Here is a 144,179-nt window from a genome sequence, read left to right as displayed (position 1 = left end):
TGTGCTGATGTCCAAGCAAGGATCTCACCTCTAAGGACTGGTTTGTACGCTTCCCAGAGTACTCCGGGATCATCTACCGACCCAGTGTTCAGCTCAAAGTATGTAGATGTAGCCATTCGTATTTGTTCTACCACATCCAGGAACCCTAAATTATAGTTATTGTGGCGCCAGAATGCTGGGTGGGGTGGGGCCTCTCCGTCTTGATGTTCTTCATGAGGGGAGAATGATCCGAGATACCCAGGGGGAGCAGTGTTGCGTCTGTTGACTTATGATGTCCGTTGTGGGTAGGAAGAGGTAATCTAGTCTCGAGAGGGAGGCGCGCACTCCTGAGTGGTATGAATATTCCTGGGCGTTTGGGTGTAGATCGCGCCACACTTCTTTTAGCCCTAATGCAGAGCAAAAGGCAGCTAGTTTGGTGTGCATTGTAGGGTTCCTTCCCCTTAAGTGTGTGCGATCCATCTCCACATTCATGACTTCATTAAAGTCTCCCCCTATTATCCATGTATCTGCTGTATTGCTGGTCAATATGGGTGTGACATCCTCTATTAGAGCACATATGAGTGCCGGCGGGGCATAAATCACCATTATGGCTAGGGTCTGATTCCACACCGTGCCTTTTATATATACAAATCTTCCCCCTGTATCTTGCACTACACTGGAGATTAAAAAGGGAAGTCTGTTGTGTAATAATATTAGCACACCTCTCACACCCATGGAGAATCCCGTGAGTATCGCTGTGCGATAATTGGTTCTCTTAAAAAGGTTGCATGTTGTTGTGCCCACTAGGTGAGTTTCGATGAGAAGCACTAAATCAGGCGTATGTCTATTTATAAATTGTGTCACCAATCGCCTTTTAATACTACTACCCAGGCCATTGACATTCCACGTCAGGAATTTCATTTGTTTAGTCGTGTCTCTAGTTGTGGACATGTGCGTGTGTGTCGGAATCGTTGCTTACAGTGACGTGTCTCATGACCGATTTGCAAGTTTCTTGCTGTGTTATGGACCTTTATTATGTGTTGTATGTTTGTTGTGGTCAGTTAACTCGCGCTTAGTATAACCAGAAAACCTCTCCTTCACCCCTCCCTATACTCCAACCCAAACTGAAGCCTCTGTCGCCCGAACAAGAACTAAACAAAGAAACAAGCAATCAAACACTCAGTGACCTTACTTAGATTGACATCTGAGCTCCTGGTCTACAACAGTTAAATAATTCAATTACTCAGCAATTTCTCAAGTAATCAAAGTGGGTCTCCTTACAGTGGTCCGCCAGCCATGGTGAAGCAGTGCAGTACATCGAGATACTGCAGATGTAAGAGTTACAGCGTATCAGCGACATTTCTCGTGGCAAGAGTGAGGTTACATTGAGTCAGCCAACTGTACCTTATCATTGTCAATGTGAGGCATCTCTTCTGGTTCCTGTCTTGGTCGCACCGGAGGTTACCTGTCTTGGCGTGGTCTATTTCTGCTATTTTCATGCCTTCTTTGTGGTCTCCAGTCCCCTTTTAGGTGTTGTTCTGCACAGTTCCATGCCTCCTTGGGGTCAGTGAAATGTACAGTCGTGTCATTGTGGTAAATCTTAAGTTGTGCAGGGAATAATAGCCCACATTTAATATTGAGGGTCTGAAGGCACTTTTTAAGTTAATCAAAGGATTGTCTTTCATTCTGTACTTCCCTAGTAAAGTCCGGAAAGAACGTGATTCTCGAGCTGTTGTACGACACAGATCTTTTGGTTCTGGCAATCTGAAGCACAGCGTCACGATTTCTGTAGTTTAAGAGTTTGGCGATCAATGTATGCGGTCGCGTTCCTGGAGTTGGTCTACCAGTCGGCATCTGGTGGGCTCGCTCTATTGAGAAACATTTTGAGAAAGTCTTTGGAGCAAACAGATCCGACAACCACTGCTCTAGAAACAGCTGGCCCTCAGTCTTTTCCGGTAGACTGATGATCCGCATTTTACGTCTCGATCTGCCTTCCCCCTCTTCCACACATTCTTCCAATGCCTTGAGTCGTTCCATTACGCCAGACATTTGTTGGCCCACATTGCGTAGACCATCTTCTGTTTCTGATATGCGGTTTTTCAGTCTCTCCTGTACGGGAGGTGAGTTTCTGCAGATCATGACGCAGAAGGGACACCTCTGTGCTTATGTCGTCCATTTTTTTTTCCATTGAGGTTTGTGAGCAGGCTATAGCATTCATTACATCCTGGAGGGAGATATTTTCTTCTTCACCCTGTATGTCTCCGGGCTTAGCTTGTTCCACCGGGAGGGTCGAGGTGGGTGTTGTATATTATTCCATTTTGCTCTGTGTGGCACCTTTCTTCACTTTGTCCTTCCCCATACCGGGATGGACAGCTGTTGTGCAGTATTTATTTTGTGCTCTGCCTGTATTTTTTTGTTTGTGGTTTACAGTTCAGGGTCAGGTCTGTTCAGTGATTCGAGGTCATGCTCCTGAGCTGTCCTTAGGATACAACAGTACCCTCAGTGGATGTAGCACTCTTATGTTAAAGTACACAGAGGCAATGGGTCCTGCTCTATTTCTTGTTGGGAGCATCACCACCGCCCGTTCTTGATTGGCGTGTGGCTGGTCTTCACAGGATTCTCAATCACTTCATATGTCTATCTTGTGTCTCTGTTTAAGTGCACTGAGACGTTAGCTATTGACTCCTGATTTCAAGTTCAGGAGAACACCCTCAGGACATTAAATTCAAGGGTCTTGCCCTCTACGTGGCCAGTTTTTGAGATCAGTCGACGGGGGGTTTGCAGCATCTGCAACCAGTGCGCCCCGAACTTGGTAGCCCAGGGTGGCTTGCTGAGGCTCACGTTCTCTGTTTTGTGTATGTTAGGCAGGGACATGCCTTTATCATGGTTGGGTTACATGTATAGGCTAGTAAACATGTATGCGGTCGCCTGGGAGGTGCCCATTTCATTTTGATTGGAGCAAGAGTGGTATGTTCCCGGGAAAGGCGCAGTGAGGGTGCCGCTATTGGCCTATTAATCAGGTCTCTGTGCAGGCAGGCCGATGGTACTTGGCATGGGGGGCGTATTGTGGTATCTCGGGTTGCACATAGCCACATCAATTGCTCCCACTCTCGCTCTTGTTCACTGTCGCAGTGCAGCCTCATGAATGTGGCATTGCTAGGTCAGTGCCAACAGCCGTAGTGCACAGACTATGTGGTATGCACTTGCCATTGCCATTGCCAATTGCTTACCTTTGAGTTGTCTGCTTCTAGGGGTTCCATGTCTTTTATGTGTCGACGGTTACTTGGCATGTTACAGCATCCAGAAACGAGGCTTCTTCACTTGGTTTCGTGGCAGGGGATTCACCAGCCCACCAAGCTCTCTAGCACGCAGACCGTGTTTTTCCTGCTTCAGCCATTCCTTATCTTGTGTGCCGCCGAGAGAATTTCACTATAGCAAGGTTGGCCAGTTCTCTTTTAGCCTTGGATTATGGAACCGTGGCACACATTTGCCTCCAAAGGTACCCAGAGCAGACAGCTTGTGGCCAGGGAGCACCCTTCTGGGTCTCCTTTGTTTATGTTTATGTTTATTATTTGTAGTGCGCGCCTAACCCAAGGGTAGCAGGGCGCAAAAGCAACAAGAGGATTGTAAAGCTTAGGTTACAGGGAGCACAATAGATGGAGTCCAACTGAAGTTACATTGCTGGACAACATCAAGAACAATGAAAGCCGATACGTCAAATTATAATTACAGGAAATATACACTATTTACATGTTATATGATATGTCTAAACATAGAGGATCAGTAGATGTACACAGTTAAACACAATTTACAGTAGTTAATTATAGCGTGGCAAGGAAGAGCGTTAGGTGTCATGTTCCTTGAGTCAGAGGATGGTATTAGATCTGAATTGAGGGTAAGAAAGGTCTTCCCTGTTGGATGGTGGTAGGGAGTTCCACAATTGTGCTGCTTTGACAGGAAAGCTATTCCCTCCCGACATAGTGCGTAGAATCTTGGCACCAGAAGGAGGTTAGTGTTGACCTTTCTGGAAGGGCGGCAGGATGCTGGTCTAGTGAATCTCATTATCAAGTTTTGAGGGGCAGCTTGGTGGAGGCATTTGTGAGTCAGAGAGACAGATTTAAGGAATATTTTGTCTTTCGTTGAGAGCCAGTTGCCAGATCTTCTAGTATCTGAGATGTGGGCTTTCTTCGGGAGGGTAAGTGCAGCTCTTAAAGCATTATTTTGTAAGCTTTGAATTTTTTTTGTGATGTATTTGTTGCAGCCTACATATAGAGCATTACAATAATCCAACTTGGACAGGATCAAAGCTCTGGCTAGGTGATGCAGTTAGTGGGAGAGAGGAATGGTTTGGCTGCTCTAATAAGTTTTCATGAGTAAGATGTGGCGGATGCCATAGCATTAACTTGTTTTTTGCAGGTAAGTGTGGAGTCTAAATAGAAGCCGAGGGTTTTGACCTCCTTGGCTACAGTGATGTTGTTGTTGTCAATTACAAAGGAAGAGTAATTTTGGCCTAGTTTATTAAAGTTGGATGTGGTGCCTAAGATGAGGAGTTCTGTTTTGTCATCATTCAGGCATAGACCGTGTGAGGCCATCCATGCCTGGATGATGAGGTACACTCTATTTACAAAGGCCAAATCCTTGTCATAATCCCCCGTCAGCGGGATGAGGATCTGGGTATCATCAGCATAATTTGTGTAGGTGATACCCAGACCATCTAGATCATCGAAAAGGGGCTTCGTAAAAATGTTGTACAGGGTGGGGGAGACACAAGAGACCTGAAGCACACCGCAGGTGATAGGCATTGGGTCAGCAGCTGTTAGTGGGGAAAAGACTTGCATAGTACGGTTGTTAAAAAAGGATTGGATCCAGTCGGTTGCCTCTTGGGAAAAGTGGGCTGCCGATTGTAAGTGATTGTAAAGGATCTCATGGTCGACCAGATCGAATGCAGCTGAAAGATCAAGAAGCAACAGTAATGCTGTTTTACCCTCCTCTCTCAGCTCATCTATCTGTGCCTTAAGATCTATGAGTGCAGTCTCAGTTCCGTGCTGAGATCTGAAGCCTGACTGCTGGACTCCTAGAAGGTGGTAGTGTTCAAGGTAGTGTTGGATTTGTTGGTATGCTATTTTATCAAGGGTTTTGAGTAGGAGCGGCACTGTGGTGATGGGACGGTAATTTGTGGGGGTGGAGGGATCTAGATTAGGTGGGAGGACCCAAGATTGTTTCAGATTATTAGGTATGGTGCCTGATGTGAAGGATGCATTTATTAGTTTGGTGATAAATGGTGCAAGTTCAAAAGCTGCATCTTTTATCAATTGTGCAGGGCATAGGTCCCCATGGCAGTTCGAAGGTTTGAGAGTGAGAATAACATTTTCAACCTCTTTGGTGGATACTTTGTGGAAGTTGAAGTGGGGAATCAGCACAGGAGGAGGCATCAAGTTGGATTGTGACAATGAAGAGCTAGTGAATCTAGGTTTGGAGGTGGAGAGAAGGGAGTCTTTTTTTTAGACTAATCTTAGTTGGCAAGGAGGTAATTTTATTAGTTAGAGCATTTTGTATACCTGTGCATCAGTTTTTATCCTTGATGCAAGAGTCAGGCGTCTGCACAGGTGATTCTACCTCTTTCAGAATTACAAAAAGCTCTTTAGTGTTAGATTTGGCTTGAGAAATTTGAAGGTTATAGGAAGTTTGTTTAGCCAGGATAATTTCTTTTTTGTACTGGGAGGCTAGTTTGCGCAGGTTTTTCTTATTGTTTTCTGTAGGATCTGACCTCCAGATTTTTTCGCAGCGTCGTTTCTCCTGTCTGGTAGCCTTAAGATGGGGAGAGAGCCAGGTATTCATGTTTGCAAGGTTTACTCTTTTGCATCTTCATAGGTGCTATGCCATCAGGGAAGATAGCATTACTTTATTATACAGGTCTACCATAATGAAGGGATCTGTGTGGTTTGGAATGGCATTGAGAGTAGGTAGGATCAAGTGGATAAGGTTTTCAGGAGTAATGTTTCTTTTGTTTCTTGTCGGGACAGCTGGAGCTATACTGTCAGGTTGCGATGGTACAGCCGCTAGGGAGAATGTGATCAAGTAATGGTCAGACCAGGGCTGTGGTATTATAGATGAGACAAAAATTGGGCAATTATGCACAGCTAACCAATCAAGAGTTCTGCCTTTGATGTGGGTAGGAGCTGTGATCTTCTGGGTAAAGCCTAATTCCTCTAAGGTGTTGTTAATTAGAGTGGCATTAGCATCTGCGGGGTCGCTGAAACCAAGGTTAAAGTCTCATAATAGGATGCTTTGGGAGGAGTTCTTGAGATTGTTTGATAGGATATTTGTAAGGTCCTCTTCAAAAGGTCCTGAAGAGCCGGGAGGTCGGTATATAAGGTGAATAGATACAGAATGCGTATTAGTTAAGGTTAACTTAGCAGTTAGGGATTCACATGAACCTGTGTTGTGGGGAGGAGAGATTTTCAATGTTAGTTTATTTTGAGCTATTATGGCGAGACCTCCACCCCGAGAGGTGGTACGATCAAGTCTTAGTAGGGTATAATCGTCTGGTAAAGCTAGCATAATTGCTGGACCAGCTGCTGGGTGGAGCCAATATTCGGTCACAGCTAGGAAGTCTAAATCTTCATTGTGTAGTAGGTCGGCTATATCTGTTGTGTGGGCTACCATAGATCGGGCATTTATAAGTGCGCCCTTTGTCTCAAGCTGTACTGGTTTCAAAAGTGATGGCTGAATTTTATGAATACCTTTCGGGGCGATGATTGGCTCTCGGAAAAGTCTGTTAAGTTGGAGGGGGTGCTGGGAATATAGAACAAAAGAAATCCAAATTATGGATAACTGCGTCCCCTGCACACATTCAATCAGGCCAATGGCCTAAATGGATTAAATGAAAAAACTTTTTTCAAGAATCAGACAAATTACAATTAAATGTCACTTTACGATTCAGATTTCAAATATGTAGACATTCTTAAAAAGGAAAAATTCCAGGAGTCGTTTTCTTTAGAGAAAGATGGTCTTCTCTGATTTATTGATTTTTTCTAGTTGCCCAACGCGTTTCGAGATAACATTCTCTCTTCATCAGGGGCTTAAGTTTCAACATCACAAGCATCTATAAAAAACATATATTGAAAATAGTTCAGTCTTATTCAAAAGATTTCATACCTTAACAGAAAAAGAACTCATATTGCCTCAAGCTACCTCACTTGTCCAGGTAGAGCTTAATTTAAACAAAACAATGTTTCATTTTTCTAAATCATAGGATACTCTCGGATGGATAACATGTCCTTTCTGTTGTAGGTTGTCTAAAGATACCTTGTTCTAAACCGTCTGATAATCCAACACGTCTTTTTTTTTTTTCTTTTTTTTTTTTGGGAAGAAGATGTATTTAACCAGAGTCCATCTTAAAAACCGAAAGGATAGCAGATTAAAAAATGGACAATCCTACTTGGGCTGTGTGAGCCTAAAAGGTCTTTCAAAAGGAGTAAAAGAGAAGGACTCACCCTTCCTCCAAAGTCTGGGAAAGAGAAAGTAGGTGCCAGGGCTGGGAGCTGGTAATCTCCCAGGTATAGTCAGTACAGTGGAGACAACCAAGTCTCAATTGATGTAAGGTCAGAATCCGACTCCTAAAAGGAGTTAAGAAATTGCATGGTGAAAAAAGTAAAAATAGTAAAATAGGAGCGTGTAATAGAGAAAGTGGGGATCCAAATTACCTTAGTTCTGTAGGCGGCTGTAACAGAGAAGCAGTCAGGAAGCGGAGCTTTCCGACTGCCTCCGTTGCGCCTCTGTTTATATATGATATGTGGGGCCTATGACGTCACCCGCGCATGCGAGAGAGGCGTCAGAAGAGATGACATCACCCACGCATGCGCGGGCGGCGTCAGAGATGATGTGAGCTGTATGGGTCCCATGACGTCACCCGCGCATGAGCGAGCGGCGTCAAAAGTGATGACGTCACACCCGCATGCACGGGTGGCGTCGGATTAGGTATCAGCTAACTGATTAGCTGAAAAAAAGGAAGATAACAGCATATAACAAAGATTGTAAGAATAACCTGCATGTACCAGTGGCCAAAGAAATAGTGGCGCCACCCATGGAACTGATACCCATCTGGCAGGGTATGAAAAGTCTATTTGGATGATGTAAAAAAAGATGTGTGTAGGCACTACGGATGAATGAGGGCTCAGAAAATGAGAGCTGGGAGTAGTTTGGAAAGAATGGGTAGTACTGGATATAGTACATCCCATATGAGAATGGTGAAAAAGCCTGTGGAGACTGGGTGTAAACTGGGTGTAAAAGAAACAGAGAAATTAGTTTAAAAATCATGAAAAATGAAGTCACATGCTTGTAGTTAAAAGTATTCTTTAACAACATAGAGGAAAATCTACAACCTAGGGAAACCACTAGAAATCTGGAAATGAAAAACAAGAGTGCATTTCACCCTCAGGTGAACCATCCTCTTATAAATCTGTTCAAACAGAAAACTGTGAAGGATCTAAAACGCATCAAATACGTTCCCCCCAAAAGATGTAACATCAGGAAACATCAACTAAAAATCATTAAACAATTAGCAGAGGACAACACTCTTACTCTCAAACAGGCAGACAAAGGGGGTGCCCTGGTACTCATGGACACCACACTTTACGACAAGGGATGCATGAAACTTCTAGAAGATTAACGTACCTACAAACTACTTGATAATGATCCAGGACTAGGAACAATTGCCATCATTCAAAAAACAGTCGAAAAAGCTGAAACCATGAATTGGATTTCTGAAAAAACAGCAGACTACTTAATCCAGAAACACCCGGTTGCTCCGGTTTTTTACGGACTTCCAAAAATACACAAGAATACCAGTGATCCACCATTCTGTCCAATTGTTGCAGGAACGGACAGCGTTTTCCAACCTTTGGCTGTTTACCTTGATACTGCTCTTCAACCACTTGTACAATCAATAAGCACATACCTTAAGGATACTACACATTTTTTGAGAATTCTACAGTCATTACAGTTACCAGAAGTAAACCTACTACTCTTCACAATGGATGTGAATAGCCTCTATACTTCCATTCCACACCTGGAAGGTATTGAGGCTATGGAATGGTTCCTGCTGTCCCACAGAGAGGTTAACATTCATAAGATTTTTGCTTTGGAATTACTTCACATTATCCTTTACAACAATTATTTTAGGTACAATGGACGATACTATCTTCAGACCTCGGGTACCTCAATGGGGTCCTCAGTGGCCCCATCTTACGCCAACATCTTCATGTACCACTATGAGAAAATACATGTACTGGACAACCCCAATTGGAAAAACAAAATACTAATCTGGTTGAGATACATCGACGATATTTTTGGAATTTGGAAAGGAACTGAAACAGAACTTCTTGAATTTTTGGAACTATTTGAACACGTGTAACCCCAGAATAGGGTTCACGATTGAAATTGGTAAACCTGCGGTCAACTTCCTCGATGTCACATTGGAATACACGGGCACAAACATCAAAACCAAGATTTTTCGAAAGCCTACGGATGTGAATAGTTGCCTACACCACATGAGTCACCATCCGAAACACTTGAAAGACAATTTACCTTACAGCCAGTTATTGCGAGTGAAAAGGATCACATCAGAGACCAACACACTACAGGACGAATACAACACCATGAGAAGAAGATTCATGGACAGAGGATTCCCTCCAGGTATCATTAAGCTATTGAACGGACTGAAACTCATGCCAGAAATTCTCTCATACAAGGGACACAGAAGAAGAAAGAAGAGAAAAACTTAATACACACGCTCAAATTCTCAAGTCAGAGTTCTCAGGTCAAAAGAATCATCTGTAAAAATTGGGAACTGATTAAATCAGATGAAACTCTATTACGACTCTTCCCTGATCCACCCATGATGGCCTACAAACGAGCAAGGAACTTTAGAGACAAATTGATACGAGCGGAAAGGGCGAAACCAACAACACAGAGGACGTTAAGCAAACCAAAAGTTGGCACTTTTGCCTGTCTACACTGTCAGCACTGAAATACTCTGATCAAAGGAGATCAGATACGTCACTCACAAACAGGCAAAAAGATTGTTTTAAAGAATTTTGCGACATGTGACACAAAAAACGTCATTTACGCGATACAATGTCCCTGTGGAAAATACTGTGTTGGGAAAACGAGCAGAAGGGCCAACGACAGGTGGACGGAGCACAAATCATCCATAAGGACTAAAAACATAAGTTCACCCGTCTACAGACATTTTGGAGATATGAGACACAATGTCTCCCAAATGAGACTGGCAATATTGGAAGTTATACGTCCATTCAGCAGAGGGGGTAATTTACCCAAATTACTGGCACAAAGGGAACTGTTTTGGATCAATAAACTTGATGCTATGAATCCCCTGGGACTGAATGAAGAATACTATTTAGGTCCATTCCTGTAGGCATACAAGCATATAACACGTACAAAGTCTATCTTTTATTTTCCCGAATCTGACCACTTGGTGCCGATGACCTTTACATGAATGTTGTAAGTAGAACACATTTAGTTTGGAATGTTACAGATGCCAATTATGATTTTTTTTTTTTTTTTACTGCCTTCATTTCAAGTTTGTTTATTGGCATTTATCATAAAAACAGTGGCACATGGCAGGTCGATCGTGCCAAATAATGCAAACATTTTGGAGTAATATCATAGTGGTCAGAGGTGAGGGGGGATGGGAAGAGGGGGGAAGAGCGAAAGGGGAGGAAGGCAGGAAAGGAGGAGAAAGAAAGAGGGGGGAGAGGGGGAGCGAGAGGAAGCAGGAGATATAGAATGAGAGAACGTTCCAAACAATAAACAGTAAACTGATAACATTAACATAAACTGTCTCCGTATCCGGTCTTCATTGTACAGTTACCAAGGCTTCTGTAGGGGGTGTTATAGAGGAGGGGGTTCTTGAATGCAGCAGTTTCCATAGGTGTTTGGGGGTCTCCCTCATGAGGTTCTAAGTTTTGCAGTTCAGCATGTTCTAGTTAGTGTTTGTTCATGGGGGTTTATCGTCTGAGGGGTATGTTATAGTTCTAACTACCTCCCTCCATGCTTCTAGGGTGGAGCTGGACTCATCGGTAGATCTGGCAATGCTATCTTCCCAAGCCTTAGTTTCTGCATCAATCCATCTAATAAGTTTGCTGTGCCAGGCGCCGTATCTGGACCCTGCTGGCTTTCTCCAGGACATGGCGATTTGTCTTTTGGCCAGAAGGCACGATAGGTCCATTAGTTTCACCAGATGCTTAAGTTTGGCCGGTCTAGGGTACGTTCCTGGGATGCATTCTTCAGGAGTCCATCTGTATTTGGAGGTTCCTGCCTTCTCAAGTGTCAGCTTGACCTTTGCCCACAGGGAACGTACTGTGTTGCACTCCCAGAACATATGTATGAGGTCAGCCCCGTCCGCCCTGCACCATGGACAGTGGGAGCTCGCATTTCTATTGAATGTCGCCAGTCTGTGTGGGGTGAGATATGTCCGATGCAGGACGTTTAGTTGTATAAAGCGGAATCTGTGGTTTCTCGACACAGTCTTAGGGAATATTAGCGCCCTGGACCATTCTGCCTCCGAGAGTTCTCGGCCAATGTCCGTTTCCCATTTGCTTTTCAGGGTCTCTCCCTTTGGGTTGGGGTTATCGTTGAGGTGGCTGTATATTTGGGAGACCGGTTTCTGCCCCTCGCCTAGGTTGTATAATAAAGTTGTGAGAGGATCAGATTCAGGTTCTTCTGGCCAGGTGTCCCATTTGTGTCTTGCTATTTCGCGTACCTTTCGGTACCACAAGTATTGACTAGTGGGTATCCCGTCTACGTTCTGTAGTGTGTTGAACTCTTTAAAGGAGCCTTCTTCATATAGATCTCCCCACATGTAAACCCCCTTCTTCTCCCAGGTCCTGAGATGCAACAAGTCTGAGTCCGACCTACCCAGGTCCCAAATCAGTGGTATTTCTGGGGAGTACAGGTGTGTTAGATTTCTTAGTGATTTCGTTCTTTGCAAAATTTGTTTCCCCAGAGTGGCTATAAAGGGTGTGTCACTCAGCAGTTGTTGTGGCGCCCAAATGAGTTCTTTAAGTTGCAGTGGAGAAATCAGGGACTGTAGCAGGGGAGTCTCGGATGTGATCTCGTCAGCTAGCCATTTGGACACAAAACTGAGTTGGGCTGCTAAGTAATATTTTTCGAAGTGCAGGAGTTGGATTCCGCCTTGAGCGTGTTGTAAGACTAGTGTGGAGTGTGCTATCCTGTGCCTGCCCAGCCCCCAGATAAAGTCTCGTGTTATTGACCCTAGTAGGCGGAAAAAGGAGTTATTTATGTAATACTGCACATTTTGGAACCTATGCAAGAGTCTAGGGAGGACTATCATTTTGGTTACCGAAATTCTCCCCATTGCCGACAGTGGGAGCTTTGCCCAGAAGGACATTGATCTGCGCAGCGCAGGTATTGCTGCATTAGTGTTATGTTCATGTATCAGTTGGGGAGTGTGCATGATCTGGATACCCAGGTAGCGGAACTTGGTGGTCTGCCACTGTATCTCTAGTGTTGGAAGCTCCTCCGAGCATCTGTCCCTAAGGCCAGCTAGTGGGAACAGGCAGGATTTTGCCTTGTTGAATTGTATGCCTGAGACTTTGGAAAAATTATCAAGGACGTCCAGCATGGTTGGGACGTTGAGATGGGGGTCCTTGACATACAAAAGCACATTGTCCGCGTACAGTGAGATTATGTGATCTATCGCCCCCAGCCTTATTCCGGCATCAAAAAATTGTTTCCGGAAATAGATAGCTATGGGTTCTAATCCCAGTATGTAAAGCAAGGGGGATAGCGGGCAGCCTTGACGGGTGCCTCTGCATATCTCCCAAACTTCCGACACATGTCTCCCAGTTTTTACCCATGGTCTTGGTTCGGTGTAGAGTATTCGGATCCACCTGATAAAACGTGGGCCGAACCCGAATTCCTTCAGAACTGCTAATAACCACTCCCAGTATATGGAATCGAACGCCTTGATGGCGTCTAGCGATAGCATGGAGTAGGATTCAGTGCTCGCATCTGTTTGTGCAATAACGTGTTGAAGTCTGCGTAAGTTCATGGTCGTGTTTCGGCCTGGAACAAACCCACACTGATCTGAGTGTACGATATCCCCCATCTGTCTGGACAGTCTCTGAGCTAGGATTGTGGTTAACAGTTTAACATCATGGTTGAGCATAGCTAGCGGACGATATGAATCGCAGTGCTCCGCCGGCTTGTTTGGCTTAAGAACTGGGATCACTAGGGTTTCCCTCATGCTATCAGGTAAGATACCTCGCTCGTATATTTCCTGGAAGACCTCATGTAAGAGTGGTATCAGAGAGGAGCTATAAGTTTTGTAGAATTCCGAGGGCAACCCATCGCTCACTGGAGCCTTAGCCGTGGCTTGTGCCGTGATCGCTTCGGCAATGTCTTCTGTCGTAATATCTGCCTCTAGTTCTTCGGCCTGTGCTGGGGAGAACCTATGGAGCCCTATCTCATCCAAGGTATCCGCTATGTGGTCCCCAGATATTTCTATTTCGTGAGAGTATAGGTGTTCGTAATAATTCTTAAAGGTGTCATTTATTCCCTGTTGGGTCTGGTGTGTGTTGCCCTGTTCGTCTTGGATCAGGGTAATGGTGTGTCTGGGATGTTCCTTCCTGCAGAGCCAGGCCAGGAGCCTACTAGGTCTATCTGCTTCTGTATGCGTCCTGTTCGTTCTGGTGGCAAAGTCGAACTTAGCGAGCCTGCTCCAAGCATTCAAGAATTCCTCGCGGAGTGTACGAAGTCTGCCTTCGTGCTGTTGTGGGTCTATGTGGTCCGTACTAAGCTTCTGAATCTCTGCCTCGCCCAGCTCTAATACTTCTGATACCACCTGCTTTTGCCAGTATCTCTCCCCTGGTGACCACCTTTAGGGCCTCCCATGTCATGCTTACATAGTCTACGCTTCCCTTATTTAGTTCTATGTAGTCGTCTATCATATCCTGCAGTTCATCTCTGAATGCTTGGTCCTTCAGGGCCGTTATTGGCATGCGCCACATAGGGATGGGGGGCCTGGGGTCGGCACGATTCCAATTTACCATTAGGGGGGAGTGGTCTGAGATTGTCCTTCCTAAGTATTCTGCTCCTTGCATCTGGGATAGGTGTTCCCTGCCGATAAAAATGTAGTCTAGCCTCGTGTGGAGGCCATGTTGGGATGAGAAGTAGGAGTAATTTCGTGTGTGGGGGTGGAGTTCTCTCCATATATCAGCCAATTCTAGTATGTCTATCAGCGTGTTTAGTGCTGTTGAGGCAGCCATAGTGGCGGTAGGCGGTGGTAGCGACCTATCTAGCGTGGGATCCCGCACACAATTGAAATCACCACCCCAAATAAAAAGGATGTCTCTATGTAGAGTGGTTATGTCGTATATCGAAGCCAGGTAGGCCGGGATGCTGTTGTTAGGTAGGTAAGTGTTCACTATGCATAACTCTTGTTGTTCGATGTGTCCCCATACAATCACATACCTGCCCTCAGGATCGGTAATAAATTTGGATAGTCGAAAGGGGAGCTGGGGGTGGATCCATGTGTATACCCCTCTAGCATATTTTGAGTAAGCAGTACCAAATCCCTGTCCCCCCCCAGTGCTCCTGAAGTTTGTCCATAGATGTCGTTGTGCAGTGCGTCTCTTGCAAGAGCGCTATCCCAACCTTTTTCCTCTGTAAATATGACTTAATTCTGTTCCTTTGGAGGTAGGTACCAAGACCCCTCACGTTCCATGTCATTATTTTTACATTCCCCGCCATTTTACTTTAGGTTGGAGGTTGCTGATCACGATGTCTTGTAGGGAGGTTACCCTCAGAGTGTCGCCCCCTTCAGCCCTCTCCCCCTCATTCAAGTTGATACATTCTGGAGACTTACCAACTGTTGTAACTTTCATCTGAACGAATGAATAACCAAAAACATTTCACTGCAAACTGCCCCCAGCAGTTGCTTCTAAATTGCAGCGCTCAGGGGCTCCCGAGCCTTCTGGGCCTCTCCAGGCCTTTCGGCGCGGGTGGTGTGTAGGCACTTGGCCTACACTTTCCGTGAGGGGGGGTGTCAGCGGTGTATTTGCTCGTGGTTCTTTCTGGTCCTGCCCGACGTAGCTATATTCTCAGTGCGGTCCCTTGCAGTATCCGGTTAAGTGTCTCATCTCCAGTGTGGGACCTTTCATGGGTGTTCATTTTGTTGTTCATTTCGCTCCTATCTGTTTTCCTGAGGATCCTCTCCGTTCTCGGCCAAATTGTTGTGCTCCATCCACATGGTTGCCGCCTCTGGAGTCTCTAAGAAGATTGCCTTCCCTTTGTATAAGACTTTAAGGCGAGATGGGTAAAGCAACATGTATTTTATATTAAGCGTTCGTAACCTGGCTTTCACTGGTATAAAGGAGTTTCTGGCTCGCTGTACCGAAGGGGTGTAATCAGGTTATATGACTATTCTGGAGTCCTGTCTTCTAATCGCTTCGCCTTCTCTGGAGTGGCGCAGTATTATTTCCCTGTCGCGGAATTTGATGATTTTTGCTATTATCGGGCGCGGGTGCGACCCCTGGGGGGGCGCTTTTGGAGATATCTGTGGGCACGCTCCACTGAGAACCCCTGGGAAAGTTTCCCCGCCCCGATTTCTTGTAGGAGCAATGTCTCTACAAAGTCTGTAGGGTCCGAGCCTTCCATGTCCTCCGGGACCCCCAGGATCCTAACATTATTGCGCCGTGCGTGGCCTTCCGCATCCTCAGATCTCGCCTCCAGCCTCGCTACTTTCAGTTCCAAATCTGTTACCTTTGCCTTCAGGTCTGAGGTGTTAGCGACGTTGTCTCGCAGGGTAGCTTCATTCGTGTTTACTCACTCCATTAGGTTGCGGGTATCTTGTCGCATGAGTTCCATATCCACCCTCCTTTCCCCTATTTTTGTTTCAATAGAGGTGCGCAGTGCTGCAATAGCTTGAAGGACCAGTGTGTCCTTGGGTTCTGCCTCCGGCTGTGGCGGCGCTGCATTGGGGTCTGGGTCCTGCTGTAACGGCTGCTTGGGCCTGACCGTCGTGTAGGAGTCCATTGTCGTTGTTAGTTTTGCCTTTGCTTTAGACGGGGGCATCTCTGCCTTTAGGTCCAGTGTTAGGTAGGGTACTTTATGAGCCTTGGGCTCCTCTATGGCCAGTTGCTCGCAATCCCTGAGTCAGCCCCAGTAGCAAGTTCTTGTTTGCGTTGTGCTGCGGTTCAGTTCCATTTATGGGTTCATGCGTCGCCTCAGGTTGTGCCTGTGGGGTGTGACCTTCGTTTGCGTGTGTCCAGCCTCCCAGTTGCAGCGAGGAGAAGCCTCTTCCGGCCCGTGGTAATCAAGGGGTAATATGTGGCCTCACTGGGGTGGGGGCTGCAGCTTGGCCTCCCCGGGATCCGCACAAGCCCGGGACTCACCTCCCTGCGCAGCAGGCCTCCGCAGATGCCGCAGTCCGCGTTCCGTTCTCCAGCTCCGGGCGTCTCTCCCGCTCCTTCTCCGACTCAGCACGACGGGAGTCGCGTAATGTGTCTCCCGATCTGTGTAAGCGGCACCGTTGTTTCGCCACCTTTCGCCCGAGGCAGGACCTCCGAGGGTGCTGATTGAGGAGAGGGGCTCCCGCTCGCCCAGGTGTCCGCCTCTTCCTCCCAATTCGCACCGCGGCTCCAGCCACACACAGAGCCGAGGGCTGCCCCACCAGATCTCCAGCAGTTCGGGGGCAAGTCTTCACAGCGCGATGGAGGGACAAGCGTGGGGTGGTCTGCCTTGGTCCGGCGGGGTCTCGGAGTCTCGGAGTCCGGGAGCTTCAGTCCCCCTCCCCCACTGGTGTCAAGGGCGCCGCCATCTTGCGGGGCCGAGGGGCACCTCTTCTCCATTTCTGGACTTGTCCGGTTCGGTTTTCCTTGGGAGTAGTTTCCAGGTATGGGGAAGAGGTTCCTCTTTCTGGATTTGTTATTTTCGGGCGTTTGTGGGGTTGTTAAGTCGGCGTGATTTCACCCGTAACAGGATCGCGGGCAGGAGCTTCTCGAGCACACGTCCTCACGGCATGCTCGCTCATTATGATTAACACAAGATTGTACACCCATGTGCCTAGGGGTAAGACAATATCGTAAACTGACTTTGTATTGTATGTTCTAATTAGAGCAGCTTAAGTTTGGAATGCTTCAGATGCCGATTGTGATGAACACAAGATTGTACGCCCATCAGTTTTGGGGCTAGACAACGTTGGAAAATGACTTATTACATTTCTCCAGCATTGGATCTTTCATGGATTCACATGCTTAGATTTCATGGATTCACATGCTTAGGATATCAGATGTGCAAAAGCATCCTCTTGAAAATGAATCCCATATTAGGTGGCTTGATGGATACTCAGGGAAGTGTAGAAATGGATGGGTTTCCCTTTAGGAATGTCTTCGTTAGGTAACTTGGGAAGTACATTTCTCCAGCATTGGATCTTTCATGGATTCACATGCTTAGAATATTCCCCGTCGTCAGACTGGGACCCCTCGGTACACATATATAGCCTTTTCCAATAGGAAAACTTCCGACACTTTTGTGTCCTATCTACGTCCTTTTAGGACCCGCCTACGCATGCTCCTTAGGACGTCCCCGTATAAGAGGCCCGCCCCCGCGGTTCCCCTTCAGATTTCAACCGTCTCCAAAGTAGTGGGATCTCCCCGCGTTGTCTTACTATTTTGTACAAGGTTGCATTACTGGAATTTGAGTACAGAAAATGTCCTCCGTGTCAGGTAAAGCGCTGTTCCGCCCATGCGCGACGTGCGGCTTGAAAAAAGTTTACGAGGGGGACAACATATGGATTGTATATATTGCCTCCACCCTCATCATTCGGCGGATAACTGCGACATATGCAAAGGGTTTTCTCAAAAAACCCTCAAAGACCGCAGTCGACGACTGGTGGCATGGCTGAATGATGGAGCGGGGGCATACCCCCCTTCGGAGGTAGGCTCCACACAATCGGCGAAAACATCACGCCGCGCTACCTCGTCGGAACCACCAGCAAAGAAATCTCGACCGACGGAAAAAGAGTCGTCTGGAAGTCACTCAACTAGAGACTCCTCGTCAAAGAAATCATCTTCATCAAAGGAAAGGAAATCCTCCTCGGGCGATCATCATAGATCGACCACAAGTCGAGAGTCGAGTAAAAGCAAGCCAAGCGTGGAAAAGGCGGGACCGCCAAAACCACCTGCTAAGTCACCGTCGTCGACGGCGGCCCAGTCATCGGCCTCCACCCTGCCACTTACGCATGTGGCATTCACCATCCCACCGACGACGACGTTGACGATGGCCTCGTCGACGGGGGTTCTACAGGAGGCTTGGAGGCCTGAAATTTTTGATACAACCCTCCCGGATACTTTACTACAAGAACAGGCTGTGTTGCTGTCCTCGGAGGACGAGAATGAGAGAATAGCTGGCCCAGTAGACCTAGGGCTACGAGTGGCTGACAAGTCGTCGACGAGGGGATCCGCTATACCGGTATCTGCCCCTCTTCTCAATCCTCAATCTGTTTTGTCGTTGGAAATTCTGTCCACGCTTCAATCGTTGTTACAGTCGTTGGACCAGAGACTACCTCAGGCAAACCTGCCACAGTCACCCGTCGACGAGCCGGGCCCGTCCCGTCAACCGACGCACCTACGCACGCCAATCTCAGCACTGGCACAAGAGGAAGGTGAGCTGCCAGATTCGGAGTCTGACAGGGGAGCCATGTCGGATATCTCATCATCCCCCTCCAGGGATCCAACCTGGGAGTCAGAGGTGGAGTTGGAAACCCCTAGAAGCCCAGCTCACCCGTCCCCTCCGGTCGACATTGCGTCATTCCATTCTATGATGGAGAAGGCATGCAAAGAATTTGGTTTGCCCCAGGAAGAACAGAAAAAGGACTGTTTTTTGTTCGACCACATGGGTAAGAGAAGGAGGTCTGTGTTCTCGATACAAATACTAGACCATGTATGGAAGGAGGGGTTGCAGACAATGCGTCACCCGTTTTCAGAGCCGGCAGTGAAAGGACGCCTGGAAAAAAAGTTTAAGGCTCCAGAGTCTATCCCCAAGTGTTTATCCTCCCAACCAACGCCAGACTCGGTGGTGTCGGCGGCAGCGGCGAGGAAGGCAAAGGCCCAGCAGAAGCGCACGACTCCTCCTGAGAACGAAGCGAGACGCCAAGATGCCTTTGGCAAAAAAGTGTTATCCGTGGGAGCGACCACAGTAAAGGCCGCAAACTCTCTGGCAATTGTTGCCAGATACGATAGGGAGATGTGGCACAGGCTAGCTCCGTTGCTTGATCATCTTCCAGAAGAGCATAGGAAGGCAGCGATGTTACTCATCCGAGAAGGTGAGGAAGCCTCAAATCACGCAATAAACATCGCGGTGGACCTCGCTGAGTCAGGCTTCAAGCAAGTCAATAATGGGGTCGTATTACGTCGACAGTCATGGCTTAAGTGTACCTACTTCAGGCCAGAAGTACAATACAAAGTGTTAGATATGCCCTTTGAGGGAGACCTTCTTTTCGGTGAGAAGGTGGACGAAGCCCTAAAGGGAATGAAAGAGGACTCGGACACGGCACGTTCATTGGGTGCCCTCCAGAGTGGCAGAAACTACAAGTCTTTTCATCCCTTTAGAGGGGCTTCAGGTAATTCAAGATTCTCTGCATCTGGAGACAGATCCTTTGGCAGATCAGCTTACCCCTCCCAGGGATACAGACGTGCCTCCCAAACGGCAAACCGTCGCCGGAACTTCCAGACTTCCAGAAAAAGACCATCATATCCGTCGTCATCGAGAGACAAGCAAAATAAAGATCAGCAGTGACATACAACACACCATTCTGGGGGGAAGAGTTTCAGCATATGTCGACGAATGGGAACGAATAACGACGGATCAATGGGTGCTGGATACTATAAGAAACGGACACTCTCTACAACTCAAACACAGCCCTCCGCAAATTCCACCTGCGTTTACCGCTCATTCCCATCTGAAGATACTGCAACAAGAGGTAACACTCATGTTAGCAAAGGGCGTGATAGCATTAGTTCCAACATCACAGAGAGGTCAAGAAGTCTACTCAAGATATTTCGTTGTAAAAAAGCCAAACGGCAAATGGCGTCCCATTTTAGACTTACGCGATCTCAACAAATCTTTGAAGAGCCTAAAATTCAAGATGCTCACTCTGCAGGAAGTGATCCGCGCTGTTCAAGAGGGGGATTTTCTAGCGTCCCTGGATTTACAGGACACGTATTTCCATATTCCAATGTGTCGGAAACACAGGAAATTCCTAAGATTTGTAATAGGGCGGACTCACTACCAATTCACGGTTCTTCCTTTTGGGCTCAAGACCTCCCCCAGAACGTTCACGAAATGCCTGGCTCCAGTAGTGGCCTGGCTAAGGAAGCAAGGCCACCATGTATACCCATACCTCGACGACTGGCTGGTAAGGGGATCCTCCCCAGCGTCGACCAACACAAGTTTACAAGCCACCATGCAGCTGGGATTCGCCATAAACTTCGAAAAATCCTCTCTGCAGCCATCGAGGTCGCTGGTATTCCTGGGGGCACAGTTCGAGACCCAGTTAGGGCTAGTGAAACCTTCTCTCGACAGAACCTCAAGACTCAATCAACAAGCATGCCGACTACGGCGAAACACCAAGATCTCAGTGAGAAAATACGTTTCTGTCCTAGGGGCCATGGCATCCTGCATCCATCTGGTAGAAAACTGTCCAGGAATTCCTCGCTCAAGGATTGTGGTCAGACAAGATAACCATCGACGACGACAAGCTGCTTCGGACCCTTCAGTGGTGGCAGAGTTTCCACAATCTGAACAATGGCGTACCCCTACAGGAGCCGGAGTTTCAGCGAACCATAGTCACGAATGCGTCCCTAACCGGATGGGGAGCTCACATGGGTGCTCTCCAAATGCAGGGTCGCTGGTCTCCAACAGAGTCACTCCTACACATAAACGTGTTAGAACTCAGAGCAGTACGATGGGCCTTGAAGGCATTCCTACCACACATCAAGGGCTCGCGAGTACGAATACTGACCGACAATACAATGGCCATGTTTTATCTGAGGAAACAAGGAGGGACGCGATCAAGAACTCTTTCCATAGAAGCCCAGAAAACATGGCATTGGGCATTAAAGCACGAAATTTCCATTGTGGCTCATCACCTTCCAGGAGTGAGGAACTCCCAAGCAGACTCCCTCAGCAGAAGCATGGCCCAGATACACGAGTGGGAAATGGACACAGTTCACCTGATGAAAGTGTTCGAGAAATGGGGTCACCCCCCTCTGGACACCTTCGCGACCAAAGACAACAAGAAATGCGAGCAATTCGCAAGCAGATGGCCCCAAGAGGGCTCCAGGGGGGAGGCATTCTCCTTCCCATGGACGGACATGTTCCTCTATGCTTTTCCCCCGTTCCTCCTCATACGGAGGACAATACAGTGGATACGCAGATACAATTGCCGGGTAATTCTAGTGACACCATACTGGCCAAGGCAACCGTGGTTCTCCGACCTGCTTCACCTGTCGCTGGATCATCCCATAGGGTTTCCGAAAGCCCCAAACCTACTATCCCGGGACAAAGGCACTGTGTGGCATCACGACCCGGACAGTCTCAACCTTACAGCCTAGCTCCTGACTTTTCGGAGTTCGGTGTTTTAGACGTTTCGGAGGATTGTCAAAAAATTCTGCAGGCTTCTACAAACAAATCCTACTCCTATAAGTGGCGGAGGTTCTGTGAATGGTGTAGGGGACAACAGGGCCTACAACCGTTGTCGGTGACGCCGGAACAAGTTCTACCTTACCTGCTCCTCTTGGCGGAGAGGGGATTATCCTTCACATCGATAAAGGTGCACCTGGCGGCCATCTCGAGGTTCACAAGGAAAAGGCAGTCGTCTCCTCTATTTAGCAACAGACTTGCAAAACACTTCATGAGGGATTTATTTCGAGCTTTTCCCCCGGAAAAACTTTTCCCCCCGACTTGGAGTCTCAACACAGTGTTGGCAGGCTTAATGAAACCGCCTTTTGAGCCTATGGCCACGTCCGACATAAAATTCATTTCGTGGAAGTTGGCATTCTTGATTGCTATCACATCAGCTAGAAGAATCTCGGAACTGCAAGAGCTGGTCGTAGACCCGCCATACCTAAGATTCTTTAAGGACAAAGTAGTCCTGGCAACTAATCCTATGTTCGTCCCAAAAGTTCCGACAGTGTATCACAAACACTCGTCCATTGTTCTCCCTACCTTCTTCGCCACACCATCATCGGCAGCAGAAAAAGCTCTTTATACCCTGGACGTTAAGAGGGCTCTGAAATTTTACCTACATCGTACACAGGAATTCAGGTCTACTAGACAACTGTTCGTCGCATATGGTCCGTCGACGAGAGGAAAAGCAATCTCTAAACTAGGATTGGCTCGATGGGTCTCATCGACAATTGCGTTTTGTCACTCTAAGGCCGGAAGGCCACTGCAAGGACATCCTAGAGCCCATTCTACAAGATCGATGTCCTCCTCAACAGCTTTATGGGCAGGAATTCCATTGACGGACATATGCCAAGCTGCGGCATGGTCAGTGCCCCACACATTTACCCGCCACTACTGCCTTGCCAGGCAGCATGCGGACGAGGTGCAGATGGGAAGAGCTGTCCTGCGCCATCTGTTTCAGTAAGGTAAGCTCCACGCTGTGGAGAATCTGTTGTCTACCTTTTAATGACAGTTTATTTTAGGTGGGTAAGGTTATATGCGGTAACTTATTCCTACTGTACATATGCATTGTGTAGTAGGTTGAGGGTATATTACATTACATTCTCACCGCCGTCTCAAGTGTTACTGCTATACAATCTATTCTAAGCATGTGAATCCATGAAAGATCCAATGCTGGAGAAGGGAATAGTTTCTTACCTGTAACTCCATTTCTCCAGCATTGGTATCTTTCATGGATTCACATGCACCCGCCAACCTCCCCGGAATGTAATGTATTTAATTGATAAATTTAACCCTTCCTACTTTGGAGGGGCCGAAATCTGAAGGGGAACCGCGGGGGCGGGCCTCTTTTGCGGTGGCATGCGTAGGCGGGTCCTAAAAGGACGTAGATAGGACACAAAAGTGTCGGAAGTTTTCCTATTGGAAAAGGCTATATATGTGTACCGAGGGGTCCCAGTCTGACGACGGGGAATATTCTAAGCATGTGAATCCATGAAAGATACCAATGCTGGAGAAATGGAGTTACAGGTAAGAAACTATTCCCTTCCAGTCTACTTCCTTTTATGCAAAACAATTCTTTGTCTTGCTACAAGCATGTGACTTCATTTTTCATGATTTTTAAACTAATTTCTCTGTTTCTTTTACACCCAGTTTACACCCAGTCTCCACAGGCTTTTTCACCATTCTCATATGGGATGTACTATATCCAGTACTACCCTTTCTTTCCAAACTACTCCCAGCTCTCATTTTTTCGAGCCCTCACTCATCCGTAGTGCCTACACACATCTTTTTTTACATCATCCAAATAGACTTTTCATATCCTGCCAGATAGGTATCAGTTCCATGAGTGGCGCCACTATTTCTTTGGCCACTGGTATATGCAGGTTATTCTTACAATCTTTGTTATATGCTGTTATCTTCCTTTTTTTTAGCTAATGAGTTAGCTGATACCTAATCCGACACCACCCATGCATGCGGGTGTGACGTCATCACTTTTGACGCCGCTCGCGCATGCGCAGGTGACGTCATGGGACCCATACAGCTCACATTATCTCTGACGCCGCCCGCGCATGCGTGGGTGACGTCATCTCTTCTGACGCCGCTCGCGCATGCGCGGGTGACGTCATAGGCCCCACATATCATATATAAACAGAGGCGCAACGGAGGCAGTCGGAAAGCTCCGCTTCCTGACTGCTTCTCTGTTACAGCCGCCTACAGAACTAAGGTAATTTGGATCCCCACTTACTCTATTACACGCTCCTATTTTACTATTTTTACTTTTTTCACCAGGCACTTTCTTAACTCCTTTTAGGAGTCGGATTCTGACCTTACATCAATTGAGACTTGGTTGTCTCCACTGTACTGACTATACCTGGGAGATTACCATCTCCCAGCCCTGGCACCTACTTTCTCTTTCCCAGACTTTGGAAGAAGGGTGAGTCGGCCTTTCGGTTTTTAAAATGGGCTCTGGTTAAATACATCTTCTTCCCAAAAAAAAAAAAAAAAAAGACGTGTTGGATTATCAGACGGTTTAGAACAAGGTATCTTTAGACAACCTACAACAGAAAGGACATGTTATCCATCCGAGAGTATCCTATGATTTAGAAAAATGAAACATTGTTTTGTTTAAATTAAGCTCTACCTGGACAAGTGAGGTAGCTTGAGGCAATATGAGTTCTTTTTCTGTTAAGGTATGAAATATTTTGAATAAGACTGAACTATTTTCAATATATGTTTTTTGTAGATGCTTGTGATGTTGAAACCTAAGCCTCTGATGAAGAGAGAATATTATTTCGAAACGTGTTGAGCAACTAGAAAAAATCAATAAATCAGAGAAGACCATCTTTCTCTAAAGAAAACGACTCCTGGAATTTTTCCTTTTTAAGAATGTCTACATATTTGGAATCTGAATCGTTAAGTGACATTTAATTGTAATTTTGTCTGATTCTTGAAAAAAGTTTTTTCATTTAATCCATTTTGGCCATTGGCCTGATTGAAAGTGTGCAGGGGATGCAGTTATCCATAATTTGGATTTCTTTCGTTCTATATTTGTATCCCAGCCTAGATACCAAGGCTGAGCCGTTCTCCCCTGCACCTCAAATATTACTAACCCATCTTTTCGAAGAACAATTACCCATATTTTCGTGGAATCCTGTTTGAAAATTGGTGTGCAAGTGTTACCTTGTGTTTTGGGGGTGCTGGGAATGGCTAGCCTTACGAGGACTAATAGTGACATTGCTTTGCGCTGATTTGGTTAAAGGGTCATAGAGCCTTGGGAGTCTAGCGCGCAATTTGAGGTTCCTCTGTAGTACAGTACAGGGTATAGTGATCATGTTGATCTGTTTAAGGAAGTTTTGCGCTGGCACTAGTGGAAGTTCACTGTGCATGTCGTTAAAGCTGTTCTCCCATCACCAGTCGGGGAGAAGGGGGGAGGCGGTGCAGTGTCTAGCGAGGCCCAATGTGCCGCCAGTAGAAGACAATTGTTCCCCATCTACCCCGCTATGCTGGGGTTTGCGGGTCCTATGCTGTAGCGCGGCATGAGCCTCGTTGATTTGCCGGTACTCCCCATTCGTGCTGTCGTCGTCAGGGCATCTTGATCGTGGGGTCTTCAGCGGACAGTACCCACGCGACATTGTCGCTGAATCAGTGTGTTGGTGGTGGTTACAGAGCACCTTTTACTGTCAGATATCCTCTGCAGTTGTTAGTGTTGTGGCCAACTTTCTTCAGTGTTTCAGGCCAGTCATGCGTAGCACATCGGAAAGCAGCAGGTCTTATTCTTGTTCTCGATGTCGTGAGATCTCCTACATTTTCCGGTATGGAGTGCCAGGCTTTTATGCAAAAATGTATTCTATTCCTCCGATGGTTGCTCGATCACGCCTGCATAACATGCGGGGTGTCCACAGCCGTTTGGACTGGTCTGCTTTACAGCGCTCTTTCCCGGCAGTCAGCTCCGTCAGCCATTTTGGGTACATTGTTATATTTACGGGCACTGTGTTTCACTGTGAATATCTCACTGAATCCGCTTCGGTTTGACCCCACACTTTCACAAGCTGTCCAGATGGAGTTCCTCTGTAATCGTGCGCCTTTGCAGGTGTTCTTATAGCCACTTTCCTCAGAATATTAGCAGGATCATGGGCGTAATTATAGGGGGGCAGGGGGTTTTGTCGCCCCCAACTTCTGTGGCATGTCTTTTTGTCCCCCCCAACTTTTGGAGGGAGGGCAGGGGGGCTGCAGACATCAATTATGTAATTGGACAGCGCAAGCCCGGCTGGGATGCCCGGCCAGACTTGCGCTGTCTCATTACAGAATGCAGAGATGCCTGGCAGGCGTGCTGCATCACATTCAGGGCTGGGATGCCCTGCGTGGCTCAGTCCCTCACCCTGGCTGGCCTGACTCAAAGTCAACAGCCAGGGTGCTGAACTGGGTGCTGCCGGGCCTGGCGTCTGTGCTGTCAGGCTAGCAGCAGCACTTCCGGGGGCCAGTGGCACAGAGCATCGCTTTCCGGCTTCGTGTTCGCGCGACACACATGCAGGAACTAGGAAGCTCATTCAGCTACCTTGTTTCTGTCTGGAGGCGCGTGAGTGCAAAGATGTTAGGTCGGTGTAACATGAGACGTGGGCAGGGCGGCATTTGAAAGCAGAGCAGAGGTACTTGTAAAAAAAAAAAATGTCATTGTGTTTGTGTATGTTTGTTGGGGAGCTCTGTCCAAGCCCTCTGAGGCAAACCAAATGCAAACTTCCTAATTAGCATATGGATTGCACCAACAGAAGTGACTTCACAGAAAAGGACAGGCAATGCGCATCATCAGTCTTCGATACTTGGAGACACTATGGAAGTTTATGGAACAGGGCTCCTGGTGAGGGACCTATTCTGCCCAGGAGGGCTACTTATATAGAAAGAACACTTCTATAGGTCAAAGAAAAACACTTTTGGCCCACTCCTCTTGCCCTATGATCCAAATAAATGTGCACAACACTCTACTTGTAATACCCAATCTGGGTACGTTCTTAGTTTTTACGGTTCAAGCAGTAATGCATTAGGTCAACAAAAATACAGGTATTTCATAGCACTCATACAGGTAGTTAAAACATGACACTTTAAGCGCTAAATGGCCTCATGAATTGTGTGTCAAATAACATGAGTGAATCATGCACTGTCAAGTTCTAGTGGACAGTGTTTAACAGAGAAAAGATAAACATTCTTAACAAAAACAACAAAACAAATGACAAAATGTTCTTTTCCAAGAAACAGTGACAATGCACTGTGGTTAAAAGGTGCGTTTAGGATCATAGGGCAAGAGGAGTGGGCCAAAAGGCACTATGGAAGTGACTTTAGAGTAAGTTGCCATAAATAAGCCAAGTGACAAATAAGAGAGAGGCGCATATCGGGCAAGTACCGAGACAAGTACCGGTTTCCCACTTGGAGCTGCTGTGTTTTCCTGTTTAAATTCACGAACTTTGCCTGCATTCTAACGCTGTGGCTGCCGCTCCTGGTTGCCAAGGATCAAACAACAAGGTGACTCTTATTAGCCAGTGACGCATGCCCACTTTAACTGTGTCGGCTTCCTGCATGTTGCCATGAACATTGCCATGAACTTTTGCTGATGCCAGTTTTTGACGCCATTCTGTTTTCGTTATTCTAGTGTGATTGACAGTTTGGTGGCCCGAGTCAGCTCCTCCCGGATTGGCCTGTCAGCTTTGCACACCCATTGGACTCTGTACTTAGCCCAAACGCACGTGCATTGCGCACGCGCATATCGGGCCAGTACCGAGACAAGTACCGCTGTCCCGCTTACCCGCGTTAGTCACATAGTGCGGCAATCATTCATTTTGTTTTCCCTAATTTGTATTCTAACCTGAGTTTGAAGTTACATTTGAAGTTTGTTTGGTAAGCATTTAAAACTGTTTTAATTAATTTTGCCAATTGGTGAATGGTGTTTCTGACTTATAAACTTACCACGAACATGCCCGGAAACGTGTGTTCTCCTCAACCTTGCCCCCTCTGGTGATGTGGTAGCACCATCACCAAGATTTTTCTCTGCTATCACGCTTACCCCCCTTTTACCGCCATGTAGATCTGGCCTAGTATTACCATCCAAGTTTCCTTTTCCGCCTCCAGCTCTTGAAGCTCCTCAGATGGCTGGTTCCCACACTTCTTTGCTTACTCCTAAACCCAGACCCAGCGTGTCTTCTCGCACACCTAACAACTCCCCATCTGTTTTTTCGCACGCCACAGGCATGCGTGAACACTCATGCATTTTCCAATGTCACCATGCTCAATTCTGTGAATCCCAACTCCCTGGCTCCAGGCCAAGGTCTTGCCCCTTCCCCGATACAATTCCCACCCTTGCTCCCTGATTCCTCTGACACTTGCATTCATGCGTCCCTAAGCCGATGCCACAAGCTCACCAACAGCCTCCAACTGACAACATGTCCCAACAACTTGCATTGATCCAGTCGGCTCTCATTTCCATTAACTTGGCTATTTCCACCATGAGCAAGCTCTATGATACCATTGACAATAAACTTTCCAACCAGTCGGCTCTTTTTGAGGAACTTGCCAAATGGTTGCATGCCAATGGCCTCATTTCCACCACTCACACATGTGCCAGTTCTCTCACCAGCCACATTCAAAATCAGCCCACCAATTGTACGGATGTTGCTGTCGCTACCGAAGCAGTAGTCAACTCCTCATCCCATGATTGCTTCATTGTCCCTTTAATCAGCCATCTCCCGTCCATCCCAGGCGTCATTCGGCCTATTGATCCCTGTTCTCCATCTGTTTCATCCCCGAAAGCTGTTCCTGATGACCTGTATCTGCTCCTCCAGCTACTCTTGAGTCTTCTTTTGTTCTTTCGACTGTTCCCCCACTCCAAGCTACTTCTGCCGACTTCATGCCTGTTCTTTCATCCTCTTCTGAGCTTTCTCTTGTTCCCCTGATTGTCCCAACTTCAGAAGTTGCCTCACATGCACATCAATTGCCTCCTTCCTCAACTTCATGTCAACATCCCCCAAATTTGGATAATATGCCGACAAAAGCCATTCTCATTGTCATAATGCCAAGCAAAGGGACTTCGGCCTGCAGTAAAAAAAAAAATAAAACCTGGCTAACCTGAAACACACAAAACATACACTTGCGGCTTTTTTTAAAGCAAGGGGGCACACCTCCAATTCCATCATGCCCCATGTCCCACCAACTTTACCAACCCAATCTCAGGTCCCCATTACGGCTTCTGACAATGTGTCTTTGGGCCCATCTACTTGAGCCTTACCCCCTCAATCTGCAAGTCAGTCAGTTTCTCTTTCCCCATTAAGACAATTGGTTCAATCGATTGAGCAAAATGAGTCTTCCCAACACACTGCTGCTCAGACTGCATCATCTAAAAAAAAAACGTCTCCTTTCAAACTCCTCTTACTTTACCTGCACCCCGAGAAAGCACTCCTTTTCCCCTTGCACTTTCTGATCTCAAAGCCAGTGTTGATGCTTACCTGGCTTTACGTTTGGGCCCTTTGCGGGCTCCCCTAGCTGACCCAGCTCCGCTGACCCCTAGGGCCTCTATCCCTGTGCCTTCGATGCAAGACGAAGAAAATGCTTTGCGCTCTTGCTTCAGAGTGAATCCAGTGCTGTCCTCGTTAAAGTTGACCGCGTCAAATTCCTCTTTCAAACCCTCTCCCAAACGTTTAATGTCATCCCGTTCTCACTCTCATTCTTTCATTCTCAAGTGCCCTGATGGGAACTTTCCAACGTATGACTTAAATCGGTCTAGCGTCCTGAACATCTTTGGCGACATTGAGGACTTGCATGATATTTCCACCCATGACATAGACCAAATTGAATTCATTTCCGAAACCAGTTGATCTGTGGTCAGACTTTGGATTCCATCTGGTGTAGTCTGGAACTCAATTTAGTGCTGCAAAATGCAGCTTTTTGATTTGGGTTTACTCCTGGCACTAGATCCTGAGCTCCCGTCGAACACGATGCATTCGCATAAGTCCGAATCCAATATCTATCAGGGCTTAACCAACAAGAATATCATTTGTTCGCCAATCCCCTCTCATCGGCCGACTTAACCATTAATTTCTACAAGTACATTGCTCCTGAAACTTGCCAGTTGGAACACTCGAGACAATTCCCATTTACAAACTTCCATGCATACATTGTCTCATATATATCACATCATAGCCTTACAAGAAACCTGGCTTCTAACTCCAACTATTTGGGACGGTTTTGACCTTACTCTGCTCCCGGCAATTCCTAGCAAGGGCAGACCTTCTTCTGGTCTACTTGTGGCAGTTAATTCGAAGATGGGTTTCACCATCTCACCCTGGTCTTAAGTGCAGGCTCATATCCAACTAGTCAAGATCACTCATCACTCCAATACCATCGCACTGGTTAACATCTACCGTAACCCTCTTGGACAAACTGATGAGTCCTTCTATGAAGGCCTTGCCTCTATTCTTGATATGGTGCTGTTAACTCCATGCATATCACACACAATTGTTCTAGGTGATATTAATCTTGATTGCTGGAATCAGGCTCGTTCAAATCATGCAACATGCATGTGGTCCTCTTTTATGAGTCAGCACAACTTCCACATGTTAAATGGTGCAGTTTCGGGTGACCTCCCACCTCAACACACCTGGCACAGAGGATCTAGCTCGAGCACCATTGATTAGATCTATGTGGACGCTGGGCTGTTTCAATTTGGTGAAAATTGACCATTACTGACCAAACCTATAGTGACCACAGATTGTTATCCATGGATATTCAGTGGACCCTCTCACAAGCGGAAGTCCGCCATTTTACTCCCGAACTGTTCACTAATTCAGCAAGATCACGCGTGCGCTTGAATGTATCTACCATATCATCTTTTAGAAGCATTATTCAATATAGCGTACAATTGGATCATACAGCGCATTACTCTGATCTTTTGCGTCCTTTAACCATCCCGGTGAGGTTGAGTGGTAAACACAGACACTCCTTTGATCCTGAAATTCAAGTGGTTAGAGCTGATTATCGGAGAAAGTTAAAGGCTATCCTGCTGTCCAACTCTTCGACATGTAGGCATGACTTTAAAACTGTCAAATGCAGATACAAGAATTGGCTCAGAAGCAGAAAGGCCCTTCTCCACCAACATGACAGTGAATTTTTGTCTATGACCATGGCTAATAAAAATTCAGGATCTATGTGTAATTACTCAATGCCCATAGATCTAATTCACAGGGTGCCTCTCAGATCAATGGGGTCTCAGACTTATCCTGGTTGACACACTTCTTGTCTCTATATGCTGATCCAGAATTCACTAAGCATAAATACAAACCACATTTTTCCTCTGTATGGGAAGTTGACTTTTCGATTTCATCGATTCATGATCAAATCATGAAAGCAAGCTCTTCTAGGACCGCTGGTCCTGATGGCCTCTCGAATATGATCTTTAAGGCCTACCCCCTGGAATGGGAGTCTATCTTAAACATCATCTTTCGCAACATCTTAAGGTCCCAATTAATCCCTCCATCGTGGAAGACATCAATAATTATTGCAATTTTCAAAAAGGGTGATCGTAGTTTACCATCTAACTACTGCCCCATTGCCTTGCTAGACGCCCCGAGCAAGCTCTTTTATAAATTCATCCTCCGTGATTTTAACGAATGGACTTCTAATTCTCATTTTCGTGGCCCCCTGCAGACAGGTTTCTTTGCTGGCCTGCGCACCAGCATCAAATTATATTTCTTGAATGCACTCAAAGCGCAATGTCACTCATCAAAACAACACGTTTTTTTTGCTTTTGTGGACCTTCATGCTGCGTTTGATTCTGTTAGTAGACCAATTTTATTTTCTAAATTACTCCGAGATCACTGTCCTTCAACACTATTCGACATAATATGTGCTTTACACACACAAACACTTCTATCCAAAGCCGTCTTTCTTTGGATGGTCGTCTGTCTCCAAGCATTCCCACGGCACGTGGATTAAAACAAGGTTGCCTTCTAGCCTCGGCTGTCTTCAATTATTTTATTCAGTATGTTAAATTTGCCTTCAAAAACATCATCTCAGATTCTCCTAAATTCAATAATCATCCCATTAAAGAGTTAATGTACGCAGATGATTTGGTTCTTATTTCCAAAACCCATTCTCGCTTACAAAATCGTTTGAATGCCTTTCATAACTATATTCAACATAATGAATTAAAGGTAAATACTACCTAAACTCAAATTGTATTGTTCTCCCCAAGGAAATTTAGACCGATGACTCATTTGTGGACTATCAATCATATTCCTTTGACTGTAGTCCCTCATTACACTTACCTTGGGATGATCTTCGAGGGCAATTACATGCAACAGGTCATGTCATGCGCCTGAGCATCAAATTGACCACAGCCATTTCTCAGGCTTCCATCATACTGTTAAAGTATGGCAAATTCTCTGTAAATCCCGTATTACATTTCTGGAATATAAAAGTATTGCCCACTTTATTATATGAATTAGAAACCACTCATGAAGACCTCTCCTCTCTATTTGTGCAATGGGAAGCTAAATTTTGGAGGCACGCATTACGCCTTCCTCAATGTACTCCCTGCCTTGGATGAGTATGAGCTGGGTTTAGTCTCGCTACAAGCTCTTTACAATTGGTGAGTCTGTGCTCTTTTTAGGAAATGCCTACTCTCGACCAACAATAATTCGATTTTGAAGTTGTTATCCAATTATATGTTCTCTGTTACACATGCCTTTATACATACTTGGCTAACAAAAGCATATTGTATCTTGGCCCATGCAGAGGTATCAATTGATATTTTACTCGCAAACCCAGACAGAGCGAAATCTAAAATTTACGAAGCAGATTGGATCCTCACAAGAGACATTTGTTTACAGTATAAAGATGGCGATGGACTTAGGTTTCCACCCAAAAAAAATTGAACTTTAGCACCCTACTTGATGCTCTCACCATCCCCAAAATATCGTCTTGGTATCCTCCGACTGAGGTTTAACCTATGGATCACATACAAATTAGACATAAGCTCTTACCATCGAATAGTAATTTTTGTCGCTTCTGTATGACCTGTGACCTTCGCGAAACTCTAGTTCATCTGGTTACTGAATGTGTGACACTTTGTGAAAAAAGAGAAACACATTTCTCAAGATACTTTGAATATTTAGGCAACTTGGATCCTCAAGACTGTTGGGCAATCATTCTAAACTCGTCCTGTACAGCATTACAAATTGCCACTGTTAATTTTTTGAATTGTTTGAATCTTGAACTTGTACTGTTAGATTCACTAGCTTAAAAACGGACTTCCATGAATGACATGTACATTTTCGTTGAATACTTTAATGCTTTTATGTTATGTTTTTAAGATGATAAATTGTTTTCTCTTCATTGGTTATATTATATGAATGAATTGTTTTATATTTGAAAGGTTGATTAAATTCAGCCAATACAAAAAAAAATTAAAAAAAATGTGTGGTGCAAAATACCTAAATTGCACCATTGTTATATGGGAGCAACTCTGTAGTCATTAGGCTTTCCATTATTATACCATGATACATTAACATAAGCTTTGAAGGGAATCAGAATCACTTAGAGAGCTGCAGATAAGGCATAATATGATTAAATAATTTGCTCAGGATCACACACTTGGTTAAATGGTGAAACTGGGATGTGGACAATTTATGCAACCATGCATCTCTTTCCAGGCTTAGTTGATATTGATATTTATTAAGGTTTTGCTTTACATTTCATGTGCTTATTGATTATATAATACATATAACATATAATTATTTATAGCAATGCATTGGAAGCAAACCACATTACATAATAAACTACCCTTTCATAGTAAACTAGCCATACACTGTATACATTGTCATAGAAATATGTTGAGCAATGGGAGTATGGCTTTAGTTTCATTCTCCCCATTCTGCATGCAAAGTTACAAAGCATCATGCAGATTAATGTGAGCCTAACAAATCTTCCTTGGGTTTTAAAGCCATAGTCATTATTTCATAAAGCCTGCACATTTATGCACCCTTCTCACTTCTGATCACTCCCTCCCAAAAGTACCCCCATCCCTCCCATAAGTGCCTAATGGATCACATTGTAATGCTATGTTGATACAGTGCAACGTGAGGACCCTCTGCTGCCCGGAGCTCCTTGGGACATTGTCCTGGCAGCAGGACACCTCTACCATTCGGAACTGGTAAGGTGTCCTGCTGCCAGGACAATGAGCGTGCTGAGCAGGAATTGTTCAGCACACATTGTCCTGCAAGCGGGACACCTTTGCCGTTGGGCAACATCTTTGGGGTGCCGAATGGGAGAGGTGTCCCAATGACAAATGTCCCGGTATGGCTCTTAAAAGAGCTACGGGGGGGGGCAGCTTGACCACCCCCTTGCGACTCTCCCGCTCAGTAGTCCACTACTTGGGGCCATTTGAACACAGGAAAACATACCTTCATTTGAATTAGTCAGAATCTTGTAGAAAAAAATCTATCAGCACGTAGGTATATAAGGTGGTGTGCAGAACCCAAGTTTGGAGATATATGGCATTTAAACACCTATAGCAATTATACTTGGTCACCCATTGCACAGCATTAACCAATGGTTTCTGGCTTTGAATGAAAGGAAAAATCAGGCAAATTGCTGACATTGCAGTGAATCTGGTCCTTTCAGTCAAGTCAACGTAGTCCAAACTTTCAGGTATCAGGTGGTGATAAAGTCTGGTCTGATCAATGGACGTTGCGCCTCTGTTTCCATGTGTTAATGTAAATGTACATATAAATGTTGTGTGCACACATTGTATGTCAGTCGAGGTGCTGGGTGCATTTGTGTGGGAGTCAGAGTGTGTGTAAGCATATGTGTGTTGACTTTGTGTCTGAATGAATGATAAATAATGCATTGTTTGTATGTTCTAGTGGAATTAAGTTTGTGAATGTTAGGTTGTGTCACTGGGTGCATGGCAGGCCGGCTGAAGATGTTTGGGGGCTTAATTGAATTTTAAAGATAAGACACCAGTCTTATGAAAGTTATAACATAGCATCAGCAATGGACTCTTGTGGTGCAGTAGTCTAGTGTTATACCTCAGGGATTTAGGTTCTTTGGCCAACGTACAAAATCACAGCAGAATTAACCGTAGTCATTTTCGCTGTGAATACATTTTTACCTCGGTACAAAATAACAAACCCATGTACCCTCAAACCGCCAGTACACCCATAACCGCCCCCACACTTAACCTTTCTCCATCCGCTGCCTCTCCTGTAACCTGCAGCGTTATATCCATCCCTTTAACACAGGTCGGATCTGACGCTGCAGCGTCCCTTTTCTTCTTTTTTTTCTTGGGTCCCCTGCCACCAATGAGGAAGCGGGGGACACCCCGGCAACCGCTGAAGCCTAAAATACTGAACATGCGCTGAGGGGGGCAGCCACTGCTCTTCATGTTCGGTATTTTCTGCTTCGAACTAATGGTGGTGACCGAATTCGGTCAAATCTACCATTCAACCAAATTTGTTTTAACAATTTGGCCGAAACGATCTTTCAGAGCCAACATCCGCCCTCCCTTCACCCATTCCCTTTCCTTCAGTTGTCATGCCCCCCCCCAACTATTTCAACAATGTTACTCCACTGAGCAGGATCAAGCTGTCCAATTGATAAAAAACCTTTGTAAGTGGTCAACTTGATACCAATTTGATTTACCACATGATGCGATTTTATATGGATATTATGAAAATGTTTTTAAATTGTTGACTGAGTAATACAGTTGAATGATGTTTGATAGTTTTGGTAGTTTTCCACCACAAACAGCCTTCTCTTTTAAGCTAATGATGTGATATGATGTTATATGTTAAATGGATTTTCATTTTTCCTGTTTGTTTTGTACAAAACACTTTTGTGGTTACATGTATAAATATAATAAATAAAAGATACTGGGCCTCATTACACGGATGGCGGTAAGGATTTAATCCTTACCGCCTTACTACGAGGTCCCTTTTGCTGGTTGGGGAATTTAACGCCTGCTTTTTGCAGGCGTTAAAAACCAACCTGCAAAAGGACCCAGGGAGCTAATTACGGTACCGCAATTTGCGGTACCGTAATTAGCGCCTTCCCCATTCCCATTATGCCCTATGGGGCAAAAATGGGAATGGGGAAGGGCAATGGTGGAAGGGGGAATTACCAGCCCGCCAACCTTGGAATGGGGCGGTAATTCCCCTTTCCGTCAAGGCGGTGCCGGTATTTTACCGGTATGAACCATGGCGCTAATAGCGCCATGGTTCTCCGCCATCCGTGTAATGAGGCCCACTGTGTATCCTTTGAAAGGTTGTTTAAAATCCCTGATGGCCTAGTCCTAAACAGGACAAAGCTTTTAGGCTTTCTGCTCAATGTCCCAAAGCTGAGGTTTGTAAACTTAAGGGACATAACTTTGGTTGAGTTTCCAAATAAAAACTGAATGGACAGGATCATTTTGCACTTGTAATCATGCTTGGTAAAAGTGTTTCTGTTGGAGGAGGCTGCAGGGTTACTCCCCTTGGGTTTTGATATAAGACAGTCACATGTGAATGGTACTGTTAGGGGGAATTGTTGCACAACTGGGACAGACAACCACGCTAAGGAGGATGTGCTCCAATTCTTAGCAAATGAGCGGCTAAAGCTGCTACAGCTGCAACAAATTGTTCATAGGGATGGCCACATGGGTCGAAATTTTAAACAGATTCATATGGCAAATAAAATGTCATCTTATTAAATATCTGTGGATGGGTTGAAGGGCTAAAGAAGGTGAGTCGAATGCGTGGAAGAAGAAACTGACCACCACAACCAGTGGGGCTCGTGGGCCTGGCTATCTGAAGCACTAGTCCCGAACCGGAGGGAGGATTAACTTGAGGATCCTCCAAAGCAAGGGAATTTCAAGATGGCGTTGTAGAACTGTCGCGATTCATGACACCTCTTTGTGAAGGGTGACCTCCGGTTCCAACCTTTTGGGATTGTGTGCCTGCAGGAAACTTGTCTGCTGATGCGTCCATTACTGGAAGTCTATTCTATTCACTTGAATTAGACATTCAAGAGGGTGCCTATCATTGCAGTTTATGATAGCTGTGAAAAGCAGGGTTGTGGAGGAAATATCCCCTAATCCATTTGTCCAGATATTAGTTATGGCCAGGCAACCAGAAGAACAATCAATACAAAGGTAACTGATTTTATGTAACTTGTATTGGAACACAAAGGGGGTCAAAGACCAGGATTTAATTTATGCTCTTCTTGATTAATTGATTGATTGTTGTGAGTCCTTGCAGGATTTTTCTATTATAGCTTGTGGTGATTTCAATATTGCCAGTTTAGAGGAGACAAAGGGGGGTCAACAAGAGAGAGAGCTCTGGACAAAAGAAAAATATTATTGGGGGGGAAGTTTTGCGTCCAACATGAATTTGCACATGTTAAATGGAAAGATTCATGTTGATTTACCGAGCCGCACGACTTGGAAGTCTGGCAATAAGAGTGCAACTACATCTTCGTTAGTAGCAACCTCTTACCACAGGTCACTTATTTTGATGTACTCCCAACATCTAACAGTGACCATGATGTATCGCAATTGACATTGTTGAATACATCTGGCAAGAGACTTCACCATCGAAGAACCTAATAGCTGGTACGGAATTGTCAGCTTGTGCTGGGAAAGCTCGAGTGTGTGTTGTGCTCAGGAGTTCCACCTTGTCCCATGCTGAAAACATGGGGAAGGGAGACCCCTGGCAATCACAGCCTGACTTCTTATTTGTGAACGCTTCTTTCTTTATTGAAAAGCCTGTCCCACACTCTTTCTGTAATTAGTTGTAAAGATTTGGCAATAGTTTTTTTCTTTTAGTATAGGCCTTTTATTTTGACAAGACGCCACAAGGTATGCCTTAGTTTTCGTTTGAAGTTTTCGAAGCTTCCTCCCATCTTAAATTTAGGTTTAAGTTAGGTATTTTTCCACCCTGCATTTACAGTTTAAGAAAAACACCCTTGAACTGTGATCAGTTGTTTCTGTCTTTACTGCTGCCACCACAAGTTCCTTACAACAGAAATATATAAATTGGCTCACAGTGTTTAAGCCTGCTATTAGTCTAAAATATGCACATAGCATGCTGTCAAAAATGCAGAGCAAAAATGTTGGGCGAGATTTGGCAGCTTTTGAATGCTGCGGGGAAACCAAAAGAAGCTCTATTGACTAAGACAGTGATGGAAGATAAATGGGTGAGTCACTCATTTTTAGGCTCTCTTTGACTCCCAAATGAAGTGGAGTTTAAGCGCATGGGGGAATGGCATACCAAAAATTTGATAGAGAATATGTTTGCATGGTTTAATAAGACAGGCTAGTACTTCAAGGGCCTCAGGCCCGGATGTTATAACAAACATGATGCTCAAGACGCATTTTAATGAAAGAGTGGAGTTCTTATTCCTGTTGTTTACAGAGATCGGCAGAGCAAGAGATCTACCAGCCTCATGGAAGGTTTTCATTGTGGCCCTTGTCTTCAAAAAGGGCGCTAGGGAGAACCCGAAGAAATACCTCCTATCGCCATTCTTGATGTTATTGGAACATTTTTTGCGACTCTGTTGCAGTGAAGACTGACGGAAAGGGCCTCTTGAACTGTGCATTATGATTTTTTTCCAGCCTGGTTTTGTTAAGGGTTTTGTGGGACTAGCCTGAACGTGTTTATTTTTAAGAACCTTTAAGACACGCTAGTTGATGGGGAAGGGTAAGATCTACCTGGCATTTATGGACCTGAAGCAGGCGGTTGATTCTGTTGATGCGGTTCTACTCTGGTTTAAATAAAAAAAATAGGGTTGCCCTCCTGACTTGTAACAAGAGTCACAACTATGAGAATAAAATAGCACAACATCATGTCTATAAACACTGAGAGGGGAGTGTCTCTAGCACTGCCCCTTCCATCTGTAAGAACTTGGTAAGGAAGTAAATCAGGAAATCTTCAGAATTCTAACACCAATGGCATGTGCAGAACCTACCAGGAGAGTACTTGGGTGCTTGTTTGTTTGCAGAAGCACACATTAATACATGAGACCAGTTTGTATGTGAAGTGAAACATTTCTCTATACATAGGAATCCCTCATGGTGCAGAGCATAGACAGCGAGCAGTGATTTGGTGTCACAGGTTCCCCCTTTCTCACCTGTTTTTGCTGCTTGATGGATTCCGTTGTAAATGTTTTGTTCCTTATGGTTCGGGTCTTGTAGAAATAATAGGGCTTAAAAGTAAAGTGGACCAAACAGGAATCTAGGAATCCAGGAAGGTTCTTGGCTGACCCATCGTATTTGTCAACAATGCCCCCCAATAGTACGGTCTCCTTCATGGCAGAATCGCAGGATAAAACCAATTGCTTTAGCGGGGCATTCTCTGCCTTTAGGTTCTGTACTTCGGTCGTTAGTTCCTGCATGCTGCGCATAAGATCCTGAACGGCTGCCTCCATGTCTGTATCGACTTCGGTCAGGTGGCGTCTCAATCTGTCACAGGTTTCCCCCTTTCTCACCTGTTTTCGCTGCTTGATGGATTCTGTTGTAAAAGTTTTCTTCCATCTTCGGCTTCCAGTGTTCGTTCAACTTCTTGTCCGGGATCGATAGTAAACTCCAGGAAATCCAGGAAAAAATAAGGGGAAGAAGCACTCGGAGGCGGGTGCACAGATTCTTGGAGAAGGTTGGGTAAGAAGGAGAAGGGATAGAATGGAGCAAGGGACCGGGAACCAGGAAAGCAACAAAGTTCCATGAAGGCGAACTACGGGGCACACGTCTAGCCACAGCTAACAGTAGCGTTGAGACGTGCAGAAGTGTGGGGGTGTGGCTATTTTATCGAGCGTGCTGCAATGAACGTGAAGACTGGTAGGCAGCGTTCAGTGTTTGCGGCCATGTTGGTAGTACAACAGTACGGCATGACAGGGACCAGGAGGCCCAGAAGGGGCGTGACCGATGGGTCATGACATTTGGGGAGAGGTGCATGATTCCTTTACCAGCATCTTTATGTAACCTCCTCTGACATAAACTCGTTCTCTCTGCTGAAGCCAAGCAGAACATCATCCATGATTCCACAAACACACCTTACCTGTAAGGGGAGCCTCGGGTCTGGTGCCAAGGCCACTTGGAAAGGTCCTCCCATTATACACTCTTCCTTCTTTACCCGGATACCAAACCAAGCATAAATGAACAACTGCGCTGAAAAAACTCATTTGGAAGCACAGTCCCTGTTCCGCATGGTGCCATGGATAGGCGCTGCAGTTAGGAGGGGTAAGTGGGAGGAATGCTTCCCCTAACTTACTCTATATATCTCCATATCTGCTGCTCCTGTGCTGCACGCTGTATCTGTAGGCCTGTATCCAGTGGTGGCGGGCACCAGGGGTCGCTTTCCTTACCTGACTATCCTTCAAAGCCACACGGATCCAGTATAGCAGGAAAAAGAGTACATTGGTGCCTTGTCAAATTGAAGAACAAAGCCCTTCAGTGGCCCAGGGGGCCATCTCAGCCTCCCCTCTATTTCCAGTGGGGATTCTTGGAGGCATGAGAACATACATAGACTTTAATATATTCCTTGCAACAGGTAAAAAAAATAAGGTGCCACCTGAAACACTAGGGCTAGTGCAGATTTAAGATAGAAAAAAACAGGGGGTTGGCTAGGAGAGGTGATTCATTTAAGACTGATGTAAGGAAGGGTACAGTATTGGGTTGTTATCTTTTATGTTGGGAAATGTCATACCTGGCGTTGGAGCCATCTCAGTAAAAGCTATATACTAGAATACGGAAGGTGATGAGGAGGTCATGCACATGGGGAGCAACATTTGTGACTTTCAAATGGGTCGTGTTGTAATGAAGTTGTATGTGTGTACCAAACCACTGATTTTGTATTTTGAGATCAAGACCTCTAATTTGTACAAAGACATAGTGACCCACTGTTTTATATTACTCTTCAAAAAGATTTAAAAAATACCACCATTGCTGGGATAAAACACAGATTATTTGAATCATTTTAAGAGTTTATACTAATTTGTATGCAGAACTTTATGCCAGATTCTTCCCATCTTTAACACCCTTTTTCCATATGTGCCCTGTTCTGTTTCGCACGGGGACAGTATGGAGAAATACCAAACTGGAGTTTCCTCGCAGGGTTTGCTGCAATGATCAGGGCAGCCTCAAACCTCTCAGTGGAATTAGCGTTCTTTTCCCCATGGGGCGGTTGGATTCCTGTGGATAGTGCCAGAATTGTTGTGACTGCTAAACAGGCAGACACAATCCATTTGACTACATTATATTGCAGGCTGACATGTTTTCATAGCAGTTGCTATTGCTAATTGCCTGCATGGACGCCTGTTCACAGGGCGGGTGCAAAACCCAGGGTCCCACACAGATTGCTGTGGCAGACACTGCATCATGCAGTGAATCAGTAGAATCCTGTGGACAGGGCTCTGTTTGCAGATACTGATGCTGTAGGCCTCTTTCTTTCAGTTTAATGGTCCTCACTGTATTATCGCTGGAAGACTAAGGGTCTGAGCTGTCCCTGCTGTGATTCACACCTGTGAATCCAAGATGCATACAGATCTCTGACATAATCACATGTATCCCCGAGATATTAACTCAGGCCTCTTAAATCTAGTTTCCTCCTAACTGGTTCAGAGTCAGCATCAAAGACTGCTTAAATAATCTCTGTAGCATTTAGGGGCTATCTAAGAAAGTAATAGTTGAGAGGTTTGATAAAAATAACCGTGAAAAAACTATGTAAAACATATTTATATGAGTGCACATGTTGTCACAAAAGTCATACATAGGAACTAAAATATTTTAAAAAACAAAGATACGAGAAGCAAATTAACGACTACATTTTATCAGAGGTTTTCAGGCATGCACAAGGATGGTTCATATTATTAATCAACCTCTTTTCTAAACTATGCAGCAGTCAAAAATATCCACACGTCTGAGGAGCCCTTACCTCCTACTCTTCACTTGTCAAGGCCAAGTCTGATCACATCTAATGAGCAGTTCGGCAAGTTCTCTTTTCTTGTTGCTGCATAGACGAGTGCAGGTTTTATTTTTTATTAAGGTGTTTGGTTTTTAAATAGTAAAACTTTCACCTATACAAAAAACATATAAAACGAACAATAGACAATAAAACAATCCCAATTACACAATCTTAAAATTAGGGTTAAGAATAGAAAAAGTAGGATCATTCAAAGATCACATCAGTTATGAATTGAACCATAGTCAAAAATGTGTTGACCATATGTTGAATAAAAATACAATACAGATGCAATATTACACTCGCCCAGGATGTCTTAGAAAAATTGCATCAGTGCTATTGCCATTTTAAAATGTTCTCCCAGGTAAAACGACATCCACCAATCAACTATACGATTCGTTTTGCCTTTTTCAAAGACTTTACCAAGGTGTTGTGTGTGCTTAGCAGTCAGGCCTTTACAAGTCAACAACATGTGGCGCAGCGTTCCATTGGAGCCTTCATTGTTGCAATATTTACAGCTCGGGTCTGCTCTATCCCACTACCTCCTAGATATTAAAATCTCTTTGGTCAGAGTTTTTAATATCTAGCACTCAAGCACTCAAGCACTGAAGCACTGGGATCTGGCACTCAAGCTTTCCCACCACGGTCCTCCCTAGCGCCCTTCTTCAAGACAGGGGCCAGGATCAAAACCTTCCATGAGGCTGGTATATCTCTAGCTCTGACAATCTCTGTAAACAACAGGATAAGAACTCCACCCTTTCATTAATATATGCCTTGAGCATCATACTTGTTATACCGTCCAGGCATGGGGCCCTTGAAGTACTAGCCCTTCTTATTAAATCGTGCAAACCATCTCTGTCAAATTTTGTATGCCATTCCCCCATGGGCTTTACCTCCCCCTCATTGATGGGTACATTTGGGGAGTCAAACACAGCTGAAAAATGAATCACCCATTTTTCATTCTGCCACTGCATTAAATAATAGAGCTTCTTTTGGTGTCCCCGCAAAATTTAAAAGCTGCCAAATCCTGCCCACAATTTAGCTCCACGTTTTTGACAGCGTGTTACATGCATCTTTTAGAAGAGCAGTCCTCTTTTGTCCAAATATGTCAGAAGCTTGATAAAGAGAGTACAGGGCTTAGTTTTCCTGTCAGGATAAGCGCCTTGATTTTAATTGGACCCCTAATGAAGATCTTGGTCTTCGCAGACATGGCCATGTCAGAAAGCTCTCCCTGTGGATTCAGGGGCGCTGTGAGGCTTAGAACAGTGCACCTCATGTTTTATGGGCACCATCAGCACCACAATAGGATATCAGATGTGCAAAAGCATCCTCTTGAAAATGAATCCCATATTAGGTGGCTTGATGGATACTCAGGGAAGTGTAGAAATGGATGGGTTTCCCTTTAGGAATGTCTTCGTTAGGTAACTTGGGAAGTACATTTCTCCAGCATTGGATCTTTCATGGATTCACATGCTTAGAATATTCCCCGTCGTCAGACTGGGACCCCTCGGTACACATATATAGCCTTTTCCAATAGGAAAACTTCCGACACTTTTGTGTCCTATCTACGTCCTTTTAGGACCCGCCTACGCATGCTCCTTAGGACGTCCCCGTATAAGAGGCCCGCCCCCGCGGTTCCCCTTCAGATTTCAACCGTCTCCAAAGTAGTGGGATCTCCTCGCGTTGTCTTACTATTTTGTACAAGGTTGCATTACTGGAATTTGAGTACAGAAAATGTCCTCCGTGTCAGGAAAAGTGCTGTTCCACCAATGCGCGACGTGCGGCTTGAAAAAAGTTTACGAGGGGGACGGACATATGGATTGTATATATTGCCTCCACCCTCATCATTCGGCGCATAACTGCGACATATGCAAAGGGTTTTCTCAAAAAACCCTCAAAGACCGCAGTCGACGACTGGTGGCATGGCTGAATGATGGAGCGGGGGCACACCCCCCTTCGGAGGTAGGCTCCATACAATCGGCGAAAACATCACGCCGCGCTACCTCGTCGGAACCACCGGTGAAGAAATCTCGACCGACGGAAAAAGAGTCGTCTGGAAGTCACTCAACTAGAGACTCCTCGTCAAAGAAATCATCTTCATCAAAAAAGCATGAAAAGGAAAGGAAATCCTCCTCGGGCGATCATCATAGATCGACCACGAGTCGAGAGTCGAGTAAAAGCAAGCCAAGTGTGGAAAAGGCGGGACCGCCAAAACCACCTGCTAAGTCACCTTCGTCGACGGCGGCCCAGTCATCGGCCTCCACCCTGCCACTTACGCAGGTGGCATCCACCGTCCCACCGACAACGACGTCGACGATGGCCTCGTCGACGGGGGTTCTACAGGAGGCCTGGAGGCCCGAAGTTTTTGATCCGATCCCCCCAGATACTTTACTACAAGAACAGGCTGTGTTGCTGTCCTCGGAGGACGAGAATTAGAGAATAGCTGGCCCAGCAGACCTAGGGCTACAAGTGGCTGACAAGTCGTCGACGAGGGGATCCATTATACCGGCCCCTCTTCTCAATCCTCAATTTGTTTTGTCGTTGGAAATTCTGTCCACGCTTCAATCGTTGTTACAGTCATTGGACCAGAGACTACCTCAGGCAAACCTGCCACAGTCACCCGTCGACGAGCCGGGCCCGTCCCGTCAACCGACGCACCTACGCACCCCAATCTCAGCACTGGCACAAGAGGAAGGTCAGCTGCCAGATTCGGAGTCTGACAGGGGATCCATGTCGGATATCTCATCATCCCCCTCCAGGGATCCAACCTGGGAGTCAGAGGTGGAGTTGGAAACCCCTAGAAGCCCAGCTCACCCGTCCCCCCGGACGACATTGCGTCATTCCATTCTATGATGGAGAAGGCATGCAAAGAATTTGGTTTGTCCCAGGAAGAACAGCAAAAGGACTGTTTTTTGTTCGACCACATGGGTAAGAGAAGGAGGTCTGTGTTCTCAATACCAATACTAGACCATGTATGGAAGGAGGGGTTGCAGACAATGCGTCACCCGTTTTCAGAGCCGGCAGTGAAGGGACGCCTGGAAAAAAAGTTTAAGGCTCCAGAGTCTACCCCCAAGTGTCTATCCTCCCAACCAACGCCAGACTCGTTGGTGTCGGCGGCAGCGGCGAGGAAGGCGAAGGCCCAGCACAAGTACACGACTCCTCCTGAGAACGAAGCGAGACGCCAAGATGCCTTTGGCAAAAAAGTGCTATCCGTGGGAGCGACCACAGTAAAGGCCGCAAACTCTCTGGCAATCGTTGCCAGGTACGATAGGGAGATGTGGCACAGGCTAGCTCCGTTGCTTGATCATCTTCCGGAAGAGCATAGGAAGGCAGCGATGTTACTCGTCCGAGAAGGTGAGGAAGCATCAAATCACGCAATAAACATTGCGGTGGACCTCGCTGAGTCAGGCTTCAAGCAAGTCAATAATGGGGTCGTATTACGTCGACAGTCATGGCTTAAGTGTACCTACTTCAGGCCAGAAGTCCAATACAAAGTTTTAGATATGCCCTTTGAGGGAGACCTTCTTTTCGGTGAGAAGGTGGACGAAGCCCTAAAGGGAATGAAAGAGGACTCAGACACTGCACGCTCATTGGGTGCCCTCCAGAGTGGCAGAAACTACACGTCTTTTCGTCCCTTTAGAGGGGCTTCAGGTAATTCAAGATTCTCTGCATCTGGAGACAGATCCTTTGGCAGATCAGCTTACCCCTCCCAGGGATACAGACGTGCCTCCCAAACGGCAAACGGTTGCCGGAACTTCCAGACTTCCAGGAAGAGACCATCATATCCGTCGTCGTCGTTGAGAGACAAGCAAAATAAAGATCAGCAGTGACATACAACACACCGTTCTGGGGGGAAGAGTTTTCAGCATATGTCGACGAATGGAAACGAATAACGACAGATCAATGGGTGCTGGATACTATAAGAAACGGACACTCTCCACAATTCAAACACAGCCCTCCGCAAATTCCACCTGCGTTCACCGCTCATTCCCATCTGAAGATACTGCAACAAGAGGTAACATTCATGTTAGCAAAGGGTGTGATAGAATTAGTTCCAACATCACAGAGAGGTCAAGGAGTCTACTCAAGATATTTCGTCGTAAAAAAAGCCGAACGGCAAATGGCGTCCCATTTTAGACTTACGCAATCTCAACAAGTCTTTAAAGAGCCTAAAATTCAAGATGCTCACTCTGCAGGAAGTGATCCGCGCCGTTCAAGAGGGGGATTTTCTAGCCTCCCTGGATTTACAGGACGCGTATTTCCATATTACAATGTGTTGGAAACACAGGAAATTCCTAAGATTTGTAATAGGGCGGACTCACTATCAAGACCTCCCCCAGAACATTCACGAAATGCCTGGCTCCAGTAGCGGCCTGGCTAAGGAAGCAAGGCCACCATGTATACCCATACCTCGACGACTGGCTGGTAAGGGGATCCTCCCCAGCATCGACCAACACAAGTTTACAAGCCACCATGCAGCTTCTACAACAGCTGGGATTCGCCATAAACTTCGAAAAATCCTCTCTGCAGCCATCGAGATCGCTGGTATTCCTGGGGGCACAGTTCGAGACCCAGTATGGGCTACTGAAACCTTCTCTCGACGGAACCTCAAGACTCAATCAACAAGCATGCCGACTACGGCAAAACACCAAGATCTCAGTGACAAAATACGTTTCGGCCCTAGGGGCCATGGCATCCTGCATCCATCTGGTGGAAAACTGTCGCCTATTCATGAGGCCAGTCCAGGAATTCCTCGCGGACCGATGGACGCAGGCTCAAGGATCGTGGTCAGACAAGATAACCATCGACGACGACAAGCTGCTTCGGACCCTTCAGTGGTGGCAGAGTTTCCACAATCTGAACAACGGCGTACCCCTACAGGAGCCGGAGTTTCAGCGAACCATAGTCACGGATGCGTCCCTAACCGGATGGGGAGCTCACATGGGTGCTCTCCAAACGCAAGGTCGCTGGTCTCCAACGGAGTGACTCCTACACATAAACGTGTTAGAGCTCAGAGCAGTACGATGGGCCTTGAAGGCATTCCTACCACACATCAAGGGCTCGCGAGTACGAATACTGACTGACAATACAACGGCCATGTTTTATCTGAGGAAACAAGGAGGGACGCGATCAAAAACTCTTTCCATAGAAGCCCAGAAAACATGGCATTGGACATTAAAGCACGAAATTTCCATCGTGGCTCATCACCTTCCAGGAGTGAGGAACTCCCAAGCAGACTCCCTCAGCAGAAGCATGGCCCAGATACACGAGTGGGAAATGGACACAGTTCACCTGATGAAAGTGATCAAGAAATGGGGTCACCCCCCTCTGGACGCCTTCGCGACCAAAGACAACAAGAAATGCGAGCAATTCGCAAGCAGATGGCCTCAAGAGGGCTCCAGGGGGGAGGCATTCTCCTTCCCATGGACGGACATGTTCCTCTATGCTTTTCCCCCATTCCCCCTCATACGGAGGACAATACAGTGGATACGCAGATACAATTGTCGGGTAATTCTAGTGACACCATACTGGCCAAGGCAACCGTGGTTCTCCGACCTGCTTCACCTGTCGCTGGAACATCCCATAGGGTTTACGAAAGCCCCGAACCTACTATCCCGGGACAAAGGCACGGTGTGGCATCACGACCCGGACAGTCTCAACCTTACAGCCTGGCTCCTGACTTTTCGGAGTTCGGTGCTTTAGACATTTCAGAGGATTGTCAAAAAATTCTGCAGGCGGCTAGAGCCCCTTCTACAAACAAATCCTACTCCTATAAGTGGCGGAGGTTCTGTGAATGGTGTAGGGGACAACAGGGCCTACAACCGTTGTCGGTGATGCCGGAACAAGTTCTACCTTACCTGCTCCTCTTGGCGGAGAGGGGATTATCCTTCACATCAATAAAGGTGCACCTGGCGGCCATCTCGAGGTTCACAAGGTAAAGGCAGTCGTCTCCTCTATTTAGCGACAGACTTGTAAAACACTTCATGAGGGGTTTATTTCAAGCTTTTCCCCCGGAAAAACGTTTCCCCCTGACTTGGAGTCTCAATACAGTGTTGGCAGGCTTAATGAAACCGCCCTTTGAGCCTATGGCCACGTCCGACATAAAATTCATTTCGTGGAAGTTGGCATTCTTGATTGCTATCACATCAGCTAGAAGAATCTCGGAACTGCAAGCGCTGGTCGTAGACCCGCCATACCTTAGATTCTTTAAGGACAAAGTAGTCCTGGCAACTAATCCTATGTTCGTCCCAAAAGTTCCGACAGTGTATCACAAACACTCGTCCATTGTTCTCCCTACTTTCTTCGCCACACCATCATCGGCAGCAGAAAAAGCTCTTCATACCCTGGACGTTAAGAGGGCTCTGAAATTTTACCTGCATCGTACACAGGAACTCGGGTCTACTAGACAACTGTTCGTCGCATATGGTCCGTCGACGAGAGGAAAAGCAATCTCTAAACAAGGATTGGCTCGATGGGTCTCATCGACGATTGCGTTTTGTCACTCTAAGGACGGAAGGCCACTGCAAGGACATCCTAGAGCGCATTCTACAAGATCAATGTCCTCCTCAACAGCTTTATGGGCAGGAATTCCGCTGACGGACATATGCCAAGCTGCGGTATGGTCAGTGCCCCACACGTTTACCCGCCACTACTGCCTTGCCAGGCAGCATGCGGACGAGGTGCAGATGGGAAGAGCTGTCCTGCGCCATCTATTTCAGTAAGGTAAGCTCCACGCTGTGGAGAATCTGTTGTCTACCTTTTTAATGACAGTTTATCTTATGTGGGTAAGGTTATATGAGGTAACTTATTCCTACTGTACATATGCATTGTGTAGTATGTTGAGGGTATATTACATTACATTCTCACCACCGTCTCAAGTGTTACTGCTATACAATCTATTCTAAGCATGTGAATCCATGAAAGATCCAATGCTGGAGAAGGGAATAGTTTCTTACCTGTAACTCCATTTCTCCAGCATTGGTATCTTTCATGGATTCACATGCGCCCGCCAACCTCCCCGGAATGTAATGTATTTAATTGATAAATTTAACCCTTCCTACTTTGGAGGGGCCGAAATCTGAAGGGGAACCGCGGGGGCGGGCCTCTTACACGGGGACGTCCTACGGAGCATGCGTAGGCGGGTCCTAAAAGGACGTAGATAGGACACAAAAATGTCCGAAGTTTTCCTATTGGAAAAGGCTATATATGTGTACCGAGGGGTCCCAGTCTGACGACGGGGAATATTCTAAGCATGTGAATCCATGAAAGATACCAATGCTGGAGAAATGGAGTTACAGGTAAGAAACTATTCCCTTCCTAATTCACTTTTAGGGCCCGGGCATTTATTCGGTCATGTGTAGACATTCCTTCTAGTCAATGTCCTCCTCCCTGTTGTCCAAGCAGGCCTGGAGTATCTTGGCCCCATGCTATGATGGATGTGTCAATATTTGTATGTCTTTCTTTTTTCTTTATTGTGACAATGGTTCCATATACTCAAACTTACTTAAATATTTCACAAGTCATTAATTCACGTACAAAAGTTAAAACATTGCCAGATTAATTTACAGCAATAGTATTCACAATTATTCAATCCCAATTTATACAATTTTAGCACAATTATACCAAATTCTTTCAACCATTTTATAACAGCAATTGTGATTGCCATACCCTTCCCAATCTAAATTCTTGAGAAGAACAAATCGGAATCCAGTAGACCAAAATCATGTGTAAATGAATTAAATAACTGGGTTCTTATTAACCATAAAGCAGGGCAGAAGAAACCTATGTGCTCCCAATTTTGGACCACATCCTAATAATCACAAAGAGGGCAGCTACATCTCACTCCATCCCCACGAATTCCGATGTTACTTATTTCTCCTGTTGGTAGCAGATTTAACCTGAATAGAATGAACTGACTGGCCCAAAAACCTTTTGGGAATTTTGAAAGGTATTTCGGCAAGGCACCCAATGGCTTGTCAAGAACAGATAGGGTAGAATATAATGTGTACTTTCTCATCTTCAGGATTGTGCTTATCCAATCCCATATATGGAGGTGTAGTATTACATCATTCGGGTTTGCCATTAACACACCAGATGCAGTTCCTATATCACTCACCACTTGTTCCGCTCTAACCCTGAAGTTATCATTTGATTTCACAGTTCCAGACTGAACGGACCCAGCTAGTTCCTCATAGAGTGAGCCCCTCACTGGCACAAGTAGTCGTCTATATAATAGGTGAGTCCTCCAGTCCAGAAGGCTATTTAGAGAACTCAAACCTAATTCAGACCTTAGTGCTGCGATGGGGATGGAGTCTGGCAAGCCCAGCGCATGTTTCCATACCCTGGACTCAAACTTTTCATATGGCACAGATTGCAAGCCGTGGCTTATCTCTGTGCCATATAAAAAAAATGGAACTACCTTAATTCTGTAAAATAAAACTAGTGGGCTCAGCTAAAATCACAGTATTCTTTTTTAATTTTTTTCATCTGGGATGCCATCTGAGTCCCTTTACACATCAAACAGCTCAGATAGACCCCTACACGTTCTGTCACATCCAAGTTCAACCCAAGATAGGTCGCGGAATTGGTAAGAATCCGTTTTTCATCACCCATGGTACAACTGTAACTCACTTTAGATCTTTCATAGCGGAATACTCCCTGATTGCATTCAGTTGTCTCTGCAAAGCAACCTGAGTTCTATCCAATACGATTACATCATTCACATAAGTTAAGTACAGAATACTTATTGTTGACAGTCTCAGAGAGGCGAATTACGTCTTGCCTAGAAAAGCACCCAGGTCAGATAGGAAGAGATTAAACAGATCAACTCTCACCTACAGGGTAGTCTGTTTATGTACCTCATGTACCTCAACTAACAGTACTAATAACATGTCTGGTATTCCCCATTCTTACTATAGGCCCCAAAGCAGATTGCAGTTAACACAGTTGAAGGCTCGTCTGTAGTATATTGTTGCCAGGTAGAGTGGTAGATTACCCCGCCTCAATGACTCCTCCCTGACCCAATACCCTATGAAACCATTCAAATCGGTTCCCAATCCATTCCGAAAGCTGGTCTGAAATATCTGTATCTGACCAGCTTTTACTGCCCAATCCGTAAGGTCCAGGGGAATCAGCCCATACAAAACTTGCTATCACAATCCAGAAGGGAGATAGGGTGATGGTTCCCTGGATTTGCTCTATCCCTCTACTTATAGATTGGCACAAGTACTGAGTTTTTCCATGAAACAGGGAACTCTTTTTTTCACCATTATCGAGGTGAAAAACACATTCAAAATTTTGGACCACAGTTCAGGATTCTCTTTCATAACCACATTCGAGAGGCCATTTGGACCTGCTGCTCTTGAGATTGTAGATCTCTTAATCAGATACTCCACATCTTCCACAGATATTAACAGATCCCATCTGTCATACTCCATGGCAAAGACAATCTCTCGCCGATTTCCTATACACACACTCAAAGTGTTTTACCCAGTCACCCTGTGGGATAGGGTAACTCTGTTGGTAACTTTGATTTTTCCCCAAATTGTCAATCAGATCCCAGAAATTCCTCATATCTTTCCTAGTAAGGATTTCCAACATCCTGTCCCCCTCTTTACACTTATGTACAAATTTGTAACCCCTGGACCAGTTCTTGAACTTTTGTTGTAGGGACGTCTTTTCACAAAGATGTAGTTCATCAGCCACTCCTAGTTTCCCCAGTGCCCGAATCTCTCCCCTCAATATTCTCTTCTTATTTTGTACCACCACATCAAAGGGGTGATTTATCGGACACTTGGAGTCCCTAGTACAAGAAGTCTTATTGTTAACCCTATCCAGAAATGCTTGAAACAGATGTGGGGTTAATAATGTAAAAATTCTTCTCTAATGATAAGCCTCTTAAAACTTCACCAAGGATTTATTATATCTGACTGCATTACGTATATATCGCGAGACCCTATTTCCAGCTTGATTCACCCTCAGATTTCCTGTCATGGGTCTTGGTTAGATGTGCCTATATCCACCAGGGTTTATGACAGTTGAGAATGATCACTCAGGTAATTTTCAATCAGCGTGAAATCCATGGATACATCCAATGCGGTTGAGCACACTGCAATATAATCAAGTAATGCTGATTTCTCACTGTATTTCCAGGTGTCCCTAGGTGGGACATCCCCCGTTATGGCCCTGTTTCTAATCCTTAAATCCCTATTTGAGAAGAAATCTTTCCACAGTTTACTTCTGAAATTACCTCTGAATCCAACAGCATGGATTTCTGGATCAATATAATCAGGCCCCCAGAGGGTCTTCCACCCTCACCCTTCCTACCTAATTGCTGAAAGGCATTGAACCCATCATTTATCAAGGGGACACCACTGGAAATGTTATCAAATATAATGCATGAGTGTTGTTGGGTGTTTGACACTTGTATATTCCTGGGAGGTGCTAGCTGTGAGCTGCTTTTGCCCACAGCTAACATTCCTGCCTTCCCCACACAGGCCACTATGTGCTTCAAGGCATTCGCAAGCTGGGAAATGTAATTGTTGGAATGCAAGTGCCACCTTGATTCCCTTTGGCTGACAGATGTATGATATGGCATGATTCATCACTGCTGGGTCTGATTGTTTGCTCAGTCTCATTCCTGTGTTCACACAAAAAAAATCTACATACCAAGAACATTGTTTGGTAACTGAATAGTAGTACAGTGCAGTAACTATACGTGAATGCATGCATATTAATTTATGCAGAAGCCATAGTGAAATGCAGACCTTGGGCACTGCCCATCAAGTTTGAACACGGAATGCACCATTAGACATGGTTGTATGTCATGGTTGTATGAACATTTCATGTTTTGTTTGATTTTAAGTAGTACGGAAAACTACCTTTTAAAATGTTGTTTTTTAAATGTTTTATTTTTAAATGTTTTGTTTTTCTTTTATATGCAAAAGTGTGTTTGTCACTGAATATAAACTAAATGCATAAATAAAAAAAGAAGACATGTTTGTATTGTCATTACACATTTGTTTCACACATTGATGAGATGCCTTGTTGACTACATATGTCGCCATCATTGTGCACATAAGTATTGTAATTTTTTTAATGCACCATTCTCATGTTTACTTTCACCGTTTCCTGAACTCGCATATCAGAGGTAAAATATGTTACCATGGTGGCCCATTTAGCGCGCGATGAGGGTTCTGGAAGTTGCACGAATGTGAACAAACGTTTGAAAAGTTACCTTTCCCAATGAAGTGAACTCATAAGGTATCCGGCACTTCAAAGCTACACTCCACAACATCTTCTCTGGCAGAAAAGTTGAAACTAATGAGGTCCCCAGCTAGCTCAGTATAAAAGTGTACAAATCAGATGTAGTCATCATTTGGGAATCAAATGTTAGCTTGCATGTATCGAGCAGAGCTAAGAGGGGATGCGCTAATCCTCCTGAGGTGAAGAAGAAAGCTGGGCCTTCGCCTGGCTCTCCTCTCCCGCATCTCTGCGCACTGCATGAATTAGACTATCATAGCATTACTTGAAGAAATCATTTGGGGTTTCAGCAACAGACCGGTTTAATTTGAATTTAAGGGGAGTGAATGAGAGTTAGGATAAGCTGGCTCAAAAAAACATATCGAAATGTGATACAGTCCTGACTCTGCCAGGTTATCCGAAACCTAATTTTAAGGTAAGAAGTGCTGCAGTATTCTATTTATCCGAACATAAGTAAATAAATAATGTATTCATCTACTCATTCATTGGATTGCCAAGCAATACAACCAGCAATACAACCAGTTGAAATATTAGTGAAAGGCTAATACTCTTGTCCAGAATGGGGAGGGGTGAGGAGGGTCATAGAAAGCATGGGAAATGCATCCATTCATTTTCATCCCCACCAGCAAAAGTATCTTGCTCTTGATTGCAAGGAATTCTCAGGGTAGTGGGGTGGGGTTAGCTTTTCCGATGTCCTTGCATTTAGTTGATTTCTACTACAAGTGGCATTGACTGATCTGTCTGTACCGGTTCCATGTGTTGTTAACGAAAATTGTTATAACATAAAATGTTTAACCGACACTTAAATACTGAAAAATTCCAATATTTTTGTATTTATTTTTTGTTTGGAGGGCCCCCCCACAGCTCCCTGTTTTACAGTGATTATAACCCCACCCCAACCCGCAGTCCACCCTTTTGAATCCCTTTCTCCACTATATATATATATATATATATTTAATACAAATTCAGTATTTTTTCGGTATTTAAGTTTAGGTAAAATTTGTATATGTTATTTTATTTTTGGTAACATCACTGGATAGCGTCTCCGCCAAGTGTTTTGCGGAGGTGAAGCAGTTTAATAAAACAATCATTTGGTGTTCCTACAGAGCAATGTATGCAATCTTCATCCAGTCTCTATGCGCTGTAATAATAGGTGTTATTGCTTCCCAATGTAATAGCACATCATTCATTCACCTTTCGAATAAAGTAGTAGGCTTTAAACTTTCAAAGTAGAGAGTGGCCCATTTTAGAGAGGGCTTAACTTGTGGGCTATAGACCCGAGGCAGCTGCCTGCCGTAGAACAAGAAGCACACGACTGATGGCAGCTTTACTCCTTAGACAATTCCGAGGAGATTTTCATCACCATCAAAATTAGGCCCAAACTTATAATGAACTTCAGAGTGTGGATGGATGCTAATCCAGAATAGGGCAGCAAGACCTATCCTTGTCCTTAAATCCAGAGACCACATAACTCCTGCCCTTAAAAGTCTTCATTGGCTCCCGCACAGATTAAATTTAAATCCCTCTGCATCACCGACAAGGCTGCCTGGGCCCAGGGACCACAATATCTCCACATCTCTCCTGTCCTAAAAAGTCTTCATTGGCTCCCGGTTGTTGCACAGATTAAATTCAAATCCTTCTGCATCATCGACAAGGCTGTCTGGGCCCAGGGACCACACTATCTCCAACTTTATCTTACTAAATTCTCTCCTCTGGCACCAACACTTTGTGTGTAAAGTGCTTTTCTAAGCAAGGTGGTCGATCACTTTCCTCAGCTGGCTCCCTCCTATGGAAGATCCTCCCCCTGCCTTTGTGCCTTGAGCAGGACTTTCTTAAATTCCAGAAGCTCCTCAAGATCTACCTGTTCACCTCCTCTTTCCATTCTTCTCTTCTCTGCTAATCCCACAGTTGATGTGATCGATGTTGGGGACACTTGTGCATCCTCGGGCCCCAGACCTCCCACACCCAATCTGCCCAGCTCCTGTCTAGCCACAGCACTTACCTTGGTACACCATCTGCTCCGAGGTTTGCACTTATCCCTAACGTGGCCCCTGGCCTTGCAGCACTCATCAACCCAAGCACTTCATCTGTGGCTTACCCATGATCCCGGACTGCCTAGCACTTGCACTCTCTGCCATTTTCCTAGCTGCACTTGCACATTCTGAATACTCACAAGGCATAGTAGGTATGTCCTTCCTCATTTCCCTCCAATGCTTTTATGAATGAATGTGTTTTGTAATGTATTTCACTCACTTGTTCCCTCCCCTTGCCATGTGGCACTTTGAAACAGTATTTTACTTGCTGTATAAGCACCTAACAAGCCGACAATAAATGCATACATAAATAAATACAATGTGTTGGTTGGAATGTTTGTACTGGAAGAGTGTGCTATCTCTGACAGTTAATCAGATCCAGACTGGGTGGTGGGTGCCAGTGGGTCCCCTCTTAGGATCTGCCCCTTAACTGTGCTTTCCATCTGTAACAACATAATAAATGGAACTGAAGTAAACACACCTGCTGTCTCCTGGAATTCCTACAATTTAACATGTACACTCTCAAACACAAATATTTTTGCCAATATTAAAACGACCACTTTAAAAAAAAAAGCACACATTGATAGTTAACCAGCATTTAAGCACTAAAGGTAAAACCATTGTGACCAAATTAAAATTGTTTCTAATTCCCCACTAATAAATGTACAAAATAATGGTTAAGTTGTTATAAAATCCATCCATATCCATTGCAACATCATTAGAAATTGAAGAAGCTTACTTGACTCCCAGTTACCAATTTGAAGGGCATTGAAAAAGCGCTCCCAAAATGTCTGTTGCAATAAATCAGGCACAATTTTACAAATTATTTTACATATATAAACCTTAATAGATCTTGGCTTTCATATCCATGTACAAGATGCTTCAGCGTTTCCAAACTAGTCCACATTTGACAGTATCAGTAGACTCTGTTTCTTCCTGTAAATTACATGAGGGCCCAGGATTTTCAAAGGTTTCTAATAGGTTCATATAAAATATCAATAATGAATCACTGTTCCAATGCCACGAATCAGATTTCTTTTTCATTTCCTGTCATATTCCAAACAAATCTCCCAATAGTGTGAGATCCAAATCGATCAGTGTCATAAAATGTTCATATTTCTTGGTAAACAAATTAAAATATGGGCTTCCCCCTTCATTCATGGGATATTTACTGTTCAAGAGTGTGAACATATGGTCCTTAATCAGTAACACATAATGAAAAGGATGGGATGCAGAGTAACTCTTACACCAAATAATCAGATCGACTCAGGAAGTTGGCAACGTCCAATTCGACTGTTTTAATATCAATTGTCTAAAACAGGGAGTTACAACGGACATCAACGGATGTTCGCTCGAGCTCTCAATACATTTTACATAAAAACACACTTATGTTCTAATATTTCATCATAAGTGACGTCATATGTGGCAAATAAGAAAAACCTACGAGTGATTGTGGTTGGTTCAAGGGGAACATCTAAGTATACTTTCTGTACAGGGTCCGGTTGTGATAGGACATCTACTGTCAGGTGGACAACTTAAGCCTGCCTCTAGTGCAAGTCATCCTCAACCCTGATTAAGTACACATAATACTATTGGCTCTTAAACTATAAGGCCCTTCATTATATGGCCCTCTATAACTGGTTGGCACGCTCTTGCCATGTCTGGAAAATTCAGCTCCTTAGCAGCACGTAAGCTCATACCCAGGTGCCGAGAGGTGGACTTGACTTTGCTTTCCCACCCAATTTGCCCAACATTTCTTATCGTGCATGCCTTCTGCCAAGAAGATTTTCCTTTCAACTTGGTCTTGCAATGTTTCTCCTCTCTGGGAATATATGGTGTACTCATTGCGGTATGGTCACAACTACTGGTGTCAAGCATGGTGCAGTTTCAGGCTTCCAACATAGAGGCAGTAGGCGGATAGGACTTCCTGCAGAGGCATTCGGCTGCTCCTCTACACTTCCCCCTCTGGTCGAGTCAATCGACCACACCTTCATCAGTCTCCACTTCTTGAGACCTTTTCTTGAAGAAGTGCTTCTTACGAGTCCAGATCTTCATCACTCTCATCAGGCAACTGGCTGATTTGACATGTTCATCCACACTCCAGGTCATGCAACTGCACTGTCCATATGAATTACAATAGACCCATTGTCTCACATACTACTTGTGATTCTTTGGATGCAAGAACTTAATTTCCTCAGGTGCTAAGATGCTTGCCTTTATGTATCCTCTGATTTCTTCATCAGTCAATTCCTTGGATCCAAATCCTGATTCAACATCAATCGTGATTATAATTTCTACTGCTTTCTTGGCTGTCTTTTTGCACTGTGCAATTATTATCCTGATCACACAAAATCCAAACATCACCATCACCAATATTTCTCCAAGAAGCTTGAAGATGTTTGCCATCCATTGTGGAACCCATGAGAAGAAAGATGCAAACCAACTATTGTCTGCAACATCCTGTGTCTCATCTTCCATCTTGTTATGCCGGTTCGTCAGCAACGTTATGGCCTCTGTCAAGGTCCCATTCTCGTCATCGTGAGAAGGTATGAATGTGCAACACAATGGTCCGATTTTGGTGCAAACGCCTCCTTCCATCGCTGTGATCATACATAGGACATATCTGTCCTGGAGGGTCATTAGTCGAGTGGCCCTCAATTCTTCCTTGATAGCATTGAATCCTTTTATGGTAGTGTTGATCGTCTGCAGAAGTGCCCACCTGGTAATCTGCAACCATTTGACATTGGCCATCGTCTGGATCCCAGGCATGAAGATAGTCATGAAGATTGAAGTAGTTTTGCTGAACAGCCTATGCTCAAAGGGATAGCCTCAAATGCATCCATTGATTTTGCTGGGAAGTTTTTCTCTCTCTTGGTATGATTGAGAAATTCAAGCAATCTTCTCCTTTCTCAAATCAGCATCTGCCTTTGGTAATTCTCCAATGTTCAGGCCACCCTGAGGAATCACTAATGCTGGAACATGGATAAGCACTAAGGAGCACATTCCTCCCTAATCCTTGGGCAGCTTCATGTAGGCTCTGGACTCACAAGCCCAATATCGATCCATCTGGACAGCTGTCCCTGCTTGCATTCTAGAGACATCAACTGTAGTCTTGCAACCTATGTTATCTCCCACATGCCTCTTTCCTTCTCTTCAAAAGCACAGTGTCACATTTGCTGGTGGAATCACACCCATTGGACCTGATTTATCTTCTACCCATGTCAGCAGCTTGACATGTTCACCCCATGACTTCAAACACCCATCATTCACTCTTTGCACTTCTCGCACGTATTCTGGCTTCAATAGATGAGCAGTACAGGACATCAATCCTTCTTTCCATCCTTTCTTGGACTTCTCGTCCATAGACTAGCAGCTGAGATCATTCCCAGTATCCAGGCACCCAAGCTATTTCCACTGTATCTGGACAGTCCATTCTCTTCATTTCTTGACCCCTTCATCCTGTCCTGCCCTAGGATACATGAGCACCTTGCTCTTCCATGGAGGTTCCTTTTCCATCTGTGTAGTCTTGATATAATCATCCTGGAATGGAAATGACCATTTCGATCTCCATCGTAGAGTGGCCCAATTTCCTTGGAACTGTCCTCAAGTCATGCATTCTGCGAGGTGAACAAGACCTCTGGCATCGTCTTCTGGCACTTCTCTGGAAATTAAAGCTCAGGCAGCGTTCATGGTACAGGGTATGAGAGCGCAAACGTAACAACACTCTTTAGATGTTCTTTCCCCTGCACTTCTCATGTGTTGATGCCATGTGTTGTGACTCAGTGTGCTGCATTATCCAAATATGTATGTATCCCCTTATCTTCTGCCATGCTTCTCATTTGTCTCCCTAACAGAATTGCTGCAGCCCATGGAAACAACTCTAAAGCAGCTTTACTACGGGAAGACAACACGAGGGTTGCTGGCTCATCAGTAATGGGTAAATCAAAAATAGTTCCTGCAGTTGGGAGGATCAAATGAACATCTGCCTTATTTGGACCAATTAAATAGAGAGTGTGAACCAGGAGAAACAAAAAGACAAAGATAGAAATTGAACATACATATATCATACACCAACATATTAACCCACACCATTTATAGCATTCTGGAATTGGTTGGGCTTGTTCATTCCCTAAAATCGTGTTTTCTTCATCATTTCTCATTTCTACTGTATTCAATTTATGGAAAACAGAAACACTTGTACTCCTGCAGTTGTTATACTTGTTAAATAATTGTGATTAGCACTCTTCTAATCACTGGCCCATTTTTAGGATCCTGTAAAAAAGTGGGAACATCCACGTCTGTTCTGACAAGAGCAGGATAAACTTGAAGGATAAATATAAAATCGGCAAGCACAAGACCATGTACATCCCCATCTGTTCCAACCATAGAGCTTGCCAAATAGATAATCAGTGAGAAACGAGTTGGGATATTGCTCTCGTTTCCAGTCTTCAAATTCCAAGTCAAGATCAGGGATATTCGTTTTACATCAATACTTTGCTAAAGTTCATTTTTCAAGATTGCTGTGACTCTCGGAAAACCATTGCATGCCTGCTATATCTTTAAGGAGTGTCCAAGGGGAGTCACAGTCCAAATGCAAATCTGCATTTATCAGCTAGTAGCTTTATCGTCCTTCTTCCTTGTCATCGATCGAGTCTGCACACGCTGAAATTCATCTTGTCTTGCTTCTGGATCGGCAACGGTGGAGGTACGGTCTCGCCTGTATGGTTTAGTGTCACTTAAATGAAGCCAAGCTCGCCCACCTTGAACTTTTACCGCATGAGGGGGTTATGGTTTCAACAACAAAAGGGCCATGAAAGTGTGGCTCGTGCCACTTACAGGTAACATTTCTGATTAACACAGCGTCACCAATAAACAGTTTAGGTGTCGATAATAGTTCAGTTGATCCGGTTGCTGAATGGTTTTCATCTGTGTTCTGAGACCGACATCCTTGGCGCGAGATTTTATACGTTATACATGTCGAATGTTCATTGAATTAATTTCCTAACATTTTTGCTGTGCTCTGGCCATATCCTCTACTCCTGGATGGAGGTGTAAGAGGCATTCTCTTTCGCCTCCCTGTAACTAGTTTGTGGGGGTGAGGTGGTGGTCCAAACCAGGCTGAATCCGTAGAGCAATTAAAGCTAAGGGCAGGCAATATAGCCATCCCTTTTTCAGTGTCAGTTTTATCTTGGCAATCCTTTCCATAAGGAGGCTGTTTAGCTTCTCACATAGCCGGTTTGCTTGAGGGTGATGAGCAGAAGAAAATGTATGCTTAATGTTCAATAGAAGCCCTATCTGTTCAAATACTTAATTGACAAAATGTGCCCATTATCTGATCTCAGCACTCACCGCATCTTGGAAAGACTTCTCACACTAAAATCTTCACTGTGCAGGTGGGATCAGGGTGTGTTCACGGACCTGACTTGATCCACCTGTAGAAGGGACATGCCACACTATCAGATACCTGTATCCACTACACACCTGCAGCATATCAACATAGTCAATATGTAAATGTTGAAAAGGAGCATTCGGTTGAGGAATTACTCCTCTAATTGTCCTGTAACATGTTCTAACGCACTTGGAATAAACCAGTCTTCCGCATTCGTTACAGCAAGACTTTCCCTAGTTACATGCGTGGGGTACTATAGCTGTTCAAGCGCGACCTTTAATAAAGCTATTGGCATCACAGGCTTTCCAGTGCTGTCCTGTCACCATAAAGCTTCTGTGGGGGATAGAGAACACCCCCTTTGCTTCCATAATTCCTGTTCTTCCTATAGTGCACTTCCTTGAATCTCCATTAATTGGGTCAATTTATTAAACCCTTCTTGCATCACCATAACTGAGACTACTTTCTCTTAGATATTTTATGTATCAAAACTTGAAATGTCTTGAGAATATGCAACCTTTTGGCTTCTGCGGCTTCATTCCCACAATAAATCAAATCTGTTTGCTTAGTATGCGCTACCCATTTAATGACCGCTATGGCTACTGGGAGTTGTAGTGCTTTAATAAGCCTGTCCAATAAAGATGCGTGCTGCACTGGAGTGCCGTCCGCTTGGAGGTAGCCTCTCATTTTCCAACGGGCTAACCCTGCATGTACAGTTGACGTCACATAGCCAGAGTCACTGTACAGCGTCACTTCCTGCCCTTCGTGTTTCTCAAGTGTGACAATGAGCACTGCCAATTCTGCTGCTTGTGCCAAAAAGTGAGACGGAAGTCTGGCACTTGCTACCACTTTAAATTCCCCATTCAGTCTATGCTTATTACAGCTGTGCCAGAATGCCTTTCTCCACTAGTTTGATACATTTTTGAAGAACCATCAAAGAGAATTTACCCTCCCGGCAAAGCGTTTTCTTTTATGCAAGGTATATCATAAATAACACAATTTGCTCAATCATGCACATGGTCACCCTCTGTCACTGGCTCGCCTATAAACATGGCAGGATTCACTATTTTACACCTGACAATTTTGATTGTTGGGTTTGAAAACATTACTTCATAAGAAGAAGCACTCTGAGATGTCAATGTACCCTTAGGTTAATCGAAGATGGCAAACAGAGCATGCTCCACAATGAGAGTCATAGAACAGCCCATCACAATGCTTGTAGACTTCTCAATTGCGAACATGGCGGCTGCCAATGACTGCTCACAAGGAAAGTGTCCTTTCATAACTGGGTCTAAAATCCCACTGTAATATGCTAAAGGTCTGTACCCCAATGTGGTCCTCTGTGTAAGCACTGCAGTCATGACTGTCCCATTTGTGTGCGAAAATAAATAAAATTCCTCCGCATAATTGGGAATCCCCAAAACAGGAGCTGTACAAATTGTTTTTTTCAACTCTTCAAACCCTTCGTCCATCTCCTCAATCCATTCTATTGTAACTTTGTCCACTTGCGTCTTTTTTAAAGCCTGCAAAAGGGGTCTTGTTTATGAACTATAATCCAACAATCAGGCACAGTTACATAGTCTCAAAAACTGTTGCATCGTTTTTACTGTGTGCGGTTTTGCGTTTTTCATAATTGCCTCAGCCCTTTCAGGTATCACCTTCTTTCCCTCATGTGAAATCAACTGTCCTATGTATAACACCTCTTCTTGGCAATACTGCAATTTGTCCTTGTCTACATTGTATACCTTGTCTGCTAGGATAGTCATTAGCTGAATCGAGTCTTGTCTGCACTCATCTTCTGTAGTGCTACAAATTAAAATGTCATAAGGGCCTGTGGTTCAAAGGATTCTTGGCACCTTGTTCAGGTCTTCTTAAAAAAAGGCTGGATGCTGTTGCATTATTGACATTCGCTGTTAGACTTCTCTTTTCTCTATTCTTATCCAATATATGATGCTCATAAAGAACACTACTTCATCGTCTGTTGGGTCCTCTGTAAACATGTCATCATCAGTAATGTCAGTCAACCTGTACCCGTCCTCGATAGCTATCACTGTCCTCCATCCTCCATGGTCTACCCTCATTATCCATTCCTTCGAGCATTGCCATTTCACTTCGTACTATGGCTGCTTCGAGCTCTATAGGCATAGTCTGTCTGTAGGTATCTGTGGTCTAAACAGGAATTCGTCAGGTATCCTCACAGTCTTTGCCACTAAGCCAGGTAACTATGTTAATAGAATGCTCACCCCATAAAGGAAAACTTTACCTCTGGCTCTACTGGAACAGCTCGCAGAGACACTTGCTCTGTGAACGCCAGTATAAATTTGCCCATGTTTAAAGTGTATTCCTGGAGTGAAACACACTATCCCTTCGCGAGTAAATGAAATCATCATGTTAAGTTTTGTCATCAACTCTCTTCCGAAAATGTTAACTGGTATTTGTCGTGAATACAACAATGGAACAGACATGTCACACTCTCCTATAGAGACTGGTAATTCATCAGTAAAAGGAACTCGACTTGTAGCTCCAGAGAACCCTTGAGCATTCATAGCAATTCCAGACATTGGATATTTTCCCTCTCATGTACACGAACGAGTAGCCCCAGTGTCTACTAAAAAAGAAAAAGATTTGTCTCCTAAAGTCACATTGACCCTTAGTTCCACTTAGGGTCTGGTGTCACAGATAGTACTGAACCCATCAAGTCACCCTCTGAGCTGTCCTAGTGTGGGTATATGCATACCCCTGTTCCTGTGAAAGGATTCCCTCCCACTACAGTGGAAGGATAGACACAGGGAGAAAGTTAGCCAGTAGGTTCGGGTCAGCCCCTTGCTTTTTTAGGAGAGGGAGGACCATGACTGTTTTGAAAACAGAGGGAAAGCAAGCGGAGTCGAAGGACAGGTTGAAGAGTTCAGCAAGGTGAGAGACCATTAGAGGGGCGATAGTATTGACTAGCTGAGGAGCACGAGGGTCTGATGGGCAACAAGAGGGGTTCGGCTTCATCATTAGAGATAGGACTTTGCCAGTATTAGTGTGACTAAAGTGGGAAATAGGGGTAGATGATGATGGTAGAGCAGGCAGAGTGTAAAATGTAGGAGGATGTAGTTTGAGGAAGATCATGAGAGTCTCTAATTTTGAAAATGTTTGCAGCAAAGTATTCAGCTACGTCAGTAACTGTGAGTCCAGTTGATAGTCATAGATTTTGGAGGAGTGAGGAGTGAGTTTAGTTTGTCCTGTAGCCAGCGAGGATGGTTGGAGTGAGAATCAATGAGGGTTAGGTAGAATTCATTTTCACTCTATAAAGAGTGGACTTGAGAGAGTTCAGGGCAGAGAGGTAGAGTTGCAGGTCCTCATCTGAGTGGATACTCCTCCATCTGCACAGCAGCCAAACCATGCCCGTGTAGAGAGAGAATTTATGACTGGGGTGACCTATAACTGAAGAAACTGAGACTTAGGGATGATATTAAGCAGTGGTAGGTGAGAAGAGAATGATTCAAATCGAAGGGATTGGAAGCTGGAGAAGGCAGTGTTGGTGGAGGAGGTATCAGGTGTAACGGAGGATAGTGAGAACTGTAGGTCAGAGAAATACTGGTGCACAAGTTAGATAGCACATGCAAAATGTACAGTTATGTTTTCAATGAGTTTGCATTTAATAATGTTGAGAATAACACAAAAGGCAGGTAGCATGGTCAATGTTACAAAATCACGCATATAGAAAACCTGCCCAAACCATTTACCTGTACTGACCCACGCTGCCTCCTATGTCCACTCTCCAGACCATCTCCCCAGAAGCTCGACACACTGTGGATAGTGACCCATTCTTTTATGCATAAGGTTTCCAGGGTGATCCTATTTTGTGAACTGCTCCGTTCTCGCTTCTCTTGGAATTGTTCTTCCTACTTATGGTAAATGTGGCTCCACGTCGCAACGCCTAACTCTCGCTCTGCTGTCAAACACTCCTCTGACATCTGCCGACTCCTCTAAGAACTTGATCTGGATGTCCTCGGTCTCACCGAGACATGGTTCATGGCCAGCTCTGTCACAAGTTTTGACACTCTCCTCCTTGATGTCTAAAAGATCCTCTCTGAACGCAGAACCAACCAGGAGGTGCAGTAGGCCTGATCATCCTGGAGTGGATCCCTGTTTCTGGAATTCCTGTGCAGGCCTATGCCTCCTTTGAATGCCTGGTCTGCAGGCTCTCTGTCTCTCCTGGCCTCTCTCTTACTGTGGTCACCATCTACAGGCTACCTATCCAGGTTGCCCTCTTCCTCTATGAGTGGGCCGACCTCTCCTCCTCACTTCTTGTCTCCACCTCTCAACTTCTCTTCCTCAGTGACTTTAACATCCACTTGGATGCTTCTAGACCCTCCTACGGGCTTTTTTGCAATCTGTGTCTTGCTCTCTCCATATATTCTTTCCAGAGCCCGACACACTCTGCCGGGCACACCCTGGATGTTGTTATCTCGTCAGACATCCCCTTCTCCAACCCTCTCACTACTCCTCTCCCTTGGACAGACCACTTTCTACTCTCCCCTCGCCTGTCACTCTCTGTCCCCAGGTGACGCCAAACCCAGCACTGCCAACCACCTTCTCGGTCATCCAGCCCATGAAGCATGTGTCAGTGGAGGCTTTTGCTGCTATTTTCTCTCCTCCTCCTACACCTGTAGCTGACTCACACTCTGACATAGCCCTCTCCAACCTGCATCTCTGAATCTCTAACATTCTTGATGTCCTTGCCCTTGTCATGAGAATCTGTCTGAAGCCCACGTCCAAGTGCCACTCTTGGTATGATTCCAACCTCGCCACGCTTAAATGCAAGTGTAGGGTGGCTGAGAAGAAGTGGAGGGCATCAGGCTCATTCTCTGACAAACTGAGCTGCCACCTGCTTCAAAGGCATTAAAGACACTCTGTCCTGTCCAAGAAGAGAGCTTACATCCAAGCCCACGTCTCTGTGGCCTCTAAAAACTTGGCTTAATTTTCAAGATCTGCAAGGAGCTGACCAATCCTGCTGCAGTCTCCACCTTTCCTGTTCCCTCCCAGGCACTTTGCACAGCACTGGTTTCTCACTTCACCACTAAAACACAGGACATCCTGTCCACTCTCTCCTCTTTTTCTCCCTCTACCACTCCCAGCCCCTCTCCAGCCATTTCTCTTCCTCCTTTCTCCTCCTTCCCCGTGTTCACTCCCGACGATGTTTCTACACAAGTCTGATCTATGAAAGTCTTGTCAAAGCAGATACTCCCCCGCTCCTCTAGAACCATCAAGGACCACAGTGACACCCTCGCTCCAACCTTGGCTGATTTCTGCAATCACTCTTTTGCTACTGGAATCTTCCCTTCACCCTAAAGCACTCCCTTGTGCACCCCCTCCTTAAGAAGCCCTCTGCCGATCATTCCTCTCTGGCTAACTACCACCCGATCTCTATTACTCCTTTCCTGGACAAACTCCTGGAAAAGCTGGCCATCTCCCAGCTTACTCTCCATATGGAATCTGTTGGTTGTCTCCATGACCAGCAGTCTGGTTTTAGAGCATCCTGAAACTGCTCTCCTGAACACCTGTGAAGACTTGCTCTCTAATTTTGACTTTAACCTCCTTCTGTCTACATTCTCTATGATATGATATGATAGATTATTTATAACTCACTTAATACCCAGAGGTTTCTAAGCGCGGACTTGGGGATCGAACCTCTGTTGCTCCGTCATGCTGTCTTGCTTCCAAATCAAGCACATTGCCCCAGAACTATCCTGCGATGATACGGTCAAATCCGGCCTCCTGATCAATCGTCTCTGTGACAACCTGGCCATTACAGGTCAGGCCCTAGTCTGGTTGACCTCCTTTCTCCCCGATCGACACTCTCAGGTTCAACTGGGTCCTTTCTCTCTACCACCTCTCGCTCTCTACATGTGGTGTTCCCCAGGGTTCTAACCTCTCACCCTGGATCTTCAACCATTACTTGGCACCTCTGGACCACCTCATCTCTTCCTTCTGTTCTAATGTTCAGTGCTGTGCAGATGACACTCAGCTCTCATTCAGGCTCCCCTTAGCCTCCTCTGCTCTCCCACTCATACCTGACTGTCTATCTGCGATTCCAGAATGGTGTGCCTCCAACGATCTCTGCCTTAATGCCAGTATTACTGAGATCCTTCTCATTGGGGCCCCTGATCTTGCTTACACTCTGGTTGACCACACTGGTCCCTCCACCCACACCTCCATCCTCTCCTTCTCTCCTCACATCTCTGACATCTCTAAGAAGTCATACTACCAGCTGCACCTCCTCAGAGGTATTCTTCCTTTTCTCACTTTCCCCTAGAAGCTCACTGTCTCCAGAGCTCTGGCTCTCTCTAGGCTGGACTAATGTAACAGCCTCTTTCTAAATCTGCCTGCCTCTACACTTTGCCCTTTTGCAACTTATCAAGAATAGGACTGCAAGACGTGTCCTTGGCCTTAAGCATAGGGATCGTATCTCTCCAGCCCTGAAATCTCTCCACTGGCTTCCGGTGGCTGCAAGGATCCAGTACAAGATCCTCTGCATCTTTTCTCGAGCCCTCCACTCATCCACCTCCAGCTCTCTGAAGGTCAGACACTTCTCCAGGCAGAGAGTGGGGGGTAGATCTCTGTCCTCGGCTGGGGCCTCTCTCTGGAACAGCCTCTCTGCCTCTCTCAAACTTGAGCAGGACTGCCTAAGGTCCTGGAAGCAACTGAAGACCGTCCCTTTCGCTTCTGTGTTCTCTCTCTCCTGTGCTGATGCTCCTGTCAGCTGCATTAACTGGTTATCTGGCCACCCACTGAACCTCATGGGCACCAGGCACCTGCACAACCAGTAGCCCCTTGCACTGCCTGAGGGTCTCCCACCTACCTAGGGACCTTATCTGCAACCCTACAGTCCCCCGCTTTCATACCCTTACTTGAGCTACCACCCCAGCAGCACTTACCACACTTTTGATACTGCAACCCCTCCCCCCTTACTTGCCACTTCTCCTCCTCTTCCCTCCCCCTCGCACCTGCATGATCTGAATGACAAAAGGCCTAGTAGGATCGTGTGTTTTGTCCTTTCTCTGTCTACCCTTCCTTGTCTTGTCACGCCTAGAAACACTTGTGTACGGGCAAGTTATAAATGACTTATCATATCATATCTGCTTCTGCAAGGCATTCTTAGTGGAGTTTACTGACCTTTCCTTCACAGTTTAGCAGCTGGCAAATTGGTAATCAACAAGCCCAGAAATGAATGTTCGGGCTTTCTCATTAAACTCAAGGCAACCAAGAATGTGTGTGTGTTTTGCTTGGCAGATTCTAAACATCGGTTTTGATCCTTGGAAAAATATCCTGGGTGGGAGCCTAGTCAGTGGCTTCAGGAGGACACACAGAATCAATCCATAACTAGGATATAACATGATTTACTTTTCAATTGAAACATGCACAGAATAACCCATACACGTCTTTTTTTTAAACGTGTATTTATTGAATTTCTGAAACACAAAGAATATCTTAAACATAAGAAAAAAAAGAACAATAATTCAATAAGGCCCTTTGCATATCAGATTAATTATAATCAAAGACCAATTTTCAAATAGAACTACGGAAATGTCTATAAACCTAAATAAGATTCTGCAATGAAACACATTAAGATAACTATAATAAGATGATATCTCAGAAATCTTTCTAAACATACATTTTCACAGAAATCAGCATATGGTAGCTAGGAACAATATGGTTGAGGCAAAGCCACAATCGGGACAGTCACAACAACACGGCCATTCCCATAACAGCATGTCATTGGCCCTATCAATTGGAATATAATCTACATTCCCTTCACTTCCTAACTAATTAACAATTATCAAACCGTCTGAGCCCAAAAAAGTTCCTGAAATTCACCCCAATTCTCCACAAGAACCCTACACTAGTCCTCCCTCAAATATAGTTATGCCATCATGTGCGTAATATGTGAACTTTTCCATAAAATATGCATCCTGCATTTCCTCAAACCATCCAGATTTGTTTGGCGCTGGTGGCTGTCTCCCTTTTTAGCAACTGCAAATCTGCCCTCACTATGGACAGCCTCACACATCATAGTTCATCTGTAACCCTCATAATCCACGGCAGAAATACCTAAAAATACCCAGAAATACCAGTAGCCATTCTCCTTTGCCCACAGCCGCATCGAATATGGTAAGAGGCCCATCTTCATAGCGACGTTAGTCACGCTGCCATCAGTGATTTTTTTTTCCAAAACTAGCACCATAATCCTGCTATTGCGCCCAATTACCTCCCTGAGCTCTCTTGGTGCAAATACTGCCCTTGAACCCTAATTCCGGATTATTCTTCCAAAGGACGCCATTACCAACAACGTGGTGAAAGGCCGCCACGTTCCCGACACCTCTTCCACGCTATGCTGTCTGATCTTGTGCCCCAGTCATGGATTGGCTGGGCACCTCCTCTTACATCCTATACGGTGACCGATAGGCGGAAGCCGCATCCAGGAAGCCCTGTGCAGAACGGCTAGCAAAAGGGCCTGTCTGCGCCTGTCCGTGGCTGCACGTCGGCCATCACCCATTCTAGCTGGCAGCCATCTCCTCTTGTCACCACTGTAAGTACATTTGATGTCCGGAACCCCTCTTGCATTGTCCACTTTTATTATGTTCAATCCCGTGCTGATAGCATAGCATCTCAGGATCATAATACTCTATACCTTTATGATCACACATTCACCCCACATGCTACATGCTCGCTGCCTAGTGTGCTCCAAACTCTACCAGGAGCCTAGTTTGCTGCAGCACATTTGAACCTACTGTAAGACCCCCTTACACCACAGCTACCTTGTCCTCGCAATGCTCCTATCCCCCTTGACATTCTTGGTGCACACAGGCTGCGTGACTTATTGACATTGTTAGGACACGCTGTACTCCAGTACGGTCCTGATGATCAGCCCAACATGTTGCCCTCAATGTTGTTGCTCACTAGTCTAGGCTTATGACTTACATGTATAGCCCTTGCATGCGCTTGAATAGCTGTGCCCACATCTGGATAGGTCCATGCCTATGTCTGAATAACCAATGCCTGAATTGCCTTTGTCGGAACAGCCCATGTCTGAATAGCCTATGCCTGATTTGCCCATGCCTGATTTGCCCATGCCTGAATAGTCAATGCCTGAATAGCCAATGCCTGAATAGCCTATGCCTGAATACCCTATGCCTGATTTGCCTATGTCTGAATAGCCCATGTCTGAATAGCCCATGTCTAAATAGGCTATGACTGAATAGCCTATGCCTGATTTGCCTATGTCTGAATAGCACATGTCTGAATAGCCTATGCTTGAATAGCATATGGCTGAATAGCCCATGCCTGAAAAGCCTATGCCTGAATAGCCTATGTCTGAATAGCCCACATCTGAATAGCCTATGCCTGAACAGCTTATGCCTATGTCTGAATAGCCTATGCCAGAATATCCCTTGCCTATGCTGAATAGCCCATGCCGCTGCTGAAATAGCCATGACTATCCCTGTATAGTTTACAGCTACGCCCAACCAGACCACCCTTCTAGTCTACACCACCCCACACCTATGAAATGTCTGATTAGCCTATGATGCAGATTCATACTTGCCAGCCTAGAACTATGTTCCTTAGCATGACTCTGATACCATTCCTACTGCTGATCCTACCATTCATCTACGAGCTGATCATAGTCACAACAATGCCCGATATTAGGTACCTACCCTGTCCTCTACCTGACAGAAACAACAGACTCCGAGCCAGACTACCTCGTCTCTTTGAGCCTAGATCTAGTACATATCCCGCCCCTGCTACAACAAAAATTCCTTGTGCCGTCAATTAGCCTTTAGACTAGACCTTGAGGCTTCGCTTAAAACCCTGAACCTTGCCCCACTAGACCTCAGGAGACAAAAAATATGACCACTATCTCCAGAGCATTAATTAATGCTAGATCCCTAGCAGCCCATGCCATGGAAATAGCAGACCTGTTATCCACGGATAACCTCGACTTTCTAGCTCTCACTGAATCATGGCTGAACGACGCAGCAGGCCCAGCCCTCACGCTTGCAATCCTCGACAATTACCATATACTCAGAGCAGATAGACCCAACACCAGTGGAGGTGGCCTAGCCATCGTAGCAAAAACTAACCTTGCTATAAGACTCTTTCCTCCACCATCACTCAATTCCTGCAAATTGCTTATTGCGAAAATGCCTATCTCTAATTGCTGCCCCCTTACCATTTATCTGCTTTATAGACCTCCAGGAACCATCAACCCTTTCGAAGAGGACCTATCTAGCCTTCTTGCCAATAACACTAAAGATACCTCGAAAAAATATTATTACAGGGAGATTTTAACCTTGGATTTAATGATCCTAAGGACAATCAAGCTCAGGCACTAGCAACTATTCTTTCAGAACACAGACTCACCCAAAAGGTCTCTGTATCAACTCACACCAAAGGTAGGACTTTGACTGGGTAGCCGACTTGAATTGCAAAACTACCATTACTAGTAACCCCACATCTATTGACTGACCATCAACTAATCAACTTCTCGCTATCATTAGGCAAAGAAACTGCCAAAGAGATAATCATGGCGCCTCCCCTTCCAACTAGGAGTAAAAGAAATATCACACCAGACAAGCTACTCGCTCATATCCTCCCCTCTCTTAACTCTCTCCCTAGTAACTCTGACCCCAACTTCCTTGTTGAGGTGTTCAACAACACCATGTCTAAAGCTCTAGATTCCATTGCACCTCTTAAACTGCGCAAAAGTAAACAACATACAAACCTCAGTACTTGGTTTACACCTCACCTCAAAGAGCTCAGACTACAGAAAAGAAAACTAGAATCTCTTTGGCGCCACACCCCATCGGTTGAAAACAAGCTACTACTGACCCACTTTGCTAACAATTACAAAAAGGAAATAATTCATATTAAAAAAGACCTCTATAATTGCCTTTCCTCCTCAAAATTATCGGCAGGGTTGCTTACTTGCAAATTCAGAACTACCTGGAAACCAACCACCTTCTAGGCACCCACCAATCCGGCTTTAGACCAACAACATGACACGGAAACGGCACTAATTAATGTAAAACACAAATCGATGAACTCGGGGAGCAATGGAAAACTGCCATGCTACGCCTCCTGGACCTGTCGGCGGCCTTCGACTTGGTGGAACATGAAGTCCTGTGCAAACACCTAGCCACGGCAGCCCACTTCTCGAAGGATGCAATAGCATGGTTTCAATCCTTCCTCAACAATAGAAAGATGCGACTCTTCTCCTCCTCGGCTGTGGCCAACCCTATCCAGACTACATGTGGCGTTACACAAGGTTCTTTTGTATCGCCAACCATATATAACATTACCAAGCCCATATTTGACAAATTGGACAGATTGAATTACGCAGATGACGCCCAGATCTGTATCCCCTTTCTGGCATATTTTGACAAAGATATGGCCTTGGTAAATAAACTATATCTACTAATTCAGGCATGGGTGGCATCCCATGGCCTCTGCCTGAATGACGACAAAACAGAAATCTTAATTCTTGGATCAGCCACTAGCCTAAGAAAAAAGTAAATTCCAATTATTCCACCTTCAATATAGATGGAAGCATTATCAAGGTAGCTAAGGAAGTTAAAACATTAGGCTTTTACCTCGACTCCACCGTGACCCTAAGACCACAGGTTAATTCCATGGCGTCAACTATTGCCTACACCTGCAAACTCATCAGAGCCTGCAGACCATTCTTATCCAAAGCAAGTTGTATTATCCTCGCCAACGCCTTAATAAAGTCAAAATTAGACAACTGTAACACCCTATACTTAGGGGCCAGCAAATTTATACTGGATACAATTAAAATCCTACAAAACAAAGCCCTGAAAATCCCTAACAGAGAACATATCTCCAAAATCAGAAGAGAACACCACTGGTTAAAGATTTACGACAGAATCCTACTCAAACCAGTCTCCTTGACGTACAAATGCCTGAACAACACAGCACCCCCACATTTGACAGAGATAATGGTTAGGAGGACATCCACCCGCCCTGTTAGAATGGTCAACTCCTTTTGTCTGGAGATACCTATATATAAACTAAAACGATCTGGAGGAAGTAGCTTCCTGGTGAAAGCAGCCCAATCCTGGAATGCACTACCGCCAGCACTCAGAGCTGGTCAATCTTACCTTAGCTTCAGGAGCAATACCTTGAGTTGGCTGTGCTCCAACGACATATGATCCATACTGGCACAAACATCGATGTACATACCTATATATATGCAATTTAATGTATCCTTCTGCCTCACTTTTTTGTATACTGCATGCCTCTGTATTGTAATTATTTGATTGTGTGCATTTGTACTGTCTGCCTTTGTATTGTAACCATTTTATTGTGTAACCTAAGTCTTAAGTGTTCTTGTATTATGTTGCGCCCAGTTACCCATGGGTTCTGTGTGCCCTACAAAAAAATAAACAAACAAACAAAGAAACAAACAAACAAACAAACCTAGCAACATATTCAAGGGTTCTAGCTGCAGGGGAACCCAAGTTAAGTCTTTGATCCAACTTAACAGTTCTGTCCAATACATCTGTACAGCGGGACACATCCAGCACATGTGGGCAAAAGTTCCTATTTGGCCACAACCTCATGTAACACAACAAGGGTGATCCTGAATACATCTTAGGGATGGTCAGTGGGTTTCTATGCCATCCCTGAAGAACTTTAAAGTTGTGTTCCATAGCATGTGTAGAAAGATTACCATGAAAGGTCACTCTATTTATTTTGTCCCATGAGAGATGAGAAATGACTTTATCAGATAATAGATCCCAATAATTCTTAAAATGATGTCTCTTTGCCAAATCACTAAGGGACAAAATGCTATATAATTTGGATATGGTACCTTTCTTCATCACGTTTGTATTTAAAACCTTTTTGAAGGGAGCTAGGCCCCTTATTAAATTCATTCTCCACCTGCTGCCAGAAGGTGTTATTTTAGCATAAAATAGTCAAAGGTTGTTATTTCTTAATTTCCGAGTATTCTCCAGACCTTGTCAAAGTGCTCAAAATTCCCTTCCCAAAACAAATAACAGGCTCTTTCAAGTCCTACATCTGACCAGTCTGGAGTAGATCAAAGTCCCAGTTTCCCTGTGTCCAAGGGTGGGCCCCATGTGGAACTCAGACTTGAAGGCCAAGTGGAAAGCTCCCTATTGCAAACCACATCTTTCCATAAAGTCCACAGAATGCCTAAAGTAGGGTGCTCTCGAACCTCAGATCAGATTAGCTTAGGAGAAGACCATTGTAGGTTGCTAACTTTTCTCAGGTGGACTACACAATCTTTAAGTAAGGTGCAATAAATTCCCAAATGATCAAACATATGTTCCAAAAGAACTCTAAATTGGACAGATTTGTTGTAGTTAAAAATCCCAGGGAATCCAAATCCCCATGATCTTTAGGAAGGGTCAGGGAGTATCTCTTAATTCTTGATTTCTTCCCTTGCCCAATTTATCAAGAAAAATCTATCTTGAAAAAACGATCAGACAATAATATTCCTTTTGATCAACGTCATTATGCCAAACCAGGACAGGGTCAGCTTCGACCATCTCCATCTCTCCAGATTAGCCATTGTAAAAGGCAGAAAGGTCTCTAGGAACTGCATTCCCAAGGTATACCAACGTACATTTTTCTATAGTAATTCTTGACATGTGACTGACTCTGCATCAGCCCTACTGGCCTTCGTGAGGTCAATGAACTGCAGCTATGGACTCTCCATATTATTAAATACATAACCTCTGTAGCCTTCTTGGAAGCAAACTCAGCAGGATGAAACTGCAGGCACCCCTAATTTTCAGGACTGACTCCTCCCCAGTCCCATATGCTTTTCAGAGGTCCATGTCTGTTATAGATGACCTATATTGTAATATTATTAAACTCAATAATGCTCAATGTGTCACTGTCTGATTGAAGAAAATCAGACCCAAGCATGCCTAACATGTGACTGAATCTGCTGGTCTGACATGCAATCCACAATTCCGCATTAATGATTTGAACAACTTCAAAATGATGAAATGCTGAGTTCTTACACAGATTCACATTGATTGCTGTGGTAGGTGCATTCATTTACTGAGCTGTCTTAGTGCAGAGTTTAATGTGCTGTGCTATTTTGATAACATTCACAGAATCACAAGGATAAATGTCCTTTTGCTAACCCCATCCCCACCCAGCCACATCACCATCCCTTTACCATAATCTTTCTCTCCCTTCCGGAAGCCTTTACGCTATTTTATGTACGTTTTTTCCCCAAGAATCAGCCAAAACTGCCCAAAATTCACCTTAACTTCAAAGACGATGCATGGCTCTAAAAGGAGATTTGGGCAGATTTGGGATTCGGGATAGAGAAAAATCTGTTGTAAACCACAAACCTACCAGAATCTCACTCCTAGATCTGCAGGTGCCCATTGGTCATTTTTGATGAAATTCACACAGACTTAGAAGAAATCTCAAATAGGATAGGTCCAGAATGAGGGACAGCAAATGGAGCGCAGAAAAAGTAGTGATCAACTCACGTGATTTGGGTTGAGCCATAGAGAAGCGAACAAGCCCTCTAAGACAACTACCAGGAAGTTACAGGTTGATGTATTTGGAACTGAAATTCTTCATCGATTATCTGTAAATTTCAACACACCTGCCCTCATTCCGAGGTTGGCGCAAAGGGATTACCGGCACTGGTAAGGACACCGGTGCCGGTAATCCCTTTGCGCCCTACTCTGAGTTCCCTTAGCGGGTCCCTTCCTTAACGCCTGGTTTTACCAGGCGTCATGGACGGGATCCGTTAAGGTAAATCAGAGCCAATAACGGTACCGCAATTTGCGGTACTGTTATTGGCGCCTTCCCATTGAGCCCTATGGGGGCTCAAATGGGAATGGGGAATGGCTTTTACAATGGGGACTTACCGGTCCCGCCAAGGTCGTACTGGACTGGTAAGTCCCCATTGAACGGGACCGGACACAGTCCCGTTATTGGTGGTAGTCATGGCGCTAATAGCACCATGACTACCGCCAAACTCGGAATGAGGGCCACCGACTTAAACGCGTGTAGAACGGTGAAGTCCCATGATGGCTTATCTTCAAACATAAAATCTAGGGACTCCAACTCTCATGCACTTTCACCTGCCATAGCCTGTGCAGTGGATTAGCAATCCTGAATTGATTTATCCACCCCTTTAAGGCTGTGCTCATGGAACACACATGGTTTTTCCCATTTGTTTACAGAAGGAATCCCAGAACTAGAAAAATATGACATTATCTGCCTTCAGGCGACGTGGATGTGTAGCACACCACTATACAACGGTTGCATAGACTACCTAAATACTGCTCTTTTAGGCCAAGCTGGACGACCGACTTCGGGTCTTTTGACCTTAATTAAATCTGCACGCAACCTGGAATTGCTGGAATTTTTGGACATCCGCCCGTTCATCCAGATAACGATTATGGCCAAAAACTCAAACAGTAAAAAAGGCAAAGTTCATTTGCAATTTGTAACTTATACTGGAATCCAGCAGGAATGAATGATGACCTCTTCATTGAATCTTTACTTTCTGCTATGAATGACTTAAAACTCTGCTATAATGACTTGGATATTCTATTATGCAGGTATTTGAGTATTCATCTATTTGATAGGAGTGGAACTTCGGTACCTAATCACAGGCTCTCAAAAAAGGCTCCTCTTTGGATGAAAGAACTTCAACCGATGTCCATTTCTCTCCTGAACAGCCAACTTCCACAAGACATCCAACCTACTCCCACCTGATAAAAAGTAAATTTGTTGGTATATCTGGATTATATTTTTGCCTCTTCAGCTTTGGTTCCAGCGTTTGACGCTTTGAAAGTCATGCATATGGCAAACAGTGATCATCACCTGGTGGCACTGACTTGGAAAGGAATACAAGAAGGTTGATCTTTAATTAATTCCCCCAAAACTAGAAGTTTCAAATGTAAAAAACAGGCTGAGTATCCAAACTTCAGATGTTCCGGCTATGGTGGCAAATTATACAACAAAGTCTGCTCTCAGTTGCAGGAATAGGACTGAGTGCTGGAACCGTATAGAATCGCGGATGTAAAGAGACCAAAAAATACCTCCAAGAATGAACATGCTTATAATACCGAACTGGTTGAAAAGAGGAAAATGTACTGTGCAGATCTGAAAAAACAGAAATCTTTCCCTTCAGAGGATCAGCTCCTGCCTGTCAAAAAACAAAAACAAAAACACAAGAATTGGATGCAAAATTCAAAGATGCAAAGCATGCAGTGGGATGCCAAAACCATGCTCAAAATTTTAGCTAAGCAAAATACTGAGAGATATGGGCACTACTAAATGTTTAATTTAAACACTCCAATCTACAAACGTCAGCAGTCCCAGAAGCGGCATGGTTGGCTCACTTTTCGGCCCTGTATGCAAAGGGAACCACCTGGATTGAGAGGACCGAAGATACTAAATAAAGGAAATGGAAAATTGACTGAGAGACAGAGGATATGTTGGTTGTAATAAAAAAAAATTAAATCCTCAAGAGCCCCAGGCCCTGCCGGCTTGGCTTATCTAACTCCAAATCGAAAGCTAATCCAGAATCGTGGGCTGATTTTTGTACATCTCTGTTTACTGCCATAATGGAAAACAACCAAGTTCTACAAATATGGAAAAATGCAGTTCCAATGCCAATTTTTAAACAGGGTGATAGTTTGCTGGTAAGGATCTATCGCCCAATCGCCTTATTGGACCCTTTGGGAAACTGTTTGATTCCATTCTTCTTCTTCACTTAACGATTTGGACAAATGAAAGCTACAGGAAGGACCTGGACAGACTGGTTTTGTCAAGGGGGTTTGGGACTAATGTCAATCTGCTATTCCTCAATCTCCTTAAATTGAAAGCGATCAGATCTAAAACAAAAACATGTATGGCCTTTATTGATCTTAAAGAGGTGTTTTACAGCCGGGATAGCAAAAAATGTATGGCAAAAACTATTGTTATGGACTGTCCTCCAGATCTAGTAGCAGCAACTCGAGCACTTTACTCGAGCACCTCTGTTCAGGTGAGTCTCTTGGGTCCAGGTGGCATTTCAAAGAAAATTGAAACCTGTAATGGCTTGAAACAAGGCTGCCCTCTGGCACCAATTCTTTTCAATCTGTACATATCTGACTTGGCTGTAAACCAAACAGAAGTGAGAACTCATCTGCCGATTTTGAATGGGGTACTGGTGCCAAGGATGGTCTACACAGATGACCTGGTACTTCTAGACAAGCCACTGATCAGGCAGAAAAGAAGACTAAATGTCCCGGAGGCCTATTTCCTGGAAAACAATCTAACGATAAATGTGAGGAAAACCCAAATCATGTCCTTTTGCAATCAACAACGATCCAACAAGGGGACACTTTCCTTATTCCTAGGCTCGACCAAATTGGAGCAGGTGCACACAACAAAGAACCTTGGAGTTTGGATCAACTCGAGCATCAACGAACATGATTGGGAGGCCGCTCTAAGAACAAAGTTGTTGAGTTTGGCCTGTCAAGCGCAGGTCCTGCATAGAAAGTAAGGGAAGTTCTCTGTTATCCGTACTTACTTTTTATCATCAAGGACATAACAAGCCTTTTGAGGGGGTGCAGACCCGTCATCCCAGTGACCCTCCATGCCAAGGTCATCAATACAGCCCATGAAGGCCACCGGGGTGCAGTCAACACCAAGAGACAGCTCAGGTGCCACATGTGGTTCCCTTTCTTGGATGGGATGGTCGACCGGTGGGTGAAAAATTGTATAGCATGCCAGTGTATGGCCAGGGCCAACGCTCCAATACCACTCCGACCGACACAGATCCCGGAACACCCATAGGAGAAAGTCGCTGTGGACTTCTATGACCCCCTTGAATGGGGAGAGTATTATTATTCTTCATTGATGAACATTCGAGATTCCCGATTGTAAAGAAGACAACATCCACAGCATTTGCACAAGTGGCAGCCATCTCCGATGAAGTCGTAAGTGAATGGGGAATACCGGAACCCATCAAGTCAGACAATGGTCCACCTTTAAGCGGCCATGAGTTTGCGGCCTTTGCAAAATCAAAAGATTACACCTCAGTGGCCGCAAGACAATGGGATGGCGGAGAGGTTCATGGCCTCGATTAAAAAAAACATACAGAGGGCCCGCATTGAAGGCGCTGATGCACATCAAGCGCTCTGTCGACTGCTACGGAACTACCGCAACACGCCTCACAAGGCCACAAATAAGATCCCCACCAAGCTGATGATGAAGTACCAAGTTCGCACTCACATTGTAAGACACCCTACGTGTCAACCGAAGCAGATCAGGGAGTCATAAGGAGAGACACCGAATGGAAAGAAGGGGTGTGTGGAGAGACCGATGAAAGAAGAGGAGCCAGACCGAAAGAATTACATGTAGGGGATGAAGCGTTGTTACAGCAAGCCATCATCAAAAAAACGGACTCCTGATTTGCCCCGAAGCCCCTACAGGTCACCGCCGTCAAAGGAACGATGGTGACTGCTGTGAACTCTGAAAAAGAGATCACTCGGAACAGTTCATTATTTAAGCATGTCGTAAAGGAAGAGGATGAAAGACCTCCGCCTCCTGATCTGGACCCAGAGCCTCACGAGGCCAGAGATGAGCTGTGGGTTCCTCCCTGGTCTCTGTCTCGACACCTGGCAGAAGCGGCTGACAGTCCTGAGGCAGGTCCAAGTGCAGGTTCCAGTGGTCGCCCACAAAGGATCATCCGGAAGCCCCTGTGACTTGTTGAAGAATGTTGAACTGAAGCAAGGAGATTTGTCCGTTGGTGTTGTTACCTGGCTTATTTCTCTTTAAAAGAAAGACCGGCCCACGTGCATTGGGTCATGTGGGCCATGATGTGGCAGGTGGGAGGAGGTTTGGGGGGAGTTAGTTATTTTGCCGTGAGAACACGAATAAAGAAGACGTTTGTCTCAGTCCTTGGTGTGCGTCCTTCATTTTCCAGACGCCAGAAGGCCTCAACAGAGTTAAGTCCTGTTTGGCAGACCTTTAATCTGCATACTTAAGCTTTCCATTATATAGGGTTTGGATGAGAAAATGATAAATGGTAAAACAAAAAAAAACAAAATTTAGCACTGAGCGGATTGGGTGTGTTCCGAATGAATTTATTTTACAATTATGCGAACTCAAGTGTGAATCTGGTTACTTAACACAACAATGGAAAAAATACTGAGCCTACCCCACAACCTAAGATGTATGTATTGGGGCTTCATTTTCTCAGTCAGTAACAGGACATGTGTGCACTCACCGTGACCTCTCAAATTTGATGCAGTTTTTTCCAATACAATTTTCATCTGCTGTTTGCAAATATGCTGCTCACATGACGTGAGGAAAGGCATGTCATTTGTTAACACTCCCAGACTCGCTAACAATTGTTGAGAACATAATTCTTTGACATGTTCGACTTGCCATGATGTTGGGGATAGCTGTAAGTTGGCATCATCAGTTTCACAGCAGGTTTCACGTGTCAAGCCATTTGCAAGACCAGTTAATATGCTATTTAAGGCAAGCTTGTCCATGAGCCAGTGAATCCGCTCTTTCTCTCTTCCCTTCCATTCATCTGGATGTGGCTTTCTGGCATCATGCCCGCCAACATGCATTCCTGCAAATATCATATCTTTTGTGGGTTCCAGGTGCATACGTTTTTGGAATTCGTAGCCCTCTGTGTTGATGTTTTGTGGCTCCTAATACTATATTTTTTGCCCTTGTTTGCAATATATTTCTGGCGTTGTTTGCATTATATGTATTGCATTTTTGCTGTCAGCATTAGCGTTTCCAGCATACGTGGCACCACTTCTTTGCTCTTATTGTAATTGCTGACGCTTGTCTATTGTAGCTTTTTGTGTAAATGGGTTTTTGTGTGGCCTTTGCCCTGGTCTCGAAAACAGCCGACAGAAAAATAAAATACAGGAAGCACAGGTGCAGAAAAGTCAGCTAGCTGAACTATGCAGTGCCGTGAGGTGTCTGGAGAGCTTTGGTAATAGCATGAGAGCGACTGCAAACTAAAATCTGAGCTGAAACAAGGCTTTCTGTACAAGAAGTTCTGAACCTGCACTTGTTCTTATTGAAAGAAGATTTTCCATTTATGGAACGGCATAAGCGTGTGCTGGCGCCTTCACCTGTAGATGCACCCATCACACTAGCAAAGCACCCAGGTGTTCTAGGAGAATTGATATGTGGAATACTTCACAATACTTCAGAAATGCCAAAAAGTCGAGTAGACTAAATTGGCTTCAGCATCTCTGATATTGCTAATCAATATAGTGTGTATTGTATTTACTAATTTTTGATTTGAAAAGAATAACAATTCATACAGATGCATCCCCGTATATAGCACAAAAGGAGCAGTGGCGCTGTTTGACGATTTACTCAGTTACAGAGATGGTGTCTGTACCCGAAAAAGGCAGGCTAGTTCCCATTCAGGTAAAATATAACTTTTAAATGGTGAGGCACGCGATTACCAAGGAAACACAGACAAACCCATAGTCCAGTATTCACATCTCCAAAGCATTCCCTGGCTCACCCATGAGCAAAGATCAGGTGCAGCATTAACAAAAGGAATGTTGGATCTTCAAATGCTGGACCACTATGATTGGACTAACCACACATTTTGTCCAACAGTGGATCGAGCAACTAAATCAGGGCTGTGCAACCTTTGTCTCTCCAGATATTTTGGACCACAACTACCATTAGCCCCAACCAGCGTAGTCAAAGGTGAGGAATCATAAGAGTCACGGTCCAAAACATCTGGAGATCCACAGGTTGGAGACCCCTGCTCCAAGCACTATTGAAAGAAGGGGTTGACCAAAAGTCAATGGTGGGGCCTTTCAACTTCCCCTTAGAGTATCTACATGTTCCTGGGTGTATTGTAAAAAGCTCACAAGCTTCTAGCAGCATTGCAGCGGTCGCAAGTTCAAGGATCTTTGGTGCGTTCTCATCTAAATGTCTTCCCAGTTTGTCTGTTTCTCTTAGTGTGAGTTGTACGCAATTAACATCTATCAGACATCTGTGCTTTGTCCCGCTAGGAACTCAAGAGGTGTGTGTTATTTCGCCGCCTCTACTGCATCTCACCAGCTGCCAATTATCGTGGTTTGTCAGTTGACGATTCATCTTGACAAAGAGACATCAATCCTATGGCTGATAATGCCTGCCATTGCTCGCCTCCTGGGACACTGTCGACTGCAGCCTTAAAACACAGAAGCGCAAGATTGATGGAGTGTTTTCATCAATAAAAGTCAATTGTTCACCCTGGATAAATCATGCAAGCCCGGAGTCGATGTTTGTATCCCTCTCTCAGCATATCCCTGTTATTCGTCGCAAAGGAGTTTGTTAAGTTTAGAAAAAGCAGGTGCGGATTTTCACAGTGATTTGAATCAACTTTGGTAAGTGTACTTTCTTGGCTCAAGTGGAACACTCTGCTAAGAAAGAGGGAAATTAAATTATAGTTGCAGGCTGCTTCCAGCTGAAGACGAGTCTACACAATTGCACTGAAAAATGCGGAAAATGAAGTCTGATGATATTTCCCTGTTAGATTTATGGACACAAATAACCCCCCTCCCCCCCTTACCCCCCCTCGCCACTCCTCATCCACTGGCATTTCTCCTAGCAGAACAATGAATTACTTGCTAGATTTTAATCTTACTGCTGCCGTTCATACTTTTATTTGAAGAAAAAAAACAGAAGGGGGCTTGATATATTAGATGGGGCTGTAGACTGATCTTGATGAGGTGAGGAATCCGGACACCCCTATGAGTATAAAATCCCTGTGTTAGCTTTACAAAGGTAAGCCGCCCATCAACATCTTCCAGCACACTTCAAGTTCCTTTTTTGTTTAAAGATCTTATTGCTTCCTGGGAGGTGTGTATTTGTAAATGGGGGTGCAGTGTTCTCACAATCAATGCTGTAATCAGCTCAGTACTCAATAACCACTGATGTTCCCAGAGGGTAAATATGCTGTATTGTAGTCTTTTTTTTATAGTGACCCATAAAGTATCCATCATCAAGGCATTCATCTTATCCCATGGAAAATAGTGCAGTAGAACCTATGTTGGTGTGCAAAAAAAAATAACGCCCCCCAGTCTCTAGATTGTCCAAAATGCAACCGCCCACCTCTTCTTCCAACTACAATGCCAGGACCGCAACTCACTCGCAAATCTCTCCAGGCCTTCCATTCTACTGGCGTTAAAGTTAAACAGGTATGCATCTACCATTCCGAATGCCATGGCATAGACACTAGGTTAGTATGCAACAAATTAAAAAGAACACGCAGCCTAACACAACTCAGCAAAAGAAAGAGTGTTTGCTTCGCCCAACATTCAGTTCATGAGGAAAGGTGGTAATCTTTCCTCAGAATTCTCTGGAACCCCCTTCCTGCCCACACCCATGACTAGTACAGTCGCATGGCTGTCATAAATGATATTCCCATCCACTAAATCTCTGCTCCAGTTGCATGGACACCCTGGCGTGAACGGTCTGATATACAAATAGCAAATCCATGGAAAATGCTGACCTGAAGGCGAGCAGTACTGCAGCTAGATGACTTTCCTGTAGTGGGCCTTCCAGACCTGTTCCCTGCACTTATAACATTCCAAAATTGTTTATTTATTAGGGCCTACAGTGTCATCCTATTTGTTTATCCTTCATCTTCTCTTAATTGCCAGAATCAAATTAAAATGGAAATGATCACCATTCCTAAAAGTGACTGTTGCATCTGTTTCTGTGAAAGTATGAAACTTTTAATTTCAGTGCACCTTCTCTATGCTCGCTAAACAAATAATTCCTGGTGAAAAAGGACAGAATGCTTTGCTTGTTTGACTCATCAGAGGCCAGTATTCAGTATCTGTGCTCAGCAGTAGTAATGCCTGCCGGTGTCAAGAAGTAAACCCTCCCCAGGGAGAGACTTTAGGGCGTCATTACACGGATGGCGGAGAACCATGGCGCTATTAGCGCCATGGTTCATGCCGGTAAAATACCGGCACCGCCATGGCGGAAAGGGGAATTACCGCCCCATTCCAAGGTTGGCGGGGCAGTAATTCCCCCTTCCACCATTGCCCTTCCCCATTCCCATTTTTGCCCCATAGGGCTCAATGGGAATGGGGAAGGCGCTAATTACGGTACCGCAAATTGCGGTACCGTAATTAGCTCCCTGGGTCCCTTTGCGGGTTGGTTTTTAACGCCTGCACAAAGCAGGCGTTAAATACCCCAACCCGCAAAGGGACCTCGTAGTAAGGCAGTAAGGATTTACCGGTACCAGTATTTTACCGGTACCGGTAAATCCTTACCGCCATCCGTGTAATGAGGCCCAAATTCTGAAACAAAGTCTCCCTCTGAGAATGTATGAATTCATTTCACGGGGGTAAAGGAGGGGGGGATTTAATTTCAGAATAAAGTCTCTTGGGAGAATGCATTCTGAAATGAAATCGCATCGAGCGGGTACTTGGAGGGGAGACCCGAATATATTTTGCAACACCAGCAATACAATCAGCTGTATAGCCCTGAGAGCACACTCCGAGCACACTCACACTCACATTCTTTGTTTCCTCCCACGCCTCTCTCCCAAGAACAGATGGCAAACTTCCTTGCATAAAAGTGTGCACCACATTATAATGAAGGCTCCAGCCATTGCATTGTGCAGCATTTGCCAACTAATGGCCAGATCCATGTATTCATTCCCTGACTCTCTGTGGATGTTTAGCTGTTTCTCTATCATGTTTAAGTGATGTCGAATTCTTTTTTTGTTTTGAAAAAGCACCTCCCCATTTTTTTCTAACATCCACATCTGATTAATTTATATAAACTTGCAAACTTATCTTTATAAACTGTTCTTCATTTGTGAATGACCATAGAAATAAAGATTGCGGGTCAGAAAAGGGGGTATTGTGAACATCAGAGAGTCTTGATATAACTATAATTGTAGCGTTATTCGCATATATAGTAACCCTAGTTGCATTCGTCAGTGGAGTCACCAATAGATTACTCATCGGTCAACTTTTGCATCATGATATTCTATTACAACACAAAGAATGTCATCACGTGCTCTACTAGCTACTACATTATATGCTTCTCAAAGGTTTGTGGTAAATTCTGGTGGAATATGGCACACTCCATAAAAATGTTTGAAATTATTTTGAGGCCCAATAGCACGCCAATGCCTTTTTCTCTATAGCGGAATATACTTTGCCTCACTCTCCGTCAAGGCTCTTGATGTAAACATGATTGATACCCGAGTACCCTCCGGATATGCCTCAAAACAACCTCCAACACTTGCATTTATGCATCAACATTTACTGCCGTCTTACCCACATTGTCAACCATATACAAAATGGGTGTATTTGCCACTTTGTCTTCAACTTCCTACATTTTTCTTCATCAGGCAAAAGAACCAACCTACAGGAACTGAATTACATTGCTAGGAGACGTGAAGGGAGAGGGGTGCATGACGTGAAGTGAAACGGACATACAGCCTCCTACGTACATGTGTGGAAGGTGAACGGGTGACTTTACGAGGTGAGCTAAAAAAGCACAGAGAATGCGTCATCACCATACAAGCATCGGCAAAGGAGCAGACAGAATAGGAAACGGCAGAGAGCAGGAGGCGACTGTTAGAGGTGCCATTTGTGACAACTGTTGTGGGTTGTGGAGGGAACTTCACCTGGAACTGTTCCACGAGCAATACATGCAGAGCATGGTGATCGATCTTGAAAGACATACCACATTAACTAACAGGAATTCTCTTGTGATTTCACTGGCATATCATTAAGGTTAAAGGCGCTGGTTAAATGGGTTAAAATAAAAATTAGGGTGTCTTCAGGGAGTTGAATATAGTACAAAGGGCGAGGGAACTAGTGGGGCAATGCAGAACCTGGAACCAGCACCCACATTTTTGGCAAATCCAGGGGAACCTTGTGAAAACAAAATCAAAATATCGAGGCTGAGTACCCCAAAAGGAAATACACCGAACACAGGTTACAAAGGAACATACAAAGTACTTTATTTTATCCTGAATCCAGTTACGAAAACAGAGCAAAATCAGATAGCTATTGGCCCTCAGTACAACACAACAAACTCCAGTGTGGTTCAGTGTGTTCAGTGAGAGATGTTGTACATTAGAATGCATTCGCTTTTTATACACTTGGTGGGCACAATGCCCAGCCCCACTTCGGGTTAATATTCCACTGAATACATCACCGATCTAGGGTTCGTGCCAAGTCTCGAACAACCGCATATAACCGGTTTGCCTTTAATACATGTATCAACAAGCCTATGCAATAACTGTGTATTCCAGATTTTCCATGCAGTCCTTCTCAAACATTAATACAATGTAGTTAAACAGATGTTCTACGTTCAGTATTTGAATACATTGTTTCAACATACGCTCGTGGATTAGTTTCATTGCACGAGTAATCCTTCTACACACAGGCCAACGAAGGGCAAGGTCTCAGTTCACGACCTCAACAAGTGGCCTGCAGGCAAGTTACTTATTAGCTATGTACACAGGTCAAGGCGGCCATGTTGTATTCTGGAATGACATCGTCCACCATTTTAACTCAAAGGGTGACTTTTACAAAGCAAATGCTAAAATGGCGGTTTGACCTAAAATGGCGGCTTGATTTAAGGTCAGGACCTTGCAACACAGATTCTTTCGCAAGCTACTTTCGAGCAGCTTGGGGTAGACCAATATTAATATATTTATTGCAATAGGAGGCACAATATGATTTCTCTTTTGACAACCTCTGGTACCCTGCGGGAATTGGAAAGTTTTATTTTGATTTTATTTTGTGGAATCGGGAGGCAGGGGGATTTTCAGGCGAAAGATCATTTTTAATATTAATGTGTTGTTTGGGGGCTGAGACGGTAAGGATTGAGAAAATGTTACCTGATGTTTATGCAATGAAGTAGGTGGGGTTGACAGAAGGGGAGAAGGGTCGTGCTTGTATAATAGGGCTATACACAATTGATGCACAATTTGGGAAACAGACAAATGTGGTGTTGGAAATGTAAAATGTCTTGATATGATAAGATATTTTATTTGTATCACGTTCGTACGAGGAAACAAAAAGTTGGGCAAACAGCTGATGTTTTTATAGCTGACTTTAGAGGGTTGTTACCATCATGTGAATTTACTGGGGTAGACAATGAATATATACCAGTTAATGATGCATACATCCTATCCTAATATACAGGAACAGCAATGGCAAGCAAATAATCCATCACTGAAGGAAGCATCGACTATAGTGAAAGGTATGGAACTTACAAGCAGATGTCTTTTAAGGAAGTTAGCGCCAAAGCTGGAAGGTAAAACATACACATTTTAAGTGAGGGACAAAGCAAGTGTGAGGCAGAGAATGAGAAAAAGAAGGTATGTGTTTTAAAGGAAGAAGGTGAGTGAGGGAATGCTCAGCTGCTTCACGAAAATAGAAAAGGGCAATGCAATAGGGGTGGGTTCGAAAAACATGCAATAAATGCAAAGGAATGATTAGAGTAACATGCTGTATGGGTGGGGGGATGGGGCATTTCGCAAAGTTGCCTCGACCAAATAACGTGGTGAAAAATTAAAAGAGTGTAAAATGTGTTGGGGAAGAAAATATGATGGTCTAACAAGGTTGCAAATATCGTGGGGGTAGTGGATGAACATGAGAAGGGAGTATGTGCCGCCAGAGGCGGTAATCGATTAGGTAGGAGAGTGTCTGAGGATGTTGGCAGATTATGGTTCACCATACAAAATAATATCAGAGAAGGAATAAAAGGAGATTTGGGCGGGGAAAGAACATATTCTGCATGGAAGTGATTAAAGACCAAAAGCAAACTGTGCCGGGAGACTCGAGGTGATTGGTTTAATAAAAGATACATTGCGTTTGGTGAGACAACACTGAGAGAGAAATATATGTGGCAAAGAAGGGTGATTGTCTGTTGGGTTGGCGACATCAGGGGATACTGGGTAAGGAACTACACCTTGGCAAGATGAAGCAGATGAGAACAATACAGATGAACAGATCAAATGTGTTTGCTATGGGGGTGGTAAAAACATACAAGGAAGTATTTAACAAGAACATTGCAAAATTGAAGGTTATTGTCACCAACTAAAGCTCAGTGCTGGAGCACACAAAGTGAGACCAGTTTCATTGGATGTACGTGAAAAAGTGAGGGAGGAGTTAGAAGGCTTACGTTAAGATGGAAGCAATTAAAAGCAGTAAATGGTTACCTCCAATTGTGGCCACCCAACATCCAGATAGACGCATAAGGGTGTGTGCAGTCTTGAACAGGAGCATATGGGTGGATAGGCATCCATTACCTAAGCTGAACTGAACGCAAAGTTGATGACCATGGCCGAGGCAGGATGGTACAGCACACTGAATTTGTCATCAGCAAACTAGGTGGAATGACCCCTTGCATCACATGCCCTGACAGTGTTTACCACCCCATGGGTGCGTACCAGTATAAAATAATGTCACCATGTGCTCCACTTGCTACTACAGTGATACTCTAGCAGTTCAAGATAACCAGCTGAATGAAAACCTTTTAATCACTGGAATTGTTTACTAAGATTAGTATTTCCAGTGATAATAAAAGAGCGATTTGGACAAATGTCGCTCTCATGTACTGTATATCCCACAGAAAATAACATTGTACCTGAACTATCTTTCTCTTTTGTCAAGTCAAGAATAGTTTATTTTGTATTGAATGAAAATATCCATAAAAGGTACATCATACACAGCCATTAGGTACAAACAAAAGTAAAAGATTGGATGTAAAATATTAGTTCAATAATTACGATATCATTTGCATAACAGAATTTCGTACTGTTTAAAAGAAAGGAGGGCTATTCAAGTCAATAAAGGATACATCCCAGACGACTAGTAGATACCAATAATTATAAAAGCTTAGACATAGCACAATAATTCATTCATTACTTATGTGGCACAATTTTACACTGTTAAAAGTAGGAAAAAGGGGAGTGGTACAGTCCAAAATCAATACACAACTGTTTTTCCCCTAACCTACGGTACAGGCAACAGTTTGTTTGTGATTTCACATGTATAATACGGGTTTAATATTATATAGATCCCAATGAGCACCTTGACATGTCGGGTATATAAAACCAGCTCATCTAGTTTCATCATCACTTTTTGCAATTCCATCTAGTCTATGTCGCCTTTCTCGTGTTCACCAGGTCTTTCTTATATATAGAGATAGATTCTAGAATATGGCCGGTGTAGCTGCATTTAGCAGATAATAAAGTGCTGGCCTATGCTGGATAAAGCCTCTTCCTTGATGCAATGTTAGCAGATACTTTTTCCTTAAACCACAATATACTGGACAAAAGAATACGAAATGTACTAAATCCTTGTGCCCAGTGTGACACTTGGGGCATTTGGATTCAAACTCCCAACCTGATCTCTGACTCCGAACCTCTCCCAACTCCAAGCAACCAAAGCACAACCTTGTGATAGGTGTCTTTCGGTACTTCCCGTTTGACCAGACAAGATATTCCTTTATATTATTTGATGATATTCTCATTAGTCCTCTATTTGTTGGTTTCATTAGTTCTCTATTTGTTGGTTTCTATAGCTCCTGTGTTTCTCTGGCCTCGTTTGCCCATTCCGTTAGATTTTTTGTTAAGAGACAGCAACAACATTTGTCCATTAGTAATGATTCAATAGTAATACTACTAGCATTCACTTTACCCACCATTTTCTTTACATATTCTAGCCATATGATTTTATTATTACCCTTTTCTTTTTTTCTCAATAGGTCCTTTAACAGACTATGTGTAAGCCCAGCCTTTGGGTTCGTCCATACACGCATCCATAACCTGCAAGGTTCCAAGGCCGATTGGTCTTCTCTTTATGTCTTCTCTGATGTGGGTAAGCCCAACAGTGATTTCACAAAGCGATTTTCCTTTTTTGTAGCACACCATAATCTCCATATCACCAGATCGCAGCACCATATTTAATTGCCCCTATGATGCGAGCATTAAAGATCTTTTATACAATACAGAGTGTCTTCTGCTTCTGCTGCTTCATAAATCTATACGATTGTTTCATTACTGGGACCTCTTTATGTACATGTGCGTGAACATTACAGTTCTCATTAAATCACACTCCACAATAGTCAAATTAGCTCACCCTTGTGATCACTAGCCCTTCAAATCATATATTTGGGAAGTTACGCATTCCTTTTCTTTCTAGACACACCATCACTGCTGATTTGGAGGTATTAACATGTAGGTCCAGGACTTTCACATAGGTCTAGAATTTATTTACCAAAATCTGCAGTGCCCTTGGAGTCCGTGCGATAAGTACCATATCATCAGCATAAATTAATGCTGGGATCAGCATGTTTCCTAGTCTTGGTACATCAGTATTACATGCCAATAAATTCTCCAGGAGCTTGTTGATGTATAGGGATAAGACTAGGGGTGCCAGAACACACCCCTGTCTTACCCCCGATTCAATCAGGAACCAGGTTGTACAATGTCCCTCACTGCCAAAATAGCAACTGGGCAATCATATGATCTGAGCATGTCCCATAATTTGTTCCAATTTACATACTCGAAGGTGGTGCTCAGGTCCATGAACGTTAGGTTTATGGGTTCCTGTTTTATACAAAGGGAGTGAGCAATAATCATATACAAATTTAAACACTGTTCCATTGTCCCTAGTTTAGTCCTAAAATCCAGTTGGATTGGGGATAACATTTCGTTAGTTATAACCCACTCTTCTAATTTGGAGAGTACGGATTTCCCAAACATTTTGAAACTGGTGTTCAGAAGGGACATGGGGCAGTATGATTGTGGTTTATTCCTACAGCCTTTTTTTATAAATTGGATCAATGATTGCTCTTCGCCATTCCCTTGCTATAGAGTTTGTACTCAGTATCGCATTAAAAAATATAGTTAATATTGGACCCCCCCAATTCACCATTATCTTGGTTAAACACAGCCGGTATTCCATTGCTACCAGGGGCAAACCTTCCTTTTGCATTCTGCTTGGCTATCATCACATCTGTGAGTGATAAGTTAACTTCACCCTGTACATTGTCCACATGCCTCCGGTTTTCCAGGGGAACATGTATCACACTATTTTCCCCTCTCTGTACTTGATAAACCTTACTGAAATGGTCCACCCATATGTGGTCTTGAATTTGACACTCCAATACCACTGATTGCTCACTGTATACAGGGCGTTCATTAACTTCCTTCCAGAAGTTACGTGAATCATTATTTTTCCTTGCTGTCTGTAGCTTGTCCCATGCTTGATTGTCCAATTCTAGCTTACGTGTTCTAATCTGTACTTTGTACTTTGCCCTTGCCTGAACAATCTCCCTCTTAAGTGTCTCTGGGTGTTTAAGCAGGCTTAGTAGATTTGCTTTTGCAAGTCTACATTCTTTGTTAAGCCTTCCCGCCTTAAGCCCCTTACTCTCGAGAAACATTTCCCCATACATCCCTCACCGAATTTTCCCATCAGGTGCATGAAGGTTTGTCTATTGTATTCATTCCCAATTTGGAATTTAATAGCCAATTAACTATGCCTCTCACATGCTTATCTGTCTATCTAGAAAATAAAAAAGTTTAACTTCCGTTAGGGAGTATCTATATGTTTAGAAGGGAGGTTGGTTAGCATGGTGTTTCTTATTGAACAATTCAGCATTAAATGGCCAGATGAGAAACTGTACCTATGATGTAACAGGAACATTCTTTGAACCAAGTAGTGCCTCATTTGACATGCTGGACATAACTAGAAAAGCTTGATGTTAATAATTGGAGCAATGTGTTAGCCTGCTCAAGATCAGCAGACTGAAGTGTATTGTAACACTGCAAGCTCTAGAACAAAATCTCCCCAGAAGAAAGGACGTGCTTGTTATGTGCTAGAGTAATCATGGAGAAGTATTGGCGTTTCAGTGGCATGTCATTTCTGCAGGTCCATTTCACACTTTGTTGTAGTCTGCAGAGGCTGCATGCAAAATAGTGGTTGATACCAAGTTCCTGATGGTGCAGGTCCATTTACGCCATGCCCATGTGTCTATAGGCTTATGTATTTCTTCTTTGCTTCTTGAGCGTTGGCTGGAAAACTTCAATAGTTATCATAGCTCATGTTTTCCTTGTGTCTTTTGGGCAGTATGTGGGGGAGCCTGTCCTGAAGGAAGTTGTGCTGCAATCCTTCCTGTTACCACACATTCATGGTTCTTGTGCTTTGCCCTATCAGCTAGTCTCTGTCGGGTCAGTCCTGTAAACATGAAAAGGAGATCCTCATCATCGCAGAGGTCCATTTTTCATGGTGATTGATCTTTTCCTCCAGTCAGGGGTGATCTGCATACCTTCATGTGTTTTCCAGGGGCAACATTGCAACATTGAAGAAGTGTCAACATTTCTAAAAACGAATAAAGAGTGTTTGGTAATGTAGTTCACTGTTGTTAACAAAGCACAGCAGAAACGTTACAACATGGCGAGTGGTAAGTGAGACTTATCACCACATTTTAATACCATCAATTTGAGAAGGCGCAATACCCAATAACTCTAGACAGAAAAATCTATGCATGTGGTTCTTTGCTAATGTACAATGAGTGGTACGACTATCACTGGTAGTAAATACATTGCAAACAGGAATCCCCATTACAAAACACATTTGATGTTGTAAAATACTGGCCAATATCACATAACTAAGATCCGATCTGAGCTGTTATTAAAGTGACAAATGGGTTGTCCCATAAAACACATAACATTCATTATGATGTGGAGGTGTTTTCTTTCTGTAGTGCCTCTACCCTTGCCCTGGAAAAGTTCATATGTTCTTCTAAAATGTATTAGTTCAGCATAACTTAACCACCACTGGTAAATCAGAAACAAGTGTTTGGGGTGACCACGTATGTGGGCATCGTATCTGAAGTTAGACTAATTGAGTAGTATGTTATGTCAGCTGCAGATAATGGCTTCCTAGTCTACCCCAGCCTAGTATGTCAAAAAGAGAAAATCAAATTGGATCTCTATACATGCGCTGACATCTGATAATAAGAATTCAAGAATTAAATACAATGTCAGAAGAACATTGATTGATTGATTGATTTATTTATTGAGCGCCTTACACCAAGGCGTTGTACAATGGAACAACAGAGAAATAATAACAATTAACATTGTGAGCAAGATTACAACTTGAATCATTCTACAAAACAGTGCAAAGAGCAATTAACTGAGAGGGGGGGAGGAGTGGGAATAGGAGTGTTGAGGGGGGCAGGAGAAGGATAGAATAAGTGTAGAAGGAAGGGAGAAAGAATGTAATGGGAGAGGGGAGAGAGGAGTTAAAAGAGGGGAGAAACAGGGGGGAGTAGAGAGGGTGGGGGGGCTTCAAGGTGGGCAATGGAGAAGGAGGGATTTAAGGGAAGTGCGAAATGAAGTGAGGGTAAAGGAAGAGCGGATTGGGAGGGGGAGAGAGTTTGAGTGCAGAAGAGCAAGAAGGTGGAAGGAGCGGAACCGGGAGGGAACGCATGGGGAAGGTGGTACAGTGAGAAGGAAGTGGTCAGCGGAACAAAGGGAGCGAGAGGGGGAGTAGAAGGAGAGAAGGGAGGAGAGATAAGGAGGAGCAAGACCATGGAGGGATTTGAAAACAAGGCAGAGAAAGTGGAATTTTAGTTGTAGGTGGAAAGGTAGCCAGCCAAGGTGAGAGAGCGAAGAGGACATGGAGTCACGGGAGGTAAGGAGAAAAAGGGTACACATGGCAGAGTGGTATATGGATTTAAGAGGGGCAAGCTGAGAAGAGGGAAGTCCGAAGATTAGGGAGGAGCAGTAGAAGAGGTGGGAAAAAATGAGCAAGGAGATTAGTAGTTTGGTAGCGTGGAATGTGAGAGAGGGGCGGATTTTGCGAATATTGTAGAGGTGGTATCGGCAGGTGCGGGAGGTGAGTAAAATGTGTTGCGAGAAGGAGAGGGAGGAGTCAAATAGAATGCCTAGATTGCGAGCATGGGTGGAGATAGGGAGATCAGAGGGAGGAAAGTGGATAAGAGGGGGAGGAGAGGGAGAGGGAAGAGTATTAGAGGGGAAGAAAAGGACTTCAGTTTTATCGGTGTTGAGGGAAAGAAAGCGGGAGGACATCCAGTTCTTGATGGCTGTGAAACAAGAGGAGAGTTTAAGATGGAGGTCAGGTGTGACGGAGGAGAAAGAGAGAAAGAGTTGAGTATCATCAGCATAGAAATGATGGGAGATGCCAAAGGAGGAGATAATAGTGGCGATGAGGGAGGTGTAAAGAGAGAAGAGAAATGGACCAAGTACAGAGCCTTGAGGAACATCGTATTTTAGAGGGAAGGAAGGAGAGGTCTGGCCTCCCCTTGAAACAGCAAAGGAACGGGCAGAAAGGCAAGAGGACAGCCATTTTAGAACAGGGCCATTGACCCCAAAGGAGGAGAGAGTGAGGAGCAGGAGTGGGTGATCGACAGTGTCAAAAGCGGCAGAGAGATCAAGGAGAATAAGAATAGAGGATTGCTTAGCGTGACGAGCAGAGAGGAGTGAGTTGAGAATATAGGTGGGAGCAGTTTCGGTGGAATGTTTGGGACAGAAGCCAGATTGGAAAGGAGGAAGGAGAGAGGAAGTAGAGACAAAGGAAGAGAGTTGAGAGTAGGCAAGGCGTTCAAGGAGTTTAGAAAGGAAAGGCAGAAGAGAGATAGGACTGTAGTTAGCAGAGAGCAGTGGATCAGCAGAGGGTTTCTTAAGAATAGGAATAATCGTTGCATGTTTGAAGGCAGAGGGAAAGGTAGATGAGGAGAGGCAGGAGTTGAAGAAAGTTGTAAGGTAAGGGATAATGAGAGGATAGATCTTAGGGATGAGAGTGGAGGGGAGAGGGTCAGAGGGGGCGGACGTGGGGTGGGCTTTGGAATGAAGAGATGTGACATCAGAAGGGGAAACAGCTAAAAAGACAGACATGATGGAAGAGGGAGGAGAGGGGGGAGGAGGAGGGAGGGAGTCAGAGAGGGGGTTCATTTTTTGCCTGAGTGTGATGATTTTAGAGGAAAAGTAGTTGGCAAAATCAGAGGGAGAAAATGTGGAATTGGATGAGGGATCAGGAGTGGGAGGAGATAGAAGGCGGGAAAGAGTTTGAAAAATCTGATGAGGATGGGAGGCTTGAGACTGAAGAAGGTTAGAGTAGTAGGAGGATTTGGCCGTTGCAAGGCAAGAGTTTTAAAGTGCGTGGTAGGAGAAGTAAGAGGATTGATTTGAAAGCGAGGGAGCTTTGAGCCAGAGTCTCTCTAATTGTCTGAGAAGGCGTCGCATAGAGCGGAGATGGGAAGTAAGACAGGGTTGAGAAGGTTTCTGAGTAGGGCGGAAGAGAGAAAGGGGGTAGAGATGGTCAAGGGTAGCGGTGATAGAGGATGAGAGGGAAGAGAGAGCGTCATCGGGAGAGAGTAGTGCAAAGTCTTGGAGAGATGGAAGAGAAGAACAGCAAGTGTCAGAGAAGAGGGTAGTGTCGAAATCACCCAGGTCACGACGTGTGTAGATCGGAGGGAAGGGATTAGACTTAGTGGGGGGTGAGAGAGGAGAAAGGGAGAACGAGAGTAAGGCATGGTCAGAGAGATAAACAGGAAGAGAAGAGACAGGGGAGGAGAGATAGGAGGAGTTTAAGATGAGATCAAGAGTGGAACCAGAGGAGTGGGTCGGGGTATGAATGAAGGGGGGAGAGGAGGTAGGAATCAAGGATGGAGAGGATTAAAACATGTTGGCCCTCATTACGACCCTGGCGGAAAGGGGTTTACGCCGGCGTAAACCATGGCGCCCCTTTCCGCCTGACTACGAGTTCCCGTAGCGCCATGTTGATTTTTACGCCTGCTTTTTGCAGGCGGAAAAATCCATGGCGCTACGGGACTTGTTGTTAATTACGCCACCGTAATTTACGGTGGCGTAATTAACGCCTTCCCCACTCCCATTATACCCTATGGGGCAAAAATGGGAATGGGGAAGGGTAAATGGGGATTGGGGACTTACCGCCCCGCCAAGGTCGGAATGGGGCGGTAAGTCCGCCAACCACCATGGCGGAGTTGGCAGCTTAGCGCCATGGACCATGGTGCAAATTGCACCATGGTTCTCCGCCAGGGTCGTAATGAGGCCCGTTGTGTTTTAATGATGATTAAATTGAGAGACAAGTGGTGCAATGTTTAAATTGAGAGAAAAGTAGTGCTGATATGTGTTCGACCATGTAGGTCCTTTTCAAGGCACAAAACAGAATTCTTGAATTTACAGTTAAAATACAACATAACATTGGCAATTTACCATGCACATGTGAAAAGAATATATAGTAGCCATCAGCAATGCCCAATGTGTTTGTACACAAGAACAATAGTGAAACAGTGTATATCAATAGAACATGGAGGAAGGGAACAGTCATGCTAAACTGAAGTCCTGTATAACCAGTAAAACAACAATGAACGTCTGAAATGTGAGAGCAAAAAGTAATTAGCTGAATAGATGCCAAAGTGAAATTGCTGAACAAGTTAATAATACGATAACTCTAGTAATTCGAACCGTTAATTGGTGCTAGTGCATGATCCTTGAAACTGTTCTATGGCTTTGCATACATAACCAGAATCACAAATGATATTCAACAACGAGAACGTTAGAAGACCCCTAATATGAGTAATATACAGAGCATTGAGTGTCATGTTCATTACGAAATATGGCAACAAAGCCTCAATAATCATACATTCTTACAGTAGCTGATGGTAAGAAACCTGGTTATTTAGCCTGAGAGGAATATTTGTTATAATAACTGGTGTGAGTCAAGTGTTTCTGATGCTGGAAAAGAAGCACGAGAATGGGTGCATTAGAGTCTGGCCGTCTAGCTGGAAGCAACACATGAGATTCGAAAGAGGGGTGGAAACTCCGGAAAGGGTTATTTTATGAAACCACGTGAGCAGGGCAGTATTCTTATTAACGTGTGGATCTGAGATTCTCCACCAAATGCACAAACAGAAACATGCCCGCTCACACGTGAAGGTGGAAATATGTGGGGGTTAATTGCAGGATCTAATCCACCAGATGTTGCCACCTTACTGTGATAATTAATGCATGTGGGCGGGGGAGCTTACACGCTCACTCCACAGGATTCTCCTCAAATAATCTACCAGAGTCTTTAAATCAAACCCTGAATGTTCAGCAGAACATCCCTGAACTATTCCGGAACAACCAGAGAGAACATCTAGTTGCAGCTCTGCAGTGGATGGCATCCTTCCTCTCCATCAGCTCCCAACTAATACACATGCTTCCTTTCTCCTCGACTCCTCGCCCACTTACCCATGGAGTGCCATAGGGCGCCTCTCTCGCCCCACTGCTCTTTAACCTCTACCTGAGCCCCCTCCCCGCAATCATCCAACCTACATCTTATCTTGTAATAACTACGCAGACAGCACCCAAATCATCTTCAAAATCTCATAGAACTGCTCTGCCCCCTCCCCGATCACACATCATGTCTCACAGAAATCGAACACTAGATAACTGCTAACCACCTCTTTCTCAACCCAGGAAAAACGGAGATCTTGCTCTGTGGGAAAACTGCCCTCTTACCCAACCCACTCCTTGGCCGCTCGCTCTAGACCCACACCCTCCAACAGAGTAAAAAACCTTGAATGTATCATAGGCACAGACCCGACACTATCATACCACATCAATTCCATGGCAAAAAGCTGCTACGTACACATGCACATTCTCCACTGCATCTTTCCTTACCTGACCTTCCCTCACAGAGTCTCTGCGATCATTGCTATTATCCTCTCATGCCTAGACTATGCTACACCCTATACCTGGGGGCCATCTGCATCACAACTAAGAAAACTACAATGGGTACAACACACTGCAGCAAGGATACTCATTGCCCTAGGCCCCAGAGAACAGATTACACCCACCCTCTGTGTTCTTTACTGGCTGCTGATAGGGCGACAATCCAACTTCAAGGCAATGTGCAACACCCACTGAGCTCTCCACAACACAGGACCAGAATATCTGTAACATAAACTTACAAATATAGGCCCACCACAAACCTGTCGTCAGCGCAGCACTCCTCCTCGTCATCCCAGTGGCAAAATCAAACAGAACAGGGGGCTTGTCTTTCTCCGGCCAAGCACCCACCATCTGGAACTCAATACCATTAACCAGCTGCAGCATAGAGGATCACATCGCCTTAAGGAAGGTCCTCAAAACCTGGACTTTCCCCTTGCGCCTTGACAGTGTCAGTCCAGGTCCTGGGTAAACTGTTACCGCCATCTAACAGGAATGCGGTGGCACCTGATGAGTCGACTAAATTGAACCTAGTCACCAACAGAATACATTTCAGTCAGGATTTATTAGAATCTTTGCATGGCATTGCTCCAACTAGGTATCAAACTTGCTTCTCTGTAATGTCTAGCACTCCATCACAATGGAACATATCTGTACCCTCCCAGGGCACAGCCACTGACCCCATACATATGCAATAAATACTGCTCGACTTAACCCATATCACTACTTTCAAGAGAAAATTCGGTCCAGCTGTAGATAATCAGTTTCATTGACTCTCCCTCTGCCCTGACAATTCATCACGGCACCCACCTTCTCTTCCGATTTCTATGGGCCGCCAGTTCGACCTACACCTAGTCGACCTAGTCACTCCCCACTACCTTTATGCTTGCTGAAAAAATGCACACACTCCTTTTACAATATTAGGAAGCTAGCCACTCCCTACCTACCTTTGTGCTGGCTAAAAATGCACACATGCATTTTAGAATCCTACCTCCACACCTCACACCTTGGACCATGGCCCTCCAAAGGCCTTTCACCCCACTGTGCTTTGAGGCCATACCATTGGCAGTAGGTGCTATACAAATGTCATATAACATAACATGAACATTTATAATTTGGAGATAATTGGTTCTTTGGCCAACCCTCTAATACCTCAAATAAATAAATTTAATGTTCAAGTGCTGAGAGTGAATGGATCAATTATTACCCAAATTCTCAATTATAAATGGATTCAAAATAGAGTAAATTATTTACAGAAACCTGTAAAAAATAACTCAACATAGGGTAACCCAAATGCAAATACGAAAAGCCTATAGTTCTTTAGTTCTCTGCCAATATAAAGAGACAAGGTAAGGCGATATGGTTAAAGAGAGGGATATGAGTAAAGGGAAATGATGCTTGTATAAGAAGCCCCAGACAGAAATATGGGATGTATAGTTTGTAATTGATATTGATAGAAAATAACTGTTTATATTATCACTTATGCAATTTTTTATATACTGATCATCAATTGCAAATCTTTGACACTAAGCACTAATTTCCAGGCAGCTAGCAGCACTGTTTCTGTTAAATATGCCCAGGCACCACCTCTTATCTCTGCTAATAATAGGCAATGGTGGGGCTGAGTGGTGGGGGTTGTTTACCTCTTGTGCATTTGATTTTATATGCATTTTCTTTCTCAAAGGTTTCCCTCAGACTGATAAATGATTGAAATGGAAATATTTCAAAGCAATGTTAAATGATCATGTTATACATTCCGTGCTCATGGGCTGTAAACTGACCATGAAATGGAAAACCCAATAAGTATTTTGGAATCCCTGCTGAAACCAGTGCACTGTTTGGTCTGCCTTGCACATACCCACTTTCCGTGCTTGTTGATGAGGATGTAAAATGGGAGGTACATGCCACTTAGGACCCACATATTAATATGGAGTTCTGCAATATGAAGTGTTTTCAAATTCCCCATCTGGTGGCTTATTTTCATGTCTTACACCCCTATAAGCATTTGGCCAGTGAGAGAGGTTTTTGAGGAATTAGGAGGGGATGGCCATCGGTTTTTTACCAGAAGTCGTACGAGGGGGTACATTGTCTCATACAAACTATACTCAAACTTGTACATCATAAATTGGTTCGGTGGTTTTTCAGTCATAAGGGTAAACAGGCGAAAGTGGAGTGTATACTTCCTTTGTCTTGTTTTAGCAGTGGTCAAAGGCAGCCTATACTTTCCAGATAGGTCAGCAGCAGAAACATTCAAACAGCAACAATATGATAAGTGGGAAGATAAATGGAATGTCACAGCAAAGTTCTAAAAATACACAATGACCCTCATTATGAGGTTGCCGGTAGGCTACTGGTTTTACTGGCAGCATACCGGCAACCTTGCTTTACCGTTTCCACCACCCGATACCCCAGTAATACCAGCATATTACGGGCAGCATCGGAACGGTAAGTCCCACAGGACTCCATGGGTATGGAAACACCAAAGCACCGGCATTGTTAGTAACAGTGCCAATGTTTCAGTGATTTATCTGCCAGTAGAGGCCTGAACTACTGACAGGTCACGCCTGCCGATAGTTCACAGCCCCTACCGGCTGACTCGGATTGAGCTGGTTCGGAAAAGGTTATTTCTGGACAGGCTCACTGCTAATGAGGGCCAATATAACTAAAAATACTCATACTCGACCTGCAAGGAAAATGAACAGGAAACACATGTACACTAAGGTTATTTAGATGTAGGGTTGTTAACTGGAAAATAAACTGCAGTGGGGCAATCAAAACAGTCCAATTTTGACAAAGGTAGAAAAAACACAAAAACAGTCTTATATGTGTCTTTGTCCAAGGTACGGAATAGTGGTTCAAACTGTCTCTAAGGTGAACGGAAGTCCATAAAAGTTATTTACTCTCTTAGATAGAAGCCATCTCCAGGTGTAGCTACTGACAACAAGTTTTAGATACAGAGCAAACATTAAATTCCATCTATTTGGTAGAGCATACAAACGTACAGAAACCACCTTCTCTTTGAGTAACAAAAATTGGAAAACAGTTGTGACCAATCAAATGAGCGAAAAACACAAACAATGATAAAGTAACGCTGATTATACTAGAATAGTGTTGGGATGGTCCATGTTGGTTTTAATGCAGAAACAAGGTTTGCATTGCACGCATCCTTTAGGTGAATGGGGTAGGCGTGATGTTAGCGCAATGCTGCTGGTATGTATCTAGTATAGTTAATGACAATGGGATGAGTTACTATTAGTGGTATTTTGTGTATAGTTGATATATTTTAGATGTTGTATACACACAGCATCATAATGACAATCATGCAGATACAATGTGAATACAATGAAGTTGTGTGGCGTGCAATGTAGCGCCTAAAGTTGGGAAGCAAGGCGCTTTATATGTGCATGTGAGAGGAGAGATTCACAGATGGGAAAATCACTGCAAGGGGATGCAGTAGTCCTGAACACACTGTGAAGGCATCATGAAGCAAGACACAGACAGATTCAAAGTTCAAACAGAATTGTGTTATTAAATTAAATGTCAGGATGGTTGAAGGCCTAACTTGGCTATTCTGAGGTGGGATTTCCCTACCTAAAGAAACTAAGGAAAGTCTGAGTCAGAAAGTTCAACTTAAATGTCTTTCTGTGTCCAAAACCTATACTTGCCCTCACAACTAAAGTTAAACAATGTGTAGGGATGTCAGCAATACAGGAAACAGTGTTCCAAATAAAGTTCTGAGCTTCTTCCAGCTCCTGGCTAACTTTTCAACTCCCCTTCCTCAAGTTCAAAATATTTCCACAATTCCTATGGGTTCCTTTCCCCAAGTTCAAGAGTTCCACAAATCCTATGGGTTCCCTTCCCCAAGTTCAAGGCAGACGACTTGTACCAGTTATCAATCGTTCAATGTTCAAAAACTTTCAAGAGAAAATTCGGTCCAGCTGTAGATAATCAGTTTCATTGACTCTCCCTCTGCCCTGACAATTCATCACGGCACCCACCTTCTCTTCCGATTTCAATGGGCCGCCAGTTCGACCTACACCTAGTCGACCTAGTCACTCCCCACTTACCTTTATGCTTGCTGAAAAAATGCACACACTCCTTTTACAATATTAGGAAGCTAGCCACTCCCTACCTACCTTTGTGCTGGCTAAAAATGCACACATGCATTTTAGAATCCTACCTCCACACCTCACACCTTGGACCATGGCCCTCCAAAGGCCTTTCACCCCACTGTGCTTTGAGGCCATACCATTGGCAGTAGGTGCTATACAAATGTCATATAACATAACATGAACATTTATAATTTGGAGATAATTGGTTCTTTGGCCAACCCTCTAATACCTCAAATAAATAAATGTAATGTTTAAGTGCTGAGAGTGAATGGATCAATTATTACCCAAATTCTCAATTATAAATGGATTCAAAATAGAGTAAATTATGTACAGAAACCTGTAAAAAATAACTCAACATAGGGTAACCCAAATGCAAATACGAAAAGCCTATAGTTCTTTAGTTCTCTGCCAATATAAAGAGACAAGGTAAGGCGATATGGTTAAAGAGAGGGATATGAGTAAAGGGAAATGATGCTTGTATAAGAAGCCCCAGACAGAAATATGGGATGTATAGTTTGTAATTGATATTGATAGAAAATAACTGTTTATATTATCACTTATGCAATTTTTTATATACTGATCATCAATTGCAAATCTTTGACACTAAGCACTAATTTCCAGGCAGCTAGCAGCACTGTTTCTGTTAAATATGCCCAGGCACCACCTCTTATCTCTGCTAATAATAGGCAATGGTGGGGCTGAGTGGTGGGGGTTGTTTACCTCTTGTGCATTTGATTTTATATGCATTTTCTTTCTCAAAGGTTTCCCTCAGACTGATAAATGATTGAATTGGAAATATTTCAAAGCAATGTTAAATGATCATGTTATACATTCCGTGCTCATGGGCTGTAAACTGACCATGAAATGGAAAACCCAATAAGTATTTTGGAATCCCTGCTGAAACCAGTGCACTGTTTGGTCTGCCTTGCACATACCCACTTTCCGTGCTTGTTGATGAGGATGTAAAATGGGAGGTACATGCCACTTAGGACCCACATATTAATATGGAGTTCTGCAATATGAAGTGTTTTCAAATTCCCCATCTGGTGGCTTATTTTCATGTCTTACACCCCTATAAGCATTTGGCCAGTGAGGGAGGTTTTTGAGGAATTAGGAGGGGATGGCCATCGGTTTTTTACCAGAAGTCGTACGAGGGGGTACATTGTCTCATACAAACTATACTCAAACTTGTACATCATAAATTGGTTCGGTGGTTTTTCAGTCATAAGGGTAAACAGGCGAAAGTGGAGTGTATACTTCCTTTGTCTTGTTTTAGCAGTGGTCAAAGGCAGCCTATACTTTCCAGATAGGTCAGCAGCAGAAACATTCAAACAGCAACAATATGATAAGTGGGAAGATAAATGGAATGTCACAGCAAAGTTCTAAAAATACACAATGACCCTCATTATGAGGTTGCCGGTAGGCTACTGGTTTTACTGGCAGCATACCGGCAACCTTGCTTTACCGTTTCCACCACCCGATACCCCAGTAATACCAGCATATTACGGGCAGCATCGGAACGGTAAGTCCCACAGGACTCCATGGGTATGGAAACACCAAAGCACCGGCATTGTTAGTAACAGTGCCAATGTTTCAGTGATTTATCTGCCAGTAGAGGCCTGAACTACTGACAGGTCACGCCTGCCGATAGTTCACAGCCCCTACCGGCTGACTCGGATTGAGCTGGTTCGGAAAAGGTTATTTCTGGACAGGCTCACTGCTAATGAGGGCCAATATAACTAAAAATACTCATACTCGACCTGCAAGGAAAATGAACAGGAAACACATGTACACTAAGGTTATTTAGATGTAGGGTTGTTAACTGGAAAATAAACTGCAGTGGGGCAATCAAAACAGTCCAATTTTGACAAAGGTAGAAAAAACACAAAAACAGTCTTATATGTGTCTTTGTCCAAGGTACGGAATAGTGGTTCAAACTGTCTCTAAGGTGAACGGAAGTCCATAAAAGTTATTTACTCTCTTAGATAGAAGCCATCTCCAGGTGTAGCTACTGACAACAAGTTTTAGATACAGAGCAAACATTAAATTCCATCTATTTGGTAGAGCATACAAACGTACAGAAACCACCTTCTCTTTGAGTAACAAAAATTGGAAAACAGTTGTGACCAATCAAATGAGCGAAAAACACAAACAATGATAAAGTAACGCTGATTATACTAGAATAGTGTTGGGATGGTCCATGTTGGTTTTAATGCAGAAACAAGGTTTGCATTGCACGCATCCTTTAGGTGAATGGGGTAGGCGTGATGTTAGCGCAATGTTGCTGGTATGTATCTAGTATAGTTAATGACAATGGGATGAGTTATTATTAGTGGTATTTTGTGTATAGTTGATATATTTTAGATGTTGTATACACACAGCATCATAATGACAATCATGCAGATACAATGTGAATACAATGAAGTTGTGTGGCGTGCAATGTAGCGCCTAAAGTTGGGAAGCAAGGCGCTTTATATGTGCATGTGAAAGGAGAGATTCACAGATGGGAAAATCACTGCAAGGGGATGCAGTAGTCCTGAACACACTGTGAAGGCATCATGAAGCAAGACACAGACAGATTCAAAGTTCAAACAGAATTGTGTTATTAAATTAAATGTCAGGATGGTTGAAGGCCTAACTTGCCTATTCTGAGGTGGGATTTCCCTACCTAAAGAAACTAAGGAAAGTCTGAGTCAGAAAGTTCAACTTAAATGTCTGTCTGTGTCCAAAACCTATACTTGCCCTCACAACTAAAGTTAAACAATGTGTAGGGATGTCAGCAATACAGGAAACAGTGTTCCAAATAAAGTTCTGAGCTTCTTCCAGCTCCTGGCTAACTTTTCAACTCCCCTTCCTCAAGTTCAAAATATTTCCACAAATCCTATGGGTTCCCTTCCCCAAGTTCAAGGCAGACGACTTGTACCAGTTATCAATCGTTCAATGTTCAAAAACTGCTCCAAATCAACTTTACACTCCTTCTGGTTTCTTAAAGGTTCAACCAGATTGCTTTCTTTTGTTTCACTTCAGCAACGTCTTTGCCTTTCAGAATTGGGGTTTCCCCAGTCTAGGCGCAGTTGTCAGACCACACAGTCCACCCATTACATGTCGTGCAACCAGGAACCCTAGGCTCTCTAACCCACACATTTTCTTCTGTATCTGTACCTGTGTGATGGTTCACACTCACTTGGCTTCCCCTTATTATCCTCTTGGCTTTGCCAAAGTGTGTTTCTTCCTTTGCCAGTCTTTGGCCTTGCCACAATGTATTTTCACATATGGTTCACTTTGTGGTGGTTTTGCTCCTTCACCACCTTGCTTTCAGGCTCTATTGCAATCTTCCATACTTGCTTCCTCATGTGTTTCCTATGACTCGTGCTTACTTTAAAAAATAGGCAGTATTTGAATTTTGCACACACTTGTCATCAGGGCATAGTTTTGCCAATCGCTTTCATTCAGTTCGGTATTCAATATCTGTAATCTGTTAATCTGCCACCTGCACGTTATATTGTCCGTATTTATCTCCCAACTTGTTACTTTGGGTTTATTTCAACTTTCGCATGCTTCTTCATTCATTTGGCAGTTCATTTCGGTTTCCCTGCAGCTCCAGGAGCGCCTCCGTTCAAGTGATCTTCCCTCTCCACTCACCGGTCCCTTGTGTCTCCTCTGGGTAGCTGTGCTTTCCGTTTTAGCTATGCCAGCACGTGTTCCTTCGACTGCGAGCTGAGCTCGCACTTCAGTGTCTCTCCGTCTCTCGCGGGCAGCTCTGTTCTCTCACTGCAGATGCTGTCAGGCTTCCTGCTTCTTTCTTCTGCGTCCACAGCTCTGGCTGTGAACCTCTGAACAATGAGGCTCCCACACCTGTGACATTCTCACAGCCCTCCTGGCCCTTGGCACCACAGCTTCCTGGGGTTGTCTGCCGTGGGTCCTGGCTCTCCTGTAGGACCCGCCTCGGCTGCCTCCTTTCATACAAGATTCCCTGCTGGTCGTCTCGCTGCTGGTCTCCTCCCTTTTTATACACCTGCAACCACTTGACAAGTGGCAGGTGTGAGTCCCAAATTGAAATTGCCTGGCTGCATTAAGTGGAACACTTGAGACATGCCTGACCTTGAAAACACTCTGCAGGATGTTTCCTCGTCTCAGCACTAGAGTGGTGAAATGTCTTACTAGTGTTCATTACTCCTAGTCGCCTCTTCCTCGTCCCAGTGCTATAGTTAGTTTGATGAGGGGAAATAAGGGGAGATGTTTTGCAATAGCTCCTGAAGGAAGGGGGGGGGGATTGGTTCTCGTAAGATAAAGTGGGATAACCTGTCTCGCCTGCAGACCTCTCCTTCTTCACCCTCCTTCCCAGCTTCCCGTATTTAGAATGTCTTTTGATGTTTTTCTGGGCACAGGAAAAGGATAGCAATTTCCCACAAATGCAGATGGGAGCCAGGGTTCATCATGCAGTGGAAATGGAGGATACCATGTCTCACCCAAGGACATCCCCCGCCCATTCTCCAAGTCTCCTCGTCCCTGGTGATCCTCTCTCACATCACCAACTGCAGGGGTGGAATCTAAAAGCAATGGCCCTTCCCAGGCTACCTGAGAAGAGGAATATGGGGAGAAAGGGGAGTAAGTATAGCTCAGGGCAATGCATTTGACTTGGAAACAAGACAACGCAGTGCAACAATGGTTCGAAACCCAATCCCGCGCTTGAAACGACTTGATGGTATAAGCGCATTATAAATGAACAATAACTTTTTTTTAAAGAAACAAATGAGGATGTCCTCAAGTTCCTCACAACATGTGCACAAACATATACATAAAGGGGTTTTCAGGAAAATGTGTTTGGAACAATTGGGGAACAAGGGGTACATTGTGAATACATGGGGAGGTTGAATACCACAGGTCCCTCATAGCTGGGGTAGGTGGCAGAAACCTGGGTTGGCGAGATAAACTTTGTGTGACCTGGAGAGTTGGTCGACCAAGGTCGAAGGGGATGAGAGAAGGCAGCTAACTGCATTCAACCAGCTGCGATAAAATCAAATGGTCAGCCGTGGCCAGGACAAAACGAGGTTCTAGTGGGTCATAGATTTATGACTTGGTGCTGTTGTGGATAAGAGATGTAATCTTCCTCAGAAAATGGGGGCTTGTTATTCAGTGCCTAGGGAAATCCGGCCACATGACAGGGTTGACTTGGGGGCAGTTAATAAACCAGGTGCAGGAGGTGCTTATGGGCAGAGGTGGCAAATGTTTTATGGGTTTCAATTAGGTTCTCCGGAAGATGTGCTAGAGGCCATGTGGGTTAAAATGGCAGTTGAAATACATTATCATGAAACAAGAAATACCAGGGATGCCAGCAAGTCTGGGTAGATAAAATGTGTATTACTGGTTAACAGAAACGTGTTTATTTCTCTCCTTCCTCACATTAATGAAGTGTTCTTGTAAAAGCCATGTGCATCACACCTGGGGTTAGAGGTCCCTGACCAGACGGAACACATAATTAATTAGGATTATTGTAGGTGAATAAGTAATCATGTGATGATGTTGCGACCGACTATGCAAAGAGCACAAAGGGGTTGTACTTTTAATTTGGAATGTATGTTCAAGGGGATGGTGTTAAGTTGAATGTGTCTGATTTGAGCAATTTAAGGTGATTAGATTTCCATGTATAGGGTTATCCAATCATATTTGGGAAATGAAATTGTAACAGAATATGGGGGCTTGTATTAAAAGTTGCAACAATATATATAGGATGTAACATTGATGTGGTTCGAGGAGTATCATGTTAGTTCTTTCTCTAATGAATTGTCTAGCCCCTCCTGGCCTTTTGTGTACAATAAGCATTCTTTACTAACAAACGTTCACTCACTTCTTGAGTGGTGGGCTTATTTTGAAAAAAGAGATCTGAAGTCTGCTCTGATATTTCGTGACCTGGATGTGATTTCCATGCTTTCTGAGATGCTGGGAGTTTCCTGCCTGCGTAAATCCGCTATGGCGCTTCTCTGCAGGGACCAGTCTTTCATGCGCATTGAAAGGAGAGGTGTACACAAGCCATATTGGTGAAAGGTCTGTCTGCTCCCTAAAGCATGGTGCTGTGGCTAAGCTGTAACATTTATATTATTAAAATTAGGCTCTTTTTGCTACTTTCGTTTAATATGCTTCTTTTTGACAGCTGGAATTATTTGTGGTTAAAATTCTGTAAAATGTCACGAGTATGTTAAAGCTTGTGTGACCATAACCTTTCAATCTCTGCTATTTCCTAGTTTCGTAGTAGTGAGGGGTAATCAATGCTCAGTGCTTTTGCACCACATTTTTTTCATGTTATTTTTTTCATGATATTGTCCCATTTGAGAATTGCTCCCCCGTCAACAAAAAATCGTGACTTTACATAATTTTTTCGATACCTAAGCTATGCAGGGCGATTTGGTAGAGCACCATTTTGGAGCGCTTCAAGGGCATTTACTTTACGTGAGTACACTTTGCGGGTAATACAAGAGGGTGATAGGGGAAAAGAGGTTTTTTTATTTTCATTTTTCTGGCAGGGTAATAAGGTGTGGAGTCAGATAAGTTGGGTAAGTTGAAAGGTGTATGTGTTTTTTTGGAGGAGTGGATGAATTGTTATGTGCTGGGTGTCCTGTTTTGATATATTATACCTTGTTTATTATTTTGTTAGTCGAAGTAGGAAAGGACATCTTTACGTATACGGAAAAAGACAACTCTGTAGTTGAAATTGTTGTAGAAGTGATGAAGAGAAAGTAGAGAGGATTTTGGCCATGACATTGTGTTTCTGATAATATTATTTCTTTTGTGTAAGAGTGGAAAGTACAATTAAAAGTGAATAGTTAGTGAGGTGATTCTGGTGAAAAGTGAATAAGGAGAGTGACTGTGGGGAGGTTTTAAGAAATTGGGGAGGACAAAAGTTGCCTTTTTGGTTTGAAATGTTGTGTCGCGGGTTCGGCTTTTGTGTTTAGTCTGTTGATTTATGGAAAAAAGATTGTTAGAGTTAGGCTGGTTTGAAGTATGGAGACTCCACTCAATCAATTTTGTCAGGCGCTTCCAGGGTAAAACATACATATTTTGAAATACGTCCTGGAATGGGTCAGAGAAACCAAGGGTAAAATGTTGAACTCTTGGCCTGAAGAGGGGCCATATGATAAGGGAATGTTGGGGAACATGTATAACTTTTTAGTTACTAGGTACAAGGAATTAAAGTTAGAGAAACGTCAAAATATTTTGAATTATGGAGGATGTACAGAAAAGGCAGTATGTCCCACAGTGCTAAAATTGAGGATAAAGGAGGGTGCAGAGATTCCTTCCACCCACCACCATATGGGTGCAATTCTTTATCACCTACAGAGGTGTATATTAACCCTGAGTCCGAACCCCCATAATCCCAGATCAGACGACTAATGCCTCCTTCAGCTAGGATCTCTGAAAGGTGGGATATTGTGAAAACTGGAAGTGTGACTCCTTCAATGTTTAGGACTACAGAGAGATTTAGAACAGTGGGAAAAAGAAGAATACCTTCTCCAACTGCTAGATTAGCATATAGAATCTAGAGGAGCAGCTGAATGGCTCTACAGGAAATCCTGCCCCTTTACCTCCTGTATGTTGGAAGCCTGAGATTGTGCCATGCTTGACACCAGCAGTTGTGACCATACCACAGTGAATATTCGAAAGAAGGTACCCTCTGAGAAAACCTTATCAAATGTATTCAAGCATGCCAACCAATTCCAGAGGGCCATATAACAAAGGACCTTATAATTTGAGAGCCAATGACATACCGTGTACTTAATAGTGTTGAAGATTACATGTTTTAGAGGAAGGAATAAGTTGTCCAACTGACAGTAGATATCCAACCATAATCCCACCACTTATAGAAAGTATGCTTTGATGTTCCCCTTGAGCCTATCACAACTCTTCATAGGTTTTTCTAATTTGCCATGTAGTATGACATGACGTATGACACATGTTTTGTATATAAATGTGTTTTCATGTGAATTTCACAGAGAGCTTGAGCGAACGTCCGTTGATGTCCGTTGTAACTGTCTATTTTAGACAATTAATAATAAAACTTCAAACTGTGCCATCTTCCTGAGTTGGTTCGATTATTAGGAGTCAGTTATTCTGCATCCCCATCCATTCCATGCACGTTACCCAAAGTGCTCTTAGCTCAATATTAAGGCTGGAGAAGTGAAAGAAAATAACACCGCTAACAGAAAGGCTAGTTGAAGTGTTGAGAATGAATGAAAAAACGAATCGTGCCTCCAACTGCTGAATAGATGATAGGTTGCAAATGGTAGTGAAAAAGAGTAGAGGAATTTAGAAGAAGTATCGAGACTAGCGGAGGAAGAGGTGGCTCTGTTGTGGCTGCAAAGAAGCAAAAAGAGGGAAGAAGGGAATAGGCAGGTAGAAGATGTAGGAGGAGAGAGGTGGAGAAATGGGCAGGTCCTTGGTAGTCTTGATAGGTCAGATATCCAAGATGTCTGCATTGAACTTTAAGAGGAAAGGGTTGCTTTAGGTACAGGACTCGAACAGAGGGAACAGGAAATGTCACATCATGGTAGCATCGATTTTGAAAGGCCAAGGGATGTCATAGCAGGGGAAGAGAATGAGAAGACGGAATAGGAAATGGATACCAAGCAGGGAGAACAGGGTGTAGCAGCTCCACAGCCCACTCAAGCAGCGGCAGCAGCTACAGAAAGTATACCATGAGGTCTTAGGACGCACTGTGTTGGCCATATGGCTGTAGTAAGAAGTTTGGGAAAGACGGGGAAAGCCCCAGTAAATGAGAGTGATTTGAGTTCCAGTCTCCAGAAGGGACAAGGGAAAGCATAATATGTCCCAAGATCGTACATCAACTGGAATAATCTGATGAAGACACTTCCCTCGCTCAGTGCAGGGGCAGGAAAGTGGATTTATACACTGAAGAATAGACTGCCAGTGTTATGTTGGTCATAGGGGACATGAAAAGTTTATCTACACCTTTCATGGTGGAACAATCAGATGACAATTGAAGGTGAACAAGGTATCCAGGAGTCCAGTTAGATACAAATACCCATGATGGGGCACCCTTTAATAACTATAGAGCAGAGGTATGGAGACCCGTGCAAGTTATGTATTCTGACACGCCAGACATAAATCCAATTTTGTCTAAAATGAAGTTAGATGATGACACTGCCGCACATGTTCAGTTGATTCAGGAAATGTGGAGAGCAGAAACAGGAGAAACATGGGATAACAATGTAGTTATTATCTACCACATGTTAAAAAAAAAGACTTCCCAAAGAAGTTCAAAATTATTTGGATAAGGTGGTGGGAACGGAGACCAAGGGTTGGGCGGAAATTCAGGCGCACATTGAACATTTTTGTAAAAGAAGACAGGAAAAGGATAGTATTGAACAGACACAAAAGGCAGATGCAAAGTTTGTTCAGAAAAAATAGCTAAAATCATTTTAGAAGGAGCTGTAATTACTAGCTCCGCTTAAGCAAAGCAGGGACAATTGGATCAATAGGGACATAGTGATCCAAGTATGTCACAGGGTTGTATGGATGGATATGCTTCCAATCAACAACGAATAAGAGGATTTCCAAGGGGAAGAGGAGGATCTCCTCGAGGAGGTGGGTCATTTGGCGAGTTCAGATGAATGAGGCCCTGGTTCAGTGGGCAAATGGGAGGTAGCTATGGAGGACTGTACAGAATCCAGTGTTGGTCATGCGGGTGAATGAGACATGTGTCAAGAGATTGTCAGAGTAGGCCACAGTACTTTAACCCAAGTGAACCAGTAGGTCAGTTCCCATATAGTCCTTCCCAGCAAATGCAACCCCTGACCATGACATACGCCCCAGGCTCGCTCTGAGCAATCACAGCAGGTATGGGTTGGACACAACCTGGCGTCTGAGGCTGCTCAGACTGACATGTTTCAGCCAACCATGGTAATGCAGGCACCGGTACAGATATGACAAAATAATCCTTTACCTCAAGGAACGGTTACTCATTATACTGGAGCAAGTATTTTTGGAGGGATTATTATATTTTAATATGTATCAATATTAAGACAGCCAACAGAGATCTCTAATGTGTCCAGTCCTGTCTGTTACTGCTGCTCTGGAGGCGGATCCCCAGATAGTTGTAGCGGTAGGTGAACAAACCTTTAAATTCATGATTGATACAGGCGCTATACATTCTTGCATCAAGGAAGATAAGTTCCCCCTATCAGGCAAAACAATGGACACAGAGGGATATTCTGTTGGTTCTTTACATGAAGGATCTACGTATTAAGGTAGGTACAGAAAATGTATCTGCTCCTATGTTGTATTGCACAGATACCCTGGAGAATCTCTTGGGCAGAGACTGCCAAAGTAAATTGAACTTGATAATTGCATTAACAGAAAAGGTATAGTATGCTCAACTCCAGTTTTGTATCTAGTGAGAAAATCACCACTTTTTTGTGTGCATGATATAATGACCAAGTAGTAAGTATGGTAACTGTACATTCAGCTTTGTTTTTTTTTATGGGGTAATGGTTGTGTTGGTTTAGGTCATTGGGATCAGAGACCGGACATGGCGAATAACAATTGAATTTTTGTTCCGGCCTGCTAAGTCACAGTAGATAGCGCCAGGCACTATTGTTACAATTCTTTTGGAAACAGTGGTCATTAAAAAGGAAAGGGTGTTTCTCTCAGGCACTGATGAGGAAGGCAGAAAGTGGCGCAATGGTCCTATGCATCAATCCAACCCTATCGCTAAGGGGGGTGTCCGATGAACAATTGTTTGAGGATGCCACAGACACAGGCAAGGTGATTTTTGGGATTGGGGTGCCTGGCCACATAATGATAGTGCATAGGGAGATACCAAAGACTATGTTTGTTGTTAGAACTATATCGCCATATTAGAAGGAAAATTTTGAGAAGGTGCCGGGTCACTTATGGACAAGCAATCCTCATGATGTGGGATTAATAAAGAGTATTGGAGCAGTGCAGATAAAATTTAACCTAGTGATATATTGCCACATGTGAGATAGTATCCCATGTCTTGTGAGACAGATGAAGGGATTTATGAGACCTTTATGGCATTGTGGAAGGAAGGCATAATACATGTAATACAGCCACCTATGCTGTGAAGAAAGCGAAGGTGTCCAGTTGGCGGAAGGTTCAGGATTTGTGCCCTTTCAATAACACTGTTGCAGCAGAGTTTCCAGTGGTTCCAAATCCTGCTGTCCTTCTCTGCAACATCCCTACTGCATCAACCCATTTTACGGTGATTGATTTATTGAATGCATTTTTCACAGCCCACTTACCCTCCCCCCCCGATTCACAGTACCTTACTGCGTTCATGTATCATGGTCAGAGATTTGAGCACACAAGGTTGCCCCAGAAGTACTGTGAATCTCCAAGTATCTTCAACAGGGAGGTTCAAATGCATTTGGGGAATGTAAATTAGTCGAGTACAGTAATCTCGTATGTGGACAATTTACTAGTTTGTAGCATTACAGAAGAGCAGTGTTGAGGAGATTCAATAACACTCCTCAATCTGTTTGCTGAAAAGTGGTAGAAAGTGGTACAAAGGGGTACAAATAGGACAAAGAAAATGTGCAATCATGTCAGACAGAGGTAGTATATTTGGGGCAAGTGATATCACCCACAGGAAGAAACCTAATGCCTGAGAGAGCCACTGCAGTCCCGAAAACTCCTCAACCAGTTACTGTGAGACAGATGCATCAGTTCCTGGAACTCTTTAACTATTGTAGATCATGGACTGGTCTAGTTACACAAGGTCCTTAATACTAGGACTTAAGGGAGGACAGAAGGTGAAAGGTATGATTGATTGGTCAGAAAAAATTGTGACTTCTTTTCGGGAGCTCAAGGCTGCAATCAGCAATGCTCCGTTCTTGGTGAGCCCGGATTACAAGAAGCCATTCTATTTATTCTTGTATTCAGATGGGCAGGTGATGACAGTGGTTCTGGTCTGGAAAACATTGTTGGACTATAAGCATGTGGCCTATTACACTGTACTAGTAGACCAAGTCATGCAGGGCCAGTTTCTGTGTGAGCAAGCTCTAGTGGCAGCGGCTTTTGCAATACAAAATTCTTCAACCATTAGTATGGGTTGCCCAGTGACACTGTATGTGGAGCATGTGTTTTTTGCTATTTAGGAAAGTCTAAATCGACTCTTACAACACAGAGAAGCTCTGTGAATGAAGTTATTCTATCAAATGCTTCCATACATCCGCTAAGGTGTCACCTAGTCAATCCTTCAACATTTGTAGCTAAACCAGTGAAACCTCATGATATTGTCCATTACTGTGTGCCTTATGAAGAGAGGGAGAAGAGAAGACACATGTTAAGGAGGATGCCCTGGAGGGAGGTGAGGTATTATTTGTTGATGGCTTCTTGATAATTAATTAGAACACTGGTTAAAGACATACGGGTGCTGTAGTTGTGGGCCTTGTGATGGGGAATACCAGTTCAGGATGAAAAAAACTGTTGACTTCAAATTATTCAGTGCAAGCAGTGGACTTAGTAGCACTCATAGAGGCGTTAAAGGTAAGCAAGGGGAAGACGGTCACTATTCACGCTGACTCTACGTATGTAACCTCCACGGTACATTCAGGCTTGTCGAGATAGCATATTCAGACTAATTGAAGCATAAACAGTGTAAACAGAGGTGGGAATAGTTAAATGAACAGTGCATACTAACCATACTGACCCAATAGCGGTTGGAAATGATGCAGCTTGAGAGAGCAGAAAAGGAAGCTGCATAATTGCCATTTACAGAATCCCAAAAAATTGAAATCATGCCCTAGCAGGCACTCTTGCTAGCTCTGTATACCATGATACCTTTACTTCAAATTATGGCGATGCATGAGAGAGCATCAAAAGATGAAAAGGAGCTCTGGGCAAAGAGGGGATGTACCCTCTAGCCCACAGATTTGCTGTGGAGACAAGAGCTTACTGGAAAGGTAGTGATGTCTGTAGAGCTACTTCTTGGGGCTCTAGAGCAACTTCATTACCTGTCACAAACGTCTCAGTGACAAATAGCAGCACCTCTCCAGGAGGATTGATTAATACCCAATCTACAAGAACAGGTGGGTACATTTATAGGAAATAGTATAGTGTGTATAATAGTATAGTGTGTATAATTTAATTCTAGAAATTCTATGAAGACAATGAGAGGAAATTTTCCCCAGCCTTCAGGGTCCTTCCGTGAGCTCCATATAGACTTTGTGGATATGATACAGAAGTGCAGTAATTTTTGATATTCCATTGTTGTGGTTTGGCCATTTTCCAGATGGCTTGACGCTGGTCCCTGTGCACCCTCTGATGCTACGCTGGCAGCTACATTTTTGGTTTGGGAGGTGTTCCCACGGTGGGGAATTTGTGAGGTTTTGAAGTCTGGTAATGGGACCCACTACTTTAATGCAGAGATCATTTCCCTATTGGGGATTAAGTACAGGTTGTTTGGTGTACCCCCATCAAGCAAATGCGATTGTGGAGTGCATGAATGGAATTCTTAAGGTTCGATTATCCAAGCTTTGTAAGGATTTAAAAATAAAATTGGGTGCACTGCCTTCCATGCACCTTGTTTTATTTAAGAAATCAGCCAGGGAAGGAGCACTGTCTCAGTCCACATGAAATTGTGACAGGGCGTACAAACAATTTTCACCTGAATGTACAATATCAAATGCCCAAAGTCAGCAGAAATCCTTGATGAGGATCAGACTTGTATCTTCACAGATTATGTTTTTTCATGAGCTGTCAACAAAAGGAAACATTCAGGTGTCCTAAGATTTACATTGGTCACAGCTGCTCCCCAGGGAACTGGTCTTTGTTTGTCCCTTCATTCGGGGGGTGACATGAACAGCGTTTCCACAGGCTATATCGAATTATCTTTGTGACCCCCGACTTCTGTGAAGGTGGAGGACAACAAGAGCTGGATTCACATAAATGATGTGGGGAGGGATACCGATTTCCCTCCACCAGCACAGGGGCAAGAGGAGGTCTAAAAGTTAAGTATACCCTAGGATTTACAGTTTGTTCCAGTGAGATAATTGGACAAATAAAGTCAGCGACTGTTGTTGTAAATATTAAGAAGAAATATGGATCTAAAATTAGTGTGAGTATATTTGAATGTATGGGTTTCTCTTTTTTCTTGTCATCCTGTTTAGGCGCAAAACAATGTAAATGTCAATATTTTTTATTTGTCTAGTGATTTAGGATTTTACGAGGTGTTATTTATATCACAAAGAAGTGTACATTCTGGACTAATGAGAAAATATGATGAAGTAGATTCAGATCAAATGGTGGATGTGCAAGGCATCACAGCTGATAATGTTTGGTACCGCATATGAGGAGGGTGGATAGAGAGAGATTAGCAGTCTTGTTACCTTTGCTTTCTTATCCCCCATGCTTCTGGTTTCCCTAGACTGTTTATTCCTGAAGAAATAGAGTCAAAAGTTGGACTGTGATTGGTGCACCCAGCCTTGTGTAGGGTCCGAGGGTGATCAGTTACTACTTATTTATTTGTTTAGTTTTGCATTTATAAAGTGCTCCAAGCCTGCAGGCATCCAGGCACTGGTTACAGAGAGGGGAGGGAGAGGGAGGCATAGTAAATATAGGGAGGAGTGCCCAGTCAGTTGAACATTCTGGTTTAAAGTTGTTTCCTGAATGGGCATTATGCGGTTTCGGCCCTCAGATGGGTGGCAGGGCATTCTAGAGACATGCAACGATGTTTGGGAAGCTAGAACCTCCAGCTTTCGAATTTGTGAAACACAGAATGATCAGGTGGTCGATGTAGGCTGCTGTGGTTGGTCTCGAGGTATCTCTAGTGATTCTGCGTGAGAGGTAGAGTGATCCAGAGTTCAATAGACAGTGGTGGGTAATGGAGAGGATTTAAAAGTTGATTCTCCCCTTTACAGAAAGCCAAAGGGTGGCTTTTCTGTGGGCAGATACATGGTCCTGTTTAATAAGGTTCACAGCTGTTTGGATAGCATTGTTCTGGATAGTCTGGAGTTTTTTGAGGGTGCACTTAGAAGTACCTGCAAGGAGGAAGTTACAGTCATCTACTCAGGAGCCGAATACAGCTCTGGCAATGGCTATTCAATCTTGTATGGTACGGAAGGGTTTGGCTGCGTTAAGTAGCTTGGTAGTATGGGCAGCTGATGAGGCAATGGCGTAACATGGTGGGTCACACTGAGGTTGCAGTTCAGGTAGACATAAATGTTTTGGGATGTGGGGATGCTGGGACAGTGACAGTGTCAATGGTGAAGGATTGGAAGGCCGGGTCAAGTTTGGACAGACATGAGAGGGGCCCTCCCAGGAGTATTTCAGTTTTGCCTGTAATAAGGCACAGTTGATGGGTGGCCATCTAGGCTCGAATGGTGTTGTAGATTCTCTTGATGGAGAGTGTCTGGTCGCCTGTGAGTTTGTGTTGTCAGCATAGTTGGTGTAAAATATGTTGAGGGTATCCAGATGGTCAAAGGGGGGCTTGGTGTATATGTTTTACAGGCTACGGGAGATGCAGGAGCCTTGCGGTACACCACAAGGTACAGGCGTGGGGATGGCAGCTGCATTCCCTACATAGACCCATGCTGTTCTGTTTGCTAGAAATGAAGCAACCCACTTGGTTGTTTCAAGGTAGAAGTTCACAGCTATAGTGAGGTGTTGTCAGAGGGTGTGATGGTTGACTAAGTCAAAAGACGTTGACAAGTCAAACAAGAGTAGGAGAGCTATGTTGCCAGAGTCGTGGATGTTGTCTAGTGGATTTTTTTGATTGCTAAGCGTGGATTCAGTTCAGTGACCAGGGTGGAAACCTATTTGGCTCAGGATGCTGTTGTGCTCAGGGTGTGACTGAATTTGGAGGTAGGTGGCACGGTCGAGCATTTTTTATAGGAATGAGACTGTGGTGTTAGGGCAGTAGTTGATTGGTGTGGCAGGATGAAGTGAGGCTTTCTTAATAAGGGGGAGATCCAGGCTTCCTTGAGTGTGGGTTGGATGAGTGTGGTGCTGAAGGTGAAGTTGACAAAAGCTGCAAGGACGGGACTGAGGGCTTCTGTGCAGTCTTTGTTGAGCAGTGCATGGCAGGTGTCTCCTTGGCATTGGGATGGTTTAAGGCTAGCAATGATTTTGGTAATATACTAATTGAAATGGGGAGGAAGCTGAATGGGATGAATGTGGTTGGGAGGTTATTTGTTTCTCTCAAATTGTTTGTTCGAGGGTGGAGATTTTGCTGGTAAGGGCATCTTGGATGTTTCGGCACCAAGGCATTGTCTTTGGTGAAGTTGGTGACAGGAGTGACAGGGATCTCTAATTCACCTAAAATGGTGAATAGCTCCTGTGAGCGGGCTTGGGAGATTCTGTTGGTGGTGGTGGTAGCTTTGGCAGTGGTGATGAACTGCTTGTAGGCTTTTAAGAACTTTGTTAGACATGTTTTGTTGGTTATTGTGGGTGCTTTACGCCAGCTAGTCTCCAGTGTGCATTTCGTGGCTCTCATGGTTTGAAATTTGGGGGTGAACCAAGTGTTTCTACGTGGGTTTGGCATTCCTCAATTTAAGCGGGGCAATGGGGTTGACTGCTCAGGTGATGGCAGATTTGTAGATGTTGAGAAGTGTTGTGGGGTCTGAGGGCAGGGATGTATGTGCAAGTGTCTGGTTAGCCGACAGGTGGGGGAGGGGGGCGTTTCTTAGTTAGTTTGCGGGAGCAGCATGCGTTTGCAGGTGGGAGCATGGTGTTGATTATGGTCTGCGGGGGGCAGTTTGGTATGTTAAAGGTAATGTTGTGGTGATCGACCCAGAGGTTACGGGAGTTGACTGTGACACTGGGAGTGCAGATGCGGTTAGCAATTCAGTCTAGTGTTCTGCCTAGATGTGTCACGCAGGAGGCACATTGTGTACAGCCTAGGGCATTGAGGGAATTTGTCAGATTGTGGGAGTCCTTGTCAGCTGGGTCGTTATAGACCAGGTTGAGGTGCCCCATAATGATTATTTTGGAGGTAGGTTTGATATTGGCATGAATGTGCTGCAAGTGGTCTTCAAATGATTTGGCAGGCCCTGGGGAGTGCTAGGCAATGTGGAGGCCGATGGTGGAGGTGGGGGGGGGGGGGTAATTAGCATAGTGGTAAGTATTTCATGAGAAGGGGAGGTAGTGGTGGGGAGCATGTGAACGGGTAGCTTCTATATGTGGATGAGTGCAATCCCACCTCCCTTGTGTGGGAGGCGGTCACAGCAAAGGATAGTGTACCAAGGTGGAATGGCAATGGGGAGTGCCGGCCAGCTGCTGGATGAAGCCATGATTCAGTTATGGCGATTATGTTGGGGGACTGGATGATAACCAGGTCTCGAATGTCAGTGGCATGTTTGATTACTGAGTAGGCATTAATGAGAGCGCAGGTGAAATGGCAGGGTGCAGGAATTGTGGCCTGGTGATTATCTTGGTGTTAGGCTCACCTGATATCCCCGGGGGCGTCTGGAAGGCTCTGAGATCTGGAACCCTGGGTGCGTAGTTGCCGAGTGCTGAATAATTAATCTGCAATTATAGAAGGGAGGATTTGTGATAAATGTTTCTAATGGGTGAATCTCCCACCTCCCTCTGACCGATTCCCTTCCCACTGGGTTCTTTTCTCACCTTAGTTATTTGTAGGGTGAGCTATTCATCCTGCGTTTCTTGTGCAGGGGCGCTCGACGATTGTTGGCGAGCTGCCTGAGTTGCTTCACTGGTGCATTACGCCTTCCTGGGGCCATGGCCTGCTGTCACCGCAAATCTGCAAGTAGGCAGGTAGGTTTGTTAATTCTAAGTCTTTGTTCTGTTTATGGTGGGAATTCGTTAACGTCTTTATCTCCTTCCTTTGAGGTGCGAAGGTTTTGATGCTGGCGTGGCGGATGGAGAGGCACGTTTTCTAGGTAAGAGAAAGAGTGAAGCGCAGTACCTTTATTGTCTTTTAAAGCTAACCTGTGTTTTCTTCTTTTTCTCCTCACAGGCCACTGTGGTGCTGCAAGCGGATGAGAGCGTGATGTAAAACAGGTCCCCGGAATCCGTTAAGGTAAGTACAGCGCTGTGCGGTTGTTTAATATGGAAAGCAAACCTGAATATGTCTCTTTTCTTTTTGCAGATGCTGCTGTGGTGCTCCGGATGGAAGGTTGGCATAGCACGATGGAATTCAGGTAAGACTGATGGAATTCAATGTTTTGGAAGCGCGCATTCTAATATTGTTTTTCCCTTTCTCGTTATTGCAGGTCGCAATGTTCAAACAGCAGCTGTGGGAGCGGTTCGCCGGAAGTCCTTAAGCTAGTACTCACAGGTGAGTGATGTTTCTTCTTCTCTCGGTTTCCACAGATTGCAGGCCAGTTGAGATGCTGAGTGCTGGATGGTGTTTTCTCAGGTAAGGCAAAATAATCTTGTTCTTGTTCTTGCAGGATTACAGGAAGATGCTGAAGACCAGGAGCTGGACACGGTGAGTGTCACGCTGCAGGTTGCAGAATAACTCGAAGCTTGTTCTGCAGTAAGGGTGTGGTTTATATAGCCCAGGTAAAGTAGTACCAGGGAAAGTAGTTCCAGGCATGCCACACCCAAAACACTAGACCGCATGGCTTGGTTCTTAGAACTAGACTGAGTGGGTGCTTCCATGTTGGATTTAAAGGCCCATGTACTTCAATGGGACCTAGTTTGAACAGCCCTTCGTTCCTACATATGAGCCTGGTGCCAGAGGCCAGAGGCCAGAGGCACCAGGACTGGCTCCAGGACTGGCTCCAGGAGCCCTTTTGCAGTGGTTTTAAGGCCCTCAGGGTTCTGGTGGGAGCCTGCTTTTGGCACAACTTGTGCCCCCTCACAGTGGTCATGACACTTGGCTAAGAGTATGTGCAGTGCTGCGCATTCTGAGGTGCATACTGTGGGCGCTCAGTGTGTAGGCGGGAGAGCATGGAGAGCAGGTGGTGCCACAGTACGAGTGGAGAGCCTTCATAAACTCTCAGTGCTTTTGCAAGGCTGGGAGCTATCAGGGGGCACAGCTGATGCTGTGGGCATGGGAGCATTGTAGGGGTGACTCGGTGGCAACGTGGCTGTTAGGGAGGGCAGCAAGATGATGGGAGACTGAGCTAGGGGTTATAGATTTGCCATGGTTATGTTGGATTGCCTCTAGCGTCTGAAGATTAGGGCGACTGAGTGGGTGAGGTTGGAGCGTGGGGTAGGCATGGATGTTAATGAAGGCTGTGATGCCTTGGCCTTTGATGGTCCAGTGTAGGTTGGCAGGTATGTCATTGTCCGTGAAGGCTGAGGGGAGACTAGACCATGTGCTTGGGCGGTCGGGACTCTTTGGATTCGTTCCCTGTTTTGTGGCAGGCTTATTAGATGGAAAAGCCCTAGGCATGAGAGCAGGGCTCATAGCGGGATGTGCTGCAGCGGCTTTGCTGGAGGCAGGTTGTGGCAGCCATGTAGGTAGTGGGGACCCAATAGGGCTTACCTGAATACAGTGGCAAAATGCTGAGAGCCGGGACGACCTAAGGCTGCAGTGGGGAGCAACTTCCAATGTGATGTCCTGGAGGGACTGCCCATGGTGGTAACTGATTGGGCTCGTTATGTGCTGAATGGGCTTGTCATGCGCTGAGACAGGATTTCCCCTGTGCCTTGATGTTGTGCCTTCATGGATAGCAAGCTTCACCTGCTAGCTTTGTGGGGGCGGGATAGGAAGTACATGGAGCAGCCAAATGCTGTGCAATGCTGCTGTTGCATCCAGACAATGCTGCTGGCTGCTGGGAGTCCTGGGTACCAGTGGGGATCCTGTGGTAGCGGCAACCTTCATTTGGATTAAAGCAAATGCTCCTTTGTGGCATAGAAGATATGGCTTTGTGTGGCAAAATGCAGTTAAAGGGCTCACCCAGGCAGTATGTAATGGAGCCGGGGAGCTCACCTTCTCTGGAGCAAATGCAGACAGGATGTTTGTCATACCTATTGATGAGGAATGGTTGAAAAAAGATTGTAAAGACGATGAGTATGTACGCTGAACGCAGAGAGGATCTATTGTTACGAACAACCGATGGAAGCAAGGGATGAAGACTTGCTGAGCTGGAGGAATGAGGGTACTTTTGAAAGAAGCGGTGGCGCAGATTAATAGGGATTGTGGAAATAACAGGAATCAATATCTGAAATGTATGATGTGGCTCAAAGAGCCAATGAAACCTGTCAAGATCCAGTTACTTACACGTCTCTCTGTTTTAAGGGTGATGGCACAGTGCTTATTGGCACAAATGGGAACTGCAGTCGCACACTTCACATTGCTGATTTGGCTGGAGGAACATCAGCTCTCTTAATGGCAATTGCCTCCAACCTGGCGAAGTGTGTGCAGTCTCACTACACTGTACATGCCTGTTTTCATCATGCCGGAAAATAAATTTGATACCTGTCAGTCTGATGCCTAAAACAACACCTGTGCCCATTTTGTCCCCTGTGCCCATTGAATCCCTTGTTTCATCAAATATGAACAATCTATTGACTTAGCCCCTGTTATTCAATCAGCTAATGCAATGTGGCTTCAGGTCACTCTCCATAAACATTTATTGTTTGTCAATTATTCAGAGTCAACTTTCAGTGCTATAAAGGAAGACATGCATGCCTTGAGGCTCATGAGTCTGCAGAACAGGTACACCCTTAACCTCCTAACAGCCATGGAGGGTGGTGTTTGCCAGAGAATATGGAGTTCATGTTGTACCTTTGTTCCCCCTAATGATTCAGAACATGGGACTCTGGCACAGACAATTGTCGCACTGCATAAGCTTAGGGTAGTCATGGAGAAAGAGGCAGGAATTGCAAATGATATCTGGTTGGACTCTCTTTTTTCTTGGGGACCCGCCTGGATGAGCAGAGCTATGAAGATCCTTGTGCCAATTTGTGTCTTTTTGTTTAATATTCTTTGTTCCTGTCAGATGTTCTTAAGATGTTGTTCTGCTAAATTACAAAACACAGCTGCCATGATAACTGTGAAACTGTCCAAGGCTATTTAATATCACATCAGTACTATGAGAAACCTGAAGGTGCATTGACCTCTGTTTTGTGTGAACTGCACTACATTTGAAATTGGGGAAGGTAAGCCCAGGCCCTTGTTTGGTGTGAATTATGATGCACTCAAACTTGAAGAAGGTAATTTCAGAACTTGACCAAACTTTATTGAAGTGAACCTATATTAGAACTATATTGAACTTGAGATAGGGAACTCAAGAAGAAATCAAGCTGAAAGGAGTGCAACCTTTACATTTGAACACTTATATATTGCTGAGAAGATTACACAACCATGTTTAGTTGTAGTTGTGAGGACAAGCACAGGTTTTGACACATACATATTCTTATTATGGACTTGCAAAACACTGACTTTTCTTAATTTCTTTAGGTAGGGAAAATCCCACCATAGCATAGGGCAAGTTAGGCGCTACACAATCCTGACCATCAAAAAGGTTTTGTTTGGAACTGGATATCGGTTGTCTGTGTCATCTCTCTTGATACCATGCAAAAGAAGGTCTCGGAGTCCCTCTATCGGGACAAACACAGCACATTGACCTGTTCTTGTGGGAATGGCCCCCGGCAGAGTCTCAACCACGCTTTAGTTCACTGCACTTTTCACAGAGGAGATCACATCTGTCTTTGTCCCACCCAAAGGCAGTACAGCACCGAAATACTAGGCAAATCTCCTCTGAAGAAGAGTACCAACAGCAACCCCAGACACGTGTTTCAGCCTCGTCGGGCCTCATCAGTGAGTTGGAGCTGTGCCTCTATGAGCACAGTGAGCAAAGGGTCCATGTCTGGATTACCGTGGTAACTTAGGGTGAGACCTCAAATATTCAAAAGAAGGTCTGGGAGCCCCCTACCGGCACAAACACAGCTCATTGACCTGTTCTTGGGTGGATGGCCCCCAGGAGAGTCTCACCCATGCTTTAGCTCACTGCGCTTTTCACAGCGGAGAAATTTCCATATGCATTTCAGTCTTTGTCCCTAAGTTACCTGGGGAATCCCAGACGTGGACCCCTTGTTCACTGTTTTTAGAGAGGCACAGCTCCACCTTACTGATGAGGCCCGACTGGTTCATAATAATGGCTAATACCAACTAAGTTCATGATAACACAGAATTTTGCCTCCAATATCCCTGATCCCAGCTTGCTGGCGGTTACCACCTGGCAGCAAGTTGGGATCAGGGATATTGAAGGTTAAATTCTGAGTTATTATGCACTTCTGCCCAGATACATAGGCCTAACCACCAGAGTGCTAAGCCCTGAAGATGGAACTTTATTCTGAAATACATCGGCAGATGAGCTAACACTGTCAAGATTGCTATCGCCTCTAAAGAAAATTAAACAAATATTTGGACACTTTTTCTAAAGTGTCCACGTATTATTTTGTACATGCCATCATGTCGTTTTAACTAATTGCGAAGCAATGTATATTCAAAATATTGCAGCTTTGTATATAAGAGCATACTGTAAGCATCCGGCCCACTGAGTGGCAACACCCAGTCTTTTTCACTAGCATATCTTGATCCTTGTGCCGTGGGATTCCATATGCTGAGCAGCTCATTTGAATCTAAGTTTGAAAAAGCAACTAATCTAGATATAACTATTGTTTACTACAATATGGTAGTGCTCACCTTTCTCCACATATGTTATGTAATAGTAGCACTTGTGTCCAGAAGGAAGCATTGGGGTCTAACCTCTCTCCCTGGCTGTTCAACGAATACTTGACACCCCTTGCTCACCGCATTGCCGCTCTCTGCTCCAACTTTCAGTGCTATGTGGAGGACACTCGGCTCATTTTCAGGCTTCCCTCTGCCACCTCTTCTCCTTCTCTCATCTCTGACTGTCTGTCTGCTATCCAGGAGTGGTGTGCCACCAACGATCTCCGCCATAATGCTAGTAAGATGGAGATTCTCCTCATCAGCACACATGAACCCTCCTTTCCGGTCACTCTCTCGCTGGCCTCCCTTGGCCCTCTTCCTGCTCCCACCTGTGAGGCTAAGAACCTCAGGGTCATCTTTAACTCCACACTTTCCTTTTCTCCTCACATCTCCAACATCTCTAAGAAGTCAAATTTCCAACTGCACCTCCACAGAGGTATTCGTCCTTTCCTCTGCTTCCCCCCAAAGGTTATTGTCTCAAGAGCTCTGGTTCTCTCCAGACGGGACTACTGCAACAGCCTCTTTCTAAATCTGCCTGCTTCTATTCTCTGCCCTCTGCATCTCATCCAGAACAGGACTGCAAGACTTGTATGTGTCCTCAAGCCCTGGGATCGTATCTCTCCAGCCCTGAAATCTCTTTATTGGCTCAGAGTGGCTGCAAGGATTAAATTCAAGAACCTTTGCATTTGTCCACAAGGCTTTCTGGGGACAAAATATCTTCAACTCTCCCTCTGTAAATGCCTTCGCTTCACTCCTCAAACTCCCTCAGAGTCAGTCGCTTCTACAAGCAACGGGCCTCCCTGGCACTCTGAAACTTGAGGAGAACCATCTCTGGTTCCGGAAGCACCTCAAGACCCTACTCTTTGCTCTGCCTTCACTCTCCCTCTCCCATGCTGATCTGTCTGCATCTGCACTGTGCACCTGGGTACCCTGTGATTTCAAGCCCAGGTCCCTTCTCACCCAGCCACACACCCGCAATGCCTCCTGGCAACCCTTGCACTTGGGTCTGTATCTGTAACCCTACAGTCCCTACAGTCCCTTTTCCTGAACTTATCAGAAACCCATTGTCTGCGCTCTAAACCTGCACTTGCCACCTTGCTGGCTGCACTACCATTTGTTGTTGTTGTTATCCCTTTGTCAGCACTTTCCATTTCTCCCCCCACCCTTGCACTTTTTCCCTCTTCCCTCTGCCCTCCACTTGTGCATTCTGAATGTCACTGGGCCTAGTCAGATCGCTGTTTTGTCCTCCCTTGTTCCCCTCCCTTGCCTTGTCGCTCTCTGAAACACTTGTGTATGAGCGCGATACAAATAAAATATCATATCATTGCACACGTGTTACTGGTATGCAGCAATAAGGAAATCCCTCGGGATACCAGTTTTTAAAGAAAATGTACTAACAATCTTAGAGCAGAAACCTTACCTTTTTATCACGTCAAGCAGGGATTAAATTATTAAGGCAAACATTTAAAAAAGTCAATAACCCTAAAATGGTTAACATGATTTTTTTTCGGTTGTACGGAAACAAAAATTTGTAAAATAAATCATAAGAAATGTACCAATAAACTCCTTTTTGTTTGTAATTTATTTTATTTATGCCATTTATATAATGCCCAAATACAGAGGTATCACAACGTTTGTTGCATAGCAGAATTTGGTGACAGACTTGATTATTCATACTTATTGAACAGCCATGTTTCCACATGTTTTTTTAATGGATGATACGTTTGCTTGTTTCTGATGTTCATCAGTAGCTTCTTTTTGTGTAGGTGTTTTAAAACTCTTTTCTTTCTGCCCAGGGAAATAAGGTCTTTGTTAAATCAACTGTTGAATTTCTTACAGGGTTTGGGAGTTTTGGCCTGGGCATGTTTGTCCATAGTATTGAGATGATTTCCACAGTGACAGTGACATTGGACGTGAGGAGCCAGTCAAGTGTGCAGCCTTTAGTATGGGTGGGGGCGTCAATTTGTTTTGTGAAGTTCATGTCTTGTAGAGCAAGGGTGAGGGCACTTGCTTTGATGTCAGTCATGTCCTTAAAACCAAGGTTAATATCGCCTATGATGATGCATTTAGTAGCAGGTTTAATGAATGGAGTGACCAGTAAGGGTATGTCCAGGTCTGGGTGGCTGGATTTGTTAGGTTGGCGATTGATAAGGAATACATTAATGGTGGTCTTAGGGTTGATGGGCAGTTTGGTTTGGAGTATTTCGTAGCCTGGTGTGATGGGGATGGGGCAATCCCTGAACTGGAGTGAGGACCTAGTAATGAGTGACACTCCACCACCTGTGGCCATAAGGCGATCAGCCCCGAGGATGGTGTGGTTGGGTGGGATGGCTAGGGAGAGGAGTGTGCCTGAGGTCTCATGGAGCCATGATTCTGTGATGGCAAGGAAGTCAATTGGTGTTCAAGTATGAGGTTGTGGATGTCAATGGGATGGTCTCCCAGTGATCAGACATTCAGCAGGGAACCTTTGAGATCATTTAGTTGTTCAGGTGGTAGTTGTTTGAGAGCTGGTTGTGATTCCTGTGTGGGCGAGAAATGCGTGGAGGGGCTTAGGTGGCTGGTTTGTCTTTGGAAAGTGGGGAGCAGTGGAAGTTTGGTTGTTCTGATTCTAAGTCTTAGCCATCAAGGTTCACGCAAGCAGGGTCCGGTTGCACCTAGATTCTTGAGGGGGAGAAGAGCAGACTGACTGTGAGGCTGGCAGGCATATCTATTTCCAAGCCTTGCAAGGTGGGAGACCCCTAGACAGGGTTTGGTTCCTGGGTGAGTGGAGGGCTGATGGGTGCGGTGGCTGAGTGGGAAGGGTTGGAGAGGTCACAAAGCAAAAGACTAGATAGTAAGCCCAGCCACGTAGTCACTCTCCTTTTGGTCCCAAAAAATGGGGTCTAGAATTCAAAAATGCTTTGAAAAACACCAACTCTGCTCTGCAACGCATCAACAAAGGGGGCCATTTTGCTCCCGGCTCACAATTAGCTGAGTCACATTTCCTCGCTAACGCCGCGCGGCGAGGTGTAAAATAGTTCTGTTGCTTAGCAACGTTTACACACGGGAATGGCTGGCTCCTCATTCGCGCCAGACCTCTGCAGCACGCAGACTGCTGATCAGTGTCTCCGTGAACCACAGGTACGCTCCATAGAGCAGTTCACTCCTTTCCTTCTGATTTAATACAGCGGTACGCATATTGACCCTCATGCTTTAATTTACAGACGTTGCCTTGCTGCAACAGAACACTCCAGATGGTGGATTTACTACCGCCTTCCTTACACAGGACTTTTCCTGTTTTTAATCATGTTACTCCACATCCAGGTAATTCATTGTTCCTTCTTCTGTGGGACTTTAACGTTACTCATTTCTTGCAATTGCCTAATTTAGCTTTTTATTTCTTTTGTGTTATTCTCAACTGACTGCAACCACAACCATTCTCGATGGGTATGTTTACATTTTGCTATTTTCTGCACCTTGATATTTGTTTCACATATTGAATGTATGTATTTTGATTAAATATTTTTGTGTAGCATTTGTCTTGCCCTGATGAAGGAGTTTCCCTCCGAAATGCATTGGCATACTAAGTCAACAATTTTGGATGCTGTGACATATTTGCTTCCTCACTAAGAAATCATTAGTGACCTGTTCATTTGAAACAAGTTTACCTTTGAAAATAAAATGGTCATTATAAAACCAGGAACAGTGTAATTTGTGATAAATTGACTTTAAGTACAATTGAGTGAATTTCATTCAAAAGATAACTATCCTTATCCAAGAGTTGGTGTTTTTCAAAGCATTTTTGAATTCTAGACCCCATTTTTTGGACCAAAAGGAGAGCGACTACGCGGCTGGGCTTACTACCTAGTCTTTTGCATTGTGATTTTGTGAGTTTGGGTGTCTCCAGACTCTTCGCAGTCAGCTCCCATTAAGATTTTTTCATGAAAATGCAAACATATTGATTACTATTTACCTCTTTTTGAAAGAAATCTTTCAAACAAGACTTGAACATTGTGGTGCCCACTCGTTTTTCATTTTAAGGGTTGGAGAGGTGGCAGTTGGAGAGGTAGCAGGAATGGTGTAGGCCAAGTGAGAGGAGTGGTATTCAGATGGGCACAACTGTAAGTGTGGTTGTACACCATGTGATCTATGTATGCAATGAGACACTTATCTGGTACTGTGACTACCTTTCTACAGTAAACAGGAGGGCATATGGTCTCAGTGTTAACTGAAGGTGCTGAGGCATGTGGAGGGTGGTTACTGCTGGCTGCATTAGATAAAAAGAGGTTGTAGTTAGGATGTTCACCAGGGTCAACATTGGTATACAGGTAAACATTTCACCGAATTTGGGTAACTAGGTATGATATGAGATGATATGGTATTTGTAACACGCCTATACACAAGTGTAATATCAATACTATTAGAGACAGCATGCAGGCACTTTGGCAAGGTAGCATCTGGTGTAATGGGCTACGTGGGTGCACAATTTGCATTACAATAGGCTGTGGGAATGCCAACATCAGGTAAGTTATCATATGAGTGCAAACATTTTACAGTGTTCGTGTCAGTAGCATTTGGGTATACATGCAAACAGATATTGTCATGAGAATACATTGTGTCAGGCCCATGGGGCGAAAGGCTATAGCAGCATTAGAGTCATTTCGGCGAGTAGGCGGGCATGAGTCAATGCATTTGTGACCGTTAAAGGGTCATGTTGGCAGAAGCGCTCATAGGTTGCGCAACGCTGGCTGCAGTAAGGCATGGTAGGTTGGCTGTTGGGCCATTGATGACGGGAATGCCGATGATAAAGTTTGTGGGCATCGTGTGGATGCTATCTGTGATGGTGGTGGGTGCCAGAGTCACAGGCAGCGGGTGCAGCCATGGATGGAAGTTTGGGAAACCAATAGTGGGCCTTAGAGGTGTTGGCGCTGAAGATGGACAGGTGTGGTCGTATCGACCTGAAGGCAGCGCCAAATGGTAAGGGAAGCAGTTGGGGGCTGCTTGTAAAGGTAACGGGTGAGGGGGGGGGCGAATTAAGGGGTGTGCCATTAGTTGTAAGAATGGGAGACCTGAGTTGCAGATGCAGGTTAGGGGTTCCCTGAATCATGGATGTACTCTTACCTATGCATAGGCAGCAGCTCAGGGATCCAGAGGAGATGCAGTCATAGTGGGTAACAATGCAGGTTTGAAACTCAGCAGCCGAGAGGCCCTCCAGGTCCGCCATGTCCATAGAGATGGCTGCAGGCGGGGGACAGTCGCGGGTCGCATCCTGGTGATTTTTCGAGCCCAGGGCTGCGGCCATCTTCAGAAGGAGCTTGTGCTCCGGTTTTAGATTGACATACACAGCATCAGCCGACTCCTGGAGTGTGAGGCGTATTGAGAGGGGCAGGTATGCTGGACTCTTTGTTGTTGAAGTGTTGAATGTGCAAACAGCTGAAACGAGGAGTGGCGCAATTTCATGAAAGCGCAATCATATCTTTGACATATCCCAAACCTTTCTGTTTTTTTAATCAATTAACTAGATGTTAAGTCAATCTCAAATGCAATTTATTTGTTCCTGAGATTGTGATAATTGACTGTGTTTTCATATGTTTATTCTGTTTTTAGTTTCCTGCAATCATTTTGGCGGGAGGCTATATCAAGTGATTGTTTCATTATGTACTCATTATTTTATTATTACATACAACATTTTGATTCTGCTTTTAATGGACAATGCATTTCTGTGTTTTTGGATATCATCCAAAATAGAACATGATGATGATAAAAAAAATTGAAATATGACAAAATAAATAACATGTCTATGACTTAGTCTGACCCCCGATGGAGCACATAAATTACCCAATCAATAGGTGCCTTCACTATATCAGCAGTCCGACTGTTTTCATTAAACCTGATCCATCTTGCATGAGGTTATACTGTAGCTTTTCAATCGTGAAACATAAAAGTTGGCAATGATATGAATTCGTCTATCTCTTATCGAAAAAAGAATTGACGTAATTTCCTTTGCAATATTCTGCTTGCCTATTCCCGCTGCGTTCTCCTTTGTCTTCTGACACATACATGTGGTTGCATAGCGGTAGTTTAATACAAAATAAAAAAAGTCACATTTCTTGCGCATCTTTTTCAGTCCATGTTCATACACAGTGTTTCAAATGAACCCATGCAGTGCGCAGGTGTCGAGTGTTTGAGCGCCAAGAAAAGAGGAAATCGTGTTTTGTTTTATTTTAAACACATTTATTGCCTTTTTCACAAGGCAATGCCGAAAAGCATGGGAATAAAAAGGGACATGTTTTCAGTGTTACAGATTTGCATGGAATAGCTGCATGCCTTTTGCTCCACACCACAGCAAAATAACACGTTTTGGCAAGATCAGGTATTTCTGAATCTGGCAATGCTCCCAGACAAAGCAGCAAGCGGGCAGCAACCTGCCGGAAGGCAAACAGCGGGCTCATCCGGACAGACCAGCCCAGATCCAAAGAGCAGAGCTTAAATGGCCAATCCACGGAATCGCATTTTTATTTCAATGATTTAATGGTTCAATGGTGGCTTATTAGGGAATGGATACTTTGCTTCCTTGATAAGTAATGTTGATGAATTATTCTGAAGTTCTAACAATTCTTTACTTTGTATCATTTTTATTCATGGTAGCAGTCATCAGGCTTCTGCCTGTAACATACGGTTTGAAGACGACGGAGCAGAGCCTGATAAATTAGACGGCCTGATAAATTAGATTGCATGATGAATTAGATGGCTTGCTTTGGCGTAGAGTCCTTTCAGTGGCAAATTGCATCCTTGTATCTATAACTCAGTACAGGTAAGGGATTTTGACATGGTTAACAACATTCAAATGGAAAAGTCTGCAAAATCATTGGAAAATCATAGACTCGGCCAGAACGTCATTATATGAGTATCTTTCATGAGAAGAAGATAAAAGATCTTCTTGGGTACTTAATGAGTCCATGCATAATTGCAAGCGAATCTTAGATGACGTTGGTGCTGACAATGAGATGTTAATTAAGAATCAAATCAAAGTAAAGGAAAATGTATGGGATTATGAGTGGGTCGCAATGAGACACTTGATCAAGAAGTTCAAAGTATACTGTGATTTAGCAATGAAAATGAAAAGGGCTGGGTATTTCCTCTATCTATTTAAATTCCCAAATTATGGGTGGAGAAATCAATTTCTAAAATTCTGGCTTCATTTGTTGCATACAAGGGAGATTTTGGCTATACGGTCTAGAGCAACAAGAGTGAACAAAGGTTGACGATTCAATAAAAACAGAAACTTTATATCATATTTGTTTAGAATGTTTTATTTGAGTGACTTAAAGAAACGTTACTTTCAGAGATTTGCATTCTGCTTAAGTAAAACAAATGAAGATATATTCTGGAAACGTATGATGACAGGACAACAAATATCCCGGTCCTTAACGGGCCTTAGGTTTGTGAAATGAGTTTTGGAATTTTGAAAGGATACTGGTTCATTTCTCAATGTCTATTTGATGAATTGTAGTGCCACAACATTTTTATCACTGCATTTTGTTTTATAAGAATTAACATACAAGTAATAATTTTATGAAAAGTTTCAGTTTTCTATTAATTGAATAGTTTAATATAATGTATGAGGTTTTATTTTAAAATGTTATTTTTGCTTTTTCTTCTCCTTTACATTTTTTCTTTGATTGTTGGCTTCTGTAAGAATAGTCTTATTGCATAACTGCCTTTTGGAAAGAGAATGCTTTAGAAGAACTGTAAAATATTAAAATAAACAAAAATACTGATTATACCATAAGAGACAACAGAAGTCTACTTTTCTTCACATGCTAAATGGGTATACAAGAACCTGTAGAGGAGCACTCATGCAAATTACCACTACAATCACTTGCCGGTCCTCCACCTTAGAGCAAGAGAAAGCATGTCATGTGGAGGTATCATGCTAGATCAACGATACCTGAATCAAGGATCCGATGAACTTTAGCTGTCAGAAGAAAATGCATGTAAGGAGACCAGGGTGAGACATGTTTTACCCCCCATTGCCAAAACCATGTCTTAGTGTGTAGAAAGATTAAGAAAGTTCTAGTGAATTGCAAATGAATGCCTCTCACGTGAAGACCATAATGCAGTCTTCAGACCTCCTGGTCTTTTGTCCAGACAGCCAAGCTCACAACACACCAGAGAGGACTACAAGGATGATGTGTGTGTGGCTCAGTGTGGCTTTTGGGATTTGGGGGCTCTCGAATAGAAGAGCGGCAACAAACAATGTTCCACTTAAGTCTTAATCCCTAAACACAGTGTTTAATGCTCAGAACAGTGGATTGAAAATGATCCAATAGTGTTAGAGACAACCATGCCGCAATTTGCGGCATGGTTACCCCCTTACTGGGTACCGGGTCTGCGTTCCTTGAATGAGGAATTACTGGGCCATTCCAACCTTGGAGGACCCAGTAATTCCTCATTCGAGGAACCCGGACCCAGTACATCCTCATTCCCATTCGAAACCCCATAGGGCTCAATGGGAATGGGGAGGGATTTAACAACGGGCCTGTTAATAACTGGCCCGTGGTTAGCTCACTGGTCTGTTAGCAGGACCCGCAAAGGGTTTTACCAGGCGCCCTTTGCGGATCCCGCAAGCAGACTCGTAATGGGGCGGGAAGGGGTTGACAGCTCTGGCACCATTACCGGCGCCGTTAACCCCTTACCGCCAACCTTGTTATGACCCCCAATGTGTAATTATCTGAAAAGGAATGATAAATATGTTGTACTTTTGTATCTGTAAAGTGATCCACCGCCATAATAAGTTATGTAATGTTATGCTACTCTGCTGTCATAGTTTGCCAAACAACAATGGTAGTAGTTTCAAAGAACCTGATCCTTGACCCTGGGGTTTTGTGGGCATGCCCGGGGCTAACAGACCTTAGGCTGCTTGAGGGAGCATGAGCAAAAGTGAGAATATAAAAGAGGGAAAGTGGCAAGTGGTTAGTGATGAACAGAGCAAGTAGGCAAGGGGAAACTGATTTGTGTTAGTCCATTTTGTGTGTATTGTTTTACGGAGAAGCATGGCCAAGAGATATTTTTTGTTGAGTAATTGTATGCATTAACATTTGCATTCCAAGGCAGTTTTGAAGAAGTTTAACCTAATGTTTGAATAGTGTTGGGTGTGTGAGGGTCTCAAGAATGTCCTTAAGCAACCCTGGTAGATGTGTCGACTTAGAATACCTGAAGAATCCATTCACATTTCCACAGATATTTCTGGAATGATCATTCTGGTTGTGTCAAGGCAATTTCCAAGAAGGGCCTTGTCCAAGAGAGGATGAGTCAGCAAGGGGAAGGCTGTTGGTAAACAGGATAAGATAGGAATAAATACAGGATTGAGTGTTCACTTGATTTAACTGTCATCTTAAATGTCACATGTTTGTCTTCTAAGGATGTGATCACATTTGCTGCCTTGATGTAGAGCCAGATGATTATTCGAATCGGAAAGGTAGGCAGCATATTAAATATGAGACTGTGCTGGATCTAAGCAAATCATGAGACCTAGTGAGGAAGCTCCAATGCACGTATACTATATATTCAATGGGCCTCATTACGAGTTTGGAGGCAGCCATGCCCTTAATAAGGGCATGGCTGCCTCCAAACTCGGGTCCAGGTCCATGGTCCCTGAGTGGGGAAATACTGGGCCATTCCGACTTTGGAGGGCCCGGTATTTCCCCATTCAGGGAACCCAGACCATCCCCATTGCCATTTGAGCCCCCATAGGGCTCAATGGGAATGGGGAGCATGCTAACAATGGGCCCGTTAATGATGAGCCTGTTGTTAGCATGCTGGTTTCCTCGCGTGACCCGCAAAGGACGTCTGGTCTGACCAGACGTCCAGAGCGGGTCCCACGAGGGGACCTCAGCAGTGCAATAATGTACCTTTCATCAACTGACAGTCAGTAACCACACCCTAACCGGATGTCCCGCCTCTCTGGGGTGTCCATGGTAACGCAGGTCCCTCCTTACCGGATGTCCATGTGCTGTAGTGACGTCATGCTTTGTGTTGGGGGAAGTGTAGATGTAGGAAAAGGGTGTTTCTCTGCAGTGATGTCGTGGGTGAGCTATGATTTTGGGGCTAGGCATGGCCCAGCAGGGATGGTGACATCACGGGCGTGTCCCTGTAGTTTCCCCTAGGGCTTAACTTAATAATGACGTCATGTGTTGTGTTCGGGGGAGGGCAAGCGTAGGAAAGGGCGTTTCCCAGCAGGGATGTCGTGGGTGAGGTATGAGTTTGGGGCTAGGCGTGGCCCAGCAGGGATGGTGACATCACGGGTGTGTCCCTGAAGTTTCCCCTAAGGCCTAACTTAATAGTGCCATCATGCGTTGTGTTTGGGGGAGGGCAGGCGTAGGAAAGGGCATTTCCCGGCAGTGATGTTGTGGGTGAGCTATGATTTTGGGCTAGGCATGGCCCAGCAGGGATGGTGACATTACGGGCGTGTCCCTGTATTTTCCCCTAAGCCCTAACTTAATAGTGCCATCATGCGTTGTGTTGGGGGAAGTGCAGGCGTAGGAAAGAGTGTTTCCCGGCAGTGATGTCGTGGAGTGAGCTATTATTTTGGGCTAGGCGTGGCCCAGCGGGGATTGTGACATCCCGACTGTGTCAAGGTCCAGGGCTCTGGGGAGATGATGTAGGTATGAAGTTGTGATGTTAGGGTGCAGGCCGGGGGCGTTGTGGGGGTGATGTAGTTATGTGCCCTCCCATAGGGGCGGAGTGAGGTGTATATTTAGAGATGGAGCTCTGGAGAGAGGTAGACAGCACTCTTGGAGTCTGCGCTAGTATGCATGGTCTGACCATATTCTTGGGTAGGCTGTGGAGTTTTTTTAATTGATAAATATATTTCCAAACTTTGGTATAGGGTGAGGTGTGTGTGTGTGTGTGTGTGTTTCTGTGTGTGTGTGTGTGTGTGTGTGTGTGTTTGTTTAGAAAATAAGCAGGGTAAAATAAAAAGTTTAAAAGTTATAAATGTTGAGCTGTGTTGTGGTAAAATGTGTGGCAAAGGTTTGGTGCTTTATGGAAGGATCAGCCCGGCATTGTAGAGTTAACTGGGTTATTTATAGAAGCTTTCTGACGTTGTGGGAATGATCAATATTTCGGTCACGCTCTGATGTGTAGCATGTGGCTCATGTTTGTAAAACGAGCATTACTTTCGTTTTGAATGGAGCATGGAATTTTAAGCAGTGTCATTGTATACATTTTTAGAGTGTACGTGTACCATTTGGAAAAGGCCACGTCGGCAGATGTAAGAGGCTAGGTGCGTGTTTCTGACGATATACGTTTTTATGTAAATAGTTATAATGTGGGGTGACTGGCTAAATATTAAATAGGCTAGTATATAAATATAACGGTAACAGGGAAGCGCTCTTTTCTTTTTACACTTCTATGCCTATTTTTTAAAAGAAAGGGACCATGGAATTTGGAAACAAAGTAAGTGCATTTTTTTTATGTTTTAAAATGCTTTAAGGTGTATAATTATTGATTCCTTTTATTTAGAGATACGAAGCACTGTCCTTTTACGATGAATTTGACTTAAAAAAAATATTAGATAAGGGTATGTGTATTTTGTTTCATAAGTGTTGAATTAATGTTACAGTTGAAAGGTGTTTAAATTGTCTGAAAAAGAGTCCCATGAATAAAAAAAAAGGCAATGTAAACGTAGGAGGGTCTGCAAAACCAAAAGAGTTGTATTTAGGGGCAGAATAGGAGTTTATGGCCGATTAATAAAGCTACACTATGTGTTTTATTTATAATAGATGCTGCAAAAGATCAGGAAGTCTGCGCTTTAGAAGGTAATTTCACTGTTTAACACGTGTTTGTTGCGTTGCGCTCTGTAAAAGGTATAGGTAGTCTCTAATATTGATTAGTTAGACCAAAGGTGGAGAGCTAAAGGACTTTGAGCTTTTTTTTAAATGATCCAGGCAGTAAATGTTTGAGACTTGCTACCTCTGGAGGCCAGGCAGCGGATCATGTGAAAAAAACAGGCCAGACCTTAGAGCGTTTTGAGGGGATTTTGAAAAGCACCTATTCAGGGGACAGTGCGCACGGTATGTTATCTATGTTTGATAATAAAATATTTTTGCAGCTTTAAGGTTTATAAAGGTATCTAGAGTGTATTTTATTATAGGTTTTTATGGGTTTGGGATGTTTTAAAAGGAAACATGTATTAGGATGGTGTATGTTTATAAGTAATAGGCTTTTGTTTTAGTTTGTAATTATATATCTATTTTTTTAAATTATGTTTCTTTTTAGGGTCTAGTGTTGCGCTTACGACCTTTGCCGTCCCACCAACGACTCGTGTGAAGAAAACAGGTCAGCCCTACACAGAACACTTTGACACAACATCAGATGGGGGTTATGATGAATGTGTGGGGCTCCAAAATATTTGAAAGAAAAAAAATTGTAAACTAAGTTTGAAAAAAGATGTACGGTTTAAAGGGGTTCAACATGTTTTAAATGTTACTAACTCTGAAACTGTGGAAGCTCGAAGTGTTCAGGTCACCCTGGCGGATGACCCTCAGCTCTGGTCTGTAAGCTGTGATAAAAATATACGGTCCCGGGTAAATGCTATAACACCTATAGCCCCACCAGCTGATAGTTTGCGGCTGGAGAGTATAGGTTGTGGTGAGATTACCCCACCTCATGTGTTTTCATCTTTAAAGGCTGGAACCCCTTTAGACCCAACACCTGCCGTTTCTAGGGCACGGTCTCCGGATTATGGATACTGTACACCGCCCCATACGTATTCACCCACAATCCCCAACAGCGAGCGGTCTGCTGATATTCCCCAAAATTTAGAACAGGCCTCGGTGGTACCAGGTGTACCAATAGCCCCTGATTCTGAAACTGTTATAATAATTATAGACTCCCCTATAAAAGAACCTCTTGGAGATTCTCCTGCTTTAGACCCAATACTGGACACCCTTAGGCAGTGGTCTCTGGATTGTGGAGACCATACACCCCCCCATACGTATTCACCCACAATCCCCAACAGCGAGCGGTATGCTGATATTTCCCAAAATTTAAAACAGGGCTTGTTGGTACCAGATATACCAACAGCCCCTGCTTCTGAAACTGTTATAATAATTATAGACTCCCCTGTAAAAGAGCCTATTGTAAATTCCCCTATCAAAGAGCCTGTTATAGTTAACTCAGACTCCCTCATAAAATTATATTGTGAAGAATTTGTATATGCCTCTGTTATTTGTAGGTTAAATGATCCCCCTAAGCCACTATATCTTTCAAGCACAGGGCCAAATGGTGTAAACAAATGGGGTGTGTCCGGTGAACAATTTTCACAAGACTGATAATAAACCATTGTCTGACCTATATACCTTTAAACATGTTAACACGGCAGCCGACAGGGTGACGGTTCCCGCTATAAAAGGGGTGTCGCTGCTAAGCGGTTATTTTAGGTAAATGTATTAAATAGTAAAAAAGGAAAACATTTACCAGCTTTACATAAGAAAGTAAACCTATGACGCCAGAGGTATAGATTAAAGCATAAGTGTACTAAAAAAGCTTTAATTGATATGTGTAGACGTGTTTGTAAAGCCAAACACCTATTTTTCAACATGAAATCTAAAACCAATGCATTGGCTCTCGACTATAAAAGGTAGCCTTTAAAAAATAAAGCTAGGATTGCTACAAAACAGTTGACAACCCCCATAACCGCATAAAGGACTGGGATAGGTCTTGGGAAGTCCACAAACGGTGTAGAAGTAATAACACCCCCTAGCACCACAGGGCATGGTTTGGAAGATGTGCATACACCCCCTCAGCCTGTAGACATACGAAATTTACCTGTAAAAGGTACAGAGGCCTTGCATTTAAAATGGCTCCACTCTAGAAGGCAGAGGAAACTGTTTTTGAAATGTTTAAAAAAGCAAAAGCTATCATTAGCCACCACACAAAGAAAGATTTAGAGGTTCACGCTCCAAATACACCTGACACGTCTGATACAGAAACTGTTTTTTTACAGAGTTTGGGAAAATACCATCATGATATACCAAAATATAAAAGTGTTGAATACTATGAAGTTTTTTGTTTTATGAATCTAGATCGGATAACCTCAACAGGTCGCACACTATTACTGGTAACAGAATCGGTTGAGAGGCTTGTTTCCCACATTTTGGAATCAGCTGGTCCTAATGACTTTGTCCAGATCTGTTTAGACAGTTCTACTTTAAACAGACCTCTTTTTACCAGACAATCCCATCGCCAGGTGTTTGATGTTTTATAGTTTTTAGAAAACATTGGCCGTTTGCTACAAAGTAAGGCAGAGCTTCTTGTAACGGAGCCATTAAGAATTGTAACTGTGATTGTTTTATCCAGAGAGGGTGGCGTGTACAGGCCTTTAAAGAAAACACTCTACAGTATGGTTGTGTCTAAGAAGAAGTGTTGGCTTTTGGATTTTAACTATGGGGACTTAAATATATGTATGGCTGCTAGTATCACAGGTCTGCTAGAGCCTAGAACTGTTACTGATGGTTACATACAAAGAAAGGCTTTAGAGGTCCATGTGTTTATTTGAAGATTACTTTGGGGTGCCGATCCAAATTTTGTATAATGAAGACCAGATTTGGAAATATTTTCCCCAGGGTGACACTTTTAATAAAAACACTGTCTACCTTTTACATCATGAGAAACACTATTACGGTTATGATTTTAAATCCACAAGGTTTTCTAGGGGCACCGAATGTATGCCCTTTTTGTTGTCATATATACAACAATCGAATGTCTCACAAATGTAGATTTAATTGTCACATGTGTCAAAGAGACGGGTGTCTTGTGATGGATGAATCAAAGTTTAAATGTCCCAAGTGTAAAACCTTTGCACGGTCTAAAGAATGCTTTGGAAAACACATTGAGAAAGCAGCACAGGGTTTAGCCCAATGCTATTTGAAAACAGACTGTGTTTCATGCGGTCGCTTTATAAAAGTTAATCATGAATGCCGTGGTATGATTTGTCCTAGGTGTAAAATTTAAGTTGTTTCATTGGAGGACCATTTGTGTTACATGACCATACCAAAAGATGTGGCTAAAACCAAGGATTACATTGTGTTTGATATAGAGTGTATGCAAGAGACAGGCATACACATCCCAAACTATGTTTATGCCAAACAAGGGGTGTTGCTAGGTGTGGAAATGATCCGGGGCTACACTAATGTCAAGGCTGTCGGGGCTAGGGGCTAGCTAGCCTTTTGGTTGTAGCCCCTGAGATTTTATCCAGGGCTACAACCAAAAGACCCGGGGCTATAGCCCACTAAGCCCCACCTTGCAACGCCTCTGTGCCAAACATTTGACGGATGATAAGACGTGGTCCTTTTATGGTATAGACTGCATTAAACATTTTATTACTAATTTCTTTGACCAACAATTTAGGGGGTATAGCTTTTTGGCACACAACAGTCAAGGGTATGATTCTTTCTTCTTGATACATGAAATGATTAAAGAACAAGTAGCAATCAAACTGATAATGCAAGGTGCAAAACTAAAACTTCTAGAGGTAATAGACTTTAAAATTTGGTTTATTGACAGCTTGAATTTCTTGCCTATGAAGTTAAGTAAGTTGCCTAAAGCTTTTGGATTTCCATGGTCGAAAGGTTATTTTCCACATTTTATTAATACCCAGCAGAATCAAAACTATGTGGGCCCTATTCCCCCTGTGGAGTGTTATGGTTCAGAATTTATGATGTCTGAAGAGAAGGATGCATTTCTAAAATGGTACTCAGAGGCCCGTAAAGATGTTTTTGATTTTAAGAGGGAGCTAAAAAGGTATTTTCGCGAAGATGTCAATATTTTGAGAACAGCCTGTAACATGTTTAGAAACGGTATCATTGAGCTAACCCAAAAGGAGCACATTTTGAAACCCGATACTCCTGAGGAGTTAAAATATGTGACGTATGTAGATCCATTCACTTTTATCACGCTAACTAGCATGTGTATGCATATATACAAGCAACTGTTTCTAGAGCCTGAAACAATAGCCCTTGTGCCAATCGACTTGTACCATCGAAAACAAAATTGCTTTTCTACCCCTTCCATACAGTGGTTGATGTATGTGTCCCATCAAGAAGGTATACTTATACAACATGCCCTGCGTGGAGGGGAAAAAAAGATTGGTCCCTATTTTTTAGATGGTTATGCATGTCTAAATGGGGAAGAATTGGCCTACGAATTTAATGGTTGTTTTTATCATGGGTGCCCCCGCTGCTATAAGGAAAATGACTATAACACCATGATGGGCTGTACTAATGACCATCTACATAGAAGAATCCTTTTAAAAAAGAATTTTCTTGAAAGCAGGGGTTTGTGCGTTATTACACATTGGGAGCATGAATGGACAGATATGCTAAAACATGATGAGGGGCTAAACAGTTTTTTGAAACAAACAAATCTACCAGAACCCTTAGAACCCCATGATGCTCTTTTTGGGGGAAGGACTAATGCTGTTAAACTTTACCACGAGATAGCTCCTGGTGAAAAGATACATTACTTGAACTATACCAGTCTCTACCCCTTTGTTAACAATTCAAAACCATACCCATTAGGGCACCCTAAAATCATCTATGAAGGTTTTGGAGATGTTAAACAATATTTTGGGCTGATTAAATGTCAGGTGTACCCACCTAAAAAACTTTATTTTCCAGTGCTCCCTCAAAGAGTTTCTGGAAAACTAATGTTCCCGCTATGTATGACTTGTGCCACTACAAAACAAACTGAAAAATGCACACATTGTGATGAGGAATGAACTATTACTGGTACCTGGTGCACTGTTGAGCTACAAGTGGCCTTGCAGAAAGGATACCGGTTGGGTAGGATTTATGAGATATGGCACTTTGGGAAAGATACAGTAGAGCTGTTTACAAAATACATTTGTCTTTTTCTTCGAGACAAACAGGAAGCTTCGGGTTATCCCGAGAGTTGCAAGAATGCTGAATCCCGGCAACGGTATATAAATGAGTATTACAAACACCAAGGGATACGGTTAAGACCTGAGTTTATTGAAAACAATCCCTCTAGACGCCAGTTAGCTAAACTGTGTTTAAATTCCTTATGGGGTAAATTTGCGCAAAGAACCAACCTTCCAAACACAACCATTATAATGGACTCCGAAGAGTTGACTGCTTATCTTTTTGAACTGGGCTATGACATTTTAAGCTTACAGTTTATAGACATGGGAACAGCGTGTCTTTGTTGGAAGTATGCCAAAGAGTACCCAATGTGCTCCAACAACATAAACATTTTTATTGCATGTTTTACAACAGTCCATGCCCGTTTGGAGCTCTATAAAGTCATGGATGCCCTCCAAGAACGTTGTTTGTACCACAATACTGACTCAGTTATTTTTGTCAGCTCACCATGTGATGGCCCGCCCCTGGGGGATTATCTAGGTAATTTAACAAGCGAACTAGCTCCGGGCGAACACACTGTAGAATTTGTTTCTGCAGGTCCCAAATCCTATTCCTATAGGACATCCAACGGTGCTGTCTGTATGAAAGTAAAGGGTATCACTTTAAATGTTAGCAACAGTATAAAAATAAATGTTGACAGTTTAAAGGAGCTAGTGCAGGAGTACTCTTTAAACAATATAACCAGAAATATCACAGTTCAACAACCTTCAATAGTGCGAAAAAAGAAACAGTGGGAGATTAGCAGTGAAACGCTGCAAAAAACCTTGAGGGTAGCAGTTGATAAACGTGTGCTCCCTGCTAATTACAAGACATTACCATATGGTATTGAAAAGGGAACATGGTATACGATGGATACCCGGTTACAACACCCTTTTTCATGCTTTTTAGCAGGACCTTCTAGCTGTGGTAAAAGCTATTTTATTAAACAGCTTTTAGAAAATGCACTCTCTGTTATAAATACGATTCCTGAAAATGTGACCTGTTTTTTTTCTTGCTGGCAGCACTTGTATAATGAATTGGCGTCTAAAATACCACATCTGAAGTTTGTGGAGGGCTTACCAAATTCTTTGAACGACGACCGCTTGCTACTACCAATTCTTGTCAATATGATTATTGTAGATGATCTTATGATGGAAGGAGGGCATAGCTCGAAAATCTAAAAAGCCTTTACACAATACTCACATCATCGGAACCTTAGCATTTGTTACATTGTTCAAAATGTATTTTACCGCAGAAAGGGCAACCACTCGATAACATTAAACGCCAGTTATATAGTGTTGTTTAAAAACCCTAGAGAGAAACACCAACTAACCGGCCTAGCGAGACAAATGTACCCGGGTAATACCCTTTTTTTTATGGAGGCTTTTGAAGACGCTACCTTAAAACATTACGGTTACCTCTTGGTGGATCTAAAAACAAACACTTTAGAAGACTACAGATTGAGGGCTGGTGTTTTCCTTCCTGATATACCAGTGGTTTACGTACAAAAGACGTCTACAAAACCCCGGTGAAAAACAATCTTTGCTCATTAGCGACGACGACCAGCTACCATGACGGCCCGTCTACGTAGGAACTTTGCTCTTCTTAAAATGCTAGTAACAGCTCCACCCCAACAACGAAAGGCCATTTTGTGCTCAGCCTCTGATGATCTAGTATCGGCTATAGCAGAGATTGCCTTCAACACTATAAAGGGTAACATTCCGTTATCCACCCGGCAGCTAGGCACTTTAAAAAAGAAAAAACACCTCCTTAAAAAGCTGAGTAACAAGAGGTCATCTATAAAAACCAAAAGAAAGCTTTTAAAACAATCTGGGGGTTTTATAGGTGCGCTACTAGGTTTGGCATTGCCTCTGATTACTAGGCTTTTAGGGGGTAGTTAATGGAGCATGCCCAAAAGATGCATTTGGTTGACAAACGCCAGTTGGAGGGTATAAGTACTCCGAATCGGGACGAAGCATATATCCGAAAATCAGCCACTTTAAGGCTTGACTCTGAAATGCAGGAGGTTTTAAAACGGCATGATTTATCAGACTATGATAAGGTGGGGCTCTATTCAACTATTCTACAAAAATACTTAACATACTTTAGACAGGCTGAAAATGAGAAAAATAAACTGACATTGTCCATACCCCCCGAAGACCCTGCAATTAGCTCTAAACCCTCCCTATCTACCTCTGCCCCGGATCCTATTGTAATGGAAGTTTTGGACACTATTAAGCCCCGTTATCGGAAAAATGCAGAACTTTTGCTGAACAAAATGGGAAGTGAAAAAAATGTGGCAACATGGAACAGTCGGTTGTCGCGCGACCCCTCATCCCATAAATAGCGGCATGGCGCTATTAGCACACCATCATAAGCCATGCGGACATGCTAATAGCGGCATGGAATAGCCCCAAAAAGCCGATACCGTCATGGCGTAAATACCGGCATCGCGAACCACCCATTAAGAGAAATGAGCAGTGTTCCCACCTGCCACAGGTGGACACAATAAGTACAGGTGGAGGTAATGGAGACTGACAGCACAGAAGGAGCACACCACATCCCTTCCCACACCCCTTCCCACACCAAGATGGTTCCAATACTAGCAGCATTACATGGGCTGGAGGAAATGATTGCATTGCAGCACCATAAACAACAGGCAGCACAGAGGAGACGCAGAAGGAGGAGGAGGAGGGTGAGACAGGCGCAGCAAGCCTCTCCAGGGCACCTAGAGGCAGCCACCAATCCCCAGGATCAGAGCCAGTCCATTCAACCTAACCCCTGAGCAGATACACACCCTGTACCGTCTGGACCGGGATACCATCACCAGCATCGTGGACATGATACATGACGACACTGCGAGCATCATAGACATCCGAACTGCCATCCCCCCTCCACTGAAGGTGGTAACTGTGCTCCACTTACTGGCCACAGGCACCTAACAGCATACAGTAGGGCAGATGCATGACATCTCACAACCAGTATTCTCATGCACGCTGACCCAGGTGCTCGATGCCCTCCTGAAGCACACAAGTGAACACATATCCCTGCCACGGACTGCCCAGGAGATCTCCCACACCAAAGTTGGCTTCTATTCACTGGCAGGCATCCCAAGTTGCATCAGGGCCATCGACTGTACCCATGTGGAATTGGTGGTCCCACATCACAATGAAGCAGTCTACCGAAACAGAAAGCAATCCCACTCTATCACTGTCCAAATGGTATGTGACTCAAACAAGATAATCACATATTGTTGTGCCCGATTTCCTCGATCAACCTATGATTCAATGGTCCTGCGGAACTCAACGACACCATGCTACATGGAGCGACAAGCCGGACAACGTTCGTGGCTACTTGGTGAGTAGCAGGGCAAGCACATGGCAG

This window comes from Ambystoma mexicanum, chromosome 7p (assembly GCF_040938575.1).
Source record: "Ambystoma mexicanum isolate Mex_15411 chromosome 7p, UKY_AmexF1_1, whole genome shotgun sequence".
Taxonomy (NCBI): Eukaryota; Metazoa; Chordata; class Amphibia; order Caudata; family Ambystomatidae; genus Ambystoma; species Ambystoma mexicanum.
This window is presented reverse-complemented; position numbering follows the sequence as displayed.